General features: G+C 38.1%; 2 protein-coding genes, 1 long non-coding RNA gene and 1 other non-coding gene across 4 annotated transcripts; all 4 read left to right on the forward strand.

The window, feature by feature from the left end:
- Positions 1-2,451: 2,451 nt before the first annotated feature.
- LOC134655448 (uncharacterized) lies at positions 2,452-66,317 on the forward strand. Its single transcript, XR_010097432.1, has 2 exons — positions 2,452-2,738; positions 66,090-66,317. It is a non-coding gene; the product is annotated as an uncharacterized LOC134655448 (long non-coding RNA).
- Positions 66,318-125,399: 59,082 nt separating this feature from the next.
- On the forward strand, positions 125,400-127,052 carry LOC134655161 (uncharacterized). Its single transcript, XM_063510616.1, has one exon. It carries the CDS (start codon positions 125,400-125,402, stop codon positions 127,050-127,052), a length of 1,653 nt encoding a protein of 550 aa, XP_063366686.1.
- A 643-nt stretch (positions 127,053-127,695) lies between these two features.
- LOC134655533 (uncharacterized) lies at positions 127,696-128,492 on the forward strand. Its single transcript, XM_063511004.1, has one exon. The coding sequence runs from the start codon at positions 127,713-127,715 to the stop codon at positions 128,466-128,468; it is 756 nt and encodes a 251-aa protein (XP_063367074.1). The 5' UTR covers positions 127,696-127,712; the 3' UTR covers positions 128,469-128,492.
- Positions 128,493-129,954: 1,462 nt separating this feature from the next.
- LOC134655573 (U6 spliceosomal RNA) lies at positions 129,955-130,058 on the forward strand. The gene has a single exon (XR_010097450.1). It is a non-coding gene; the product is annotated as a U6 spliceosomal RNA (small nuclear RNA).
- The last annotated feature ends 14,121 nt before the right edge of the window (positions 130,059-144,179 follow it).

The following is a 144,179-nucleotide window of genomic DNA, read 5'->3' on the forward strand; positions in this document are numbered from 1 at the left end:
CTGTAGTAATGTAAATCAATTTTGTACCATTTGGAGTTGAAACTCTAGGTCCATGGGGTCCCAGCGCGCATAAGTTGTTCGCAGAAATCGCGAAGCGTCTGGTTGACGTAACTGGTGACCGAAGAGCTGGCGGCTACCTCGCACAACGTATCAGCATTGCGATACAGCGAGGAAATGTCGCCAGCATCCTTGGTACAATGCCTCAAGGGCCTATTTTAGATTTAAGCTAGTTTTTAATTTATTTTAGTAATACACTGTATAAATCTTGTTTCTAAAAAAAAAAAAATATTGTTCAATAAAATATGTTGGTTCTGTACGCATAAAGTGTAATGGCATAATCGACTGCATACAAAGACCACGAGGACGGTATTATCGCTTATATATACTATACTAACCTCGGGGTGCCTAGCCACAAACTTGTTGAATGTTGGTGAACTGTCGACAGATTGGTCAAACATTGACATTGGTCCGCACGCTCGGCGCCGCTCGCAGTATTCAAACTTGACTGTACAAATTAAAGTACTTTTTAAATTTAAAAAATATGGCGGATGGTCGTCCGTAATGCGGGCGCGATACGGCACGGGCCCGACGCGCATCCGGCTCGTAAAACGGAATTATTAATGATCTCCCGGCCGTCCTCGGTCCCCGCCCGGCTTATGGTAATAAGCATTACGGATAAAACTTTTTAAGTACTGCATACGAGTAAATTTTGTTCGTAAGAATAGGTGGATAAAGCTGGTAAGTCGCAAAGCCGTCTATAGTCTATAGGGCCGGTATTGTTGCGCCGACAAGGCTAGATTAGTATGAACGAGCATTTTATATTTCACCTAAAAGTTTCTTCAAAACTAAACCTGTTGTAGAGCATGCTCTCGTCGCTTGCTGGTTGTCTTTCCTCTTGTTGGTGTTTATAAGCCGACTTGGCGTGAACGAGTAACAAAAACGGCTTATAGTTTGCAGTAAAAGCACAAGAAAGAACGCTCGAGCAGTTCTATGTGTATTAGAGCTGCTTTATCCCCCTTTAGCAAACGCGAGCAACAGCACAGCGCACCATGGCGCGAAGTAATTGCTTGTTGTTTCTTATGGGTGAATTTTAATAGGGTTTCCGTACGGAACGAATGGATCTGCGTTCGTTTCAAACCCATTTCCCGACGAAATGGTCGGATTTTACAGGTAACATCACTTTCCTTTACCGGCTTTACCCGAGCACCTTTTTATTATACCAGTTTCTCAACATTAATTCTTTGTTTACAGTCGTATCTAGCATTGAGGGATTATTATGGGAAAAGGGTTTGCCGAGATTTGAATATTATGGGAAATGGACCAAACGGCAGGCATTTCAGGCACAAAATATTTTATGCAAACGACCTTGTTGTAGCAGCGATATACAAGTGAGATAGCCTTTTTCTCTAGATGCCTTTAATATTGTACCTTTCATAATAATACCTACTCTTAAAGCGATAAATTGAGTTAGTAGGTACCGGTTTATTCAAAACTATACTCAGTGCGTGGCATTTAGTTCCTCACGTCGTGGTAATAGGGGCAATCTTCCCGTGTCCGGTTTTTTAATAATTAATTATAACAAAATAAAACGGTGGGCAAGTTTATAGGCTGTTCTTGGGCCGGCGGCAACTCTCAACTTATTTACGAGTCGTATTAAGTACCTAATTAGATCTGGGTCATTCGTTTAATTAAAGAAAAATAGGGAGAGTATAAAGATAAAGGGAATTGAAAAGCAAATAATACTGGTAATTAGGCTCTGTTAGGTTCGTTATAGGGAAACAAACAATACAAACCGCCGGAATACAATTAGCAGCCAATTAGCTGAGCCAACTCGCCCGCGGCGCGGCGCGGCGTCCTACACCGTGCACCGGCGCGGCGCCGGCTACACACCGCCCCACTGCACGGTCACACGTCACACTATCAATGTCGAGAGGAAATCAGCCCACGTCCGTCTATTGCACACTCCACACGCCAAACACAGCGTTGAACACTTGAACAGTTTCACGAAACGACATCAGTCAGTGCAACACACAACAAGTAGCACACAGACAGCGTCACATATACAGATGTGTGTAATGAATAAGCAGAGAGAATCATGCAGCCATGTTGAGTTGTAAACACGTAACGTAGGTGTAGGTACTAGATGGTACTGGGTAGGTACGTATAGTAAATGCGTATATAACCTGCCATAACGATGTCTACGGTGTTACGGATCACTTTACCAACGGAGCCAATGACGAGGGATTGACGGTCAATAGTTGTATTGTATTGTATGACTACTTTTATGACTGTCTCTATATTTTTGAAGTGAAAACTTCTTTAGCGGCGCTGTGCACTTTTTGAGGTGGGGGAAAAATGTTAAACTCGAGACAGCGTAAGACGATCACGTGACCGTAAGACGGACACGTGACCTGATCGAAAAACTGTTACATGTAATGTCATAGAGTTTTTAGGGTTCCGTAGCCAAATGGCAAAAAACGGAACCCTTATGGATTCGTCATGTCTGTCTGTCTGTCCGTCCGTCCGTATGTCACAGCCACTTTTTTCCGAAACTATAAGAACTATACTGTTGAAACTTGGTAAGTAGATGTATTCTGTGAAGCGTGAACCGCATTACGTTTTTCACACAAAAATAGAAAAAAAAAACAATAAATTTTGGGGGTTCCCCATACTTAGAACTGAAAGTCAAAAAATTTTTTTTCATCAAACCCATACGTGTGGGGTATCTATAGATAGGTGTTCAAAAATGATATTGAGGTTTCTAATATCATTTGTTTCTAAACTGAATAGTTTGCGCGAGAGACACTTCCAAAGTGGTAAAATGCGTCCTCCCCTGTAACTTCTAAAGAGAATGATAAAACTAAAAAAAAAATTATGATGTAAGTACATTACCATGCAAACTTCCACCGAAAATTAGTTTAAACGAGATCTAGTAAGTAGTTTTTTTTAATACGTCATAAATCCCCTAAATATGGAACCCTTCATGGGCGAGTCCGACTTGCACTTGCCTGCTTTTTTTAATAGGTAGCTTAAACAATCTAGGTCCGTCACCGTTAACGCAAGCTCCTGATGACGCTCCTGATGACGCTACTCGGTACGGAGTGAAACATGTCGAGTGTTTTCGATTAAATACGTGATTTAATAGTTTACTTATTTTGGATATTACCAGAACAAATGTTCAAATTGAATTGGTGGTCGCTGCGTGTCCGCGCGTTCATTAGGAACCTTCGCGTGTGTCCAGGCCCGCTCCCGCTCCCGCTTCCGCCTCCGCCTCTGCGCCCGCCCTCCGACGCACGTCTCAATCAGCCGGTGGGCAATTACAAACAAATGCTTTTTTATGTTTTTGTAATTCGATAATGGGACAATTACGACTAACGACCCGCCCGGCCCCGCTCGCGCTGGTTTAAGTGCTGCCATTACGGAAACTACTACTCTGCAGCCAGGGCTGAACAAATATAGAATTTACCCGTTTCTATGTCGTCTATATGTAGTTCGTGTTTTTAAAATTAGATAAAACCCCACTGAACTTGTATAATATGTCGGCGGCCGATCGGAGAATCCGCCAGATCCTAAAGTTCCCTTGAGGATACAACTAAACGGAGTAGCCATTGACAGGCTTTCCCCTCTGTCGAAAATAGGCGGCCAACGGTCATACACAATGTATGGACTGACGTTTATCTGACATGGCTATTTTTACGTTACGCATACATTTGACGTTCCCCTCCCCCGCAAAAATCGGCAGACTGTTTTGTACAGAAAATTACAGACATGGCGTGATGGCGTCTCCGTTTGATTATATCCTCCAAGTAAAGTTTCTGATGTGTAATGTTTTGACGGTCCTCACATTAAGCCAATAGATACGTAGGATAGGTAGGTAACTAGGTTGCTTCAGACGCCCGAAGGTCAAACTGTCCAGAAATAGGCTCCGTCGACTCAGGAAACGAGACAATGATTTTCACGTTTCAAGATATGCTTAGGATCGGCCGCCGACATAAATATACCTACACAAGTGGATCCAAATCTGGGGGCACGGCAGTGCCCCCGCCAAGTCGAGCGCGAAGCAAACACTGCCGTACCATCCTTTACTGGACCCATTTCGCCGCATTTTCAGGCCCCTATTTGAGAACCTCTGGATAAGACCAAAACGCAGAAATTTTCGTCATCCAGTAAGCTATAATCACATACTTAAAATCCAAAATTTCAAGTCTGTAGGTCATTTAGTTCCGAAGTTAAGCGAAAAACCTAAAAATATTGCAATATCAGTCACGTTTTAAAGATATAAGAACTGCATAAGTAAGTTTGTAATCCCATATAAATATATGATATTACAAAGTTACTGTTGCAGTATCAATAAGATATCTTTAATTTGTAATACAGTTTTAAAACCCCCTGGCACTGATTAAAATAACCGACTTGGTTTCACATTACATCTCAAAACATTTTTGTAGTAAAAGGGTTGCGAGACTTGCACCTTTTTACATGTAATGTTTTTGATGGGATCAAACTTTATGCGGTTAAATTAGAAGTTGGTAAATAAATTAATTATAATCTTGTCCTGTTGTATAGTGCACAGTTCATTGTAAATAAGGCGGGATTTCAGCAGTGTGCGGCACAAGCACATTCAGTACAAAAATGCTTGTGCCGAACACTGCCGCACAAGAACAAGTGTAGGTATATTTATAGTATTTTATGCAACCGTTGTTTAAGAGAGGTAAAAAAGGCGAGTGGCGTGAGTAACAATTTGAGGCGAAGCCGAAAATTGTTAATAAAGACGCCACGAGTATTTTTGACTCAGTTAAACAACGTTGCATACAATAATTTTTCTACGACCAAGCACTTACTTTGAAATAAAATTGTAAATTTAACAAATATTTTTAATTCAAGAAGTAGCAAAAATGGAGGGTACGGGCGGGAAAAGAATGAATGAATGAATGAATGAAATTAAAAAAAAAAACCATGTCTATGGTTCACTTATTCAGTTTTTAGTCAGAGATGACATTTAAAATAAGGTTGGCAACACTTTCATTCAATATTTTTTAAGTGGTCATTACACGAAGTATCGTAAAATCGCCAAAAAGATACTGCGTGTACGCACAAATTCTTTTTTGGGGCATAGACTAAAGACTTGTCTTGACAACTATAAGGTAGGGTTTTAAATGTGTGTGCACGACCCTTTAAATTAAATGACAAATAAAAGTACGGGAGTAGAAAAAATATATTATCGAACCATCGACATTAAGTACCTATGAATGTAAATATTTACTCAGATATTAGGTAACTTGTAGCTAAGCATAAAATTATATCTCACAATGGATAAGTTGTTTGGACGTGTCGTGGCGGGCGGCGCGGCGAACGGTGGCAGTGGCGGCCGTCTATCGCTTCGGGCGTCGCTTATCGCCGCGCCGGTTAATGCTGCGGCAGCGGCTGCTGCAACCTTTGATTCAGGAGGGGTGTATTATAGATGACGCTCAGTTTGGTTTTCGTCCTGGTCTCTCAACGGATTCAGCCATAATGAGCCTAAAGCACACGGTCAACTACTACACTACAAGAGAAACATCAGTATATGCATGTTTTCTCGACCTTAGTAAGGCTTTCGACTTGGTAAATTATGATTTACTGTGGAGTAAACTAAGGAACACTACAGTTCCTACAGAGGTCACCAATCTGTTGAGATACTGGTACGAAAACCAAACGAACTACGTAAAATGGGGCGAAACGACTTCTAACGAGTATAGGTTAGAATGCGGTGTTCGCCAGGGGGGAATAACCTCTCCGGACCTTTTCAACCTCTACGTGAATGACCTGATTGTGGGGTTGAGGAGCACCAGAGTCGGATGTCACGTAGGTGGCATCTGCGTTAATAGTTTGAGCTATGCGGATGACATGGTGCTCCTCAGCCCCTCGGCTGAGGGCCTCAGGAGGTTGCTTCAGTTCTGTGAGAAATATGCGATTTCTCACGGAATGAAGTATAATTGCGATAAAACTGAATACCTTATATTTAGGGCAGGAAAGGGTCCGGAGAGGATACTTGATGTATTTTTAAACGGGTTACCTGTTCGAAGGGTGCAGCAGTTTAAATACCTCGGACATATACTAACCGAAAACCTGAAGGACGACAAAGACATCGAGCGTGAAAGAAGAGCCCTATCAGTGAGGTGCAACATGCTCGCGCGCAAGTTTGGCAGATGCTCCGACGAGGTCAAAGTGACGCTTTTTAGAGCATACTGTCAAAGCTTCTACACAGGGCAACTTTGGACCAACTTCACCAGGAAAGCAATTAACACCCTAAGGGTTCAATATAACGATGCCTTCAGAATCCTGATGAAGTTGCCAAGGTGGTGTAGTGCATCGAGTATGTTTGCGGAGGCTCGTGTCCCCGATTTCTTTGCCGTAATTCGGTCTAGAGTGGCGTCCTTTTGGAGTAGGCTGCGCAGCTCTGAGAACTGTATCCTTGCCATGATTAGTGAGGATTTGCACAATCCAATTTGTAGGTTTTGGCTGTCTCTGCACCAAGATGCGAACCGGAAGTAGTTTTAAGTTCTATTCTAAATTGTAATTTTACTTTTTACATTTTTTGTCTTTTTACAGGTAATTTTTTTTATTGTTGTATTTCGCTTTGTGTGTTTTTATATGGGTGCTTGCCTGAAATAAAATCAATTATTATTATTATTAATCTTCGCTGACACTTTAGGAAGCTAGGGCACTGTCAGACATTTTATAATGGTGTCGAGACGCGAGATATTTCATCATGTAGTATCATTTTGTCATTGAATTAAGGGAAGTGCTAATAGTTGTTTTACAAGGGGGCAAAGTTATTGTTTCACCGCTCGTGCTAATATTGATACCCGAGCAAGCGATCGAAAGATTCCAAATTTGAACCACGGGCGTAGCGAGGGGTTCGAAAAGTGAAATCTTGATAGCCGTGGGGGTTTCAAGGCACGAGGGTTAAACAAATTTTGCCGCCGAGTGAAACCCAACATTTTTCACCACATCCACGCAAGGAAAATACTAGCTGTAAAATATCAAACAAATCTATTCAAAATTATTGTTATTCAATACTAGCTTTTGCCCGCGACTTCGTCTGCGTGGAATTAGTAATTTAGGTAGCTATTACTTTATCCAATCTGCGTTTTATTGATAAACATACAAACTTTGACCCCCCTTTTTCACCCCCTTAAATGGCAATTTCTTGAATTAAAACTACCCTTTGTCCTTCCCCGGGACTCAAACTATCTGTCTGTACCAAATTTCAACTAAATCGTGCACCAGCACCGGTGCTACACCGCCCGGCCAAGACAGTTCCTATCGACAAAGTTTGTTATGCAGTTGTTGTTAAGTCCCCATACAAAATTCCACCCCTTTAAGGGATGATTTCTAGGATAAAAACTATCCTGTGTCCTTCCTCGGGACTCAAACAATCTCTCTACCAAATTTCATCTAAATCGGTTCAGCGGTTTAAGCGTGAAGAGGTAACAGACAGACAGACAGACTTCCTTTTATAATATTATATGGATAGTATGGATTTATCATTCAAAATCATCATTCAATTCAATCAATTCTACCGCAAACATAAGAAAACAACAATTTGCATTTGATTACTTTGTTTCACAAGTGGATAAAATGCAACTTTCTTATCAGTTTTTGAACAATCAAGAGAGCCTTTACCAGCTGGTGTGGTGAAAAACAGTTCTCTAAAGTTTTTTTTTATTATTATAAATGGGCTTACTCTTGGCCACCATGGGCAGCCGAGGTGAAGACGTGGCCTACGATGGAGCGAGCCTGCCCAGAAGGTGCCTGTTCACCCTTGATTTGAAGGGTGCCGGGTTATATGAGCTCGGAAATATAGACGCCGGCAAGGAACTCCATTCCTTGATGATCAATCAAGGTTTATAATTACGAGTAGGTATTATTATGAACTCTAATTAATGATTGCAGCTGGAATTGGGTACTTATACCTAGAGGTCCCTTTAAGAACATCATTCAGCATTGGAATTTTTATAAAATTTTGATGTCTCGTTATAAAAGAGTTCTACTCTACTACTATTCTACAATAGTATTGCTCATACCGGAATTAGGTAAATAAAGTAAGAGCGATAAATGTGATGTCTTAGTTTAAGCCTTCTGTGTATAATAATTCAACGTGCGGACAGAAATATAGGTGGCACCGCCGCTGCCATATGGCGTGGCATCTAGTAGCTCGTCCTCAATAAAGAATGCAGTTGGCTCGTGCACGCCTCCGAGATTCTTCGCTGGCACTCTCCGCGCATAACTCTCCGCTTACTGCCCTCTGGTGTCGTGCTCTCATTTCATTTAGGTTATTTTTTGTGGATACTTACAAATTAGGGCAGAAGATTTGGGGTGGGATTTTAGCCCATTTCTTCTCGTCTACGAGAAAATGTTTGCGCAGCGCAGTGAACGTCAAAAATCAGTTTAGTTACTTTTGCACCAAAATTCATATTGAAAAAATTTCAAATTTAATATCGCGACACGTTTGAAATAAATATAACCAAGATCCAATTCAATAGACTGAATATAGGTATCCGATTAGGAGCTACGATGCTGCGACGATCACATACATATACACATTTGAACCGTATTACAACCCTTTCTTTGTGACTAATCGGCGATTAAAATGTGTGCAGCACATAATATATGCTATTGGTTCTCTTCTGTCACATAAGATAAGAAATAACATCTTAAAAACATTGCATGTAGTGTATGTTTGTCCTCGGCGCGGCGACGGCACGTGTACTCGCTGTCCCTGCTAATCTCATCACAACTCACATAAAATCAACTACATTTCCCGAAATCAAAACTATTACGGTGGTGCGGGAAGAGGGGGTAGCGGGTGACAAGGGGGGGGGGGGGTACAAGCTGGCACACGTGTGAACTTTACACGAACAATGACTAACTGGGATTCATATTGGTTTCCAACATGCCAATGGAAATATGACATAGCCATTTTCTACTTGAATAATGAAAGCAATTTTGCAAAACTAAAACAAAGAGGGAATTAATGAGCAAATGTGGATAACGATGTCCGCTCCCCGGCTGGTGTAATTAACCTAATGTGTAAAAGTGGAATTCTATGTGAAATATGCATAGAATAAAAGTGTAGGTATATGCACAGACAAGAGTTTGCTGAGGACAGATAAAGACTATCTTCGTGCTGATGTTGGGGCGAGAAAAGCGAAGTCTAAAGCCCTTGCTACACGGTCGCCGACAAGCCTTCTAACCGTCTGTCCTTGGTCTGACCTTGGTCAGTTTTGGTCAAATTTTGTTGGAAACAACTGTCTACACGGTCCGTCCAGACCAAGGCCACGCGGTCTGAGGGGCTTGTCGGCGACCGTGTAGCAAGGGCTTAATGCTCAACTCGGCGTCTCTTTCATGATTTTTGTTCCAAATGTTTTGTAAGGTACTATTGGCCTATATTCAATCAAATCTGACGGAAATGTAGATATGTAGTTCAGACTGCTCTTGTGGCTAGGTAGATGGGGGAAATTATTTATTTTTAAATATTGCCAGTACTGCAAATATTTATTTAAATAAGACGCGGTACAAAATTACAAATGCAAAATATCTTGACTAAGTCAAATAACCAGGCCACACGTTTAATGCTACGCTTTCGCAATCAGAATGTCAATGTAAATAATTACCTATTCAATATTTCAAAACCTTACACTGAAACATATACTTAGGTAGGTAAGTAATTATTTACGTTCAATTTAAATCAAATATGTAACTCGATTGGTAGTCACTGCAAGAAGGCTCGGATGAATTACCCTCACGTAGTGGTTCATTTCATAGTCCAATATCCCTCGGTGCGACCTTGATGTGCGCTGTAGGTACTGTACTGTGATCGCGCGAGGCGAGGAATGGCCGACATGCCCGTATTAGGCGCGTGCCGGAGTTATCTCCGCGACGTGTGCTGAGCGGCGACTCAGCCATTCGTCTATTGGAGAACATCCGGCTGTGAACTTATCTCGCGAATGTTCACGGGCGAGAAGTAGGCCGCAGCGAGAGGTGACGTGCAAATATACTGTTTATACATACATATTATTATGTGGCACTAAAAGATCATTCGAACCAGGACGCTTGAAAACTATACATATAATATAATGGTATGGATCGAGAGTGCATACTTATAATGTAGAAATAATCATTTATTTCGAGTAACTTTTACAGACTCATAGATATTGTTAGTATGTACTTATAACTATGTTAGTGTTTGCATAGTGATAGTCGATAAAAATGGAACCGTGCTGAGCCCGCAGGTGTTACTAAATGAGGCTGCTTACTAGTTTACTGTAAATAAACATGGTGACAATCGATAAAAATGCGACCGTACTACCGCCGCTGATTCTATTAACAAAACGTGACTAAACGAAGAGATATTTCGCGGTATTCGGAAAACAAGATCCGTTCTAGAGAAGAGAACGATACGATATGTACTAGATACCAACTAGTTTAGATTTCAGCTAGATATCTTTTGCAGCCAATGTCACTTTTACGTTAAATTATCGTTTTAAGATCGTTTCAAAATCGTTTTGAGATCTAAAAATACATAACGAGACGTTTTAGACATTGTGAAAATCGTTCAAGAGTATCTCCAGAATCGCGGAAATGTCAAAGGGTATAGCCGGGTAAGCATGGCCAAACTGCCCTTAGCGAAAAAAACAATTTCCTTTTACTGGATTATTAACCTATGTATATGTAGTGCTTTCACCAAATATTAAGCCTCAAATGCTTCAGATTTAAAAAAAAAATGCAAAAAAAGAAAAATTATTTTTATTTTATTACAGCCAAAGTACTAATCCGATTTCTTTGTAATTTGGGTATGTTGTATATACAATTAAGGTCGCTTTCTGAAAAAATTAATATTGAATTATCTCTTAAAATAATAGTAAAAAATTTAGATGAAAATTTTCAGAAAAATAAAAAAAATACATGCGAGATAGCGACAGTTATCAAATTTACATATTTCATGTAGAATTTAATAATGTTTAACATATATTTTTTTCAAAAATTAAAATCGGGATTAACAGTGTTAAAAACTCGAATTTGTAACATCCCATAATACCTTCTCTTCATACAAAATAACTTGTACGTTATACTAGAAAGTTATATTCCCAACGCAATTTGAATTTAGAACGCGACTTATTTCGCTGAGCGCGGACCTTAAACTCCGTGGCTGTAATGGCTGTATGCGGCTAGGGCGAACGGCATTCAGAGATTTAAAAAGCGGCCAAGTGCTTGGAGGATACAACTAAACGGAGTAGCCATTGACAGGCTTTCCCCTCTGTCGAAAATAGGCGGCCAACGGTCATACACAATGTATGGACTGACGTTTATCTGACATGGCTATTTTTACGTTACGCATACATTTGACGTTCCCCTCCCCCGCAAAAATCGGCAGACTGTTTTGTACAGAAAATTACAGACATGGCGTCTCCGTTTGATTATATCCTCCAAGGCCAAGTGCGAGTCGGACTCGCCCATGAAGGGTTCCGTATTTAGGCGATTTATGACGTATAAAAAAAAACTACTTACTAGATCTCGTTCAAACCAATTTTCGGTGGAAGTTTACATGGTAATGTACATCATATATTTTTTTTAGTTTTATCATTCTCTTATTTTAGAAGTTACAGGGGGGGGGGGGGGGGGGACACACATTTTACCACTTTGGAAGTGTCTCTCGCGCAAACTATTCAGTTTAGAAAAAAATGATATTAGAAACCTCAATATCATTTTTGAAGACCTATCTATAGATACTCCACACGTATGGGTTTGATGAAAAAAAAATTTTTGAGTTTCAGTTCGAAGTATGGGGAACCCCAAAAATTTATTGTTTTTTTTTCTATTTTTGTGTGAAAATCTTAATGCGGTTCACAGAATACATCTACTTACCAAGTTTCAACAGTATAGTTCTTATAGTTTCGGAGAAAAGTGGCTGTGACATACGGACGGACAGAGAGACGGACAGACAGACAGACATGACGAATCTATAAGGGTTCCGTTTTTTGCCATTTGGCTACGGAACCCTAAAAAAAGCGCGGGAACAGGAAAATAGGCACGAATTTTATACAGAGCGTTAACGATTGAAAAATGTCTATTCCTTTGATGAATAAAATACGTCACATTCTAAATTCAAATTCGTAAAGACTGCGTTCATAATATACTTCATTCGTTTATGATGACTACTTAGCTTTGCTTGTATGAAGAGAGAGTATTATGGGATGTTACAAATTCGAGTTTTTCACACTGTTAATCCCGATTTTAATTTTTGAAAAAAATATATGTTAAACATTATTAAATTCTACATAAAATATGTAAATTTGGTAACTGTCGCTATTTCGCACGTATTTTTTTTATTTTTCTGAAAATTTTCATCTCAATTTTTTACTATTATTTTAAGAGATAATTCAATATTATTTTTTTCAGAAAGCGACCTTAATTGTATATACAACATACCCAAATTACAAAGAAATCGGATTAGTACTTTGGCTGTAATAAAATAAAAATGATTTTTCTTTTTTTGCATTTTTTTTTTAAATCTGAAGCATTTGAGGCTTAATATTTGGTGAAAGCACTACATATACATAGGTTAATAATCCAGTAACAGGAAATTGTTTTTTACGCTAAGGGCAGTTTAGCCATGCTTACCCGGCTATACTCTTTGACAGGCTAGATCTTAACAATATCGTTGTCGTATCTTGGTGATGTCTAATAGATATCTAGTTCAAAATCCGAATCGGGCCCATTGTTCGAATACGGCTGTGAGAATTTGTAAACCGCGTGTCGTAGCCAGTACCTGCGTAGCATGTTCGTAGCTACGCGTAGCATTGTTACGTGTGTGCTACGACTTCACTGAGTACATATGTGGAGTATATCACAGCAGTGTGAGTAATCTTAAAGTATTGTGAGCCGTTCAATTATTACGTAAGATTTATTTTTTCTGTTCTTGAGCCGAGTTTGTAATAAAAAATAAGAATGGGTCCACGTACCCCTTTTAAATGAAGAGAAAAAAAAATAGGTACAAGTTGTGCTTTGTACTACTTAAGGTGACGGTAGAGGTGGGTAAATTTTCAGATTCTGTCAATTTACCCCATTTCACACACAAGCGCACTTCACGCACACTACCTCACTTTACTGGGACAGGTCACTGACCCATCAAGTTTTTTTTAAGATAGCGTTTTGAGTTTAGTGGCCTCCTTTTAGGAAAAGCGTTCCATTGAAAGAAGAAAGAGAAACAATACATTTAATCTTGCTTTCCTTGTCTGTTCATGTCACACGTGACGTATTTAAATTTTAATAATTCATTTGGTTGTTGACAATTTTCTACATTATGGCTTTGTCGAGATACGCGTTTTCTAAAGTTAAACCGAATAAAACCAGATGTCATTAAGTCAGATGTAAAATTTTATTTACTACTCTATACGACTTTTCATAAGGCTCAAAATCAATTAAATGAGAATTTAAATAAATAAAGTTCCGGCAGGGTGCAAAATTTAATTAAAGCGGACAAAATAAAATTTGAAAATATATGGAAACAGTGTTGGCTAATGTACCCCTAATATCTTTACCGATTTACTTTTATGTGGTATATTCGCCTTTTGTTTTACTATTAAATTAATACAATTAAAATAAAAAATATTATACCGGTATTCCACCGGTATTATTTCAGTGCTGAAGCGATTATCTTCGATCGTAGCCTTGATAATGTAGGTGTTGATAGTTACTTACGGCGGTAGGAGCGGCAATGAACCCCGTGCAGAGTAGAACGTGAGGTGCGTTGGGATAAGTGCATATATCTACTTATAATTCTTTGGCTGGTTGGTAACCCTCTATATTTTATTTTTTGTTTTACTGTTATTAGGTTAAGGGAGTTTTAGGGAGTGAAAAAAAAAATGATTTTCGTTTTATGCGCTCGCGTGATTGCCGATGGATTATAATTAGACAAAAGAACTTGTTTTCCACGCATCGAATGTAGATCCCTATGACACTTCCTCCAAGTCTTCTCCAATAATGTTTATACCGTATTTTAATTACCTACCTTAAATGTTACATTTCTAAATATTTTTTTTGTGCTATACATACTTCAAAAAAATCGCTGGAGGCCTAGCGGTAAGAGCGTGCGAATTGCAATTCCGGCTCGTACCAATGAGTTTTTCGGAACTTATGTACGAAATATCATTTTGATATTTACCAGTCGCTTTTCGGTGAAGGAAAACATCGTGAGAAAACCGGACTAATCCCAATAAGAGCCTAGTTTACCCCCTATGGGTTGGAAGGTCAGATGGCAGTCGCTTTCATAAAAATTAGTGCCCACGCCAATTTATGGGATTAATTGCCAAGCGGACCCCAGGCTCCTATGAGCCGTGTCAAAATGCCGGGACAACGCGAGGAAGATGATGATGATGTGACACATACTTCCAAAAAAATCTACAAATATTTTACGTGACAACTGCTTATAAGTAAATATTATGTAGGTACACTTATAAAGTATAAAGTAGAAAATATCTTATAGGTACATAATATAAAAACCGATCATGTACGAGTAGGATTCACTATGGGTTCCACAGTTACACATTTTTATTGCATATTTTTTGTTTAAGACCAACTCACCTATTATAGGACATAGGTCTTCCATTAATCTTTTGGCGTTGAACTATTTTTTGTATATGTATTTATGTAATACAATTCTGAGTTAGGTTATGGTACATTTTTGCTCACCTACTTAAAATTATGAATTATATCTGATATGTCACATGATACCAAAAATCGCCGCAAAGTTAAAAGTTCATTTATTTACGTTACTCATCTTCGGATCACCGACTTACTACTTCCTTACTTGACATATGTGTACTAAATTTCAATTGAACTAGTCCAGTAGTTACGGTGAAAATTGGCTTTAACAAAATGGCAGACACACGAGTGATCTTATAAGGGAGATTATTTTCCTTGAGTGAATGGTATGCATTTACCCCAATGCACCTCACGTTCCACGCGGCGCGGCGTAATCTGGCCCCTATTTCACCACGGTGACAGGTACGACAAAAACATCACTGCTATTGACGCCATAGGCATCCATGGACTACAGTTACCGCTAACACTGATTTAAACTTTCACGATTTTTACACATTATTAAATTGTACAACGGAACCGCAAAACGTTCAAGCGGATAAACAAGACCGGTAGAAGTGCGGGTAGTTCGAAAAACTCGCGCGGTTAGAAGATGCTGATGTCAACTTAAGCCAGTCTTCTCCGAGACCACGGGGACAACGCCGTCCTCGAAACGTCGGAGGTAAATCTTAAAACTTAGATACGCGATTAAGTCCCGTTGTACAATTTAATAATACAGTTACCGCTTACCATCGGGCGGGCCGTATTCGTGTTTGCCACCGTCATTGTACCTATTATTAAAAAAAAACTTTATTATATCGGATAAAACAGACATTTCTCTCGCAAAAAAATCTTGTGACAATTGTCACAAGATTTTTCAAAGAATTTTCGGTAAGTCTTGACAGGAAATGAGTTCTGTGTCGCAATTTCGATACAGTTGCCGTGTTTCTTGTGACAATCGTCATTAGCTTCGCAAAATAAGAATTTTTTAGTGGCAATATAATGGAGTTTATTTATTTATTAAAATGTTGGTGGCAAACAAGCACATCGCCCGTCCGATGGTAAGCGGTTACCGGGTTAGCGGGTATGGAGGCCTGTGACGTCAGCAACAGGATTAGTGATGGGTAGGACATCAATTTAAAATGAGTTTGTATGAGTACCTCATTTTCTAAAATGAGGTGTTACAATGTCTTACTTCAAATGAGGTGAGGTACTAGCATATTTTCAGCGTCAACTATTCCGTTAATTCCAACAGCGACAATTTTTTTAAGATGTATGAAAGCTTGCAGCGCTTACGCTTGTTGTCTTTCGTGTTTCATTGTTAACGTATTTTCGATTGTGACGCGAAGCGATATTGAAGTACATCGCGTGTCGGTCTCACTCCCTCTTTGGGTATTTCTAATTCATTGTTTCATTTTGAAAGGATTTTTGAGGGGTTCATGTCACAGAGAGGCGGTGAGTGGTACAAACTCAACGCATTTCTCGGTGGACCTTTTGTCCACCGAGACTGGACTGGACTCGGTGGACCTTTTGTGGTTGGGTTTGTTTGTAGTTCGGCAGTTGACAGTGTGGATCATTACTCGTTTCTTCATTTGAGTTTTGAGTGTCGGCGAGCAGGCGAGCAACTAGCGCCTCGCGCGATCCAGGGACTCTGTTGCGAGTTGTGTATGAGTTTTGAGGGTCGCGAGACTCGCGAGTGAATTTGAACGGATTTGTGATTGGTGTGGCAAGAGATGTTTGTGATGCGCGCGAGTAAATGAGTAAAATAAATAGAGGAGTGAAGTAAGACATTTTTGCGGTACGAAGTACTGCGACAAATTAACAAAATTAAATTAAAATTAAATTAAATTTATTTAAGACCAACAAAGGATCAATTTCGTTAAAAAAATGAAAAAAATGAATGAATGGTCAAAATGAGTGGTACAAATGAGGTGCCTCACGAGTGAGCGACTCAACACTAAACAGGATGTCGACAACTGTCGCACCTGTCACCGTGGTCGTGGTGAAATAGGGGCCAGTAAGTACCTAATAATCGCAGTGGTCTTAAGTGTCACAGACCCTACTGGCGCTTAAGTCCTTTATGACAATTTCTGCCTATTTTAAATTGTTCAAAAAAAAAGAAACCGAATAATTATATCGGACTACCGAATTTTCACGAGAATCAGTTGAGAAATGTGATATGCAAAGGAGAAGAATTCGGACATACGAAAGCATTTTTGCCCAAGTTGAAACGGAGACCTTCGCCAACGCTCGGTCAATGATGGTTTAGGTAGAGCTAGCTGCAGAGAAAAGGTACCACCCCTGCATACAATTATCTATCTGGTCGTACCTTTTCTCTGCAGCTGACTGTACACCTATAAAAATGGTTGTCCCTGCTGTAATTTTATACCGGTACCGTACTTTGTATTTCAACCGGTATAGTTTTACCTTCAAAACGAACCGGTATTGATAAATAATAACGGTACCATACCGCTTATACCGTAAAGAAAGCATGATGCAGTCTCTGCTTTGCACAATTATTGTGTGGACAAAATTCTTATTATATTTGTACTTAGTCCGTGGTAAACTATTGTAGTTGTCTTCAGTTCTGCCTTAGAACGTCGCGAAATACAAAGCTAAAAAAAAAAAAAGAAAAACTCCGACGCTGGCAACATTATTAGTAGCCCATATCAGTTTTTAGTTTCGCGCCTAACGTGAACGTTATGCGAAACCGATTTTGTTGAAATTCGGTGTTTAAAAATAGTTTTTCAGTGAAATTTCAGGAAATATTATATCTACAAATGATAAGTGGAAGTTTGAATTACTATAAGAAGAAGAAATTGTTGTGAAGATTGGAGAAATTTACTTATGACATGTTACTGTCATCTAAACAATGTTTTTGTTTCATACGATTACCAAACAAATACTATTACTGGCATAGTATTTTATACTTTGCCGTGTTTTCCGGTGGAAAACAACATTATTGTGACAATATATACAAATCATTATTACCTAAGATAAGAATAAGAAGGTTATCATAACCTCTCAATAATACGGCGTTGCCGCAGTATCGGAAAATGTCTATTAACGATCACGACTGATCGCTTTTTCACTCTTTTCCGTTGGACAAGGGTGCTTTTCCGGTGGAAAAGTATGCACATTATCAAATTCACGATTTTACTCTGATCGTTTTTTCACTCTTTTCCGTTGGACAAGGGTGCTTTTCCGGTGGAAAAGTATGCACATTTTCAAATTTAGAAGGAGTAATTACGACATCTTTGGGAGACAAGAGGTATAAAGAAAGATACTCAATTACTCATTGAGTGAAGGTTTATAGTATAAACCGGTACATATACTGTTACAAGTTACAACATAATACATTGCATTATGTTGTCCTCCCGGTGGGAGAGAAGTGCATAAGTTTTTGCAGGTATGTAAATAAAGCATCATTAGATACTTACCTTTCATTATTTCAAGCATCTGAATATCCATTCATTCTGGCCCGTTGGGCTAAGAAGCATTTCTACAGTTGTTTTTAGTCGAAGATAAATTGACTTGTACCAATTCCCATTTCCATTTTTATTGGAACTCTAAACGGTTGGGGTACCTATACAATATATTTTGGATGATCCGACTATACAAAAATTTATATTTGTCCTTACATGCTAGTTTTGGTTACACAATAATCTGAAATGTGCCCCAGATCCAAGATATGTTTTCATTATCAAGAAGTATATTTAAAGTTGTTTTTTACAAAACTTTATACCATTTTTTTATTAAGAATATCTAGACCGGTTGGATATACCTAAACATATAATATTTAGAATCCAAGTTTAATGTTATGCTTGGAATACCAAGTACAGATAATATAACACATAAAAGAATTTTTCTTGATTAAAACTATTAAATATATAATGGATTGGAAGAAGATAGTGACTTAAGATACCCTTGAAAAAGGTCTTTAGTAACGACAGACATTACCGTCCCTGCTGTCAGTCTGATAAAAAGTTCAGTGTTTTATATGCTCAGATACAAATAATATCTTTCATAAACATGCAAGTATGCATTCACATTACCTTACCCACACAAACTACTGCAAGTGCGACGGGTGGTTGACAAACATGAAGTCTGTGTAAAATGCAAGTACTGAGAAGTATTGGTAATTAATTCTTGCACTAGAGGAGCAGTCTATTATTCGGGTAAGTAGATACCTGTTATTGTGATACCATCATGTGGATGTTAGCAAGGTTCTTGCTTAATTGAACAGATTTAATTCCAAATACTGTACTGTGATACTGCAAAAGTAAGTCAGAATTTTATTACTCAAGGAACATCAAGATGTCATAGTAAGTAAGTACAACAAAGTACTTGATACCTATTTTACAACATTTATTTCCTCTCTTACACAAATATTAATGTGCAACAAACGCCAAGTGGATTTGTATGCTTATATGCTGACGCATGCTCATGCTGCTGTAATATGCATATTGTCAGAATGCATCATAAATAAGAGATTTAATTAAAAATCTATTTACTTAAGTGACTTTGTTCACACAAACTGAAATCCCAAAATGGATAATTGGGGATTGCAAGATTTTCCAACTTTTATGGGTTAAGTTATATGTATAATTTTAATATACAATACCACATGAGTGGATACACCAAGATCTTAAAGCGGGTTAATTACAAATAGATAATTATATTCTTGGACCTAAGTAGTATTTATTTCTACAAAATATATAGGATCATTTGTTGGATCTTACACAACCACAACCAACCATCAAGATAGGTTTGCCTAGGCTCTAGGCCTATCGATAGCTATCTTTATGAACTGTATTAAGTATAGCAGTCCTTTTAGGAACCATAGATCTTTTTATTCTAGTTTGGTTCCTCAAGAAGATAGGTGTTTAAAATCTATACTACAAAATACACAGTACAATGCAGGTTTGCATCTATATATATATATATATATAGCAAGAAATATTTCAGCAGTGGAGTATATACTGGTTTTTAAATTTCGTGTCATAAGGAAGGTGATTTTAATGCCAATGTTAGTAAACAATCTAATGATCTAATTTTCGCTCGGATATATTGACATAATCCATTAAAAAGCAATAAGAAGATAACAAATATCCAACTATCTTCACAGATTTTATAGTGAGTCCTATATAATAAATATAATAGCCAATAGGTACATATATTTCATTCATAAAACCCTATAATTGCTCAGAGAAATAATAACATAAGCAATCACAGGAGGATTTGGCAATACAGCGCAAATTAGAATGACACCTTTAAAGATGAGAATGAAAAATCTTTATAATGGCATTTTTAGGCTATTTACCTGGCTTCTTAGGCTAATGTTAAATAAGATGGTTATAAAAGATAATATACAATAAACACATAAAATACCTAATTTAGTCATTAGTGTGTATATATATTTACCAACATTGCCAACAATAACATTTAGTAATTAGAGACATATTATATAATGTATGTCTATCATATATTAGAAAGATCCGGTTCTGAAAATGGTTATTGTCTTACTGTCTCTCTTCTGTGGATAACAGCTTTTGATAACATGTCTAACTAACTATTCAAGGATAACCAGAATTTGAGATGTACAAAGTAATATCACAAAGTAATTTCAATCTGAGCCTTATGTATATGTATATAGATTGAATGCCCTGAAGACAGGAAACACATGACATAGTACTTAGACATGTCCCACCTGTACCTTAAGGAATGTGATTCACTCTTCATCATGATATTAAAAGAAGCTGGAAAAACAGGGAGTAACCACCACAAGATTGGGATAACGCAATCTTTCCAGGTATTCATAAGGATATAAATAGTCATGGTAGATTGATAACAATTTTGAGATACATACTGATTGCTACTTTCGGAACTATTAAGAGACTTAAAATATAGGTACCGAATGATTTGCTGATAGGTGGATTATATGGAATAAAGAAGTAGCATTCAGAAATCATCATACAGCACATATTATACTTTTCTCTATATACAAGAATCTTACCTATATGAGAAGATGAAATATTTATTCAATTTATTTAACTAAGTCGTCAGATACTAATAAGGCTGACAAATATATTTCCCATGTCGATTTTAAACTTTAAGTCAAAGTGATAAGGTGCAATTTTGTATTAATAATTCCTGTTAAAGGGTTCATTATGATTTACTTAATGTATCTTATTTAGTTTTTGTTAACATGCATACCTGTAACTACTTCATAGTAGATCATAGACTCGGTTTATTCCTTATTTTGTCGCCGCACACGCTACTAGACATACTTCCTTTTAGCTCTCAATTTATTAAATCCGTATGGATTAATTCTACGTCTAACGATTTATCACGTTGGATATGGCGGTACTTATATCGCAATGAAAAAGAGTTATTTTTTTTCCATGATTCTCTCCACCTTATCTATAATTAATTACTTTCACAACATTTGTGACAAATGGATCAGTGTCGCGCTAGACATTGTTTAGCTTAATTGTAGATATGTACAATCGATTACATCGATTTGGAAGTTCAAGGAGAGTTTAACGTACATACATATATATATATATATATATATATACATATAATGTTTTTACTTTACCATTTCGTTAGTCTTGTCAACAGTCACAGAGTGACAGTTATAAATGGTGCAAGCTTATTGAATAAAATGGAATTTGTTAAACAGAAATATAATTAGGTAGGTAATCATTTAAAGCGAGAAAGAGAGATGATCAAGAAAGTAAACTTCAACAACAAGAGTTCAGCTAGCTTTCATTGATAAATAACAATTATTGTTTTTATTTTCAAGGCGCGCCTCAAGGCCCAAATGACAAAAACAAATAGTGGTTTACTTGAATACATACCTTGCGATGTACCTACTTATCCAACTATTATATTATTATCAAATAAATATTGTGTGGATAATTTGATTACCTCAGAACCAGAATAAATTAGAAACTAATTTGTTTTTAGTATACCTACACAAATTATTTATGCAATTGATGATGATTAATAATATCATGTATATACCTACTTAGTACACGTTTTGGTTGGTCTTACGGACATTAATCTGTAATACGAGGTACCTCTCTAAAGCTTAAAGATAACAATGAATCTCAGCTAGGTCATTGAAAGATACATCTTGATATATCAAGATTTGCTCATACATATGCCTAAGTCATTACCATTTTTATAATGCTAATTAAACGTTTGACCAATAGTTACAGATATTTCAATACAGGCTCTCATGAGCCACGCGTAACGACGATGAGATATTTACAAAGATCGAGAGCTCTCGAGAACCATCCCTAGGTCAGTTATTAATTGTATAACACAGTTCTATAAATTTGTTAATAATAAACTTCCACTTGTTTTTTAACTGTGTACTATCAATAATTATATATTACGAATATGGACAGAAGTATGTTCCTACGAGGCTAAACTTTATATCATCAGATCACAAGTCATATAATATATTGATGTTAAATACTCTAAACATCTACAATAGTTTACCACGGACTAAGTACAAATATAATTACAGGATTAAACGAACTTACCTGAAGTGAAGTTCTATCCTGATTATATGAAGTACTTAGTCCGTGGTAGGAGCTTCCCTCCCTCCCAAGTTAACATTAATTTTGTTAACTTCTTCCCTTGTTAGCCTCTGGATGTAGCTCTAAACTTACTGATATGGGCTACTAATAATGTTGCCAGCGTCGGAGTTTTTCTTTTTTTTTTTTAGCTTTGTATTTCGCGACGTTCTAAGGCAGAACTGAAGACAACTACAATAGTTTACCACGGACTAAGTACTTCATATAATCAGGATAGAACTTCACTTCAGGTAAGTTCGTTTAATCCTGTAATTATAATCACCGAAACATACATACCTACGCACATAATGTCATTGAAATAAAACATTGTTATTTTATAGTAAATTTATATAATACTCGATATATACACATAACAATAACCAGACCGCAGCGGTATTAGCCTGTAAGCTTCATCTCTTGTCTCCAAATCCGCAAAAACTAGTTAGTACTAAATGCTGGTCTTGCTGTTGTTTTATTCTTGAAGATTATGGGTTGTTTCTTGATTATTGAGAACAGCACGTAATCGCACACATATAGACGGAACGAACGGCAACAAAGTAGGTGTAGACACTAAGACTTTCAGGTATTAAACGAATTACGCTTCGTATTAATAGGTAAGTAATATTTAAATGAATATATAATATTCTCTAACGTAAATACAAGATTACAATTGACATCAAATGTCATTGACGTACAGAAGTCATATACTTTTTTTTAATGACGCAAAATTGATACCAGCATAATGAAAATCAATCCCAATCAGTAAAACGAGTCTTTAAACTTTTTTCATTTTAAGCGGGTTTTGAAGGAACAAGTTACTTAAATTCAATTGTAATCGTATTGTTTTAGGATAGTTTACTGCTGTTTTCGATCGTTACGACCTGTAAATAACAACAAATCAAATTTTAAATAAATTTATTTACCCTATTTTTTGAAATACAATTTATCTACTGGTATACATTTTCGTATGCGTATATGATGAAATGTCTAAATAATGTCAAAAATGAGCTACGACGACGTACACGTCTGCTTCGATCCAAGGCCAGCGGCCATCTGACTCGAAGAAGAATTTTGAGTGATGTCGTCAATGTATGGAAATTGTACGAAAGTTTACATTTGGGATTGAATTTCTGTGTTGTATTTGTGAGTAAAAATATAAGTAGTATAATAATTTGCTAGTTTAGTTATCTAGCTTTCAAAATCACACAACAACTCAATTACTGTTAAAGGCAAAACTGTAATGCGTGTTGCTCAAACGGAACTCCATATTTTGATTTTTGGATACTTTTAGTGTCGATTTGTAGAGAATTACAGCAAATAAAAAATATTATGCCGTGAAGAGCCGGTACACGGCTTCTTCGTGAACAAATTTACGTATAATTTAATGCAGTTATTAAACATTTCTTGAACAAATTGATTGCACAAAGTGAGCTCTAAATCGAAAACGTCATATACCGTCCCCTTAAGAAACAATTTTAGGTAGGTATACAGGGTGTTTCCTGTAACAGGAGCAATAAATTGAACTGTAGGCTGTACTCCTCAAACTGACCAACATTTGTTCAGCAACTTTTAAAAATTATGAATCCTTTAGACTTCCTCTTTTTCATACAAAATAAATATTGCCTTCAATGTACGTTGACATCAGTGTGTTTGACGTTGCTTGTCACGCTTTAAGCATAACATAATTTGCAATACATTGCGTCTTAGAATAAACTTTAAAGTGTAATAAAAATCAAAACATGAGTTATTTTCAAAAGTTGCTGAACAAATGTTGATCAGTTTAAGGAGTACAGCCTACAGTTTAATTTATTGCTCCTGTTGTAGGAAGCACCCTGTATACATTATGTTTGGTTTCTAGATATTGATATTTTTCGATTGGCGTAATACAGACCGCAACATAAAAACCTCTTAATTAGGTGATTTTACAATTAAATATTGTGTTTCACGAAAAAGATAATTCCAACCTCTAAGAAGAACGATGTATTGTAGAAAGGTGTTAATTAGGCTTTTATAATGAGAGGGTTGTTGTTTTGCAGGTAATTGGCAGCTGCCTCGCGAAGCGCTCGCTCCGGTTGCACCCCAAGGGCGAACACGACGCCAAGGCGAGGCGAGGCCAGCACGACGCCAAGGCGAGGCGAGGCCAGCACGACGCCAAGGCGAGGCGAGGCCAGCACGACACCTGCGAGATAACGGCGTGCATTTCAATATCGAAGAATGGCACATGGCTCGAGTTACAGTTAATCGTGGCCATAACGACCAATCATGTTTCATAACGTGCAAATATTATGTACAACTGATAAAAGCAAACAATCGTAAATTAGGTATCATTAACCGCATTGAACATGAAAACGCATCGTATGTATTACCTTTAAACGAGCAATTCAGCAATTCTTGTTTATTTATTTATTAATATAATATATTATTATTTTGGGATCTCTGTGGATGTCTGGGGATGTATTTCTGTTGCCGCTATAACAACAAATAAGTACTAAAAAATCAGCACCCTCAGCCCTAACTTCAGCATTCTGGCATTAAACAATTGTAGAATGGGTATTATCAATTTTATATCAGCGTAGGTATATCTTTTTGAAGATGACGCACTCCCCTTTATCATATTGTTATCATATTCATAGCCTATATATTACGTTCGGTGATATTGTCTCGCAATATTGAACGTGTAATTTCAATATTTTTCCATCAAAAGCTCCAATTTCTGTTGTTATTGAGTTACGCTCGTTGTTTGCGTTCGAGCCGCCATATTTAAATAGGTACGGACGATACCTACACGCGGAACTCCAAGAGCACCGTATTCATTAATTTTAAAGCGTAAATAATGTTAGGTGCAAGGTGCATTCAACTACGCCTCTCGATATATCGACTATGCTTTTTGTTACTCGTATTATCGTACTGCTATAGTAAATGCCGTAAGTGATGAGAATTGGTTGCAATTTTGTTCAACACTCATTTGAATGGAAGTGAGAGTGTGGTTACCATGGTTACCAATATAATATAGTCTGTGCGGAAAGAGAAGAGTCATAAATTTAATGGATCCCATACATTTCACGACACTTCTCTTTTCGCACAGACTCTACACATTATGTATTTCGTACTTTAGAGGTACTATTTTATCTGTGCGAGCATAGTCTCTAGCTCTACTACAATAAAATTGAAGCTAGGTACAATAATATATAGGTATGCGTGCATTCATATTATTTACTTGACTGCGCAATTTTAAAGTTCGTTGTGTGTCAAAAACGTTAGTAGTAGTATTAGTAGTAAACTCTTTATTGTAATGTAATGTAATATAAAGTAAGTAAGAAGTACAAAGGCGAACACGTTCGTGTCATAGTATTACCTATCTCCTGCGCCAGCCTCTCACAATTATTAACATTTTAAACAATTTTGAACTCTGTCTCCATATTTGAAGATGTCGTTAACATTGTCATCATAGGTATATCAGACCACGTCGATTAAAAGTAACGCAAAAAAAATAACGGGTTGCACTCAGGGAGTGCCGGAAGAAGTGAAAACTCAATGACTAGTCCAAAATGCACTATGTATAATTGAGGTTAACGCCATCTAGCGTTAGCGTTAATTACTTGAAACCCCTAGCACATCACTGTTAGTGCTCTAGTTATATTAATACCAGTTAGAGCGAAACTCACTAGATGGCATTTAAATCAATAAAGAAAAACCGTCCGTTTAAACTTTAAAACAATAAAATAGACCGTCTTATGGTCACGTGATCGTCTTACGCTGTCTCGAGTTTAACATTTTTTCCCCACCTCAAAAAGTGCACAGCGCCGCTAAAGAAGTTTTCACTTCAAAAATCTACGTATTGCGCCCCTTAAAAACAAATAAACTATTTGTACCTACGTGCGCTCAAGTGCGGGACAAGAAATAGTTGAGCAGTAGCGGAGTACATAAAAGTATTAGATACTTATATCTAATAATGATCAGTGTTCTGAGAGGACACGGAGCGGAGGTATCACAGCAAGGGGCGCGTGAAGCGTGAAGCCTAGCTACGTGAATCCAACTGATCCACAGCTCGCCTGACCGCTCGCGCCACTCAATAAAACCATAATTATCTTCATGGACCTAGAATATTACGGACGGACTGTCACCTAAGACAAACTGTGACACTGCAATGGCGGACGGTTTGAATGTGTGCGTGTAGACGAGTGTTACCATGTAACACAAATTCTCCCCTAATGGTGAAACAATTATTTTTAATATCGTCCTTGTTTTCAAATAAAAAAATTAGGACAGTTTTACGTTAGACAATAAAAAAGGTGTGTACGTATCTGATTTTATAGGTCTTGAAAATGTGCAATATTGCACAATTACTTTGTGCAAACATTATTTTCAATACCTAATGATATTTACCATACCGACCTAGTTTGAAATGCAAATCAATAATTTAACCATTTACCTAAATGATCTCTTAATACATAAATGATTTAATAAGAAGGGTATCAATTACCCTACTTTCGGGAAATTACCCTATTCATGTTACTGGTCACACTCCTGTTTTGCAGTTTGATAATTTATAAACAACAAATTATCGTGATTTTACGTACTAATTGATAAACTTAAGTATGAAAAGTTATTCCGTGACTTTTTTTCTTTCGATCGGTACAATTCTAGCAGGATTTAACTACGCATGCCGGCATATTTTATATTTTTCTTCGACATGTTTACTTCAATGACGTTTCGATTCGTCTGACGGCAAACTGGTGGATGTGGGCTGTCAATGTGTGTGTGTGTCACGCGTAAATACTATGAAACTGGTGGATGTTGGAATCACAGTTGTGTTGTAAGCGAAACTCTGTCCGTAATATTATAGGTTCATGATTATCTTGATATATTTCTGATACAAATTTATTGTTCAAACGCTTTATGACTTGTTAATAACAAAGTGTAGGTGAGGCACGAGTAATCCTTTGTATTTGATCGGAGCGCTCCCGCTCCTAGACTAGACTAAAACCGTTCCAAATGGAATCAAAGTGCATGCATAATTGCGGAACCAAAACGGTTCGAGATTCGCGCGCAGTAATTTTCACTTGTAATTAAAAACATGTTTATTTTATTTTATTTTCTTTATTTAGGATTACCAACAGATTACATCTTACATGCTATAAATCTATTCAACAATCATGACTGATGCTTCTCTAATTATAGGTAACCACAACTTACGTTTCGTAATACTATGCGGTTAGGCAATATCTAGTGGTTTCACAATCGAATTCAAAATAGGAATCTTATTTACGAGTCGGTCTCAAAGTGAAATTAAAGTAACCATAGACAATCATGTCGGGGTAACCATAGACAATCAGACACGGCTATAGCTTGCCAGTTTGCAATGATTTAATCGTAAATCAGATAGAAGTTATTAGAATTGGCGGAGGTGTCAAAGGGTATGGCCAGGAAGATTAATCGAGCGGTTGTAAATCTGCTTTATCGACGGGAGGGCCATAGTTGATGAAATATGCCGCGCGCCGACACTCGCCAGGAATTGGGGCCAATTGTGAGCTGGTGGGAATGGCGAGCTGGTGACAAATCGAACCTTCTAGCTCAGTGGTTCCTAACCTGGGGGTAATTACCCCCTTGGGGGTAAAACTGGTATTTTACGGGGGTAATAAGATAACCTAATATAACAATACAACAAACGTACACGTTTTATTTTTTATTACCATTGGGAGGAGGGGTAAAATCAGGTTCCCTAGTTAGTCACAGGGGTGACCGGACTGAAAAGGTTAGGAACCACTGTTCTAGCTCCAGGTGCGATATCTAAGGTTATGAAACTTACCTATAAAAATGCTGCAATCAAATTGGTCAGAATAAATATTCGTTCGTTAAGCGACCCTGCATATCCATGACCTATATATTGTTGAAAGGATATCGAATAAAAATAAAATTTAATCACTTTTCTATTATTTTTACACCGGCGCGAAATAAGGTTCGTGATTGAAAAAATAAACGCGCAGGATTAAATAAAGCCACAATAAATTTTTAAGCTAAGCGTGTTGATTGTGTGTGTTTCATTAGCGGTGTTTACACGCGGCGGTTATCGGGCGTTTACAAGCGTGCCCGTTATCGCGCGATCGCAGAGGGGGTCAGGGTCGGAGGGGGGACGTTATTTATGCCGCCGTCGGTAGCGGTCAGGCTCCGTATTCCCATTTGATTCACGGGCGTGGACGTTTCCAGCTTTTCCATTTAATATTCGTTTAACATGGCTTTAAACTCGGTAACAAAAACGAGTAATCAAATAGCGGCTGTACCCCTGGTTTGACCGAGCGAATAACTGTTCAAGCGAAAGGACGAGCAAGCGCCCGCAGCGGACACATTGTTGAAGCGTGCGGCGCGAATCCATAAATAAGGTCGAGGCGAGTTTTACGGCCGCCGCTTTACAAACGGCCTCGACAGATGATTGGAAATTAACTGCTCTTAAAAACGGTCGGCGCGAGCCGTCAGCAAGTAAAAGATATTGCGCATCACAATGAATTTGCTGACTGTAGTAAGAAAGGTGTCATGAATAATGAAAACAGTGATGCGCTCAAGGCAAAATATCCATTAGAATTCTACATTCGGCCACATAACATATTAAAAACTCATTTAATAACCATTTCATTATGTAATTTTCTTCCGCTGATTCACATTCACATGTCAGCAGTCATCATTCAAATAGTCGTAAACGTTTCTCTAATTGGTACGTGTCATGGACTAAATATGTCAACCTTAAGCCTGAAACCAATTTCAATTCCTTACACCTCAAAACCCATGAAGATTTCAATATAATACAGACATACAGACAAATTTCTCCGGTCCCAATCAGATATCAGAGAGACATAATGAAAAATATAATAGCTTATTTCTTTTAATCCGACCAAATTATTTTATTCATAATTAAATCCATCATTCTGACATTTCTGTTTGTTAAAAAGTGACAAAATTTACCAAGGTTTTGTAACAGGTTGCTAAAGTCTATTTTTTTATTCGGTAGACTAAAAAAATAGACTTTAAGTTTCATGAATAAGATAAGAGGGTTAGATTTCTATGGCGTCCTTTAAGGATGTATTCTGGGCTAACTTCTTTTCGTTGTTTACATTAATGTATTTCCCAAATAACTAAGTTTCACTCACCAATTCCACCGGCGTAGTCTCCAGTCGTCTTACGCAACCCGCTCGGGACTCGGGCCCGGGACGGACGCGAGGCACATCATTAGGCCTGACGCGAAATCTGACGCGAACAACGTTCGAGAGGAAAATTAAAAGGAAGCGTCGTGACGTTTTGTGCCTGGGTTGTCAAGTGACGAAATGCTTAAGGAGGAGTTTTACGTTTTGATTAATTTATATATAAATTATTTAAACATCGGTATATTTTAAAGTAAGATGTAAATAATGTACTTACAGGCAAATTTGAACGTTCACTGACATCAGAATGATATCTGAATGATGTCAGTTAGTTACCTATTTATCGTACATTTATTGACGCGAGCGAGACGTGCCTACTATAACTAAATGTCAGTGTAAGTTCGAATTGGTTGATTGATAACATCATTCTGTCTCAACGTCTCGGCAAAACTGTTAAGCCTATTTTGATGGCTCGTATATAGAAAGCTTAAAATCAGGGGGTGACATGCTTCTTAATTTTTGGAAATCATACCTTAGGGTTACTGGTTAGTCATAGTCATTTATTTGATAAAACCGGTTTACATCTCAAAAAATATGATAAAAGTATGATAAAAATATGATAAAAATGTGATAAAAATATGATAAAAATAAAACATTAGTAAGAGAGTGCAATTAGCTAGTAGCTAGTAATGATGCAGAGATAATTCTGAATAGGTGGACCCGATTTCAAGCAAATCCTATTAATTAGAAAAACGGAAAAGCGTGGTGTATGGCAGCACCCGGTGACCCTCGTCATGCGAGATCCTCATTACGCGAAGGAAGGAATCTCCCGGAATCTTAATGTACTCGCCGCCGATCTGACGCGACGGCGGACGTCACGATCACGAGGGACCACGCCGACTAGCCCGAGATGGAAATAACATTATACCTAAGTGTTTTGGGGTTAATATTTCAGAGACTTAATGTCTAGTCTTCACTTAGGTGCTTTAGGTAGAAAGAATGCTTGGCATAAACTACTTATGTAGACATATTTCTGAAGTTACAATGGTTCAATTCTCCAAGAAAATATCAAACAACGTCTTTAATTTACTGAAGAGAGGTACCCGGCCTGATGGTCGGCTTACTAGCTAAGGAAGGAAGGAATGTTCTGATCTTAATGTGGGTATTGGCAGTGATCCGGAGTCACTCTGCCGGGATCGCGCCAACGCCGCCCAGACTTCAACTAAGTGGGGAGCTATCGGATACTTTCACACATACCTACATACCTACGTAAGATGGCTTCTTGTTGATAGACTATGCTAGCTAAGCTAAGTAAAAGTACGTACAAGTACAAAGCACCTAGTAGCCATATTCCTAGAGATTGTACTACTTATTTAAAAATTTAATGTAATTCGATCTGACCGTCACCTAGCTGCACTTAAATCTTATATGGCTTCTTAGTATTAGACTTCCCCAGAATTTGACTATGTTGACAAACATTGGATTCAGAAATTCATTGTCATGTTTTCACGAAGCAGGGTAGAATTTTTGATACCAACATTTCGTCGGGTGACAAATAAAAGTCACTATAAGTACTATCAAAAAATTAAAGTAACAATGCACTTTATTACACTTGTAATACGGTTTATTGTCCAATAATTTCAATGTTGTTAGTTAGTGACTTTTACTTGTCACCCGACGGTTTAATTTCGTGAAACATACGTATTTACTCGTACAGGTAAGTGAGTAACTTAATCACAGATTAATAAATAGTTCTTAATACCGGTTATGCTAATGAAGTACGTCATCATCAAGTAAGTAAAGTGCGTATTTGACCGTTCGCTGCTTCTCCCTCCGGGCTCGTAATTGCGGCGCGAAGGTGTCTGATGGATTCCCACCCACCGCGTATGTGATCTGCGCATGTCTGTTTGATCAATTTCCGCCGATCGCGTAATGCGTGCATTCGAACTGTTTGATCGATTCCCGCCTACCGCGCAATGTGTGCACTCGACTGTTTGATCGATCTACACCAACCGCGCGATGTGTGCACTCGACTGTTTGATCGATCTACACCAACCGCGCGATGTGTGCACTCGACTGTTTGATCGATCTACACCAACCGCGCGATGTGTGCACTGTTTGATCGATTTACACCAACCGCGCGATACGTGCACTCGAACTGTTTGATCGATTCCCGCCGGCTACGCGATGTGTGTATTCCAATTGTGGCCAGCAGAATTCTTCTAAGCGTTTCACGAATATGAAAAATTCCGTCTTGACGGATATAATTGATCGTGATTACCTTTTGTATTATTTTTGAGCTCCCGATATTTCGACGCAGTTACATGAATCTTGTTCACGGGTAAGTGATCAATATCCCGGTCGATGTAAGTCTAGTAAACTATCCACGCATCATTTGATTTTGTGATTTGATGCTGATTTTCCCGAGACATCAGACACCAACGATGCAAAAACTTGGTGCATCATCTTTAAATAAACTCTTTTTGTATAGCACAAAGAATTCCGGAAAAGGTTTTCACAGTACATATTTACACTAGTGCGTAAAATAGCACTTTTCGTGCGCATGTCGAAACTTTAAAGTGCCATATGTACTGTAAAACGTTAAATAACTATAGTGCGAATGTAAATAATAAAAGGAAGAGCAAAATGGCCTCTTCTTTCAGTTGTTAGCATAAATAAAGTGCTTAAATCGCACAGTCGACTTTCCTGAAACGCTCTAAAAACTTTAACCCAATTGTAAGCGACTAACAAAAAATCTCACACGTTAAAATATGAATATATGTCCAAAAAGTAATTGTTATTAACAAAGCAGTGAGAAGAGCAAAAGTTGGTAAAGAAAAAATGGGGAAGTTGTTAATTTGCAAGTTGAGGCCGTTATTCCTGGCGCTTGCTGATTCCCGCGCGTCTACAGCGTCACGAGAGTTATCACTTCCTCTTGTGCATTATTTATGGCCTAAAGTTTCTGCCGGATTAGCGCTCGACGTACCTAGCCTCAATGCGGGGCGATTGGAGCTGTCCCTTACAAAGCCAATTGCCACATGATTAATGTTAACGCTTACGTTCCCTCGCGTTGTGCGCCAGATCCGCTATATCCCCGGGATAACTGCAAGACAAACTATTTGCGTCAGCCGTGTAGAGAGCAGTCAGCGCGCGGGGCTCGAACTACACGAGCTAGTGATTACGATTAAATGATAAGGCGAAATTCCATAGCGGCATTCTTATTGGAGCAACAGTGCATGCACCAGTAGGTAGGAGGTCGGTAATAATATTACTCGTTTTCTTTAGTCATGTCAAAAATCGTAGATATAATTAACGATATCAACACTTAAAAAAAATTGGTAAATCAGAATTACTCGGTACAGTCTGTGCGAAAAGAGAAGAGTCGTGGAATGTATGGGGACCAATACATTCCACGACTCTTCTCTTTCCGCACAGAATCTATGTACAGGTGGATTTTCTTTTTGGGTCAGTGAGGGCAGCTAATAGGTACTAGATCCCGTGCTGCTACGAGAAAACGGTCTTAGAAGACCTTCCCTCGATTTCAAATTAATGAAGATTAGCTTTTACAGATTTTGTAAAAAACATACAGGGTGCGAGAAAAAAGTCATTATTGAAAAACTTTTTTTTATGCCAATCGATCCCATTCCTATTGAGGATCAAAAGCTTGAATGGAACCAAAAAAAACTCGGGATAGAAAAGCCACAAATCGAGGAAAACTTTTCCCATACAATTAGTATGAAAATGAAAAACTTTTATTTTTAACATGCTATTTTTGTATGCCAATCGATTCCATTCCTATCCAGTATCAATGGTTTCTTTGGGGTCAACTTACGGTAATGTACTAAAAAGCCACAAAGCACGTAAAAACGTTCCCCGTAAGTGACTTTATTCTGACACGTGATGTTATGTTTTATGTTTTATTGAATTGTCATCACGACTGACAACAATATCCACAACTCGTCCACAATAATAAAAGTAGTTATCGTGTCCGGGCCGACCCGAGCCGGGCCGGGCCGCCGCTTGCTGCACCGTACCGTAATAAGGTTACGCCGAGGCAACATCAAATTGCGTATTTATTGTCAGTTATACGCAATAACCTCAATAGCGAGCAAGAAAACCTAAAAGAATCGTCAAATTTGTAACGGTCCGGCGCGGCGCCGGCGGGTCACGTCGAGGGTGAACACGACCCGCACAAAGACCCCGAACTTTGTATAAACTGCTCCGAACACCAGAATCGAATTAATATTTTAATGGTCGAACCTCTCAATGGCCGGTGGGAGGGAGGGAAGCTAATGGTAACTAAATCCAGCTGGAAGTTTGGATCACAATTGATTTGATTACATTAGAGCTGCCTAAGAAACTTCACTGTTTATCTTCACTTTAAAATGAGTGTAATATTCATAGGACCTATATTGCTAATCTCATTTCGGTTGGAATTTCTCGACGACGGAAATTACAAAGGAATGCGGTTTGGGTACCTATCGCTAATTTAATCCCGAGGGATTGTTGACCTTCTCAACGACATGTTTTAATTATGATTCTATTACAAACAATAGGATGCGCGGTATCCCAAATATCTACATGCCATAAAGTACATCGCCGTCGGTAGGTAATTAACTTTCAGGCAAACATCCATTCGGTAAGCTCATAATAACAAATCTAATTTTAGTGAGGGTCATCTAAGGGAAATTAATTTTATGTTAAATGAATTTCGTATTTAGAAATTCACTAGCGACCCGCCCCGGCTTTGCACGGGTTAAAAAATTAAGTATACACAAACCTTCCTCAAAAAACACTCTACCGATAGGTGAAAACCGCATGAAAATCCGTTCAGTAGTTTTTGAGTTTATCGCGAACATACAAACCCACAAACAAACAGACGCAGCGGGGGACTTTGTTTTATAAGGTGTGCGTTTTACATGCTTCGCTTAGTATGTTGACCACACCACATACATATATATGTTATATGAGAGCGATGCATTGTTAAAGTAGGTAATTTAATTTGCTATTATATTCTAACTATATTACTGAATATGGGTCTCTATTGTTTCCCAAATAGTTTTAAGCCATAATGTATTGTTTGGTCGAATTTTCGTTAGTCATAATTCATTTGGTTCAGAAACGCGTCACTTTTCAGGATTGCCATAAAACAAACCTAACCTATCTATAGGGTAACCTAACGAAAATCCTGAAATGTTAACGGTTTCAGTTTTATGACTAATGATAATATGACAAACAATTCATTATGACTTAAAACTTTATGGGAAACAACGGGACCCCACTGACCCACTGAATATACCTCTCAAATATCCTACTGCTGCGGAGTTGTATTCTCGTCCTAAGGTAGAGTCCTCGGGACAGCGGCGCCCGCCGAAGTGCACTCGTTTCATTGCAATTAATGTACTTACCGAGTACTTACTTCCCGCTTAATCGTTTCCTAATTCCGCCTCATTAAGGCGAAGGAGACGCGAAATAAGCCTCTTCAAATGTAAATGTTGAGTTAGGCACTTCGCTACTGACTTCCCCCAAAAACGCTTCTTGTTCCGAGTTGTGGGTGGATGCGAGGGGGTGGAGTGAGTTTGCTCCACAGATGCGAAACAATCACAAAAAGAGCTCAAAGCCATATAGATAATGTAATATGTATCGCACATGTCTATTTAAAGGATTGTGACAAACGACGCGACGTTTCGGTTGAATCGGTATTATTTATCGCGAAGACAATAAATCGTGAGCATCCATTATGCGTTCTTATGCAGGGGCCTTATTCGACATGCCAATTTTGACGTCGCATGTTGAAGTTCATTTGAATCTGAACTATCGTGGGTTGTCGAATAGGTAAAGATCATTATCTGTCAGTGAATCTCATGTAAACAAATCATTTCATCGCTAGACTTGATTGTCTATTGGTATGGCCGCCATGTTTGGATTTATGACATTTAAAAGGGGATTCTATGGCATAGAGTAAACTGCATTTCTATTTTCTATAGTTTTTTGATTCCTCTACTCGACGCAAGATGGAGTTAACAGTCAAATTTTGATCTTGGCGTTATAAAAATAAACCGCAAGAACATGACATGCAGTTGCGTTGGTGTAGATCTATCATGAAAACGAATATATGACAATTGTCCAGAATTAAAAAAAACTTGACAATAAACATACAGCAATACATATACCACTAAATGTCAAAAAGAAAACAGATTTATTATAATTACTAGGTAACAAATTATATATAAAGTTTAAATTTTAAACCAATCGTCGTGGTTCTTAGCAATGAACTTCTTGTAACTTGTGCGAAAAATATCATTTGATATTACACCAATTACTTTATGGTGAAGTAAAATATCATGAGTCATGAGGAAGACGGAGTAGCCACAATAAGCTATATTTTTGTCCTCTGGGTTAGATGGCAGTGAAACAGGGAGAGATAGTGAAGAATGCGGCAAAATAAGCATTTATTGTGTAGTAGACTAGTTTTTTTTTCTAAAAATGAAAATTGACGCAACGGCGAGCTCATAGCCCCCTATGAGCCAGTCTGTTAGGTGCAGGCTTAAGGGCTAATCCCGGGGGAAGCGGAGCGTCGGCGACTAGCTGGTTGCATCTGCATATCAACCTCTTCTCACTTTTACCTCAGGTCCTTTGATTAATAAATTAAGGTAAAATTCGTAAGAACTAGTGCCTGTGCCATATTCTAAATTGGACGCTATGCCTAATTAGTTGATATAAATTAAATAATAAAATAATTATTTATTTAATTAAATTTATAACAACGCAACGTGGGGTTATTCATGTTGATATTTAATGGCTTATATAAGACAGCGGTCGTATATTGCCTCAGAAATTTGGATTTTGTCAGTTTGAATGAACAGCAAACTGGAGACATTGAGATTAATTTTAAACTTATTATTTTAGGTGTTCGTAAGAAATAAGGTATTGAACATTGACGGAAAATCGCGAAAACCCGGCCAGGTGCGTCGGACCACGCAAAATGGAGGAGGATTCCATACACTTACTTCTTCTACCATGTATCCATATGCCAAAATAGCAACAAAAAAGCCGAACAAAAATACCGTTTCTTCGCAGCACTAGATTTCAGTCCTTTTTTTAGAAAAGTAATATGTTTAGGTACATAATATATATGTAAGTAATTTTTGTTATAATGTGAAACTTATATGTTGTGTTACGAGACTTACGAGTAGCTAACTTTAAACTTTAACAGCCTAACAGATCCCAATAAGGCCTAGTTTACCCTCTGGGTTGGAAGGTCAGATGGCAGTTGCTTTCGGAAAAACTAGTGCCTACGCCAATTCTTGGGATTAATTGTCAAGCGAACCATAGGTTCTCATGATCCGTGGCAAAATCGGGATAACGCGAGGAAGAATAACTTTGTCACAATAAAGAATATTTGGCCAAATATAAATCCGTATTTTATTACTCTTATTTGACCTACCTACTCGTATTGAGTCGTATTTTGCCGCCTAGTAGCCTCGAATTGGTTGTTGTATGTGGCTTTCCATAAATTAAGGGTCCTTATGCTTCAATAAGGACGTTTTCATCTGAAGTTGCAATAGAAATTGGAAAGCCACATTTTTACAAGCTTTTAGTTAGTTTCATCTGTCCCGGTTCCAATCAAATCATGCAAATTAAATTTGACCCACTTCCCGGGTGTTCAATGAAGCTGAAAATTTACATATATAAGTACATAATATGTAATATGGGCATAGAAGGTAGCATCCTATAGAAGTGGTCTACGCGTGCCTCCGTGAGGGACAAAACATACGCAATGCGACGCTATGATAGGTAGAATTTATTTGTTATGGTGGGCAACAAATAAATTCGACCAATCATCCATGCTAATTTACGGTGAGGAATAAAAAAAAATGTGAGACTGTGACAAGGACAAACAATAATAGCGCTTTCGCTGCTACTCCTACTGAAAGATACATAAGTCTATCCCGTTCTGTCAGTTATCCCCACCACTCATGCCCAATCCAGTTTAATACTAGATTCATGAATATGGGTGACAATTGAGTGACAATACAATATTTTTATGGTACCATCGAGCTGATCTGATGGTGATGATACAGACAGTAGTCTTTTAAGTCTTTTTAACTTTGTGATAAACAGGCCTCGGAGTTTTTTTAGCACGGTAAGACTAAGGAGAGCTATGGAGTCTTTGTTAACATTAAAATTAAATTCATACTCATACTCATCCTCATTAATTAAGTTCGTCCGAATCGTTTTATAAATACTTAGACTACTTATATGTAATTAATTCTGTTTACATATATTTAATTAAATGTTATATTATAAAAAAGTAATAATATGTATATGTGTATGTTAATATTATTATATTACCCATATTGCATGTCTTAAGTAGTTTTTTAAGTGATAGGCCACTTATGATTAAACCTCTTTACCTAAATATGTGCATGAGTAAATCAGATGTCACATTATGTCATGAATATATAGTTACGTATTTCGTTATTGTGATGATCGCTGATATTTATTAGGTCTAGAGCTGTACATAATTTACTTGTACTTAATTAATGAGGATGAGTATGAGTATGAACTTAATTTTAATGTTAACAAAGACTCCATAGCTCTCCTTAGTCTTACCGTGCTAAAAAAACTCCGAGGCCTGGTGATAAAACAACGCAACTTAATTGTATTTGAAAATATTTAAAGAAAAATACAGTCAGAAATTCGAAATTTTGTTATCTAACCTCTCAATCACTCTTGCATATTCGAGCGATAAAGAGGCAAATAGCTGAGTTTCGATTTTCGCACTTCCCGGTAGGCCCCTTTGTAAACAAACCGCCTTGATGTATCAATGTCAAATTTTTAATTGTCTGTGAAAACTTGTCAAAAAAAAGTTTAAAGAAAAGGCAAAGAGTAGTATAATATATATAGCGCTGGCGGTACACCGAGAAATTCAGTAAAATGCTGCAAATGATGTTAAAGGTATGAAAATCGGTACGAACATTTGAAACAATTTGACCTGAAGCACCAACAAATAAAAAAAACGAGAGGAGTTATGACGTCATCTTTTTTTTTTATGGAATTTAAAAAAATATTGTACCTATCGTGTGTGGTATTAAACGAAAGGGCTTTCTGAGCCCATTCCAAAAATATATCACATCATTACATTTCAGTATTTTTTTTTAAATAATACAATAAATAATTTTCAAAACATACCAAGTTTGGGTTTCTCCAGATACAATACCGTTAAAAAATATTTTGTAAAATATACCTCAAATTTTATACTTAATATCCTCATATCTAATCCTAATAAAGCAATTTTGAAATTATTTACATTTAGAATTTTTTTATAAATTTTTCAGTTTTACAAAGTGTGATTATGAATCTCTCAATTAAATATTTAAAAAGAAACCATAAAATTAATATATAACGTTTTTTTCAGAAAGTCGCTTATATCTCGGAATCTATAAGTCGTAGTAAAAATTGTCTATGTAAGAATTAAGAAAGAATTAACTGAAAAAACTCACCTTTAACGCCCCCCCTCTCCCGAGTTCTCCACCCCCACTCATTAGAACTTTTTCTTACTTAAAGCTTAGATATTACCAAAGGAACATGCAGTAGTATTTTATGCAACCGTTGTTTAAGAGAGGTCAAAAAAGGCGAGTGGCGTGAGTAAGTAAATTTAATAAAGACGCCACGAGTATTTTTTGAAAGTTAAACAACGTTGCATACAATACTTTTTCTACGACCAAGCGCTTACTTTGAAATGCAATGAAATAATAATAAAAATGGATGATGATGATTGTTTCATGTCCTAATGTGATAGGTTGTTCAGTGGGTGGGACTTTTAAGGGGAACGAAAATTTTATTACTTTTGCGCTACGACGCACGGTTTAGGAGATACAGCCCTGTAAATATTTCTCTTCCTTTTTTCTTTTTTTTAAATCTTACTTAGGGATTTCTTAAAGGGGAACGAAAATTTGATTATTTTTGCTCTACGACGCACGGTTTAGGAGATACAGCCCTATAAAGATGAAAAAAAAAATCGTACCAGTAACCAAAACATGTCTATGGTTCACTCGTCTGTCAGAAATGACAATTAAAATTAGGTTGGCAACAATGTATTCCATACAATATTTTTTAAGTGGTGATTACACGAAGTATCGTAAAAGTGCCAAAAAGATACTGCTAACTATAAGATAAAAACTATAGGGGGTTTAAAGGTGTGTGCACGACCCTTTAAATGACAAATAAAAGTACGGGAGTAGAAAAACCAAGTTTCAATACTCTTATTTTACCCGAATGACATTATTACTCGTATTTATTCATTCGGACATAATATTCGGACATTATATTCGGCAGGGCTATTATTACACTTTGTAAAATTGAAAAATTAAAAAAAAATTAAATGTAAATAATTTCAAAATTGCTTTATTAGGGTTAGATATGAGGATATTACGGATAATTTGAGGTATATTTTACAAAAAAAAATTAACGGTATTGTATCTGGAGAAGCCCAAACTTGGTATGTTTTGAAAACTATTTTTATTATAATTTAAACAAAATGACTGAAATGTAACGATGTGATATATTTTTAGCATTGGCTCAGAAAGCCCTTTCGTTGAATACCACACACGATAGGTTTCTAATTTTTTTTTTTCATACAAAAGAAACATGACGTCATAACTCCTCTCGTTTTTTTTTATTTGTTGGCGCTTCGGGTCAAATTGTTTCAAATGTCCTAAAGATCAATCGTACCGATTTTCAGACCTTTAACACCATTTGCAGCATTTTACTGATTTTCGCGGTGTACCGCCAGCGCTAGAAGTCGGCAGCAAAGAGTAGTGTAATATATAGGACAGTCGGCAGTCAACGTTTGTTCCTAATAAATAAAGACGGTTTCCTTCCGCGAAACCAATTTCGTTATGTGCCACCATTAAATTTCGCTCGGATATGCAAGAGTGATAGAGAAGCAAATACCTATCGCAATTTCCCCCATTCCCCTTTGGATGGTTCTTGTTTGAGTTATAATAATGTCATTGTATGGAGGACTCAACCTTTCCGTTGCATTTTTAAAGTGTTTTTATATCGACATGACACTGGCTAAATGCCAAAAAAAAACCGCTGTCATAGTAACGAAAATAATAAACACGTCAATCGAAATAAACAATATATGATAAATCTTGTGATAAATATGTAAAACATCATTAATTATCGAATTAAAATTACATACAACATTGTGTAAAAAAATTGAGGCAAATTATACAGCCCGATTATACGGGTTACATCTTGAAAAAAAAATTATTATCTTGGAAAGAAGAGTAAATATACATAGGTGAACACAATGGTGAACAAAGGTATAGTAAAATAGGTAGGTAAATAATTCAGGGTTTGCTTGTCTGGTCTACGCATGCTGTACCTACCACGACCACGGCACGGCCGTCTCCTGCTAACTTTTCGCTATAATATTAAAATCATAGGTATTAGACCTATGATTTTACTATTATAGCGAACAAATATTTCATGTTCATGATCTCGAATTTAAGACTTTAGCTTAGATTTATGGCGTGCGGCCTAGCGCGCGTTGCCTCTATGAGGAGCTGTCAAAGCGCTTTATATCTGTATGCTTCTGATGATGCGGATCAGCATTGTTATCCAGCGGGGCAAGCGGTCAGCCTGCAGCCTTTCTGGGCACCCTACCGCACTTGGTAGGTCACTACCACGATTTAGGGCAAATAATTTATTTATAAGTTTTTAATAATATATATCTTATACCTTTAAACGAGCAATTCTTGTATATTTATTTATTTATTTATATGTATGTATATATATTTCGGGGATCTCGGGAACGACTCTAACGATTTAGATGAAATTTGCTATATGGGGGTTTTCGGGGGCGCAAAATCGATCTAGCTAGGTTTTATATCTGGGAAAATGCGCATTTTTGAGTTTTTATATGTTTTCGAGCAAAGCTGGGAAGACATTAAGTTTTTAATTTAAGTGTTTTTATCATGTTTCATATTTAAACTTACAGATGTGGACCACCAGCGTGGTTTTCTTATTTCCTGTTACCAACCTGAAACACCATACCTACTTGAATATCAGAAAATAATCTATAGTGAAGAAAATTAAATAAAGTTTAATGCTTAAAAACTTTAATGTTTTATTAAAATTAAACGAAAAAAAATGTGTAAACTGAAATATAGCTGGTCAACCAAATCTTGTCAGTCAAAAAAGGCGCGAAATTCAAATTTTCTATGGGACGATATCCCTTCGCGCCTACAACTACTTTTTTCAAATTTGCCGCCTTTTTCTACTGTCAAGTTCTGGTTGACCAAGTATAGATCTAATTTTTTTATTTGTAGTTGAATAACATATATGTATTTAATTTCCTTTAATTAAAAATCATCTCTGTGTAGATACATATTAAACAATAGGTACTTTTAGGTCTTGGTAAGTAATATAACCAAATACAGTAGGTCTTATGACTATATTACTTACCAGTATTTGGCTACATTACTTACCAAGACCGGAGCCTGACCTGTCAGTCACCAACTATTTTGATGCTCTTTGTAGGTAGCATCAAAATAGTTGGTGATACAAAGTTACCAAGTTACTAAGGTAGGTACCTATATAGTAGGTAGTAGTAGTGCAATATTTAGTCAAAATATTTTGACTAATTTAGATTATTTTTATGCCAAAAAGGTAATACAAGCTATAGCTGGTCAAGCAGATCTTGTCAGTAGAAAAGGCGGCAAATTTGAAAAATGTAGGCGCGAAGGGATATCGTCCCATAGAAAATTTGAATTTCGCGCCTTTTTTACTGTCAAGATCTGCTTGACCAGCTATATTCATGTTCCACTTAGAAATAAAATACGGACTTTTCTGAATATATGGTTTACGAAATGTGTTAAGGTACAACTTGTGGTTTGTTAACGTGGATTAGAAATAGGCAGCTTGAGTTGAGAGAGGTGATGAGTAAATTCTTTAATTTTTTTTACAATTTTGAGCGTTTATAAGAGAATGTGTGGAGCAAGCATTATTTGACGTGTAGGTGTGGGTTCAACAAAAAGATCGCTTGTCAATAAGGCATTCTTGCTGTTAAAATTCAATTATTAATAGCCTTTATCGACCATCAGCAATGTAGTCCCTTTTTGATTGATGGAAATTGTCACGTAAGTTCCACTACTCGCCGCCGCATCGCCTACAGCGCATTCGTTGGTCTATCGCTCACAAGATGTCATTAATTCATGTAAACTTACGTACTGAAAAAAAAAAGTTTTACTCTTTGCTATAAATTACCCTTTCGCACGTCAAAAACTCCAAGATGGTGCCGAAGGTCATAGAGAACCAAGTCTACCTTTGGAATCATTACTTGTCAAAATTTGACATTAGCAATCCACAGTTAGGTGACAACCAAACCAAACCATTATAAACCTTAAAGTAATAATAAAACAAAGTTGTTTTTTGTTAAATTATTGTTTGTACCAAATGAACTTCAGCACTTGATGAACTTCAAATGAACTTCAGCAGTTGAATTTCAAATGACGCGAAATCTGACAGTTGTACATGTCGAATAAGGGCCCAGTAAAGTGACATGACATTGCTATGACAGGTGAAGCTATAGATTACCTTCCAATTAGGTTAAAAGTGACATTCAGATAATCATCTGCAGCAGCAAGCCGCGTCTAGTCCTTTTTGAGTCCGGGAGTATGATATCTATCATATCTAAAATGTCAACGTATGCCAGCCACTATCTCATCGCGATTGAATGATATAGACCTAACACTAACATTCAATCGCGACGAGATAGCGACGTTTGGAATAAACTTTTACAGTACATATGGGGCTACTTTTCCGCACTAGTGCGTAAAATAGCACTTTTCGTGCGTATGTCGAAACTTTAAAGTACCATATGTACTGTAAAACGTTGTTCGATACACGTGCGAATAGGTAATTCGCAACTCGTGTCGATTTAAAACACTCCCTTCGGTCGTGTTTTAATTTATCGCCACTCGTTTCGAATTTCCTCTTTTTCGCACTTGTATCGAAAATAACTATTTCTACTTCCGTACTTTTATTTGTAATTTAAAAAGTCGTGCACACACCTTTAAAACCCTACCTTATAGTTGTCAAATCAAGTCTTTAGTCTATTCCCCAAAAAAGTATCTTTTGGCACTTTTTAGGGTTCCGTAGCCAAATGGCAAAAAACGGAACCCTTATAGATTCGTCATGTCTGTCTGTCTGTCTGTCCGTCCGTCCGTATGTCACAGCCACTTTTTTCCGAAACTATAAGACCTATACTGTTGAAACTTGGTAAGTAGATGTATTCCGTGAACCGCATTAAGATTTTCACACAAAAATAAAAAAATAAATTTTTTTTTGGGGGTTCCTCATACTTAGAACTGAAACTCAAAAAATTTTTTAAGATAGGTCTTCAAAAATGATATTGAGGTTTCTAATATCATTTTTTTCTAAACTGAATAGTTTGCGCGAGAGACACTTCCAAAGTGGTAAAATGTGTGTCCCCCCCCCTGTAACTTCTAAAATAAGAGAATGATAAAACTAAAAAAATATATGATGTACATTACCATGCAAACTTCCACCGAAAATTGGTTTGAACGAGATCTAGTAAGTACTTTTTTTTAATACCTACGTCATAAATCCCCTAAATACGGAACCCTTCATGGGCGAGTCCGACTCGCACTTGGCCGCTCTTCGATACTTCGTGTAATGACCACTTAAAAAATATTGAATTAAATACATACCAACCTTATTTTAAATGTCATCTCTGACAAATAAGTGAACCATAGACATTTTTTTTTAATTTCATTCAACTTTTACATTTACAATTTTATTTCAAAGTGCTTGGTCGTAGAAAAAGTATTGTATGCAACGTTGTTTACCTGAGTCAAAAAATACTCGTGGCGTCTTTATTACTCACGCCACTCGCCTTTTTTCACCTCTCGTTTGAAGGAAGTTAACGTGACTCTTATGTGTTCACATCGGGCTGTGACTAGCGGGCGGAGGCGGACCTTCAAGTTGAAACGCTAACAATAATAGGTCAACTGAACTCAAAGATAAGCAAGCCTACAATGTTCGTTTAATGAAAAAGGGAAATCGGCGCTTCGCTGTTCGCAGCTCATTAAATTGGTAAAGCGCTAAAGTTTCCGTCGTTAATATTCAGCGGCCCGTCGCTTTGAATTAACAAGCGGATTGTTACCCAAATACCCACTAATCAACGAATGTTGCCTTCGGCTGCTCAAAAGCGGGCGAATAGACTTCTACAAGGAACCAGTATCGATACGGTGAAATAAGGTAAGTACGTGTTGAATGCACTGGGAGAAAAAACAAATTAATGAATTTAAATTTAGATTTTAAGTTTGAGAGCTTAGCTATTTAGAAATATATTATGTACTTATATTTAATTTATGACTACCTATGTCCGTGTAATTAAAATAATACAATGCCTAATAATCAATAAAGTTTTGGTAATGGCGTAATGTCGACCAGAAGCAGGAACTTTGCTAAAACATCTCGCGGCGGCCCGCGGCCGCTCGCGGCGTGGGGCGTGGGGCGCGGCGGCGCGGGCGGCCGCTCGGCGCTCGACCGACCACTGTGGATTGTTATTTTACTGTTGGATTGCCTTCATTTGCACAATCATACGCAGGCTAATTTCGTAAAGTTAAATCGAATTTGCGGAAGCTAAAATTAAAGTTACGTAACTAGGAACAATACATATTATGCATTTTATGTCGGTTAGATTACCAGGATTCGCATTCGGGTTTCCAAAATATTCTAATTATTTTTACGGTCTTGAAATATAATTATGACGTGTGTGTGTATTTACGAGGTTAACCAGAAATGTCAGTCTCTCAGTTATATCATGTTCTATGCAACTACCCTGTGTTAAGAGTCCTTAGTCCTACAAGCGAGCGTTTTTTGCAATCTGTTACCTTTTTCATTCAAGATTACGACGTAACTATTAGTATTCATTCAAAAACTGATAACGTACTTAAATAATCATTTCTTAAACTAGCAAGTAAGACCGTTCAAGTTGACATTTTCTCTTTTTAAACCTAAAATAAATGAGTTTTCTTAGGAGGCTTTTTCAAAATTTGCAGTGAGAACTGTCGTTTCGGTTCTCAATTTTGCAGTAAACAAGAATCATTTGATACAGAAATGATTACAATTCAATTCACCATATCTTTTACGAGCGGCTAAGACTATTGAAAATCAAAGATTCATTAAAAAAAATGGATATTTAACCTTCCGAACTTTCTTCATTTTTTGGGTGAAAACAGGGTTACATTATATTTTTTTATCGCAAATTGTACTATTATTTTGCCCTAAAAATAATATTATAGCAAACTATAACTATACGGTAATCCATAAAAAAATAATCATAACTATAGGACCTACCTTGCCGTAAATTTATATTATTTTAAAACACGTATAAATCACGCTGCACCGACGCCGCGCGCTCATTCTCCGCCGAGGCGGCTTAGGGGACGGACCTGTGCTCGATCGTCAGGCGTTCGGTGACTATGGTGCGTTCGTAAACAGCCAGAGAGTTCCGAGAAGTGCTGTATACAGCGACTAGAAAATCTTGATACAAATAAGTACATTTTTTACACCATATTTTAATTTCAACAACAGACTCTCGCTAGGTGATAGGTTTTCAGTGTTACTTGAATACTGGTTAGGTTTTGCATTATTATTATACCCGGACGACCTGGATAATGTCCAGGTTCTCATGATGGAGTCAGGAGTTGGTCACCGAACTCCTAATCTACTCATCATAACTCCATCGTGTTTGGGCTCAATAGATTTGCCTCGACGAGCACCTTCGTTCTAGATGAGGTCCAGGTTCTCATGATGGAGTCAGGAGTTGGTCACCAGAACTCCTAATCTACATATTATCACTCCATCGTGTTTGGGCTCATTAGATTTGCCCTGACGAGCACTATATATCTTGAGGAGGTCCAGGGTCTCATGATGGAGTCAGGAGTCGGTCACCAGAACTCCTAATCTACTCATCATAACTCCATCGTATTTAGGATTATTAGATTTGTCCTGACGAGCACCATCTATCTAGATGAGGTCCAGGGTCTCATGATGGAGTCAGGAGTTGGTCACCAGAACTCCTAATCTACTTATCATAACTCCATCGTGTTTGGGCGCATTCGATTTGCCTTGACGAGCACCATCTATCTAGATGAGGTCCAGGTTCTCATAATGGAGTCAGGAGTTGGTCACCAGAACTCCTTATCTACTCATCATAACTATATCGTGTTTGGGCTCAATAGCTTTGCCCTGACGAGTACCATCGATCTAGATGAGGTCCAGGGCACAGGGCTATATTATAGTTCTTACGAACAGATACTTATCTCTCAAAGAAAACTCAAATGCCTACCGTTTTAATACCTACACAAAAATACAACGGAATGACCTTCAACGCACCGCTCCCCGCACCGCGCGCACCGGCACAAAGCTAGGGTTGCCGACGCTTAGAAATTATTTTACAAATAAGTACCTACCTACTTACCTAAACTATAGATTGTATGAAAGATACCTACCTACTTACCTAAGGTACAAATATAAGTTTTATTAATTGTAAAATAACTATGAGCAAGATAAGTTGCAATAAGTAATTAATAATTATAATATTCCTTTTATCATTATTAATTACTTATAAATTTATTTTATTATTCTCTTTATTTATCTTTTGTCTTAAGTTAGGGTTTTTCCTTATTTTATTATTTATTATGATGAGTGACTGCGAAATATTTTAAAAGGTCATATTATTATCTCCCTACAGTAACCGTAGTGTTTACGCCGTTTTATAAACCGCGTAAACACTACGCGGTTTATAAAACGGCGTACTACGTAGCTTGCGACTATCGTAAAAAAAATTGGTATAAGTACTTATATTGAGAACGTCTAATAGTTACTTTTCCTATTAATCGGTAGAGCAAACACGGATTTTTTTATTAGTTTTTTTGTTGTTTCTGCATCCATCCACAATTCCACACTACAACATGTGTTATTTGTTCGTGAAGAAGACATTTATTTCGCATACATTTTGGCATATTCGAGCGCCGGCGACCAACTAGCTTGATTTTCTACCGTGAACGGGAAGAGATTCGTAGGTATAAATCCGTGCTCGCGCGGAGAGTTCCATAGGCCTGAGCGCCTACCGCGAACCACGTTCGACGTGTTGCCTCTCTGTCGCACTTGTAAATTCGTACGTAAGTGTGACAGGGAGGTAACACGTCGAACGTGGTTCGCGGTAGGCCCTCTGTCCAGGGTATCTTAATGGAGTGGAGCGAAGATGGCATAATATAAATAATCGGATTTCGGTATTGACCCCGACGAGGCCTTCAAACAAAAAAAAATGTGGAATGTAGTCAACGGTATCATGGTTTTAAATAAAAACAATGACTGGTTTTAACAGATAGGGCCAGTTGCATATCACAAATAAAGAAACATGTTTATTTGCAGTATGGACGGGCCCCGACTTTCCCCTAAAAACAGAAATAGTACAAAAAGACGACAATTTGTGGGCAGCAAAAATGTAAACAAAACTCATGGTTTGTCATGGTTTGTAAAAAAAAAACAACGGGTTGCACTCCGGGAGTGCCGGCAGAAGTGAAAACTCAATGACTAGTGCAAAATGTCTGCAGCACTATGTATAATTGATGTTAATGCCATCTAGCGTTATTTCGTCGCATTACTTGAAACCCCTAAGCACATCACTGTTGGTACTCGAGTTATATTAATACCGGTTAGAGGGAAACTCACTAGATGGCATTTAAATCAATAAAGAAAAACTCAATAACATTGTAACAGTTTTTTGATCAGGTCACGTGTCCGTCTTACGGTCACGTGATCTGTCGCGAGTTTAACATTTTTTCCCCACCTCAAAAAGTGCACAGCGCCGCTAAAGAAGTTTGAAAATACAACACTACTACAATGACGAATATTAGTAGTAAGGTTTATTCGGGTAATTCCGAAAATCATTGTAAAATCACTCATATTCCGTTGTAGTAAGAGTCAGCTTTCGGAATTATCCGCCACTATTTGTTCATTCGGAAATACCCGAATACACCTTATTCATAAGAAGAGTGATTGTCACAATAATTCCATGCCAGAGGTAAATATTGTTATTATTTACTCGCCTCTGGTTATATATTATCCCAACACATACACTCTATTGACTACTACCATGCTTATAAAATAAAATAAAGAGTGCCAATATAACGCTAAAAATAATGTTACTTTGCAATTAAATTGAAAAGTATCAATATTATTCTCGCCTGCGTTGAAACGCGCTTAACTTTGCCGGCGCTCGCGTACCGAGCGCCAACGCCATCTATCGAGTGTTATTTCGTGAAATCGGTGAACGCTCTAAGGAATAAGGCCTCTTAACACACATACCTAATACAAAATAATAATATTTTTTAAATCTCAAGACAATTAGTCATGGTTTATCCATAGGTATCCATCCGTCACTAGTATTATGCTCGTTTTGATATTAACTTAAAGTATCCAAATCCCTTTTTGTCTTATAATGGAATACTAAGTTTATGTAAAACAAAGACAACTTGGCAACGCTACGGTACACAGCGTAATACTATCCCTTACAACGAATGTGTGTCCGGGAACTCCGGGAGTTGGCACGGTCGGGTCGGTAGGTTTTCATATTACGCAGAGGCGATTAGAAATATCTAACTTGAGATTCTTGTGCATATTGCATACAGAGTAGAAGCGGTATTCAGATTTTTCATGTTAGTTTTGATACGAACTTGAAACACGCAGCACTTTTAGGACAAGACTTGCAGTGCAAGCACCGGAGCCCGATTCTGAATTAACAACTTGTTTCGGTTTTCATCTTATTTTGATACGACTTTGAAGATCGCTCACGCCGATGGAGCATGCGACATGAAGAAAGTCATGATGCACGCTGATCATCAAGACGATCGTCTGAATCGTGCTCCAGTGCGAGCGATCGTATCATTCGTATCAAATCAATATGAAAACTGTAACAGATCTGAATAGCGCTCTAGCTCGAGCAACATCGCGTGGATCGAAGTGGCACTCGAAGCTACAAGTAGGTACCTACACCGGCACACTATACTTAATGATGCTGCAGTATTTGAATGCAGTTCAATGCATGTGAATCACGCCGTACTTATGTTTCTCTGCAATGGTGGTGGCAGAGAGTATAACGCCCAATCTATATATATAAACGTGAAAGACCTGACTGACTGACTTAAATCAACGCACAGCCCAAACCGCTGGGACTAGAAATTCCAAATTTGGCTAGTAGGTTCCTTATAAGGTCTAGGGGTCCACTAAGAAAGGATTTTTCAAAATTCATCCCCTAAAGGGGTGAAATGGGGGTCCAAAGTTTGTATGGGGAAAATATACTAATCCACTGGTACGAAGTCGCGGGCAACAGCTAGACAATAGATTACAGTGACCACTTTGATGCGAGGCCTACATCCGTTAAGGTGTAATTATGGATGTGATAGGAACTATAGTGATTTGTAATTGTGTTATTTGTAATTGTTTGTTTGTACCTGATTGTTATTCGTAATAGTAAAGTTTACAAATCCATCATATTACAGGACAAACCAATAGAACAAGTCAAGCAGTACAAATATCTAGGAAGCGTAATAACCAATGACTCTAGATGCACCGAGGACATCAGACAAAGAATCACTATGGCTAAAAGAGCCTTCAATAACAAAAAAGATCTACTTAAGGCACGCGTCTCAAAAAAAGCCAAAAAACGATTAATAAAGGTGTTTATCTGGAGCATTGCGTTGTATGCGAGTGACACGTTGGACACTGAGACAAAAAGATAGAAAACGGTTGGAAGCTTTCGAAATGTGGTGTTAGCGGAGGATGGAAAGGATCAGCTGAACTGAGAGGAAGACGAATGAAGAAGTCCTGAGTATGATAGGAGAAAAGAGATGCTTATTAAATACAATAAGAAATAGGAGAGGCATGATGGTAGGACACCTGATACGGCATGACAAGTTTTTCCTGAACATCTTGGAAGGCAGGATTGAAAAGACAAGAGAAGAAGGGAAACCTGGAATAACTTATCTTAGCCAAATAAAAAATGATACATCGTATGAGGAAATTAAAAGACTGGCACAAGAAAGGAATGATTGGCGATTACTCCACCGACAAGAGCAAAGCTCTTAAGTTATGATGATGATGAATAGTTATATGTACCTGCTTGGTATATGTTAATGTTAAGTTTCATGGCGCATTGGATGAATGGAATGGAATGAATAAAATAAAATAAAATAAAATGTAGGTACGTATATGCATAATCTGGGGCTTATGGAGAAATTTGATTACTTATTACATAGTTGGTTATCATTTAATTTCGTTGCAGATCAAAATTTTTAAAATAATATTTCATAAATTCATTATATATTTATATCATCAGTCATTTGACTGTTAGGATGCAGGCGGGTTCCCAGGAAACCGTTCGATGCGGGTGTGGAACCGTCTTATGGGATTTCCAGCTCTTTAGGCTAGCGTGATTTAATACAGAGGAAATTGTGGAAAGAAAATCAGTACAGAGAGATAAGTCATTACTATAATACTAATATAAGTTTATAGCCTGTAAGGTTATTATTGTCTTAAGATATTTATACTTGTAAATACAGTGGGAAAAACATTGTCAACAGACTATATCATCTGATTTTAAGAGTGTGGAACACGGAACAAGTACCGCAGGCCTGGAGAGATGCGGCTATCTGCAAGCTGTACAAAGGGAAAGGAGATGTCTCCGACTGCAGCTCGTATAGAGGCATATCGCTTCTCTCCAGTGCCGGTAAAATTCTTGCACACATTATTAACACCCGCTTAAGTGACTTAGCTGAAAACCACCTTCCGGAGAGCCAGTGTGGATTCCGTCCTAGCAGAGGAACCATTGACGCAATCGCTGTCGTGAGGCAAATCCAAGAAAAAAGCCTTGAGCACCAACGGCCTCTCTACATGTGCTTTGTGGATTTGGAAAAGGCTTTTGATATAGTTCCACGCGAGGCTCTCTGGATTGTTCTTTGTAAATTTGGTTATCCGAAGAAGTTCGTCAACCTGATTCGCCAATTCCACATTGGCATGAAAGCCCAGGTTCGGCACGAAAACGAACTCTCCGAGGAGATCCCAATTACAAGTGGTGTAAAGCAAGGATGTGTTCTAGCACCTACACTCTTCGCAATATATTTTTCAGTGGTCATGAGAGATGCTCTGCAGTATTGTGGTGACCAAATTCAGCTGAATGTCAGAACTGAAAAGGGTGTATTTGACATTTCTAGGTTTAGAGCGAAGACCAAGGTTCAGAGGGTCTCCATTTTGGAGATTCTTTACGCTGACGACATATGCCTCATGTCCGACAGCATGGCGTGTCTCCAAGGCTACGTTGATGCACTACATCGCTCATGTCAACAGTTTGGTCTCGTTATTAGTGCTTCCAAGACTCAAATTCTCAAACAACCGCCAAGAGGAGGCGAGGCTGACCCAACGGTGCTGAATCTAGATGGGAGACCTCTAGATGAAGTATCGCACTTTAAATATCTTGGGAGCACTATCAGGCGTGATAACACCCTAGCCTCGGAGATACCTTCACGTATCGCCAACGCCGCTGCTAATTTCGGACGACTCACAGGTCGCGTCTGGAGGTCCCATGATCTCAAGCTCGAGACAAAAATTAGCGTCTACAGGGCGCTAATCATTCCTGTCCTTTTATATGGAGCAGAGACATGGTGCCTCTACAAAACAGACATAAAGAAACTGGACACTTACCACCTGAGGTGTCTGCGGTCTATACTCAGGATCAGGTGGCAGGACCATGTTCCCAACTCCGAGGTCCTGCGTCGTTCCGGAATGTATGGCATGGAGGCCATTCTAATGCAGCGGCAGCTCAGATGGTGTGGGCACGTCCTTCGAATGGATGACCACCGCTTGCCTAAGGCTATCCTCTACTCTGAGTTGGCAGTGGGTAAGCGGAAGCACGGTGGTCAGCACCTGCGCTACAAGGACGTCCTCAAACGGCATCTGAGTGCTTGCGCCATCGACCCTGAGCGTTGGGAGGAGCTTGCTGGAAGAAGGTCATTTGGCGTTCTACCATCCATAACGGTGTCAAAATGTTTGAGGATAACCGCCTCACAAGCCTAGACACAAAACGCCAGTCACGGAAAGAGAGACCTAAGCCCTCCTACGTGTACACGCTCAACGCAGCTGGCCAACTTTATTGTCACACGTGCAATAGAGTATTTAAGACCAAGTTCGGCCTGGCCAGCCACATAAGGGCTCACGCTAGACAACGTCCATGATGTTTATTTGGGGTCGCCGTCATCGAAAACGATGAGGAGGACTATATATACTTGTAAATAATAATGTAGTAGATACCTAAAGTAAAGTACTTACCTCAAGTTACCTATGTAAGGAAGAGCGGTACCTATCTCCCAACACAAGCATTTATTTTGCTTACAGGGAGGCTCCATCCCTTTGATCATCTGTACGTGTTTTTGTTGAATTTTGAATTTGAATTTTGAATTTTGAATTTGAATTTGAATATCAATATACATACATATATAGCATAATACATATACTAAAAAGTACATACATATGTATGTTATATGTATGTTAGGTACATAGAGACAAACCAAAGAAAGTCTGCAGCGTAATAATTTGACATCGAATTAAAAAACTACATATGACAATGTTTTTTAAGCAGTCAGTAAACGTCATGCACTATGGTATGTGTTTGTCAAAATCGTTTAAATATTCATTGTGTTTTGTGATGAACGGAATAAACATGGTGAAACCTTACAAAACCGGCGTGCGGGAGTTATTTTTCCGCATGACGAATAATTTTACACTTGTATAAAGTCAGCACGAGGCGATTCAAGCTGAAAAACGACAATGTTTACAAAATTTGGAGTTGATGACGGGTAAGTGGAATGAAACATCTTAATACTTCACCATATGTACCTACTTAGATAATATAATATTGGTTTAGACTAAGGTTTCACAGCAAATTGAACACACCTAATAGGTATAGGCATACTTATGAACTTCCTCTAACATTTCGAGAAACTCATTGGTACTAGCCGGGTTTTGACTTGGAGGATATAATCAAACGGAGACGCCATGTCTGTAATTTTCTGTACAAAACAGTCTGCCGATTTTTGCGGGGGAGGGGAACGTCAAATGTATGCGTAACGTAAAAATAGCCATGTGACGCCCATGTCAGATAAACGTCAGTCCATACATTGTGTATGACCATTGGCCGCCTATTTTCGACAGAGGGGAAAGCTACTCCGGATGGCTACTCCGTTTAGTTGTATCCTCCAAGGGTTTTGAGCTCGAACCCACAACTTCCATGCTTATGCTCACGGCATGGGTACCTACTAGTTAAAGCTAAAATTAATTTTTAATATATGTTTATTGTTTTAATGGTTTATTTCTATTTTCCGAAAACTTTAGTTCGCAAATTGCGGGCAATTTCTCTGTCAATCTAATTACGCCTTAATGGGAGTAAAAGAGAAAGATGCTCGCATATTGAGAACTTCGCTGTTCGCGGTAGGCCCTCTGTACCTATTTACCGCCGTCGCGGATATTACAAAAGCTTATTAATTTTGATGAAGCCAAATGTCACATTCTCCCAATATTATTTATCAATATTAGTATATGTCTACATATTAATAGCGACATCTATTGTTGGAATGAAATTTATTTTACCATAAAAATGTATATGTATACCATGTAAATGTGTATGCACAGCTTAATTTTTTCATAGACGGTAAATATGGTAGAAATTTCACAAGTATCAAGACTATTTAATCCATTTTCTGTGGTGTTGTCGCATACTGATTTTTAAAAACTACTTTTAATCTAGCGCTGCAGACTTTCTTTGGTTTGTCTCTATACTAATATTGTTAAAAGAGATCGGCCTGTAGTGTGCCACACCCACACATAAGCATAGCCTTAACGTATATAAGCACATGTACTTATTATTTCAGACACAAGAAACCTATATTCCAAATCCGTACTAATTACTTCTCCCTTAACTCCCCAATCATATGGCGACCCTGCCATATACATATACTACTGCTGCCATACCGAGTTTAACGCCGCCATATTCGTTAGCGACTGCGTAAACTCACTCGCATTGCATCTTTCTCGTACTGATAGTTTCCAAAATTAAACTAGGTACCTATGCGGCCAAATATTAGTAGTACCTACTACGAGTATTAGTAGTACCTTGCTATTCTCAGCAAGTTTTCGACTTTCATCGTGTAGGTTTTTACGTAGAGTGAGACCCATTCTCCGTGTCTGTAATGTGTTCGAATATATTCGTCCCGCATCGGAGCTATTAATCTTGTACAGTCGCCATCAGATATATCGGAGCGGCCAAGGTGCCCAAAAAAACAAGCACTTTAATAACGTCTTGGGTGTCTGTCACAATAGATGCGTGTTCAGATATTTGTAAATTCCTTGGATTCTCCGATATAATGTGATGGAGATGTACGGTAGTTACCTTATTATATTACACGAACCATTTGGAGCCACTTTTGGCCCCTGCGTAACTCAAAATCTGTTTAAAATAAACATATTTATTATGAAATTTGGTTCATTTATTAAGACCCTTAAGGCTAACTAGAACCCCAAATTTCATGAATATACATAGCTCAACCGGTTATTAAGTTACATACATCTAAATATCGGGATTTATCTGACTGACTCACGTACGGACTCACCTAACATCATATTTTATAGCTTTGTCCTTGGTTAAAATGAGTAAAAATTACCGCTAAATACATTTTCAATGTTAACAAATTACGTGACAAATTACCCTAGTTTTAATGTTCAATAGCAATGGCATTGATTTCTGAACTGTTTATGAGATGAAACAATTATGCAAGTCTCACTGTACGCTACAGCATTTCTGAGACAGAACGCGCGCTTTGCCATAATTAAGTATTTACACAACGGCAACAGGGTAATGAGAATGAGTAGTTTGCACTCCCAGCTCCGGTTAATGTTGGTTAGGATACTCGAGTCCTTTCACTCCTCTTCTGTTTTGTAGAGACTTGTGTCCTTTTCAGAAAACTTACTATTTTACAAAAAACAAAAATCAAAATTCATTATGTAAAACTCATGGGTTTTTGGGTATACAAATAAAACAATTTTCTTTACTGTTAGGAAGATAAAACTAATAAAATTGTTGATGGATTCTTTATTCGGTGGCTCAAATCCTTTTGAGTTGAGCTTAAAAAATACTCAATAATAACGGACTCTGCACTTAAAGGACTCTGAAGTTTTGTAAGCGCCGAGTCTCGTAAAAGCGAATCGAGTTTTTAGACTCAAAGCCTTGACGCGAGTGCTACCAAAACTAGCTCCGGCAAGTTGCATAATTACACGTGTCGGGCCACACGTCGCCCGACACGTCGCCCGCAAGCGACACTCAATCGCACAACTCCATAACTTTGGGAAACGTATTTACAAAAGCGAATATACAATTACCCTCACACACTACGCGTGAAGCCACACCGACTTATGCGCCAAAATATGATAGTCAAAATACATCTTTAGTTCTCTGTAATAGAGTATATAGTATATATTAATACGATATGTTGAGATCCTCATGTGAGCTGGGAAGATTTTCGTGGGAATTTTCTGAATAATACCTTCTTTTATAACGCGCGCCCCCGGCAATCGATAAAATTGCGAAGAAAACCTTGGCCGTGAGGGTTAGGTAACGAATTTACAGCTTTAGAGTGAATGGAGGCTGCGAAAACAAAACTCGTTAATAATTCTGGACTTTCTTTCCGGCGGTAAATGAAAAGGCCTTAAAAGTTGGAAGTGAAAGTTAATTTCATTACAAATCATTGTGGAGCTCCGGGGTGACAGACGGCGGCGCGGCGCGGCGGAGCGCTGCGCATTAACTACGAGTATTTACTTTATTCAGTCTGCCCTTAGTGTAAGAGCAAGGTCAGATGTAGATGTAGATGTAGTGTAGGGACGCCCGGCCGGAAGCAGGCGGGCTGTCGATCGCGTGTCGCGTTCATTCAGCCTTTTTCCCTGGAGTTGGAGCTGCAGGTTACTGTCCCGGCGGCATTCCCACACTATTCTCCTCGAATCTTCTGGTTTTCCTGCAGAACAGAAGAGCAAGGTCAAGTTTATATCACCCCAAATACAATTGTCAAGCCGAATTAATATGAAATGCCTACGTGTACGCACGCACTTTCTTAAAATCTCTCTTCTTAAGAGTTTCTTATAGGTATGTAGAATATTTTCATAAATCAGTGTGACAGAATGTTCAAATTTAAGAGTAGGTAACCTCGTGGTAACGTGAGTCTGGATCGGTTATGGATCGGATCTAATTCGTGGCTTGTTCTTAAAATCAGAACCGTCTGTAAGAATAGTTTCTTTCAAAAATATGCATATTGAACTATACGTTTACTTAGAATTGAATTATAGAGAAGATTGAATATATAGAAGGTTGAGGTTCCTGCTTTTGTAGATTCTTAATAACAAAATAAAATAAACACCTTTTCTTGGAAATAGAGAAAAGCGTCAGAAATTAACGAGCGCGGCGCATGACGGCACCGCGGCTCGCCGGCGGCTAAGGATTTAAGTCCCGCACAAAAGTGTTCAAACAAAACTGGGAGTTTGTCGAGGAAATGGAACGGGCGGGCGCGTTGAGCCTCGCGTTACGCTTGCGTTGGGCGAGTTGCATCAAACCGTCTGTAACGTAAATGTCATCGCGGTTTGTTCAAATTTGCTTGTGTGAAAAGTGTGACGGTTACCTTTGGAAAGACTTGGGCGCTATAACAAAGGTCGTTTGTATCGTTTATTCCTGAAGCGCAAAATTCAACACTTTATAGGATTTATGGCAATGCGATGCTCTTGCACTCTTGCGATTAAGTTTTAAATACCGACATGTAGAGCCTGTTCGGAAAGAGAAGAGTCGTGGAATGTATGGGGCCCAATACATTCCGCACATGCACTAAAAGGGAAGTATTCTGTAGTATCTATTTCGTCCCAGAATGAATTTCCCCGCTCTGCAGCTGCACGGAACAGCTACGAAGTTATTTACCACGCGCGTCTTCATTGAGGAGAGAAACAAATTAAATATTTACTTTGAGGTAGCGCTTTGTTACCCGAGGAAGTAATGAATGAGTGAAACGTACGTTAGTGCGATGCGGTTTCTCGAAGCTTTTTAACTTGGCCTGGTTTTCATCCAGTTTTTAGAGAATCGTCTATCTCAATGACTGTCATGCGATTGCTGCAAGAACGAAGGAGACTAAACGAAACTCCGAAAACGGACAAACCCCCTGAATTCCACCGATAGGTACGCCGCGCCGGTCGTACGTCACTTCGTTATCGGCCAACGTATCGAGGCTCGGAACTATCCGACAAATGCAAATACCAGTTATTTATTTGTTTTTTATCCGCCGGATTAAACCGATACGTACTCCGAGCGAACGAACGATGTACATAGATTGAAATACAAATAATTAAAACGTATTTCAAACCGGGTCCATCGCGAATTTATTGTTACCTTTATTTCCGACGTTTCGACGCAGGTTTCACTGGTCGTGGTCGCGGATAACTGATACACACACAAATAATTATTAAAATAACGCCTGTCTCGAAGACGAGTACACTACTCAAGTACAAATTATTTTTAATGATTTAGTGCTTTTTGTTTTTTTTAGGAAATGCGTTCGTCACCGAACATAATGGTCGTGCACTGTATAAGGTTCTTCAATAAGAAGAAAACAGGTTTTCAAAGCGTCGACTACGTGCACCCCTTAAATTTACTTTCTAGTGTATATAGGCTAAGGTAACTGTTTTACACCGTCGCGGAACGCATCACGAGTAGCAAAACGCCTTGAAGCCAACTACGGCTTCGTGGAAACACAACACTACGAGCAGTTCATTATCGCGCCAACTTTTAGCCTGCAGTTACACTGAGAGTATTAGTGTCGTAATAGGTATTGTAGTATAGGTGTTGTAGTAAGCGCTGGTGGCCTAGCAGTAAGAGCGTGCGACTTGCAATCCGGAGGTCGCGGGTTCAAACCCCGGCTCGTTCCAAATGTAGTGCGAAATATCATTTGATATTTACCAGTCGCTTTTCGGTGAAGGAAAACATCGAGAGGAAACCGGTCTAATCCAATAAGGGCCTAGTTTACTCTCTGGATTGGAAGGTCAGTTGGCAGTCGCTTTCGTAAAAACTAGTGCCCACGCCTATTCCTGGGATTATTTGCCAAACGGACCCCAGGCTCCTATGAGACGTGGCAAAAATGCCGGGACAACGCGAGGAAGATGATAAGGTATTGTTGTTTTCAACTTAACAATTGTAATCCTTATTATGTCGGCTTGCTTGAATTTAGAAAAATGGTCGCATCGCATAAAAAATAAGACATGTAATGTATTAACCAGGCACATATTGATACCTACCTAAATATGTGATAATTGATAACATAATAATAATATTTTATGCAATATCTTGGTATAAAAAATATTGATATTATCAAGGAAGAGATGTAGTACATATTGCTATATATGTACATACATCTCTTCCTTGATAATATCAATATTTTTTATATCAAGGTATTGCATAAAATTTCTGTAATATGTAAAATACTTATTTTAAATATTAGTTTGCATAATTAAGTAATGTTTCTTGGGTTTATTATTCTGCGATTTATACATTAACCAAAACAGGACCCAAAATAGCTCCCAGCTTTTCTCAGCTTCCGGGAGCAGGAATAAACGTACTAGTTTTGCTTGAATGACAATGGCTATGATAGAAAAAACGTTAAGCATACACCTAAGTGCCCCGCGCCGCTTACAAAGTGGCGAAAGAACCCACTATATTTGGGCCAACACGGTGCGCATAATACGGTGTTGACAATAGTGTAAAGAAATGCGATGACTTGCGAAAACTTACGCACTTTCGTATCCTACAATAGCGAGGCCCGGCAAGGGATGGCCTAATATAGCAGAATTTCGAGTATAATAAGTGTTACAAAGTGTATTTAGTATCCGTACGTCTGGGAAATCTCGGCGTATGTTCATCCCGAGTGTGAGCCGACAGACACTATTTATTACGGCCGCTCGACGCCTCCTGGGACCTACATTCTCCTTGAATTTTAAAAGAGGCCCAGGGCACACAAATTTAGGCCCTAACCGCGCCCGGTCTAGCTCGTTTTCGCGCGCTGGCAAACCTTTGATGTTAAACACATCGTTTCTCGGAGAGATATTGCTGCTTTATTGATATCGTAGCACTTCGTGACTTTGTATTTTACTTATATTGAGTAGAGGAGATATTGCGGCGTATCGACCGGCGGCGCAGCGGGCCCCGTCGACAACATGCCAATCGCTAACGCTACGTAGCGAACGAAACGCAACTGTCACTGTCACACTAATATGGAAGAGTGATAGAGAGACATAAAGTCACCTTGGCTAGGCCGCCAGGTTCGACATTTATTCACGAGTCTGTTCTCGGTCGTCATTGTCCCGTCGTCTTCAATCAAACCGTGCAAGTCCGCCCGTTGTGAGGCTGTAATCCTCCAAGACGCTCCTATTCAATTAAGATGATGAGGGTACGTATGGAAGTTTTGTGAAGCGGAATAGAGGCTCGAGGCTCGACCCACTGCGCTCGCCGTCACGGCTCGCATTGTGTTTGCATTTCATCAATTCCTCGCACCCCTTTCACTCATAATGGGGTAGGTAATGTGATTGCGGCGTAGCGTCGTGTGGCGTGTGTGGGCCGAGTCGTCGATAGATTGAGTCGCCGCAGTCGAGACGCAGCGAGCGTGGGAACTGTGCCAACGTTGCTTTTGGTGACGATATAATGGCACGATATCTACACATTTTTTGCTCGATAAGCATCACTAAAACCATACGATTATGAGAGACGTCTGTTCCGGGGAGAGTAATGTTGCATGTGTCGCGAGTTTCCGCCTACATTTATAACGAGCTGACATAAATCATTATTCGTGCTAACGCATACAGCAAGTAGCCGCGAACAACATACACCATTAAAACGTCCGCATTTTTGCATGCCGAGTCTCCTCGCCTAGCGCGCGAAATAATGTGAAATATGGTGAAGTTTGGAACAATGGCAGGCGGGGGTGGGTTGAGGTGACGCGGGAAGAGGCAGGGATGGTGTAGAATAGATGTTGTTTTTAATTCTCGCCAACATTGGCCATTATCCCGGCGGCCGGACCCGGGGGACCCGCCGCGCCGCCGAGCCCGACCCAGGAAGACTTCGCTGTGAAACATTCATAATTGTACCTATTCCTCTTCAATTTCATTTCAAAACTATTTTGTGGGAACTATGAACCATATATTGCCATGCTTTAACAATTAATTGCCTAACAAATGTATACAATTTTTTTTAATGTACGCCTGTTTCCCGCTTATTAAATACGTACGGTATTGAGACACAAACACTTTCAATAATTATGTTATCCGATAAAATCTTTCCCGCCTTGGTACTTCATCCATGCTTCAACTTTTTTAAGGGATACAAAGTAACGTATTTACTACGAACCTATATGTTTTATCTGTAGGTATCAGATTTGAATCTGTGTACCAAACACATTCAACCGATCTAAAAGTCAATACCTAGATCACGCTCATTTTCAGATTTGCTAGTCTCATATTTTTATTTTTATTTATTTTTTATTAAGATGATATTTAAAAACAGAATATAATATTACTTCTGTTATGTACACTAGATTGTAGGTGACGTGTGGGTCCCGGACGCGGTAACTCTGGTGTCGCAGCCACTGCCATAACTCCACAGTTTCCTTTAGCGTGAAAATAAGCACCCAGAGATATGGCGCCTGTTCGCAAATGTGCATTTGACTAAAATTATATAAAAAATTGGTAGCCTTATACATAGGTACTAACCAACAAATAGATATTTAAATTATTTTAATTTATGACGAAGATTCATAGTGTTACGTTAGAGTAAGTACACGCCGGCATATTCATTTGTCTTTTGACGTAGGTAAATAAGTATGCCATTTAACCTAATTTCAAATAACTTGTATAAGGGCATATTATTAGAATATAAGAAAAGTAATTTCAGCGTTTTCAAAAATTCATCCCCTAAAAGGGATAAAAAGGGGTTGAAAATTTGAAACCATTACAAATGCTTTGAAACTTCTTAGAAAGGCATAATAGCCGATTACAAAAAAGTTATTGAGACGTTTTTGGAAATTCATCCCCCTAAGGGGGTTAAAAAGGGGATGAAAGTTTGTCTTAGGGTTCAAATTTTATTTTAAGCTAGGAACTTAAAACTTTGTAAAAAGGTATTATATTAAAAGATAAGAAAACTAATTTCAGCGTTTTTGAAAATTCATCCCCCAAGGTGGTGAAAAAGGGGTTGAAAGTTTGTATGCACATCATATATTTTTTTGAGTGCGGGACTTGATACTTTGTATATTATATATATATATTATATTACTTGTATAAGGGCATATTATAAGAATAGAAAAAAAGTAATTTCAGCGTTTTTAAAAATTCATCTCTCAAGTTGGTAAAAAAGGGGTTGAAAGTTTGAATGGAGATCATATATTTTTTTGAGTGCGGGACTTGAATCTTTGTATAAAGGCATATTATTAGAATACAAGAAAAGTAATTTCAGCGTTTTAAAAAATTCATCCCCCGAGGTGGTGAAAAAGGGGTTGAAAGTTTGTATGGAGATCAAATATTTTTGAAAGTGCGGGACTTGAATCTTTGTATAAGGGCATATTAATAGAACATAAGAAAAGTAATTTCAGCGTTTTTAAAAATTCATCCCTTAAAAGGGTTAAAAAGGGATTGAAAGTTTCTATAGGGTTTAAATTTTATTTTAAGCTACTAATTTGTAACTTCGTAAACAGTTATTTTACTAAAAAAGAAGAAAACTAATTTCAGTGATTTTCAAGATTCATCATTTAAGGTGGTGAAAAAGGGGTTGAAAATTTGTATGGAGATCTAACATTTATTTGAGTGAGGGACTTGAATCGTTGTATAAAGGCATATTATTAGAATACATGAAAAGTAGGTAATTTCAGTGTTTTTAAAAATGTATCCCCTAAAAGGTTTAAAAAGGGGTTGAAAGTTGGTAGAGGGTTCAAATTTTATTTAAAGCTAGGAACTTCAAAATTCGTAAATAGGTTATAGTTAGGTAGTAGGTTTTATTAAATACTTAGTGGACTTGAAAATCTTCTGGGGGTTAAGAGGGATTACATCGAAAACAATTTTATTCAGTTTGGAGCTTGAAACGTCGTAGCCAGGTTGTGAAAGATAAATTTCATGCGTTGTATAGGTAATAATTAACAAATGATTAACCGTCCCTACTGCTATCTACTGCTGCATAATGTTCTAAGCTAATGTAAAATATTTATTAACCACCAATATACAAATCCACGCGTACGAAATCGCGGGCAACAGCTAGTTTATGCATAATTTATGCTGCTTGTTTTGTTTGCTAATCCTTGCTCAAGATAACGATCGTATCTCGATTCTCGACAAATGCCAATCGAAAATTAAAAAGTATTGTAGTGATAGTATAGATGCAACGAATAGTAACGTGACCATTTTTATTTCATACATTATTTAAGTATCCACTGGCGTTTTCTAATAAACGATTGTCATTTGGGTAGGCCCCGAGTATTGCAATTGTAGTTCGGTTTGAGAGTCAGCCCTTGTGCTGACGACGACGGATGCGCCACATGATTTACTCGCTCGATCTGCACTAGATCTCGCTACACGACACGACCACCGCAACATGCATCTTATGAGCCGTAAGCGATTCACCAGTTCAGAGATTTAGTTTAGTCGCGCTAGAAAATTGCTGGTTATATGCAGTGATAAAATCTAAGATGATATTTCTTTAAGTTTAGATTTCTGACGAAGTTCTCTTCAACATCAGCTACTAGACAACCGCAATTTATCCCACTGTTATATAAGTATCTATTTATCTATATGTTATACGGCACAATCAGAAAAGAATCCGCGTGTCATCAGTCCGACTTATTACGAGCGACTATCCCGTAGAAATAAGGAAATTCAATAAATGTATACACAAAAAAATTATAATAACAAATTACCACTAGTACAAAAATACAAAAACCGGACAACCGCGAGTCGGACTCGTCCACCGAGGGTTCCGTACTTTTTAGTATTTTTTGTTATAGTGGCAACAGAAATACCTCATCTGTGAAAATTTCAACTGTCAAGCTAGACAGATAGACGGACAGACAAACGGACAGAGGAGTCTTAGCAATAGTAATAGTTTTTACCCTTTGTGTACGGAATCCTAAAAACGAACAGATTTAATAGATAGTATAGATACATAACATGGCCATCAGAATGGCACCTTTAAGCATCTTGCGGCCCGGGGCTTGAAGGCAAAACTTCTCGGGGCTCTCAGAAAATAAGGGTTCAGTATGGCTGTTCCAGGACAATCGCTTCATCGAGATAATCTCTTCCTTGCAGGTTGCAAGGAAGAGGCAATAACACGAGTAGATGGTCAATGTACGCAAGTAGGTATCTCATGTTTCATCTAGAATCTATCTCCAGTGAACCTCGAGTCTGGTTGCGAGTTGTGTAGGTATTTAATCCTAATAAATAGACTTTCACCGCTGGGTATGCCCTAGGACGTATATTTATCGAAGGCCCAATGATTAACGGTACCCTCTCCCGTCCCCCCACCACCCCCCGCCCTCCATACATCATCACCGACATGCGAGCATATACTCGCCAAAAGTCACGTCTCAATTCCAACTGAATTATTTTTAGATATAAAAAACTTGGTGTAAGAAAGGAAAATTTAGTAACAACTACTTACCTAAATATTGTATTTTGTTTCGTGTGCGTGTGAGGCGTAGCACAGCATGCGCCATTAGCTAGGTATATGTAGTCGAGGGGGCCTAGCCAAGTGACAATCTTTTATAAATAAAGCAAATCGAAGCTTAACATTTTTTATATAAATGATGACGTGACGATTAGGTGAGCTTTGACAATTTGATATGGTTTTCATCTATTTTAAATGAAAACCTTATTAAATTATAGAAACAAAATCGGCCTTCGGGTATACTTGAATGCATGTATATATTGTATATAGCTAGTGCCGCCTGCGGCTGTGTTGTAAGTACACGCCTACCTACGTTTCACGTTCAGCAAAATCCAATCTGCTAATACATACATTCAATATATGCAAGCTCATTCAATATTGAAATAAATTCACACCCGTGTGAAATAAACACAGGTTCAGAATATCGTCTAATTCATATGCCAATGAAAAGAAATTCCATTTCCACGCTAACGGCAGTTTATTTACTCTGGCGTTAATAATTTGGCACGCGCCGCCCTGAATCAAGAACGGAAAGAAATTATGAAAAATGTAACAAGGAGGAAACAGGTGGGGGAGGGGGGGAGCAATTAGAGGCCGGTTCAACACGGGAGGCAAGCGGGAATGGCCGGGCTTGAGAAAACTTAGCAATTAAGAGCACAATATGGTTCGCGACTTGAAGCTGCATTCGAAATGTCCGTTTTGATTTAAATAATACCGGGTTGACATTACTCGCCGGGCATCTTGCACCACTAAGGGTCATATTGTTATGGCTATCCATACTCTGAGAGTTAAATAGGTAATGTACCTAGGTTATACATATACAGGGTGCTTCCTGTAACAGGAGCAATAAATTAAACTAAAGGCTGTACTCCTCAAACTGACCAATATTTGTTCAGCAACTTTTGAAATTTATGAATCCTTTAGACTTCCTCTTTTTCGTACAAAATAAATATTGCCTTCAATGTACGTTGACATCAGTGTGTTTGACGTTACTTGTCACGCTTGAAACATAACAAAATTTGCAATACCTACATTGCGTCTTAGAATAAACTTAAAAGTGTAATAAAAATCAAAACATTAGTTATTTTCAAAAGTTGCTAAACAAATGTTGGTCAGTTTGAGGAGTACAGCCTACAGTTTAATTTATTGCTCCTGTTACAGGAAGCACCCTGTATGTACCTACATATAAATCATATAATAATTTTTTTTACATATACATCTCCGAAATCGCGAAATAAAAACGTTATGCAACAGCTGATCGTTTCAAGTTTTTTCGGTGTTGGCCCATAGTAAAAGTTGTTAGGTGTGAGAGGTAGAATCAAGCCAAACAGGAGCTGGCGAAACGACCTGGACTCTTTTTGTGGCGACATGCACAAAGCCGTGACGAGTAGCGGAAAACTGCCCTGCCTGCGAAAAAAAAATATAATCAATATCAAATCAAGATGGGATTAGAAAATTGGAATGTGGCTCTTGGCCGTGGGACCGTGTAGGTAATAGGTGGTAGGTGTTCGTAGCAAATCCGCCGCTGTCTCGCCGGACTGTGTTGTGAGATAAAATGTGAAATTGGTTCTATTATTACCTTTTTAGGGTTCCGTAACCAAATGGCAAAAAATGGAACCCTTATAGATTCGTCATGTCTGTCTGTCTGTCTGTCCGTCTGTCCGTGTATGTCACAGTCACTTTTCTCCGAAACTATAAGAACTATACTGTTGAAACTTGGTAAGTAGATGTATTCTGTGAACCGCATTAAGATTTTCACACAAAAATAGAAAAAAAAAACAATAAATTTTTGGGGTTCCCTATACTTAGAACTGAAACTCAAAAATTTTTTTTTCATCCAACCTATACGTGTAAGGTATCTATGGATAGGTCTTCAAAAATGATATTGAGGTTTCTAATATCATTTTTTTCTAAACTGAATAGTTTGCGCGAGAGACACTTCCAAAGTGGTAAAATGTGTGTCCCCCCCCTGTAACTTCTAAAATAACAGAATGATAAAACTAAAAAAAAATATATGATGTACATTACCGTGTAAACTTCCACCGAAAATTGGTTTGAACGAGATCTAGTAAGTAGTTTTTTTTAATACGTCATAAATCGCCTAAATACGGAACCCTTCATAGGCGAGTCCGACTCGCACTTGGCCGCTTTTTTTATTTATTTTGTGTCTTAAGTTAGGGTTTCTATAATATGAATATAAAAGTAAAATATAAAAACACTTACAAAACAATAATAAATACATATAAACCCATTTAAAAAACCTAACCTAGGGTGCCGCCAGCAGCGGGGCAAGGCCCAATAGCTACCGGTGGTCAGGGCCGCAGAGAGAGGAACCGGCAGACTATCCGCGCCGTGTCCAAGATCACCGCCTTCTGCATCTGGCCCTTGATCCAACTACCGCGAGAGTCTCTCAAGATGTTGGTCGAGACTCTTCGCTATCAAACCGCGTTCACTGAAACGACTATCGGGACAATGATCGTTGAATCAACATCCCACATGGCGGTTATCTCGTGAGCCAAGTCTAGGAACTATTATTACTATTATTAGACATATTTATTTTATTATTAGCGTTAACTTTAGTAGAGGATTTCGTAAGTACATTGAGCAGCAGTAGCTGAGCAGATGAGATGTTTAATAGTTGTTCATGGTGCGTGTGGGCATGCCGAATGCTTGTTTACCACCAACGTGGTATTAGAAAAACACCCGTGTCATTAAAATAGAACAATAGGTACGTGTTTCTAAATCCGAAAGGGCTTTGTCTAAATCTAAACTATTCTAGCTTGTAAGAGGAGGAATCCAGCGGAGCGGGTGAATGACGGACGTTTTTAATTACTGCCCAGCCCTTTGATCCTCCCCCGCCCCCGCCTTTGGAGTGGATTAGCGCCGGGTAAGGTTATATTTTATATATGCGACAGTATTGCTGCCGACTGTATTTCTGGAGATACGTACAAAATACGATATGTATGAGCTAGGGTTTTACTCCGCGTCCTCCTAATTCAAAGTCGCACGCCCTAATCGCTAGCCTACCAACGCTTTTTCAATATATATAAGATATATACAAGCAGCTACGGATAAGTTTGCTTTTTGGAGAAACACAATCGCAGTTGCACGCTGGGAAACACAGAATAGCAAAAGCATCTCCAAGAACTGTTATCGCCGCCTGGATATTAGGTATTGTTGCGGTTCAAATCCTATCTACTATATGTGTTACACATGTGTTATCAGTGCTTGTCATTTTTAATTGGCGACTATCGCAGGCTACTTACGTAATTTTTGCTCGTATGAAAATAATGTTTGTCAACTTATACTATTCTTAATATTCTTATATTCTGCTCGTAACACCCTCTCGCATTGCTCGCAGTGCGACTAACGCCTTAGCCTATTTGTTCACTATAACAGCAGTAACAGCACCAAGTTACAGTATAACCACTTTGCTGCGCTGCGATGTTTAATTCATAGCGCATAATCTAGTTTCTGCTCGAGCACAGACGAGAGGGAATAAGTTACCGTGGCCGCAAAAACCCAACGTTAACGCGTTCGGGATTCATGGCCACTACACTATCCAAATTCGCGCAAGAACTGACTGTAGGACTCGTTCAGTCGCTTGGAGAGTACAAGAGCTGATTCTAAGTTTGAAATCTTGATTTTATTTGTTATTGTTATGATATACCTGATTTATTTTAATTTATTTTAACTAGATAACGAGTCAAAAGTGAAGTTTCTGGTTGAGACATGTCACTGTTTACAGCGGATAGCGGATAGATCATATCCTAATGTTATGGATACGTGATTAGCCCTGTTTTAAGGGTTCCGTAGTCAACTAAGAAACCTAATAGTTTCGCCATGTCCGTCTGTCTGTTCATCCGAGGCTTTGCTACGTGATCGTTAGTACCAGTAAGTTGCAATTTGGCATGGATATACAAATCAATTACACCAACAACGTCTTAGAGGATATAACCAAATGGAGTAGCCATTAACTGAACAGGCGTTCCCCTCTGCCGAAAATAGGCGGCCAATGGTCATACACATTGTATGGACGACGTTTACCTGACATGGCTATTTTGACGTTTCGCATACATATTTGACGTGCCCCTCCCCCGCAAAAATCGGCAGACTGTTTTGTACAGAAAATTACAGACAAGACAGACGCCTTTGACCCCACCGCCGCCGCCTTTGTCCGCCGGAAACCCGTTTGGTTATATCCTCTAAGGACAAAGTGGTAAAATAAGAACTATAAAAATTAGGTTCCTCCCCTACACGTAAAGTGGGGATGAACTTTTTTTTCCGCTCGAATCCAAGGGTGCCGTTAGATAGGTCTTAATTGTAAATAATAATGTATAAATATCGTTAAAGTTTTTTTTTAAATCATGTCATGTCCAAAACAGTTTCAGAATAAGAAATAAAATCAGAATGGGCTCCATAGCAAGGCTACAGGCAGCCAGGCTAACCTAATGGCTATCTGCCGAAACCTGCTAATGATTTTGTAACGAAGCTTGGTTGTGTCTTTGTCAGTGCAAGATAATAACCTGCATTCGGGTACAAATAATTCAATTCTCGCCTATTTTGATTTCTGTTAACGACGACTAATTCAATTTTCGTTCTATGACTAAACATTTAAAATGTGATGTGCATGCTTATCCACAACAGGAGCGGCGAATCGCTCCGTCACACAAACTCAAACATAATGTAGCCATTTTGCAAGACATATCTCAATGTCCACAAAGACGGTAAAGATATGTTAACATTTTCGCCTTATTACAAAGGAATAAGGTGCAAAAATGTAAACATATATAGCTGGTCAACCAAATCTTCTATGGGAAAATATCCCTTCGCACCTACTATTTTCAAATTTGCCGCCTTTTTCTACTGTCAAGATCTGGTTGACCAAGTATAATTATGTATTATGTGGACTGTATAAAGACGGTAAAGGCAGTGCGAGGTACATAAGTATTTCCTAGCTGTAGGTATCCTATGTTTACTGATTATTATGCAAGCACGAACGAGTCGAGGTTTTGAACGCCAATGTAACCTTAGCTACAGAAGCGTAAAAACTGATCATTCAGTGCATCGTTAGCAGTTATTCGTTAAAGCTCTTTTAAACAAAATTGAGTTATTGCTGTAGAAACTGGACAGTTCTGTTAGACTCAACTGACTACTCGTATTCGGCTCGCCGGCGCTCGGTAAGCATTCACCTAACCTCTAGAGCGCGATAACTTTCAAAAAGATGGTTCGTTCTGTTTCAAGTGCAAAGTTGCACACGCATACCGCGGGCTCTGGCCGCAAGCTACCTCTACTAGATTCAGCATTTGGCAAATTTGTTTCATGTTTAATGTGAGTTAAATGCATGAGGACGCCGATTGGGAATTGAGTCCCAAATTTCATTCCAAATTGATTTAACCGTTCACAGAAATTGCGGAATAATGACAAGAAACAAAATAAAATTGTACATCTAAATATTATGGTTCACGGTTTAGTATTTTAGCACTATGAAAACGTAATAAGTGGAGATGAATAAAAACGAACGCCAATGTACACCTATAATTTGAGACCACGACCGTCCAATCTGATACCTAAGAGTGTGACGACTAGGGCCCGATTCCGATTTTGAACTAGATATCTATTAGACAACACCAAGATATGTCAGTGTCAAACAAGTGTCAAAAGTGACGTGTTTGTTTAAGAAACGTCACTATTGACACTTGTTTGACACTGACATATCCAATCCATATCGTTTCAATATCTAGTATTTGATGTATCTTAAAGTTCGAATATGGCTGTAAGAATAGAGAAAGCACTATCTAGCAGTAGGTAAGTTAGTGATCTCTAGCTCCAGTGATTGCCTAGCTAGAGTCTCCGTCGTCGGCTGGTTGACGTTCAAGCGAGTGGCTTCCCGATATCTTCCCACTTCCCGCAAAGCTGTTCGGCGCGTTTGACTCCAACTTGGTGTTTAAATAACGAAAGTTCTTTCATTTGCCGCGTCTGCCGTTCGTTAGAGCCATTCTACTTTTTAGTTCCGAGATTTATGTACCTACCTAAGATTTGTGTTATTTGAAAATTTCAACTGCAAACATAAAAGGTTTTCATTGGCTACCTCAATTTCAAGTTATTTTATTAAATAATAAATAATGAATAATTTTGTTAATGAGTTAATTTGTTGTTGTATGTTAGGTTTTTAGGTTCTGCTCATGCCGCATAACAGCCGTAGGTGGGTCAAAATTCTTTTCGTTGTCTTGTTTCTGACCACTCTGACACGCTTATATTTTTGTTATTAATCAAAACAAATAAATAAAAATCGAGTGCTATTGCATGTCTTTCTAGCTTCTAGCTAAATTTAGTTTTTAATTTTTCTCATGTTAATTATAATATATACTATAATTAACATGAGAAAAATTAAAAACTAAATTTAACCTATTCAAAAAGCTCCACTACGTCACTTTTATTGGAGACAAAAAAATAAGACAACGAAAATAATGATGACCCAGGTAATACTAATTCAACTTTTTACTCTAAGTAGGTATGTAAATGTAAAGGGTGTAGTAAACTAGCCTTTGCAAAATTACCCCCCCGAGCTTTTACTTCTAAACGTCACAAGTACTTATAAGTACCTAATATTTGCGCACTAGAAGTATCTTATTAATTCTGGTTTTTAGAACTGTTACGGAAGATTTCTAGGGCATACGGTACACCTAGTAATTAATTCGATTTAAATCTTTTACCGTAGAAGCAATTCCGAATAAATAGGCAGCTAATTGTTTTACTTACCTACGTGTTGAAATGGAAATAGCCCCAATGTCGGCTTCGCCGGGCCCCGGGGCTTCACGTTTCACTCCACGGAGTCAACATCAACAACTAATTACCTGCGTGGAACAATTCTGGCAACTTGCGATAACAAAGCAAGTTTATAATTATTGTGAAGCGCCGCGTGCTGTCGACAGTTCCAAGAAACCGCCATTTTAACATATCAAACCGAAATTTCAATATCTCCTTTCGCAACAAAATATGAGCGCGATGGGAACTTAGACTCGATAGGTAACTTAAAAAAATAACTTTTAAGGTTAAAGTAGCAATTTTAATTTCAACAAAACTTCCGTGAAACATAGACATATTAAATATACCTACGGGTCACTCGTATCGGCGCGATTCGGGAAATGATTTAGAGATTCACTAGATATTAAATAGTAAAGATATGTGACGTTCCACGACAAAAGGTACCATTGCCCCTGCTGAATATTGGAGCGGCGTTAATAATAGCGTAAGCGCCAGCCGCTATAAGGTATTTTTTGCCGTGGAACGTCACATATCTTTACTATTTCATATCTAGTGAATCTCTAATTCATTTCCCGAGTCGCGCCGTATTTCTCTATGTTTTAAGTGTTCTGAGTATATTTAGAATGTTAATAATCGATTATGAATTTGATTGGCATTTGTTTTCTGGTGGAAGAAATGCCACCTACCATTGCCACTGCCAGATCATGTATATAACCTGTTATTGTTAGGAGGCTTTCCTAGCGGTGCCTGCCCGCAAGCTGGAAACGAGGCTAATAATACTCCCCACTCCCTGCAGAGCAAGCATATTATCTGCACACCAGAGGCGCGGGTACAAATTGTCTTTTCATCTCTCCTGTTCGCAAAATTTACTTATAGGTACCTACTCGTATTATAGGCCTAGGGAATTTCAATTTCGAAATGTTTTTGTATTATGTAGTCAGAAATTTGGTTCAAAATAGATGCATATATTTTACATTTTTAATTCTGATAGTTATTTAGTTCTTGATCAATATCTAATTCAATCAATAAATTTCATTGGAAATTTTAAACTTTATTAAAATTTAATAAACATAAAAGGTATAAAACGTATTGGTTCGCACATACGTACAGAATATACTCTTATAGTAATGTTGTACTGTCAAACGAATCAATATTCAGGTAAATGCTGCCTTCCAATTAGTAGCAAATTGGGTCGTGGCGAAGAATGGCGGTTTTTATGCAATGCCGGGCTTGGGCCGTTTCAAATACCTACCTGAGGCGGACGCTCAGACGGACCAGTGATAATAATATGTACCAGTTATAATTAGCAGCAAGTTGGGTCGCGATCAATATTGGCAGTTTTTATGTAACGCCGGGTTTGGCCCGTTGCAATACCGCACGCAGGCGAGGCGCACGCTCAGGTGGACCGGTGGTTCTTTTTTAGGGTTCCGTAGCCAAATGGCAAAAAACGGAACCCTTATGGATTCGTCATGTCTGTCTGTCTGTCTGTCTGTTCGTCTGTCTGTCTGTCCGTCCGTATGTCGCAGCCACTTTTTTCCGAAACTATAAGAACTATACTGTTGAAACTTGGTAAGTTCAATTCAATTCAATTCAATTATTTATTCATAAAATTTACATTTTATACGTCAATATATTACAATTACAGATAGTTAAATTAACATAGTTACTTACAGTAAACCGATTGTATAATTTTGCCGAAAACTTGGGCGTTCAAATCCGGCCCTGCGCATGGGCTTATTGACATTTATGATTAATGTATAAGTACCACGTTTTTAATTATCATTTACATGTTTACAGTATATATTTATACATTTACACTTTTTTGTATTTACCACATAACATTCAAATTTAATATTCTAAATACTTATTACAAAAAAAATCGTCAATGGAGTACAAAGCGTCTTTAATTAGTTTTGTTTTCATTTGTTGTACGAATGAAGCGTAACTCGGGGCCTGCTTAATTGCCGGAGGGATCTTATTATAAACCTTTGGACCAATGGAGGTAAGGCATTTTTTAGTTTTAGCCAATCGTGCGTGAGGCAAGCTCAGGTCATGCCGCCGTCGCGTGATGGAGCCGTGCGCATCAGCGTTGGTATGGAAGTGGTTAATGTGACACCTGACATACTTAGCCAGTTCCAAGATGTAAAGACTGGGTACAGTTAATATGTTATGTTCTTTGAACAAGTCCTTTGCAGGATGGTCCCAACTTACACCAGCGATGATGCGCACTGCTTTTTTTTGGAGTTTAAATACTCGTTCACGTTCCGCAGCCCAGCCCCACAGGTCAATCCCGTAAGTTAGTATGGAGTTAAAATAGCCGTAGTAGGCTTTTTTTACGTTAGCCAAGTCCATACATGGGCATAGTCTACTAAGGGCGAAGCAGGCCGAAGACAACCGTAGACACAGCGCGTCTATATGAGGGGCCCATTTTATACCGGCATCGATGGTTAGTCCCAAATATTTAACCTGGTCGACTTGAGGTACAGGTTGGCCATTGCATGTGATGTTTAATTTGTTTAGTGATTGATCACTTAGGCACCGTAAGCTTTAGCTTACGCATTAGCATTATACACTTTAGTGTATAATGTTGGTTTTTTCAACATTGAGCACCATGCCATTAGTTGAAAACCAAGACGATATTTGGTCCATGACCATTTGCAGTTTTATTTTTAGTAAGAAGTAAGTCTCAGCCGCAACAATGACACATCCGTCGTCAGCAAATAGTACAAATTATGCCTGGTCGGTTGCAGAGGTGAAGTCGTTCATTAGCAAAATAAAAAGATTGTTTCCCATACACGAGCCCTGGGGGACTGCGCAGGGACCGAGTTCCAGGATGTCAGATTTTGCACCATTCACAGACGTTAGCTGTTTGCGTTCATTGAGAAATGATTTGATTACTCGGTAATAGTTACCCGTGATGCCGTAGTGGTCGAGCTTGGCTAATAGAAGTGGATGACTCACCAGTTCGAAAGCGCGTGACAGATCGCAGAAAATCGCAGCGACCTGCCTCCGCCCGTCCAAGTGACCCATTACTCTGCATATTACGTCACGCGCCGCATCAATTGTTGATCGGCCCGGCTGATACGCATACTGCTGTTTATTCAACATTTCATTTCTATTGAAAAAAGACATTAGTTCGTCACTTAATAATCTCTCAAAAACTTTTGAGAATATCGGAATTAACGAAATAGGTCTATAATTCTTTAACGCGTGTTTCTCGCCCTTTCCTTTGTACACAGGCTGAACCTTAACCTTTTTTAAGTTAGCGGGATAAACTCCGTTTGTTACGCAATCATTAAATAATCTAGTAAAAATATCTATAATGTATGGCGGAAGTAGGTCAAACAAACGTGTAGACATGTCATTAATATCTAAGTAGATGTATTCTGTGAACCGCATTAAGATTTTCACACAAAAATAGTAAAATAAACAATAAATTATTTAATATGGATAGGACTTCAAAAATGATATTGAGGTTTCTAATATCATTTTTTTCTAAACTGAATAGTTTGCGCGAGAGACACTTCCAAAGTGGTAAAATGTGTGTCTCCCCCCCCCCTGTAACTTCAAAAATAAGAGAATGATAAAACTAAAAAAAATATATGATGTACATTACCATGCAAACTTTCACCGAAAATTGGTTTGAACGAGATCTAGTAAGTAGTTTTTTTTAATACGTCATAAATCCCCTAAATACGGAACCCTTCATGGGCGAGTCCGACTCGCACTTGGCCGCTTTAAAAACAATTGATTAAAGTTTAGATCATGTTATGAAATTCACGTGACTATTCCATGCATTAATTATTTTAGTTTCGATTGCGGTTTTCTATCAACGATTGTCATCTTGCCTCGGCCCGCTGAGCTTTCAACTCGCCTCTTATAGGGTTAGCAATTGTAACAACTCCTCTGATCAGAACCGTGATTGCAAATTAATAGGCGGGAGCGACCATTACGTCACTACCATTCACAATCAGCCATATCACCAACTTTGCCACAGGCGGGCAAGTAAGTGTGACCTCCGATACCAATTACTTGTAGCGAGGCTTGAAGGCAATTTATACTGGGTATGGACATAAAGACGATTCAATGAATATTTGTGAGACTGGCGTTTTGAGCTTCAGCGGCAATGTAACAGTTTTTTTCTTCATATTATTTTAGTTAGTATTTTTTTAGATTGGCAAGTTGTATAAGAAATGACTTCAGGACGAGTTAACTACAATGATACCTAATGATAATAAACCCGCCGGTACCGACTCGCGGAATCGCGTCATTTATAGCGAGCGGGTCTTGCTTGTGCTCTTTTGATTATTGAATATAATGTGTAATTTTATAAAATGATAAACATAATTATATTATTGGACAATCTTGCACAAAGCGATCTCCTAGACCCAAAGGTTCATGTAACTGAAATAAAACGTAAATCGTTTAAAATATTCTCCTTTGGCTTTGATACAAAAACGCAAACCTTTTTTAAAATTATCAACAATATGCAGTTTAAATATTTTTTGGAAACCTATTTTTGAGCCACTCTATAATAACGTACACCCGAGAGCTATGACTGAAGATGTGAGCGGTTCACGATGTATGACGAGTTTTAACTTTTTAACATTTTTTACAATTGCACGTGCAGTTTGTAAATGGTAAATTTTCCATGTTTTAAGTTTTACGCGAAAACATTTAGCATGTAACATTTTGCTCCGAGTCGCTTCTGCGAACTCGTGCGGAATTAACGTTTTATAGTACCTATGCATGGTTACTCACGTAGAAAGCTACCAAGTAAATAACTTATGTTTATTTTATGAACGGTTATAACGAAATATATGAACAGCTGATAATGAGTAGGTACAGCAACTCGAGAATGGCCGAATGCTCGCGCTGGTAGAAATTATTTAATGATTGTACCGCATCAAATACTCATTACAAAGCTCAAGCTTAATACTTCTGCACAGTTCTTTATACTTAGTGCTAAAAAACGAACACCATAGAGTCCGTCTAAGCCATACAAACACAAGTAACTTACTTTCTCTATGCACTAAATTAAGTTTACACAGATTGAAACGGAAAAAAGTGGGGGAGTGTAATTATACACGTCGTATTTTCATATAATTTTGACATGATGAGAGTGATGGCCGCGCCACATTTAGTCACCAAACACTCAGCTGACCTCCCATTCCATGGATTCTTACTGTCAGATCTCTGTTATTTCAATATGCCTCAACTCAACTCTGTAATTAATAGTAAAATTTGAACCGAACTTCAGAAAATGTAATTTATCATTACTAAATTGCTCTCTTGACCTGATAAATTGCCAGTTGACACGCTTTCAGATTTTACAATTTGTTAAAGTTTGTATATTGTTTTGATCATGTAAGGCGCTCTCTTATATACGCTATAAAGTAGCTGTTTGCTATGATGCCCGTAACTAAAATATATATAGTAATAATTATTAAGTATAACAATCAGAATACGCCTCTAGTAAGCTTCAGATCAGTGGCTGATCATTACAGAGTTTTTGTTTAGTTATTAATGCGCGTCCCGCTTGTTTCCGGGCTTTGTCCGAATTAATCGGAGAGGTCGGTGTTGGCGTAACATTTATAACCGTGTTGGGTACGATTGTTCTGCAGATAGCGCTGTCCTTGCCCTACCCAGGGCTGCGCTAAAAATATTATTATATTATGTACCTAATGTGTACCTAAACGAGGAACATTGTTATTTTACATTTTGAATAAGTAGCATCTTAAAACAAAACTAACTTATAATCACGCGAAATCGAAAACTTAAGTAGTAGTAGTAGTAAACTCTTATTAAAAATAACAAAAAAATTGTAAGAAGTACAAAGGCGAACTTATCCCGAGGCGAGGCGAGGGATCTGTAATAGTTGTTAAATATTGTTGTGTTGTGGGACTTGTGGGCCACATTAGATCGATAACCGCTGAGATAGAAAGGTATCGACTACTTAAGGAAACCCGGGATTATGGGCACCTGAGGCAATATGATAAGGTATAATATATCCTCAGCGACAACCCCTAGACCGTGGTTAAAGCGATTTTTCAGCGCTTGAAAGCGTCTTGCCAAAAAATATCGTATGCACACACTTCGAATTATCCTAATTATTGTCTCGTGTTGTTGTGTTGTGTGTTTGTTTTACTGTTCGTTATATTCCTGTTTCAACTCACAAGGATATTACTAAAATAAATTCCTTTTCACCTGTTTGCTTGAATTAGAAAAAAAGAAATAGTTTCATACAACCAAACAGCGATACAGTCATATCAGCTTCAATACACTCCAAAAACTTGAGCATATCCTAAATCGTCCGCTTGACATATTCGCGCCGAAACGTCTGAGATTGTGAAAGTGGCACCCCTATTGGACCCGAGAGGAATAATAATAAAAACAAATTGCGAAAAGTTTTTATCGAGCGAAGTTAGTGAACCTGCGGCACGTAGGGAGTAGGGCACGATTGCTTTCTAATATACGCAGTTTGAATAAACAACTGCCTAACGAGCGGGGAACGGCTGTGTTTGTGCTCTTTGTATGCCATCTCGCCATATGGCCACTTTTGTATCTTTTACTCTGATGGAACGAAGACGATATTATTCTTATATGTGTTTAAATTTACCGTGTATTTGACCGTGTGCCTGTGCACATATTAACAATTATATATTATTTCCAGCTTCCATAATTAGAGTACACTGAGGTAAACTGAATCATAGGGTAAATGTTCGAAGTTGAATTACTGGTCTAGAAAGACACCTTCCTTATACTGTGGTAGCGGTGACGGACGGTTTTGTGCAACCCTTATTGGAATAGAACACTAACACAAACGAAGTCACTAATGCTACCAATTTCTTGTTGCAAGCAAATTGTGCATTGTTCCCCCGAGAACGACGTTATCCCGTAAATGGGTTTGCTACGAAAGTTCGGGTCGTAGCGGCTGCTACGGCGTAGAGGTTCTACGCCGTAGACCGGTGGGTACGCGGAGCGAGAAAACTAAAAACCGCCTCTGTAATAATTGTTTTAGGAAATTAAAATGTTTTCCTCTTGAAACAAATTCTACTGGTAAATACAACATACTTACCTGACTATAGTTTTCTTCCGTGTAGATTACACGAAACATATACAAATTCTAAAATCTCTACTTGATTTGTTAAGCGATATGATCTCTCAACGATCGACGACGAATCGATACGATTGACGCGCGCGAGATCCATATTGTTATTATTATTTTTACTTTTAATCTAACTAAGTTTGAGAAAATAAATGTGTTTCCACTTGAAATAAGAGGCCTGCGTTCTGGCGGAACATTCAATTGACTTGCTGGCTTCACCACCGATACATGTACCTACGGACAAAGAGCGAAATGAACGCGCAAAGGACAGCGAACTGATATGATTCACAAGTGGCGCGTATCTTTAAAATTGATTTATTTACGTTACCTATATGTCCATCGTTGGGTCACAGACTTACATACTTGTACCAAATTTTAACGTAATTCGTCCAGTCATTTCGGTCGGAGCAAAATATTGTAAATACATAAATGGAATCGTAGTAAAAATGGTAAAAAGGTATGTAGGTATATTTCCGTGTGATTTGCTTTCCCGGTTTATTACGCATTTGCGTAAACGTATTGCTTGAGTGGAATACAGGACGGTATTCCGAACGCTCACAGAGCAAGGGCACAGATTGTACAGGCTGGCCAACTTAGAGGTATACAACTTTTTTTTGCCGCCATTTTATTTTGGCGGTAAATATGACAGTTATTGCATGAAAATTAGTTTGTGTAGATACGGCAAATGTATTATGGAGCGTTTTACGACGGAACAACGTGTTTTAATCAATAAAAACAATAGAAACATTAAAAATAACGTTTCCCGGTCGATTAATTTCGAGAAACGGTGACATTGACTGGCCCCCAAGATCGCCTGATTTAACAGCTCCTGACTTTTTTCTGTGGGGCTATCTAAAGGGACGTGTCTATGCTAATAAGCCAACGAACCTTCAGCAATTAAAACAAAATATTCGAAACACTGTCGCTGAGATAACGCCAGAAATATGTGAAAAAGTGATGAAAAACGAGATGAAACGGGTTCGCATCTGCCATGCTGCTAGAGGACATTTGTCTGACATTATTTTCCATTTGTAATTGCTGACCCTACATATTATATTTAACAAGGAATACTTAATATTTTTTATGTTTTATAGAATAAAATTTCAAAAATAGATAGATAGATAGATAGATAGATTTTTATTGGTATTAATCATACACTGTCAGTTACATATTTAACAATAATTAATTACAAATGATAATTAATAGATTTAGATTCATATGTCAATAATTACAATAAAAAAAGAAGTACATAGCTGCGATGTAAATTAAATAATTTCAACAATTCCATAATTCAACTGCATTAAGAGATTAATAACAATAACATACTGGATTTAATTCAAATGACAATACAATTACACATCTTATCTAATCTAATATACCATGGGAACTTGATCACATTAAATTCTCCAGGAACTCATTTACCGTGTAGTAGGCCATTTTAGTACAATACATTTTAAGCTTACGAACAAAGGCATAATCTGTCGTAACTGTTCTGATTGGCTCAGGTATTTTATTATATATTTTAGCACCCATTACACCAAGAGACTTGCCGGTTTTCTGAAGCCTATGCGCGGGGACAGCAAGACTTGGTTTCCTCCTTGCGGAATGAAAGTGTATACCTCTTATTTGGCCACCCTGTATAATAGTCGCAAGGGCCAAATGGGTTAATAAGGGCTATGTATAACAACTTTATACTTTAGGGATATATACACCACGGCGGCGGCGCGACCAAGCGGACACTGCATGGGGTCCTTGGTTGCGGTGACATTTCGTTGGTCACCGGCGACTGGTTGCGTCACCGTGATGTCCCGTTGAGAAAGGTCCAAAAATGTAGGTATATCAGTAATGTTTTTTTTAACAGATTTGCGCGTCGCGTGTCCGTTTGTGTATCAAAGCCAAAAGAGATTCTCTATCAACTTAACAGAAGGAAATATATCTTTATATATATCTTTCTAGTCTTTATTATAGACTACCTACATATAGTTTTAAACGCGAACTGTTTACAGTTATCTCTATTTGTAAAAAAATCAGGGGTGGCAGATACTTTTGGCGTATTGTTTCATCCGCTACTATTGATGCTGACTGTAAAGATAAAGATATATTTATTTGCAAAAATGTAGTGATAGACATAGGTGGACAATAATTTTGGAGGCGTACATTTCACTTGAAGAAGCATGCAAATTTTTCTTACTAGCTAGGTACTAAAACTAAATATACTTACCTATACAAATTGAAGCTAAGTTTAGTTATATAATAATAACATCATCAAAATACATACACATATCATTTCATTTGTACCTTTGATTTACAATATTAGCATTATATAAAATTATTTATTCATTTCACATTACATTCATGTGAGCTTATTCAGAGATCAAGATAAGGCCTATTGTTGCGGTCAGCGTCACGTCGCGTCACGTCGCGTCACGTCGCGTCGCGTCGCGTCGCGTCGCGTAATCTGGAACAATAACGCGTCGGGACAATAGCGGTTATTAAATATCGCGTATCGCGGTCTTTGTGAATGAGCGGCTGAATGTTATTAAATATCCTTTGTGAATGAGCGACTGCATGTTATCTCGGGCCCGAATAACGTAATTCATTTACTACCTAGGTAGATGCGTAATACGTAGGTATTACATCAGCGGAATGTACTGAATCCAAGGGCGCCATTCAGATTTAATAACTTGTTACTTACAATTTTGAACTGGGTTTGATACGACTTTGACGAATTCGGCAAATATGACGAACAGATTCGATAAATGTATACAGTTTGTAAGTCTAATACGGGCAATAAATTAAACCAGATATAGAATTTACCCGTCTTATCATTAATTAAAATGTTTTTTTAAGTTACACTTAATTATGACCCCGTGATTAATTTTTTCCACATGTACCGAGCAGCAATGTACTGCAAACATTAAGAAACAGAAGATGACATGACATTACTAGATACGAGCTTTTTATAGTAACTGCCACATAACTGCCAACAAGCGTTGACAGTTACTTTAAAAAGCTCGTATCCCGTAACTTGTGTGGTGTATGGTGTATTAAGCCGGCCACACACACTAGGTTATAACCGATGGTTATGCCTGCACAGTTTACTTGTGCAGGCATAACTGAACGTGTGTATGACATGACTCCTTGCCTGCGCAAGCAAACTCCTTGCCTGCGCAAGCAAAATTGAAAATATCAAAATTTATATTTTTTGCCTGTCGGTTGTGCTTGCGCACTTCGCTTGCGCAGGCATAACTGAACGTGTGTGGCTGGCAGGCTTGATAGGCTTCAGTTATCCAGTGATTGCCGAGGGGATAGGTCGCAAGTCACTGTGCAACAATGTCGTCTCGCAAAAGAAATGCAATTGTAGAGGATTTTTAGTAGATTTTTAGGGTTCCGTAACCAAAGGGTAAAACGGGACCCTATTACTAAGACTCCACTGTCCGTCTGTCACTAGGCTGTATCTCATGAACTATGCTAGTTAGACTGTTGAAATGTTCACAGATGATCTATTTCTGTTGCCTCTAGTACAACAAATACTAAAAAACCGGCCAAGTGCGAGTCGGAGTGGGGCTCCCATGATTTTTTTTCCGTTTTTATAGATAATGGTACGGTACCCTTCGTGCGCGAGTCCCACTCGCACTTGGCCAGTTTTATTATTTTTTAAGTGTGGAGTGGATTCATGGTTTGTATGCGTGTATGGCTGACGAAATATAAACCTAATAGCGCTATTGCGTCGACGTCAACGACCGCTACCGGTGCCATGATGGTTTGAACTGAGAGTTTGTGCAGGTTTGTCGTTACGTGTGTGTGCCCTATGGAACTCGGTCGTGCCTGTTGGTTTTGCTTGCACAAGCAAAACCGACACGCAAAACCTAGTGTGTGTGCCCAGCTTTACATTGCGGGCCGAATTATTTTGTATGGTTAAAATTTTCAATGCATTTCTAAGTAAAATCTATCTCAATATACTTTTTAGGTCCTATGCTAACCACCGTTTAAATATTCGCCCGTATTGGATTTACACACTGTATAATGTACTTTGTAGGTTCAGTTTTTGTAATTTTCTTACAAACTATTGGGTTATTTTAACTTAGAATTACAAGAACTATCGAATTAAAAAGGAAAAAACAGTGTCCGAGAAGAAATTATCAGTTTTCTGATTATGACGTACATAATATGTAGACAGAGAGACATGGAGACATTTTTTTATTAAAAAAATAGTACTCGTGATTCTGAGTTGAACTAACCCAAAAGTTGTTAGTTTTTCAAAAAAAGTAAAAGTTACAGTGCCTACGACGTAAATAGAGAGTAATTTTAAAGTGCGGTTTCGAGCAGCCCCGGCTGTCAGTCAGGCGCGGCCGGCGGCGACGAGGCGCGCGATACGCCTGACAACTTGAAGCTCTCCATTTATCATAACATGGAAACTTGCCACATTTCTTCCTTCCTTCACAATTTACATGTTACACTAGGTATTTCTGAAATGCGGGCGCGATGTGTAGCCAACGCGCCCACTGAGGTGAACACTCTAAAAAATGAAGACCAACTAAGAGCAGTTTTCTCTTAGTTGACGTTAAGTTAATTATAACAATAACGATCTTATATAAATCAAAGAAACCTGATTACTTAAAACAATAAGTGTATCTGTGATTGAACTAATAAAGTAGGTATGTTATTAATCCTAACAATTGTATAGTTTGCATCTATCATTAACTTGTTGGCATAATTATGTAACGTAGGTTGATTCAATCCTTAACAAATTAATTAAAACAGATAAATATGTTAATAGTTATGAACATTTTAATAGTTTATGTGATTATTTTCTCTTTGTTGATTTACATAAGACTTGGTATTTTAATCAACTAAACATATAATATTTAGAACAACGAAGATAAAACATTCAATCCCATTATGATCAAGTTATTGTATTAATTACGAAACTAATATTCCATTCTATTAAGAATTATTTGTTAAATCGATTTTCTTCATAATTAAATTAAATAATCAGTTAATCCGTTCAATCAAGAGATAAGTAGGGGGGCGCCGGTGCACCCGCGGTCCTCCCCGCCCGCGCCCCTGCGGCGCCTGTGACCGTGCGAGTGGGGAGTCAGTCTCAGCCTCGACGTTCAACATTCAACTACTTAGTCATTCAAGTACGCGTCAACGAAATAAACTTTACTTGTGCCTTTATTTCACGGCAAGCCTGGAACAGTGAACGTGTTACCTTTGCTTTGTGTACCTAATGTATAATAGTGTATGTGCAACATGGAGCAAGTGCTAATCGCGGCGACGGGAATAAAAGGCGCGGGGACGGGCCGGGATGGTTATGTGGGAATCCCTGTTGTGGACTAATGAGACCCCAGGTCTACCCAATAAAACCCCTGTTGGCCGCCTCAAGGCTTTAAGGCGAGGCACGGGAAACGATCGGGACCATGCTTCCGAAACCCCGCCAGCGGCTGTCCGAACTGCGGACTCGACTTCGGAGGAACTGTTTCCCTTTACTTCTCTAAGAGTGCGCCATTTTTTGCGCATTGGCCATCCCAGGGACCCTCGTGTAGGCGACAGACGTCCCCGAGCCTGCCGCCAACGGGTACCCATAAGGGGGAAATCGACGGTTGTTGTACGCCAAACGGTCATTATATTTGTAGCCCGTTTTAAATGTTAATTATAATATATATGTAAGGTATGTAAAAGAAAGTTCGATTTTTAAATGTAAAACGTTTAGTTTTCTAAATGTTTAGATGAATAAATAACATCTTATTATATATATTTTTTGTTTTATTCATTTACCCCCTTTTCATAAAACTTTACTTTATTAAATTTGAATCTCAATTGTTTAATCAGTTCAACTATGAAGCTTGTTGTTTGTTGTTGTGTTTTATTGTACTAGTACAATTGATGAAGAATGGTATATTGTACTAGACAAGCTTCATAGTTGAACTGATTAAACAATTGAGATTCAAATTTAATAATTTCTTAGTTCTGGCTAATAAGATGCATAAGTCGATGCAATCATGTTCTTAGTTGAACTTATTAGGGTCAAATAGTTGATACAGTAATTCTTCATGTTAACATTGATTTACATCTTAGTTGAAATGATTAAACAATTGAGATTCAAATTTAACAATATCTTAGTTCAGGCTAATAAGGTGCATTAGTCGATGTAATCATGTTCTTAGTTGAACTTATTTGGGTCAAATAGTTAATACAGTAATTCTTCATGTTGATATTGACCTACATCTTAGTTAAACTGACTTGTTTGTATTAGTTGGCACAGTTACTTATCATGATAATAATTATCAAGCCCTTAGTTGATCTTGCTAGGATCAATTAGTTAGCATAATTATTTTTCGTGTAAATATTGAACAAGATCTTAATTGGTTCAGTTACATAGATATAGTAATAGCAATCAGAATTACCTTATTTGATGTGTCTAAGTTCTTGTTAGGCTCGTATGGAATCAAGATGCTTGATTACGACTATCAAGATATTGATAGGGCCAACCAAATTTTTTTTAGAGTGAAGGGGTGATTTCCCCAAGAGTCGCGGGTCCGAGTCCGGACGGCCGCTGGCGAGGTTGCGGAAGAGTACTTCGGCGTTCCTGGGACCTCGCTGTATAGCGACGAGGCGGCAACAGAGGGGTTTTAGTGGGTAATCCGGGGTCTCATTAGCCCACAACAGGGAGTCCCACATAACCATCCCGGCCCGTCCCCGCGCCGGGTGGTATGCGTAAAGCATTTCCCCTCTTAAAAAAAAAAAAAAGGTACCGTAAAATGGGGTGAGTAGGGTCAAAACTGAAATTCAAACCTCGATAACATTTTATTTTTACATATGAAAACCGAATGGTGTATATAATAAGTGTTCCGGACGTTTGTATTTTAGTTTTTATTTTATTTTGGGTAGTTCCATTTCATAACTTTGACGATAAAGAGGAAAACCCACCTCACCCCGTAGTGCCTCGTATTTGGGGTGAGAGGGGTTTTCATACAAAGGTGATTTTGGAAGATTGTTGGATGGATTTTTTTTTATTATGCGTATTACTATAGCTCCATTTTAAATTGGAATACATTATTTTTGTAGCAGTAGCCTTAAAATCCCTTCTCACCCCCATCTCAAACCTACTCTCCCCATTCATAACCCACCTCTCCCCGCGAAACCTACTCACCCCGTTTTACGGTATTTCTGAAATAGCCCGTGTGGCACAAAACTGGAGGAAAACGTTCAGCGGCGTAGCTGAAATCGAAATAATATACCTACGAAATAAAAATATACTACTGTTGCTACTGATGGGATGGAATTAGTAGCAACAAGTTAACAAACTTATACCTATCTATAGTCCGAGTACCTAATAAATAAATAAATATAGCGTCTTCAAGAGCGCAAGGGTAATGTTGTTGTTAGTACCATCGTGTTGTTGTTAGTACACGTATCCACGTAATTTATCAGTAATCTACAATTCATAAACCTTATTACAAAGTCATAAATATGTTCGGATTGTTCGGTCAAGTGTCACAGTAAGCACGACAAAACGCCAACATGTCACGTCACTGCAGACCGCACCTGTAGCGTGTTATATAAGCGCTAACGATAGCCCATGTCCAGTGTGTCCACCCCATTGTCGGCCTCACCATTACTCTTCGTAATTGTGACGTCTGCCTTCAGGCGGAGATGAGCGGACATTATGAGCCAAGACGTGCGGGAATCAACCAATAGCATTGCTTGTAATCCACATCAGGGATGTTGCGAACATCCGCATCCGCATCCGCAACCGCGGAACTTCCGCATTATTTTCAACATCCGCATCTGCATCCGCATCCGCATAAAATCGATGCGGAGCTTATGCGGATGCGGATGTCGAACAAGTCGGTACAGGAACGTCTTAGCGGCGGCGTAAGTGCTAGGTAATTTCGTCATTACCTATAACGAAATCGTCTAGATCCAGAAAAGTCGGCCAAGTTACTGTTTATTAAATATAACGCACCTATATTCTTGCTCAAATACTAAACGTTTCTTTTTTTTTTAAATTGTAATGTGGTAAATGTCCACTTTTAGTGTTTAGCAGTAACGCTTTGGTTTACTGCGACATAAACGCATATTGCTTGTGTCAGCGCAACCTAACGTGTATAAAACAATAGGCATTTAGAGAATAAACGTTCAGAATGTTCTTATACTATCACACATAAGGTGTTTAACTTCCACTAACTCCTCACCCGACTCTGCTCGTCAATTTACTTACCATAGAAGAAACCTATAATATCTGAAAATAAAAAAAATACTAAAAATGTAATATTTGACGTTTTCTAAGTACCTAATCTTGACATCCGCATCCGCATCCGCATCCGCGGATGTGAGCCTTTAAATATCCGCATCCGCATCCGCATCCGCGGATGTCAAAAAATCTGCATCCGCAACATCCCTGATCCACATTTCTTCTCCGCTCCCCTGGATACTATTAAATTCAGTGGAGTGATAATCTGATATAATAATAAGGTAAAGGTTTTGTTTTGATAATACTTTGAAGACCGATCTTGCTTTACTCGCTTATTGGAGCATACTCGCATGTGAAGTGAGAGTCGCGCGTGAAATGCGCACCAATCACCAAGACGCTCGACAAGTTCATATCAAAATCAGTTCGAAACCAAAACAAATTGTTAAATAAGGTAAGTACATTGTATTAATTCCCGCTTCAGAAATACATATTGTGTCCACATCAACAAGGGTCGAGCTCGCCCTAAGCGTTAGAATAATCTTAGAATAAATTTAAAAGTGGAAAAATTACTGTCTTGGGTGAGATTTAAACTCACGGCCTCTGGATCGATACTCCAGCGCTCTGCCATCTGAGCCAAGACCTTATCCATAGCCAGCAAAACTTTCCACCATATGGGTCAAGGGGACCCAAGCATCGATCGCAGACGTTTCTGTTTGTTAAAAATTAAAAATACCTTAGAATAATGTTAGGCAACTAAGTACGAGTAAGTCGGAGGCGTGTTTATCTACGATGATCCTGTTGTTTCTGTCGCCGCGAGCCATTTCCCGCCTCTCGGAACCCTTCATTATGTGTGGTCCGCCAAGGACTTGGCCAATTTTACTTGAACTATGTTGAAAATATATCCAGCCGAGCCGAGCCGAGCCGAGCCGAGTTTCAATCCTACCACATGTTCCGACAAAGGGTTTCGCAGCCTCACCGCCGAAGTTCAGCACAACTATTAATCTGTACAAAAACGTTTAGATGAAATGTTTTCAATTTGCCGGAAACTTCGCTCGTTCCAAAGACAAATCTCCTTTCTAATTAGGATGATCTCGGGCGGCATTCAGAATCTAAACATCTGTTATTGTTTTTATTGAGAAATGCAGTTTTTCTGTTTCGTCTGATTGACGACTGTCTGACTGATACTATACCTAATTTAAAATAAATTCAATCCTATTTTCTAACACTGTTCAAGTGTTCATTCACTGTAAATTGGACGTAGTGTTTAATATTATTATATTGTATTGTTTTCAAATGTTGTATTGACTTATGACTTATCGACCTTAAGGTTCAACAGGTATACAGGTTAAGGTACAACATGACGTAACAATTTGAATAGAGATTTCGTGTGGGTTGGTTCTGGTTTGCAGAATTACATACAATTATCCTTGTGTGTGCCGCTAGCTAGAAGATATCAAATCAATATCAAATGTAATAAATCCGAACACCGTTCCAGCCCGATTACAGAGGCGCGATTAGCGGCCGATGGAGTTTGCAACTTCGACACGGCCTTAACAATATTAACGTTTTGTTATTTTAATTTAACGCAAGTTGTTAAGTAGGGTTTAGATTAGACGATCGTTCCAGTTTACTAGTGAAAGCTGTGTCGGAATTTTAAGTACCGATCTATACTTTCCAAGTTACATTCCATGAATGGAGACTTTGACATCTTTTGCGTCATTTGAATCCACACGCGTCTTATCGCTTTTACGGTATTCTTGACCCTCCTCTCAAAACGGTGTATTTCGAGACTTACACACATTAATTCACTCACGTACGATTACTGTAAAGGGGACGTCTAGAAACCAAGAAGAGTTTACACATACACCTACATATTTGTTTGCAGCCGTGTTAATCTTATACCTTTGCTGACTGTATATATTATTATGAGCGCTCTGATTAGGTACCGCCTATCACTAGACAGGCTAAAAAATATATAAGTGTACGGTTTACACATGTGTTATTATTCTAGTAATTTGTGAAACGTGCCATAAACCGGACGCGTCGTGCCGGCCTCTGCAAATATAAAAGGACACGCAGCAACATAAAGCGGGATAACGGTCACGTGTCCACACGGCACGGGCGCGGGCGCAGTGGACAATGAGCCAGTTAACAAGCGCTAGATTTACACGCCCGACTAAAAAAAATAGGTAAACAACTGTTAGGCGTAAGGTGACTGTGGTTTTATAATCTAGTTCCTCTACTTCATTCAAGTAGATGTTTTTACATTGGAGGATTTGTTTTATTTGACTCGCATCATAACGGTCCGGAACCGGGCCGAGACGACCGACACTTCGTTATATGGACAGCCACTTCCCAGTCTCGATGCCCACGTGATGCTTTAGAAAATAAAGTGTCTCGGCCGGGACTCGGACCGTTCTAGCGTGTGTCATCCTTAACTGCCTTTAGTAAGCCGAATTCACTTTAGGCATACCAACAAGCACTTTTCAATCGACAGGTGAGATAGTGTCTATACGAAAAGCTTACATATGACAATAATTTGTGCGTACGCATGAATAGTCAGATAGAGTGTCAGTACCGGTCATGTCAACGATTAATTACAAAACATTTCAACGCCCTGTTTTCAAAGAGTACTTTTTCACAGTAAAATAAATTAGTACCACTAAAACTTCGCAAGGTTTTACCTACTTCAATTACATTACATGATACCTATTCATTTTAACAACGGTACCCTCAATTATCAGGTAATATAACAATGTTCAAACGTTGCGTCCTTCTTATTATAATACTAGGTACTTCAAATTGTTGGTTCCTTTTCTTTGTCGTTTGATTCTGTTATCTTGGTTCGTTCCCTGAAAGTTTTGTCAAGTCAGCGAATGGCCGCAGGAAATGAAAGAAAGCGCATTGTGTTTGTAATTGGTTGAAGGGGAGAGTCGAGCTCTAGGACCAACCAAACCTGTCATCCGATGGGCATACTTTCACAGTGGGTACCTACATATTATCTATGCCGGTGCGTATAACATAGGTAGATATGTTATTTTCCGACAGTATGCCTATCAGATGACAGGTGTGGTTGGTCCTAAATTAGGTAATCGATTATTTTTAAGCGACTCGATTTGATATTTTATCGGATCGGTCTTAAAGGATCACTATAAGTATTTTTTACACAAGTATATAAATACCTATGCTTTTTTTACAAGTACTTGCTCGGTAAATATAATGTTAATAAGGGGATAAGAAATATCCCCCTGTTATCTGCAGGGGGATATTTTGTAATTATTTATTTTAAGTTTAGTTTTATTTATTTTTAGATTTAGTTTTTATGTTAATAAGTATATCAAACTTCAATAAAAATCACAAATTATTGCACAGCAGTCATATATTTATACTGGTGAATAAAAACTGAGTTTAAGCTCTGTTTTATATCTCGGATACTAAAATTACAGTTTTACTGCTAAATCTATTGCACAATTTGCCTGATAAATTTGCCGTTTTACTGGCTACTTACTACGAAACCAAACCAAATAGGTTGAAATAGCCAGGTAGCATTTTAGCATCTAGGATTTAAAGACTGAATTCAGGTTAAGTATACCCTCGTGCCGTGTGGTGGCCGGCTTTAGAATAGCGCCAACCCTCACATAGGATAAGGGTGTCGTACGAGGCGACTAAGTTCACAAACGAAGCAAGAAGGTATTTCGTTACAGGGGAGATGGTCGTCCTCTTAGCATTGGTTTGCAATCCATCTAGGAGAAGGATACTCCAAATAAAACCCGGAATGGAGTTTCCGTAAGGCGCGAGTAGGGTCCAACCTGAAATAAGCGGCAGATTCCTGCAGCTGACCTGTCTCTACACGTATTGGCTCGCCTTTCCTGTGGGATAAGACAGTGAAGCCGAGAGGGTAATGCAGGTGCTGGGCATCCCTGCGTTTCCTTAATTTCGTCCCAGGCGGTGTAACAGGATATTTCTCCGGTTTTACGCCATAAATCGTCTGCATTAGACGCTAAGGCCAATGATACCCTCGTTCCGGTTGTCACTGTCTCAGCAGCGCAGGTCTCCCGTAGTGACCACCGCCCCGAGTCATAATTTAAATTGGGATTGCTTGCTGTTCACTTTTTCCGTTACCTATATTTTTACGCAAAGAGATCCGTCTATTAATTGATAGTCGCCAGTCGCTGATCGCCGCCAGCCGACCATTTGCCTTACACTGGGTTGTTTGAGCGACAAGCTCGCCCGTCCTTGGCGAAAAGCTTGGAGATCAGACACCGGCACTCCATTACGGCCAGAAACTATTTGCTGCATTGATCACTTGCACTTCTTTAACTGGCTCGATTAGTGATCGTCTCGCTCGCTCTAAGCAAGTGATTGTAATCACAATCACACTTCAGCCCACAGATTAGACACTGCGGGGAGCTTAGTGGCACTCTTACTAGCAGAAACTGTTTTCTTTATTGGTCACTTGCGTTTACTGGCTTGCTTGAGCGATGGACTCGCTCTGGGCAAGTGAGTTGGTGATTGGTGTAATCACACGTCAGCCGACAGATCAGACACTGCGGGGAGCTTAATGGTCCTCCACTAAAAATCCAATAAAGCAACATACCTTAATTTCTGGCAGAAGCCATTAATTACGTTTTTTACAGCAAGCGATTTTAATCTCAATTAAACTAATTTCAGTCAGTTCAATTTGGCCTCTGTAATTAAGATATCTTAAAATAAGCTTAGTAGAATGAAATCATAAAATCTCTTGGAATAAAAGAAATGTATAAGAAGCAACGAGTTTAAGAAAATACGCAATAAATTCTTCACCGATTCCCTTTTGAAGTAAGGGCTTGTATTTCAAGGATTTTATGTATATGGCCTTTATAATTCCGTTCAATCGGTGAAAAGGGAAATTCTTATAAAGTTACTCGAGTGTTGTTACATTCGTGACCTACTTATTTTCATACAAACCTACGTGGTATACACTTTGCTTGTACCACTGTAATGGTTACCTGCCAATTTTAAACTTTATTGCCCACTGACGGTTAGTTGAGAGTAGGTATCACTTAGTTCCTGAGTAGTTCCTAAACAAACAAGAATTGCTCGATTAAAGGTATAAGATGAAATGCAAAAACATACAAATATGTAGCACAATAGTTCTCCTCTCAGTGCCTATGGACCCTATGGTACAGATGCAAGTTTTAATTTATGACCCATTTTGTACCTTGTCGCAGTGACAATAGTATGAAGTCTCTAGCGACGTTCATATGGATTGTCACTGTGTTAAGGTACGAAATGGGTCATAAATTAATACTTTCGACCGTACTTATAATAGTCCAGTCAATACCATACATACCAATGTATCAAATGTATGGTAATACACTTTTGCTCTGTGGGATCAGTACTCTGGCATGTCAAGAGATAGACAGCCAGTAAACAAGCCGAAATGACAGCTCCATACACAGACTTGCCCTTGATGAGCTTTTTGGTATAGTCCGGACTGGACCAATGGAAATAGAAAGGCGACTTAATACGACAGAGTACCTGACATTTGAGCGATCTTAGCTAAGAAGTAGTAGTAGTAGTAGTAGTAAACTCTTTATTGTACAAAAAGACATATTAAAAATAACATACAAGTAGTGAGAAGTACAAAGGCGAACTTATCCCTATGAGGCATCTCTTCCAGTTAACCTTTGAGTAGATGAGAGGAGAAAGTGAAAAGAGAGTGACGAATGCGCAAAATGTACAACAAGGTACCAAAAAGATAAAGGATATAAATACATACAAAATTTATAGGAAAAACATACATATATTACACAAAAAGGAATGGGGAAAAAGCTAAGTCTATTTCGATTGAAGTCTTAAGAAGAAATTGGACGACCGCGCGAAATTGTTTCTCCATACAAAAGGATCTCCATTTTCCCCTCTATAATTTAACATTTCACAGCCGAAATCGACCTCAACTAAAACAATTTTCAACTTTGGAGCATTTCTTTGAAGAGCTTTTACTTGGAACTTTCTAGTTAATGCTTCACTGACTTCACTTTAAGATCCTGAAAAGAGCGCGGTGAATTAAAATAGGTATTGGAAACATTTTTTATCTTTGCAATTAATTTAGAATTACCTAGGATGTATTGACATTAATGGTGCTTTCATATTAATTTACTTGATTGCTATCTAATGTTGTCTGCAAGGGAGTTATATTTGACTGGTAGATTTACCTATAAGGAGATATAACTAAATGTTACATTAAAATATATAAAAGTAATTCGTAGGTACATACTGCTATTGGTATATTGGGGTTGAGAAATAACATTATCGCCTGCGTAAAAATCGCATAATGTTTAGGTTAGCGGTTAAAAATTAAAAAAAAGCGGCCAAGTGCGAGTCGGACTCGCCCATGAAGGGTTCCGTATTTAGGGGATTTATGACGTATTAAAAAAAACTACTTACTAGATCTTGTTCAAACCAATTTTCGGTACATGATATATATTTTTTAGTTTTATCATTCTCTTATTTTAGAAGTTACAGGGGGGGGGGGAAACACATTTTACCACTTTGGAAGTGTCCCTCGCGCAAACTATTCAGTTTAGAAGAAAATGATATTAGAAACCTCATCATTTTTGAAGACCTATCCATAGATACCCCACACGTATGAGTTTGATGAAAAAAAAAGTATGGGGAACCCCAAATTTTTTTGTTTTTTTTTTCTATTTTTGTGTAAAAATCTTAATGCGGTTCACAGAATACATCTACTTACCAAGTTTCAACAGTATAGTTCTTATAGTTTCGGAAAAAAGTGGCTGTGACATACGGATGGACAGACAGACGGACAGACAGACAGACAGACAGACATGACGAATCCATAAGGGTTCCGTTTTTTGCCATTTGGCTACGGAACCCTAAAAACGTGACGCATGAGTCACGTCACTGAGAGTTTGCGATACGCCAGCGTGGTAAGAAAAAAATCTATCTCCGCGAGGAAAATACCAATGCTCGCATTACAGCGAGTATCGTATACCGGCCTGTTCCGGCACAGCGTAGTTTCCACGCTAACAACCCTCGCTCACTCGCCGCGGGACTAAAGTAGGTAGTTATATTTGCACTGCGCAATTTTCAGCGCAAGTACACAGGCTTTGGAACAGAGTTTTTCATAAAATGTAATTTTTTCGAGGGAAATGTACACGTTAAACAAAGCTTAATGTAACGTAATGTAAAACAGTTTGCGAAAATTTCGAAACTCATTATTGAAACTAAAACGAATCATGATTCTATGGATCTGTTGAAATTCAGGTTATATATAAAATGGCAGCCGGGCGTTTATTCAAAACTACGTTATATCGTCGTCAGATAAAATGAAATGGAATCCTTTTCTATCAGTTTTTAGGGTTCCGTACCCAAAGGGTAAAAAACGGGACCCTATTACTAAGACTTCGCTGTCCGTCCGTCCGTCCGTCCGTCCGTCTGTCACCAGGCTGTATCTCATGAACCGCGATAGCTAGACAGTTGAAATTTTCACAAATGATGTATCTCTGTTGCCGCTATAACAACAAATACTGAAAATAAAATAAAATAAATATTTAAGGGGGGCTCCCATACAACAAACACGATTTTTTTGCTCTATTTTTTGTTGACGGTGCGGAACCCTCCGTGCGCGAGTCCGACTCGCACTTGGCCGGTTTTTTCTGGTATTTAACTCACAACAACATATTTTTATGGAATCTAAAGTCTGTAAAACGGTTACGCTGTTACAAACAGCCTTTATAGTCCATGAAGGCGATTCTGATTAATCAATTTGATACGGTTTTTATTTTATTTTGACACGACACTGAGTCACGATCTCACGATCACGAATCAGCATAAGCCGAAAACGCTGATTGTTCACCACGCCATGCAATCAGGAGTGGCGACTCCACCATCCTGCCTTAAAAGACGTTTCTCAAGCACATAGTGGTGCGGATGAGATGGCTGATGACACGACTCAATATGAGATGAAAAACATACGAGTATCAAATGTTTATAGCGGAATCGGCCTGTGTGTACCTACTATATTTATTGTAGCGATATCGTAATTGAATCGCGCCCGTATTTTCCCACGGGGCTCCTGCGTCCCTCTCTTCTGCGAAAATATGTTTATACTAGAGAACAGTCAAAAATACAGCCTGTAAATTTGCCCTGCCAGGCATAAAAACCTTGAGAGGCACAGAACAAAAAAAATTAACTTTACTATGTCTCACTTTTTATAAACTTTCGGTTGAACAATTCCGCTTGGTCCAATTTTTTCAAATGAATACTGTAGGTATAGAGTGAATGGGGTTACTTGCCTAAACCGAGCGCCATTTTGAACTTGTTAATTATAGTCAGGACTTTTTACTTCAGGTACTTCCTTGGTAGGAAATAAAAAACTCGAGAAAACCAGAAATCAAAACAATTAAAAGTATTTTGACGGGATTGTGCACTTAAAATAAATTGTGTGGCAAAGTTAAAACTTTCTTTTATACCAATCTTTATTTATTTCTTATCCATATTACAAATATATATTTATTCAACAAATAAATCACGGCATCCTTTTCAAATATGAAAATAATTTAACACTTTCTACTTCAAGTCCGGAAAGTAGAGCTGCGCGTAAACTGAAGCTGGTTGCTCGTGTCTTTCAAGTGGAAACCAAATATAGCGTCCGACGCCTAAGTCTGCCGGGAAAAGCCTTTTTTCCGTGCCGATTTAAAACAAATACAAAGATGTTTTAAAACTCCGACCACCCATTTTAGGAGCGGTATTCTAATAGTGCTATTTGTTTTAGTTTTGATATTGTGACATATTCTGTTATGTGTGACGACGTCACTTTTGCCTCGCACATAATATTTCCGTAACAAATCGTGATCAAATTCAAAATCAGTCCAAATGATTACTATCCGAATACGACTCGTTCTCATGATAAGCTTGCAGAATATTTTTTTTATAATATATTATTTTACATAGTGATGAACGTGACGAACCGTATCATATAAATGCCATAACAAATGTTAAATCAGAATATCGCTCTCGATCACAATATTCCTAATCAATATTGAAAAAGCGGCCAAGTGCGAGTCGGACTCGCCCATGAAGGGTTCCGTATTTAGGCGATTTATGACGTATAAAAAAAAACTACTTACTAGATCTCGTTCAAACCAATTTTCGGTGGAAGTTTACATGGTAATGTACATCATATATTTTTTTTAGTTTTATCATTCTCTTATTTTAGAAGTTACAGGGGGGGGGACACACATTTTACCACTTTGGAAGTGTCTCTCGCGCAAACTATTCAGTTTAGAAAAAAATGATATTAGAAACCTCAATATCATTTTTGAAGACCTATCCATAGATACCACACACGTATGGGTTTGATGAAAAAAAAATTTTTGAGTTTCAGTTCGAAGTATGGGGAACCCCAAAAATTTATTGTTTTTTTTCTATTTTTGTGTGAAAATCTTAATGCGGTTCACAGAATACATCTACTTACCAAGTTTCAACAGTGTAGTTCTTATAGTTTCGGAGAAAAGTGGCTGTGACATACGGACGGACAGACAGACGGACAGACGGACAAACGGACAGACGGACAGACAGACAGACATGACGAATCTATAAGGGTTCCGTTTTTTGCCATTTGGCTACGGAACCCTAATAAAGCAGGCAAACTGCCCTAGTAGCACGGTCGCATTTTTATCATTTATCACCATGCCTGTCACGTTACGAGCACCTGGATGCCAGCTTGGACCCTTCGACTCAATCCAAAGGCGCGCAGTACGAATCGTCGATGATCCCAAACTCACAAGCGGTATTGAACCTTTAAGTCTGAGGAGAGACCTTGCCTCCTTATGTGTGTTCTACCGCTTGTACAATGGGCTGTGCTCTGAAGAATTGTTTGACATGATGCCAACGGCAGCTTTCTATCACCGCACCGCTCGCCATCGGCAGGGTGTTCATCCACACACCCTAGAACTTAAATGGTCGCGTACTGTGCGGTTTAAGAGGAATTTCCTCCCGCGGACGCTCCGGCTGTGGAATGAGCTCCCTTCCGAGGTTTTCCCGAGGGTCTACGGTATGGGGTTCTTCAAAAAAGGAGTGTACAGGTTTTTAAAAAAAAGGTCGGCAACGCGCATGTAACACCTCTGGAGTTGCAGGCGTCCATAGGCTACGGTGACTGCTTACCATCAGGCGGCCCGTATGCTTGTTTGCCACCTATGTGGTATACAAAAAAAAAAAAACGTTCTAACAAGTAAGTAGGTGCGAAAGTGACGGGCATAGTGATAGTCGGTAAAAATGGAACCGTGCTGAGCCCGCTGAAATAAATGTCATATGCTCAGAAAGTTTATAATTTATGTAGTAGTGTGACTACGCGAAATAATAACAAATTAAAATATTTTCTGAAAATAATTGACCGAAGCGTAGCGAAGGTCCACGTTTTGACTCGGGCATTTTGCTTTTGTATGTCCGGATGTTCTCCTCTACAGGTCGCAATTCTTAACCGATTTTCGTGAAATTTTGTGACCGAATTCTATGACTAAATAAAAAAAATTTGTCGATCCGGTTTTTGGAAATTTTTCAAAATGGCGGAGTCGTGATAGCTCCCGCCTAAACAAATAGTCGTATCGGTATCATAAGAGTTTTTTCTTTTTGAGATATGTTTATAGATTAAATGGCCAGAAATTCAGAAAATTTGTATCGCTGGTTTTGGTGGTATTTAGATATTTAGTTTTTACTTGAGAATGAGTAGCTAAATTTCATCAGCTTTAGTAAGAACTATAATGGCGTATTTTGCAAACGTTCGCTTTTTTTGTTTGCATTGGAAGGTCCCTGGTTCCATCCCCAGTAATTGTATACTGCTTCATAACTTTTTGTATTTTTTTATACTTAAATTTCGTATAGGTAGTTGACGAAGTTGGCGAAGACAGAGTACATGGCGAAGACAGAGTACATGGCCTGCAATAGTACAGATCCTCTACCCGTCCGCATAGGCGGGGACATGGTCAAGCGCACGGATCAAGTTAAGTACCTAGGATCTGTACTTAGCACTACCGGGGACATCGACAGCGACGTCAAAGCCCGAATATCCGCTGCCTGGGTCAAATGGCGGGAGATGACTGGGGTTATTTGTGACCCCAAAATGCCGATTAAATTGAAGGGACAGGTCTATAAGACCATCATTAGACCTGCCCTTCTGTACGGCAGCGAGACTTGGCCTTTACTAGAGCGGCACAAGCAGGAACTGCGTGTCACGGAAATGAAGATGCTGCGGTGGATGTACGGAGTTTCACGCAAGGATCGCGTCCGAAACGCCCACATCCGGGGTAGTCTTGGCGTCCGTGACATCGCTGACAAACTGCAAGAGTGCCGCCTTCGTTGGTATGGCCACGTCTCGCGCAGACCGGCAAGTTACGTGGGTAACAAATGCCTGGCCATGCCGCCTCCTCCCGGCACGGGAAGAAAAGGCCGGCCCAGGAAGCGATGGCTTGATGTCGTTAAGGAGGACATGCGTGCCAACGGACTCACCACCAGGGACGCCGAAGATCGGGCAAAGTGGACACGAAGGAGTCGGAAGGCGGACCCTGGGTCCTCGCGCCCCGCGCGGGGGCACAGCTGGGATTGACGCCAGGATGATGATGATGATGATGATGATTCGTATAGGTAGTTGTTTTTTATTTTATTTTCTTAATTTGAAAAATGAAAAAAATCGTATTTTTTTTTTATCAAGCGCGGGTTAAGCGTATTCGTTTAATTTTTGTTTGTAGCTTTATGTAGTTTTGAATTTTTTGTTTATATTACATGTACTATACCTATATTTTAATAAATATTTTTGCCATACATTTATTCAGTTTTAAGCTCTGCTCGCGAGGTCTACAGCTCACAGAGCCACTAGTTTAATTTGTTCTAGTATGTAAAGCAGGCAAATTTGAAATTTACGTTTATATTTTATTGAGTCGGTGATTTCTTATATAACATTTTGTTTGTCATCGAAATAGTATTTTATGCAATCGTTGTTTAAGAGAGGTCAAAAAAGGCGAGTGGCATGAGTAACAATTTGAGGCGAAGCCGAATGGGTTTGATGAAAAAAAATTTTTGAGTTTCAGTTCGAAGTATAGGGAACCCCAAAAATTTCCTGTTTTTTTCTATTTTTGTGTGAAAATCTTAATGCGGTTCACAGAATACATCTACTTACCAAGTTTCAACAGTATAGTTCCTATAGTTTCGGAGAAAAGTGGCTGTGACATACGGACGGACAGACAGACGGACAGACGGACGGACAGACAGACATGACGAATCTATAAGGGTTCCGTTTTTTGCCATTTGGCTACGGAACCCTAAAAAAGGAGGGTACGGGCGGGAAAAGAATGAATGAATGAATGAAATTAAAAAAAAGCGGCCAAGTGCGAGTCGGACTCGCCCATGAAGGGTTCCGTATTTAGGCGATTTATGACGTATAAAAAAAAAACTACTTACTAGATCTCGTTCAAACCAATTTTCGGTGGAAGTTTACATGGTAATGTACATCATATATTTTTTTTAGTTTTATCATTCTGTTATTTTAGAAGTTACGGGGGGGGGGGCGACACACATTTTACCACTTTGGAAGTGTCTCTCGCGCAAACTATTCAGTTTAGAAAAAAATGATATTAGAAACCTCAATATCATTTTTGAAGACCTATCCATAGATACCCCACACGTATGGGTTTGATGAAAAAAAAAATTTTGAGTTTCAGTTCGAAGTATGGGGAACCCCAAAAATTTATCGTTTTTTTTCTATTTTTGTGTGAAAATCTTAATGCGGTTCACAGAATACATCTACTTACCAAGTTTCAACAGTATAGTTCTTATAGTTTCGGAGAAAAGTAGCTGTGACATACGGACAGACAGACGGACAGACAGACGGACAGACAGACGGACAGACAGACATGACGAATCTATAAGGGTTCCGTTTTTTGCCATTTGGCTACGGAACCCTAAAAACATGTCTATGGTTCACTTATTTGTCAGAGATGAAATTTAAAATAAGGTTGGCAACACTGTATTATTTCATTCAATATTTTTAAGTGGTCATTACACGAAGTATCGTAAAATCGCCAAAAAGATACTGTGTGTATGCACAAATTCTTTTTTGGGCAATAGACTGAAGACTTGTCTTGACAACTATAAGGTAGGTTTTTAAAGGTGTGTGCACGACCCTTTAAATGACAAATAAAAGTACGGGAGTAGAAAAAATACATAAAACCACCCTATCCCTACTGATGATCACGGCCGAGTGATATAATTTTTTTTACTAAGGTTAGCCAACAGGTGTAATCCAATTACAAATGGACTTAAATAATAAAAACAAAAATTATACCGGAGTATTCATCCAATTATAGATAGGCAAACACAACGTGCTAATAGGTGTACCTTTATATATTAGGTATAGGTAATAGATATTGTCTAAATATGTGAAAATAGTTTTTGAAGTGTAAACTTCTTTAGCAGCGCTGGGCACTTTTAGAGGTGGGGAAAAAATGATACTCGAGACAGCGTAAGGCGACCACGTGACCGTAAGGGCGTAAGGCGATCACGTGACCGTAAGCCCCGTAAGGTGGCCACTCATAATTTAAATGGCATTTAAATCAATAAAGAAAAACTCAATGTTATTCGACATTTATGTTGCGGACTCCTTTTCAAGACTCTATATCTATGTTCAAATAATTTGACGTTGTCATGGCAGTATGTAAATAAACATGTCAATGAAAAAGTGTGATCTTATTTGAGAATGATAATAACATATAAATAGATAGAATACCTCCGCTAAACGTATGTATCGTGTTACCGGGCGTCGGTAACATAGTGAGGTGAGTTTTCACTTCTATCGGCACTCCCGGAGTGCAACCGTTGTTACTTATTTTTTACACTATTCAGATTGAAAACAGCAGACCGCGTATTTGCCTGAAAGGAAGTAAACTGCAGTGGAATTTTCGTGTAGGATTTGAAGTGGAAACCAAATATGCCTTTGGGCCACAGCGTACCAGAAATGTTTCATTTTCGTCGCACTTACACTTCAGTTTTATCTTCTCCAGCACTAAAAACTGACATTTAAAACTTTATTTCAAAGAGAAAAGGAACCGGATTTAAATTTTATAACTTATTACAGTTTACACACTGTATACTGTATAGGTACTACCCAAACCGGCAAACTGATTAGTGTTTAATATGGCAGCCAAAGCAATAGCTATAACTGACGTAACTAATAATTGAGATAAATTTAATGTCAAAGTTATAACTAACTTTAACGAACTGCGTAAATAGACTGTTTGGTGTAACCAGCCCTTACTCTACTGGACTTACCTAACGGTGGAGGGACACAATTTACGCAAAAACAATTGCGAATAAAACAATTCGGCTTTTGTTTTTTGGCGAACAAATATCTCTACGCCATATATCACGCGAATGGTCAGATAACAAGTTAATTGCGTGCGCGTAAAGGAAGCCTCACCACAGAATATTATTTATTCTGTGGTGAGGCTCCCTTACTACTACTACTTACTAAGTACAGAAGACTCACTCTCTAACAAAACGCGTCTGTTACGATCAGCACAGATATGGCCGCTAGGTGGCGACAGCGGCACGCGCGGCTTATGGCTTTCCCCAAAATTGGGGCCGAACGGATGTACTTTTAGCTACCTGTAGCAAAGCGACGAAATCGCGGAGTGAGACACTCCTGGCCTCACTCCGTGCCGAACGGGGCACGAAGCTCCAGGGCTTAGGAGGAAAACTGGAACTGCCCCTTAGCATAGAGAAATATAGTAAGACAAGAGTGCTCACTCCATACATCAGTTTTGGTACCATCAAGGAAACTGATAGATACAGCGACAAAGTTGATGCTACAGCAGTAATGTCGCAACAGTAACTCGGCTGTAGTCGACATCCAAATGTCCAAAACTCAGTAAAAAAATTCAGTACAGGTACTATACTGTACCGGTAGGCGTAGGTACTGTAGGTAGGTACTATTATCTGTTCTGTGGCTGGGTCCCTCTGACCCACGGGACCGTGTTATTGTTAATTATTCGGCATGTAAAACACGACCCGGATCATATCTCCCACTATCGCGACACCATCTTAATAAGGACCGTAATATTAGCTAATGCTATTTGAAAGCTGACCGTGCATTGCAGCCCTCTACAGTGTGTAAATCCAATACGGGCGAATATTTAAACGGTGGTTAGCATAGGACCTAAAAAGTATATTGAAATAGATTTTTTTTTTTTTTTTTTTTCAATTTATTTGGGACAAAAAACAGTAACACACAGGGTTAAGACACAGAAATAGAATACAAAGGGTAATAAAGTGTGAGACCAACAACATCGTCCACAGATTACTAGATTACCTACTGATAAATCTAAAATATATAGCGCTAGGTAACAACATAAAGCTAAAAGTAACAAAGCTACGATTACAAAATAGGTTTGTGAATACAGTAACAAATTCATATTAGCAGGAGTAGTCTATACAATGTAACGAGCGAGTAAAAACAGTTAAAACAGCATGGCCCATCGGAGCGACATTTTAATTATGTTTTGTTTGAAGCAACTGAATCAAATTATTTTTATACACATTATCAGACATCATGAAAATGTCAATTTCATTAAAATACAAATTGTGACATTTAACCAGCCTGTATATGGGATCACGTTCTCCAGCGTGGGTGCGGCAGCGCGAGTCTGCAAACAGCTGGTGCTTGCGCGCAGCGCGCTCCCGCGCCCGCGTCGGTACGCGATAGCTAATAGCGCCGCTCAGGCTGGGACAGTCGAATTTGTTGTGGCAAAGGTTATATAGGACCATCGCATCCAGGAGGAGGCGTCGGTTTTGTAAGTTGAGTAATTTGTACGTATCGAGAAGCTGTTGGTAACTTAAACGCGAACGGTAACATCGGAAATGCATGGCACGCAAGAATTTCTTTTGAACAGTCTATATTGAGCTTTTGTACTTATTGTAGAAAGGATTCCATATCGACACGGCGTATTCAATTTGTGACCTAACCAGCGACTTATATAAATAGAGGTAAGTTGAGGGTTGTTTAAAATCCATTCCGAGACGCATAATAAGACCGTACATTTTATATGCTTTACCGATGATATGGCTGATATGACAATCTAATAGTAGTTTATGCAACAGTGATATAATAAGGGTTCTTAAAATTCAAGGGTCGAAGTTACAAAACGAGACGTAGTCGAGTTTTGTAAAAAAAGACCCGAGAATTTTAAGAACCAATTATGAGCTGTTGCATACATTACTTTTTCTATGACAGCTGCAGAAAAAAAAAAAAAAAAAAGTTATTATTAAAAAAAAAGAGTTATTATTTAAAATAATTGAGTTATTATTTAAAAAAAAAAGCGTTATTATTTTAAAAAAAAAGAGTTATTATTTAAAAAAAAAAAGTTATTATTGTAAATGAAAACATACCTCTTTCAATCAAGATGATCGGAACTTGTATCTTTAAAAAAAATAAAGCAGTTGTATTATACTCATAAGATGACTGCTAGCAGTCATCTTATGAGCCTATAGACAAAGCATTCAAATGACATTGCTTTAGATATCACTGTCAGTCATTTAATTGACACATTTAAGTGCTGGAGTAGAAAAATGTAGTTTTGAGTCTAAATTGACACCAAGATCTTTTATTACCGAGACTTTTTCGAGAGTCGATCCGCTAAGGGTGTAGGAAGTGGGAAAGGCGTGGGGTTTCTTGGTAAAAGTAATTTGTTTGCATTTAGGCAAGCTGAAACCCAATTTATTTTTATGACAATACTCGCTGAGTCTGTTTAAATCACTTTGGAATTTGAGACGGTCCATTTTACTTAGAAATGCATTGAAAATTTTAACCATACAAAATAATTCGGCCCGCAATGTAATACACCACACACGTTACGGGATACGAGCTTTTTAAAGTAACTGTCAACGCTTGTTGGCAGTTACTATGAAAAGCTCGTATCTCGTAATGTCATTATCATCTTCTGTTTCTTAATGTTTACAGTACATTGCTGCTCGGTACATGTGGAAAAAATTAATCACGGGGTCGTAATTAAGTGTAACTTAAAAAAACATCTTAATTAATGATAAGACGGGTAAATTCTATATCTGGTTTAATTTATTGCCCGTATTTGACTTACACACTGTATAATTGTAATGTAAGTATCTAAACATTAAATTAAACTTCATTTCGCTTGCACCAATCAGTGTGGGCGATCTTCAAGCTCGTATCAAAATAAGATCAATACCGTAACTTATTGTAAAATCTGAAACGGATTTCGAGCCCTGTCATTCGGAGTTTTGTCTGTGCTTAGCTGTAATTGGGTGTAAGTAAATGCCGCCGTGTACGTACTTCACTTTTAAAAGTACTTGATTGACATTAGTGATTAGCCGTTAGCCAGGCCCCTATTTCACCACGGCGACAGGTGCGACAATTTGACAAATGTCACTGTTGCTGACGTCACAGGCATCCATGGGCTACCGCTTACCATCGGGCGGGCCGTATTCCTGTTTGCCACCATCATTGTATTATTTAAAAAAACTTTATTATATCGGCAAAAAAACAGGTATTTCTCTTGCGAAGTTTATGATGATGATGATGACAATTGTCACACGTCACACCATTTAATACAACTTTCGGTAATTCTTGACAGGAAATGAGTTCTGTGTCGGAATTTCGTGACATTTGTCGTGTTTCTTGTTACAATTGTCATTAGCTTCGCAAAATAAGTACTCATTTATTGGCGATATAATGGAGTTTTTTTTTTAATTAATATGTTGGTGGCAAACAAGCACACCGCCCGTCCGATGGTAAGCGGTTACCGGTCTATGCAGGCCTGTGACGTCAGTAACAGTGATGTCGACAATTTTCGCACCTGTCACCGTGGTGAAATAGCGGCACAATAAAGCACCGGTTAAGTATCATTTACTGCAATAGATAACTAACGGTTAACTTTATTTTTCTCTAAAACGTATTTACGTAATTCTCTATACTCAATTACCGAAAAAGAAAGCTTCGTTTTGTTTTTCAAATTACGAATAAATTAAAATAAATGTCAGGAATAGTAATAGGTGTATATGTATTTAAAAAAATAACAAAAGCCTTCGGATTAAGATATTTAAATGTAGTGGTGATCTTACTTTATTATAACTCATAAAGTGTTTATTAAATTGACAATTTGACATGATGATAAATAAAGTTTAAAAATGTAAATGTAGTTGGCTTATTAGTTTTGTCTCGATAACACACAAAAATGTTCAAAAAGTAAAATTGTGACAAAATTTTATCATAATTTTTCACACGCAGCATATGATAATCCTTCTAAATTTTCCCGACGCGTAATTTGCGAACATTAGGCCGGATTATTCCGTCAAATGAAGCCGTTATGGCGTAATTGTGGGTTAAATCAGGCCTAATGTGGGCGCGGTGCAGCGCAACCAGCGGCCACGGTAATATAATTTAATATTTTGTGGTCACTTGTATCGTTACCGCGAGTTTAACACTAATATAGTCGCTAGCGACTGCGTAAACTAATTCACAATGGATGTCCCTCGTACCGACGAGCGAGATGAGTGCGTTTGAGTTGACGCAGTCGTTAGTGTGCGTGTGAAAAATCATGGTGCGGGTACTGCTAGGCTCGGAAACCGTTAATTTTCAAATGGTTCTCGTGAATTTATTCGTTTCCGTTTGCGGTTACTGCAATATTGCTTAAAAAACTGTTCTATTAACTAAATTCATTCATTTTTCGTCTTTTGTTTTTGGACCCGGATCGTTCTAGCATGAGTCTTCCTTTATAAAAACGCCTGGCGACATAAACAGCAAAACTAACTGTCATTGAAAGCAGTGAAGTCTCATATTATATTACGGTGCATCATGTGATAATGTCAATCGATTTGGAAATTTAATTACTTCATAAATTCTAATTTCGTCGTAAGAATGGGTACAATTAATTGTAAAGATTTATAATGAAATTGTTTGGCTTTCCGTTTCCCATTTCAAGTTGATTTGCAGAATTACTTTTCAAATTGAAAAGCTTGATTGGAGCCAGAAGCAGATATTAATGAAGATTGAGCCTGGACATAACGAATGATAATTGTATTAAATAGCGACGACGCTGAAGCGGCGTTTCAGCAAGACATTTCCATGACCCTTTGATATTGATTTGACATTATTCTTACAGACATATTAGAACATTAAGATACGTCAAATATAAGATATTGAAACGATATGGATCGGATAATATGTCAGTGTCAAACAAGTGTCAATAGTGACGTTTTGTTTAAAGTTCGAATATAGCTGTTAATAATCGTAGTGATAAACGCTAGTTATTATGACATATACTTACCAAGGATAATTTACTGAAAACGATGGAAAGTGCTACTTTACAAGAAATTACTATTTTATAAATATTCAGTCATTTGTTTCCTATATAAGTTTGTCACACAAAAATAATTACATTGTTTCTTTTTGTTGTGTAACTGACACATAAATGTAAACTTTCGGGAACAAAAAGGCAAATAAAAACCCGTGTAAATCTGCTTCTTTTTAACCGACGAAAAAAACGGAGGAGGTTCTCAAGTCGACGCGTATATATATTACTGAATCGCGATTAGAAAGGGATTGAAATAGCTGTCCATCCATATTGATTTTGACGTAAGTGTATGGAAATCTGTTATTTCTAATCCCTTTCTGATCGCGGCATGATAATATATACATATTTTATGTATGACCACGCGTAACTTTTTACAGAGTAGTTCTATTTTGATAATTATTTTTTTATTGGAAAGGGTATACCCATAAAAATCCAACCTTAAGGGTAAGAAAATAGGAAACTAAAAATGGAAAAATAAAAACTTTTTACAAAAAAATAAAACCGACTTCAAAAAGGATGAAATAAAATATTATTGAAGTCTATGCGTTACCAACTGATATGTTTGAAGTCGGTGCCAAGCCAAGTAGTAACAATACCAGTTAAAAATAACCAGCTTTATGGCTATAAATCCCATTTTTAGGGTTCCGTAGCCAAATGGCAAAAATGGAACCCTTATAGATTCGTCATGTCTGTCTGTCTGTCCGTCTGTCCGTCTGTCCGTCTGTCTGTCCGTCCGTATGTCACAGCCACTTTTCTCCGAAACTATAAGAACTATACTGTTGAAACTTGGTAAGTAGATGTATTCTGTGAACCGCATTAAGATTTTCATACAAAAATAGAAAAAAAACAATAAATTTTTGGGGTTCCCCATACTTCGAACTGAAACTCAAAAAATTTTTTTTCATCAAACCCATACGTGTGGGGTATCTACGGATAGGTCTTCAAAAATTATATTGAGGTTTCTAATATCATTTTTTTCTAAACTGAATAGTTTGCGCGAGAGACACTTCCAAAGTGGTAAAATGTGTGTCCCCCCCCCCTGTAACTTCTAAAATAAGAGAATGATAAAACTAAAAAAAATATATGATGTACATTACCATGTAAACTTCCACCGAAAATTGGTTTGAACGAGATCTAGTAAGTAGTTTTTTTTTTATACGTCATAAATCGCCTAAATACGGAACCCTTCATGGGCGAGTCCGACTCGCACTTGGCCGCTTTTTGACTGGTATTGTTACTACTTGGCTTGGCACCGAGCTCAGTTGGTAACGCATAGACTTCAATAATATTTTATTTCATCCTTTTTGAAGTCGGTTTTATTTTTTCTGATTAGGTATGATACATAATTATATTATTATTAGTATGTTCATTGTTAATACATGTTACGGTTTTGAACTGAGTTTGATTCGACCTCGACGATGATCTTGGTGATTGGCGCGCATCTCACGCACGACTTTCACATTCGCTTGGACCAATCAGCGTGAGAGATCTTCAAGATCGTATCAAAACCGTAACATGTTGTCAAATCTGAATCGGGCCCCTATTCACATCCAAAATCAGTTCACACGGGTCAATTTTATAGACTCATGCAAGTAATGTAGGTATTATGTGTTCTTAAATGTGATCCGACTTTATTTATTTTTAGTTACAATATTGTTTTGAATATTGCATAAAAATGCACGTAGGTACAAGCACCTGCTACAATGTGATTCATTAAATAATTTTCATAAAAGCATATATGTATTACTAGCTGTTGCCCGCGACTTCGTACGCGTGGATTTGTATATTGGTGGTTATATATTTTACATTAGCTTAGAACTTTATGCAGCAAAAGATAGCAGTAGGGACGGTTAATTAAGTATTATACAACTTAATTATTAGATTTGTCTTTCACAACCTGGCTACGAAGTTTCAAGCCCCAAACCCTCTCAACCCCCAGAAGATTTTCAAGTCCACTATGTAATAAAACCTACTACGTATGTAACTACCTATTTACGAAGCTTGAAGTTCCTAATTTTAAATAAAATTTGAACCCTCTACCAACTTTCAACCCCTTTTTAAACCTTTAGGGGATGATTTTTTAAAAACGCTGAAATCACTTTTCTTGTATTCTAATAATATTCCTTTATACAACGATTCAAGTCCCGCACTCAAATAAATGTTTGTCCTCCAAACAAATTTTCAACCCCTTGTTCACCACCTTGGGGGATGAATTATCAAAAATTCTGAAATTAGTTTTCTTTTCTTTTTATAAAATACCTTTTTACGAAGTTTCAAGCTTTAAATAAAATTTGAACCCTATACAAACTTTCAACCGTTTTTAACCGTTTTAAGGGATGAATCTTTATAAACGCTAAAATTACTTTTCTTGTATTCAATAATATGGCTTTGTACAAAGACTCAAGTCCAGCACTCTCAAAAATATTTGATTTCCATACAAACTTTCAACCCCCTTTTCACCACCTCAGGGGATGAATTTTAAAAAACGCTGAAAAATAGTTTTCTTCTCTTTTAATGAAATAACTTTTCATGAAGTTTCAAGTTCCTAGCTTTAAATAAACTTTGAACCCTTTACAAACTTTCATCCCCTATTGGACCCTTTAGATTTAGATTAGATTTAGATTTATTTATTTCAAGATGAAAATTACACTATAAATTTGCTACATTCGTCAAAATAATCGTCGTATTTAGGGGATTAATTTATAAAAACGCTGAAAACACTCTTCTTGTATTCTAAAAATATGTCATTATATAAAGATTCAAGTCCCGTACTTAAAAAAATGTTTGACCTCCATACAAATTTTCAACCCCTTTTTCACCACCGTAAAGGATGAATTTTGAAAAACGCTGAAATTAGTTTTCTTCTCTTTTAATGAAATAACTTTTTATGAAATTACAAATTCGTAGCTTAAAATAAAATTTAAACCCTTTACAATCTTTTAACCCCTTTTTAAACCTTTTAAGGGACGAATTTAAAAAAAAACGCTGAAATTACTTTTCTTGAGTTATAATAATATGGCTTTATACAAAGATTCAAGTTCCGCACTCTCAAAAATATTTGATCTCCATACAAACTTTCAACCCATTTTTCACCACCTTGCGGGATGAATTTTTAAAAATGCTGAAAGTATTTTTTGAGTTCTAATAATATGGCTTTATACAAAGATTCAAGTTCCGCACTCTCAAAAACATTTGATCTTCATACAAACTTTCAACCCCTTTTTCACCACCTTGGGGGATGAATTTTTAAAAACGCTGAAATTATTTTACTTGAGTTCTAATAATATGGCTTTGTACAAAGATTCAAGTCCTGCACTGTCAAAAATATTTGATCTCCATACAAACTTTCAACCCCTTTTTCACCACCTTGGGGGATGAATTTTTAAAAACACTGAAATTATTTTTCTTGAGTTCTAATAATACGGCTAGATTCAAGTCCCGCGCTCTCAAAAATATTTGATCTCCATACAAACTTTCAACCCCTTTTTCACCACCTTGCGGGATGACTATTTAAAAACGCTGAAATTATTTTTCTTGAGTTCTAATAAAATGGCTTTATACAAAGATTCAAGTCCCGCACTCTCAAAAATATTTGATCTCCATACAAACTTTCAACCCATTTTTCACCACCTTGCGGGATGAATTTTTAAAAATGCTGAAAGTATTTTTTGAGTTCTAATAATATGGCTTTATACAAAGCTTCAAGTTCCGCACTCTCAAAAACATTTGATCTTCATACAAACTTTCAACCCCTTTTTCACCACCTTGGGGGATGAATTTTTAAAAACGCTGAAATTATTTTACTTGAGTTCTAATAATATGGCTTTGTACAAAGATTCAAGTCCTGCACTCTCAAAAATATTTGATCTCCATACAAACTTTCAACCCCTTTTTCACCACCTTGGGGGATGAATTTTTAAAAACGCTGAAATTATTTTTCTTGAGTTCTAATAATACGGCTAGATTCAAGTCCCGCACTCAAAAATATTTGATCTCCATACAAACTTTCAACCCCTTTTTCACCACCTTGCGGGATGACTTTTTAAAAACGCTGAAATTATTTTTCTTGAGTTCTAATAAAATGGCTTTATACAAAGATTCAAGTCCCGCACTCTCAAAAATATTTGATCTCCATACAAACTTTCAACCCATTTTTCACCACCTTGCGGGATGAATTTTTAAAAACGCTGAAAGCATTTTTCTTGAGTTCTAATAGTATGGCTTTATACAAAGATTCAAGTCCCGCACTCTCAAAAACATTTGATCTTCATACAAACTTTCAACCCCTTTTTCACCACCTTGGGGGATGAATTTTTAAAAACGCTGAAATTATTTTACTTGAGTTCTAATAATATGGCTTTGTACAAAGATTCAAGTCCTGCACTCTCAAAAATATTTGATCTCCATACAAACTTTCAACCCCTTTTTCACCACCTTGGGGGATGAATTTTTAAAAACGCTGAAATTAGTTTTCGTGTATTTTAATAATATATCTTTTTACGAAGTTTCAATTTCCTAGCTCAAAATAAAACTTGAACCCTATACAAACTTTCATCCCCTTTTTAACCCCCTTAGGGGTTGAATTTCTCAAAATCGCTTCTTAGCTCTTATACATTTTATAAATGCAACCTAGTGTCCAAATTTCAACTTTCTAGCGTTTGTAGTTTCGGCTCTGCGTTGATGAGTCAGTCAGTCAGTCAATCAGTCAGGACACGTGCATTTATATATATAGAATAATATATTTATACGCGCTTTGTTGGGAATGATTTATTATTTAAGAACCCTGAAGCTCTTAAAGAAGCCTGTAAACCAAATCAAGAGAAAACGTTGAAGATTGAAGCAGAGCATATCAGAAGCTAATTTAAATGTAAATGTAATGTGAAAAGTGCGCGCATAGTAAACGAGTGCCATCCGTTGCAGCTTGCGGGTTGTCGCTTAATACGGGAATATCGTATATTCCCGTATTAAGCGAGCGTCATAACGGGGTCACTATATAACGGCCAGTGGCTTAAACTTATTAATAACATTATTATACTATTTCAAATTTTATTTTCATTTATTGGTTTACCTGTAGGTTTAACTGTCAATTATTAGCTCCTTTCTAATTTAGAAATTTGTTATGGTATTGAACTGGTTTTGACATGACCTTTACGATCGTCTTGATACTTGGCGTTGGCGCACATCTGACGCTCGACTTTCACTTTCAGTGACCTTCAATATCGTATCAATATAAGATTAAAACCGTAACAAAATAAGATCAAAACAGCCATACTTAAGTTATTTGGCTATCTGATCCTGTTTAGGCCATACAAGGAAATTTAAAACGAAAATTGTCGCGCCCTGTGGATATACAGAATGTTTGGTACATCGTTTGCCAAATCAAAACGGCAGATATTAGGTTGAGTCAGTTGCTAACTGTTGCTAGCTGCTGTTTTTTTTTCAGCTCTATGCCAGTTTTTTGTAAACTTTATGAAATTTGTTACTTGCGCAATAGTAAAAAAACCATGGCCATTTTTTTCTAGGCATGAGAAGATAGCAAATGATTCAACCTATCTGGCAAACGATGTATCAAACACCCTGTATATACCTACTTAAAAATATTTTCACATGTTAATTAAAAAAATTGTGTTTGACAGATTTCACCCTAACTTTGGCTATCTGATATGGCTATCTGATCTGATTGATTAATTTGTCTATATTTCTATTGTATAGTTGCTTTATATCTTTCTAATTCTTTCCAATTTTTTGTGTATTTTCCCCATTCCTTTTTGTGTAATATGTGTATGTTTATCCTATAAATTTTGTATGTATTTATATCCTTTATCTTTCTGGTACCTTGTTGTACACTTTGCTGCATTTGTCACCCTCTTTTCACTTTCTCCTCTCATCTACTCAAAGGTTAACTGGAAGAGATCCCTCGAAGGGATAAGTTCGCCTTTGTACTTCTTACTAATTGTATGTTATTTTTAATGTCTTTTTGTACAATAAAGGTTTACTACTACTACTACTACATGACGTCATTATGTTCATTTTCTGCATCAAGCCACTTCGGAAATTTAGATTAAGTAAAGTTACCTCTCCAAACTGTGTATTGGGCATGAGCCCGATCTTTGATCATCGACAGTCGATGATTGGCACGTATTGTTCAAAGTCTCACATACACACTCACCTAAGGAACACATGTCAAGCCTCACAACTACATCACTCAGCTATTTTCAATGTTAGCGAAATGCGATACGTCGACGCGCTGAAAGCTATTGTGGGTGGGATATTGTGATTGCCTTTCCTGATATAGAATTTGCTTATTTCTGCCTCTCCCCGAATCATTCTCAAGATTTTATAAATGCTCGTGTACTTTATAGGTTGTTAGACTGTGGAACTCCTCTGTCAAAAAAATATGAAAAGGCACTTACTTATTGTGTAATCTTATTTTTCTTAAGACGCTTTTTGCAGGACGACCAAAAAATGTTCACTACTGGCTAGTTGCATTATAAAAGTTGTTTAGTAGGACCTAAAATAATGTAATTCACCTCTTAAAGTTTGGGTAGTTTGATGAAATGCTAATTTTTTTAGACTTTAGACACAGTCAGCATTAAATAAGTAGTAACAGCGAAAGTGGCCAAATATATTGCAACACACCTACGAGTATCTATAAACCCACCCCGACAGGACTAAGGACGTTGCGATATTTAGCTGCTACGGCCGTCAGTATCTTTTAAATGGTGACAGTAGTACCTACTCGGACCGTATCGGCGACCGCAGCCTCGTAATGACTGACGCCTTCCTAAAGGTAACCGCACGCAGGCGAGTCGGCAGCTCGGACAAACCTATGGAACCGTCACCTCAGAAAACTGTTACAACTGTACAATGGACACTTGCACAGCGATATTTATTATTTAATAATCGATCTCATCAATACGAGTAAGATAATTTCGCCAATATCAAAAATCGTGCTGATAGAGCATTACTAACAATTCACAATACACAATAAACATTAAACTTTAACGGGTAGCTGCAGTTTCTTTGTCTACCCCGAACATTTTACGAGTACAAACTAATTTCGGGTAGTTCAGTGTATAGTTTTATTTATACCTCCGTTGACATTTGCTGGGACGTCAGTCTTTCCGTGACCACAGCAAGCTGGTGCAACTCAGCTGAAACGTCGGAATTTAAGGTAATAGCAATGAAACTATATCGCGGTAGACCCGTTTGTGTAATTAAATATACACATATTTAATTACACAAACGGGTCTTTTCTCAAAAATTTGTACACACAAAACGCGAGAGTTTAAACTAGTTTAAAGTGTTATAAAGCCTTTATTATCGAGACATTAAAGTGTATATTCAGATATTTTTGAGCAACTTGGCAAATATGTAAATACAAGTTCCTCTAACTAAGTGATGCATATAGTTGGCAAGCGATCGCAACACCACCGTTGGTCGACGGAGAGTGGCGGTAGCGGCTGGGTGCTGCTTAATTAAAAACAAATGAACAGTGCCGCTCGTCTCTTTACATCTACTGAAGCAATGCGGGCTTTCACCTCTCTCTGCAACTGACTGTACATATTATAATTACCTATCTACAGAAAGCCGATTTAAAACTTACAAATTGATGTCCATTTTATCTCATTGTGACATCAACACCACGTGTTTGGTAAGGTCGAAATAGGTTTGCTAATTGTGGGTACAAATCCATAAGTGCCAAAGAGAATAAATATTGTAAAGTTCCCATGAAATGCTCACGGTATTTTTCTGCACGTTTATTGCCAAAACATCTTCTTCTTTTCAAGTTAGTTTCTATTTTTATGATATTTGAAATATACTCCAATGAGTGCCGTAAATGTTAACAATCGTCAACAGTTAAGAACGTTGAGTCATCCCTAATCTGAACGCAATCTTTCTAAGTGGAAACTTGCATGAAAATTTTCTCATGAAAGACTCCAGAATGATTCGAAAGTTTTGAGAATGTTCTACAACTTGCACATTGCTACAATCATCCATCTTTTGTACCAATTTTGTAAGTTACCTATCAAATGACAAATTCATCGGACGAATTTGTCAATATAGGCGACGTTCTGAACTGATCCTCATATATAATCGCGGCGGTAATGCCGCGGCGAACGTCACTTATTTTTACCGTTACCGCCAGTTTAGCATCTGGCATATAAAAACAAGGATTAACTAGCCGTTCGGTATTTAAATAGGAGCTCAGTAAACTCTTCAAACGAATCCTTTTACTGCGATATTAACATAGTTTTATCCATTTACCAAACAAAAAGGAGAAGAGTCCATCTGTTTGCGGAGCTTACGAGCTTAGCGGTTGTTTTATGAAGTTTACGTCTGTTTGTTGACCATTAATACCGTTTTGTGGCGGTTTTCTTTAACCAGGATCTCATTTTATAAAGGTACAAATGTACTAGTACACAACGGTTGATATGAGCTTTAGTAGTAGTAGTAGTAAAACACTTTATTGTACAAAAATCAGAACAAAACAGGAAAAATAACATTAGCTTTATTAATGGCGAAGGGGGTTCTGGCCAGTGGTGCTGCATAAGGCTGCCTTTCCACTGAGATGGAGATGAACGGAGATGAGAGGAGACATGCGGGAATATAACCAACCGCGCATGTTTGAGAAAAACCTTTTTTGTCTACGGCTCCCTGGATGGATTTTACAAACCACACAGTCATATATTTTGTAGTTAAGGACTTACACGAACAGGCGCTAAAGAAGAAATGAAGACGTGGAATGTAATAATGTCCTCCGCCTCCTTAAACCCTCGCTGGCTTTAGATTTACGGCCGAGAGGGAAATGTATTTAGACGCCGAGAAAAACACTGCGTTGGGCACAAAACTCTTTACCTTGTTTTCTTTTCATCTTTAAACGTATTTTCTAAGAGAGTATAAAAAAATAACCATCAGTAACTTGGCTGTTGACAACACTGCTACAATCGTATCTCTCGTGCGTTCTCGGAATAAAAGTTTAACATCTGACTTAACATTTAATTTTACCGCTAGATTATCGGTGAAGAAAACATCCTGAGAAAACCTGCATACCTACATCTGCGAAGAAATTTAAAGGTGCATGTAAAGTCCCCAATCCGATTTGGTCCAGAGCGTGGGAACTGTAGTCCAAGCCCTCTCATACATGAAAGCAGTGGGACGTATATAGGCTGGATTATTATTATGTATTAATACCTATTTAAAGTATTTTATGGCTGTCACGGCTGTTATGCGTGGTAGTATAGGAAAGGCGACAGTGTGTAACTGTATATTTCGACAAAGGGTTCCCTCGTTTGTGCAATAAACTCTGCTTATGACGTTCAGCCTCCGTCACAGACTAACAACCCAAGTGCTAAATAACCAAGTTCACTGCCATCTCCTTATACAAACGAGTGCGTTAAGTTAAGGATAACAAAAGTAAATACCTAACAATAACAACACCATTTAGTAATTTGTTAGGATGAGAAAAATCATACTTAGACAAAAAACATTTTGAGTATTTCTTGCAATCAGGAAAACCATGCCACCCTTGAATAAAGCCCCTATTTTTAGAGTTCCGTACCCAAAGGGTAAGAACGGGACCCTATTACTAAGACTCCGCTGTCCGTCCGTCCGTCCGTCCGTCCGTCCGTCTGTCACCAGGCTGTATCTCACGAACCGTGATAGCTAGGCAGTTGAAATTTTCACAGATGATGTATTTCTGTTGCCGCTATAACAACAAATACTAAAAACAGAATAAAATAAAGATTTAAGTGGGGCTCCCATACAACAAACGTGATTTTTGACCGAAGTTAAGCAACGTCGGGCGGGGTCAGTACTTGGATGGGTGACCGTTTTTTTGCTTGTTTTGCTCTATTTTTTGTTGATGGTGCGGAACCCTCCGTGCGCGAGTCCGACTCGCACTTGGCCGGTTTTTTTTGTTTTAGGTATGTGTCAGCCATCCGCAGCGTGAATATGCATCACCTTTCCTGTCGTTCCTGTCTCCTCTCACAATCAATGTGCTAATCCTAGCTTTGTAAGTTTTTTGCCAACAAGGTTTTGAGAATATCGAAATTTCACACTTCTTTTTATAGTTTGTTTGTCATGGAAATGGGAGTTGTAGACTCCATCTATTACCTACCTATATCAGCAATATTATTATGCATAGAAACTTCTATGCAGGGAGTCAGTTTTCTCTGCAACTGACTATAGGCTGACTGTAAACACTTTGACCATCGGTGAAAATTTATCAATTTAACGATGTCTTTGCATTTCACAATAAAACCTTATTGTCAGTTAACAGCACTGACGATTGGTAGGTACACCGCCCGATATATCTGAGCGCCAATTTAGGATACCGAGGTTGCAAAATAATGCGTGCTACTAAATCTCAGAATCGAAACAAAAGTATCCATAGTTGAGAACATTTGGCAGAAATGAAAAGTCCCTAAAACCGATTGGGCAGGACGAGGTTATACTTAGTTATACCAGCGCGTGCGCGGGCTGCATATTGTGAGTCAAACAGGTCAATTGGAAAGGAAAACTGATATCAGAATGACATCTAACTGATGTTATTCAGTTAGATATCGGCTATCGTGAATTTAGCTGGTACCTACTTGTTCGTTCATTTATTGGTGCGAGCGAGACACACGATAACTAAATAATATGATCCAGAAATCATTCTGGTACCAGTTTGTTCGAATAAGACCGAAATAATTAGATTAATTATACATAGTTTCAGTGCACGAACGGCACACTTTTACAGCTGACAAAGGCAGGCTCTCCACAGAAATAAATTTCAATAAGCACCCATTTACATTTACATAAAAGTCGTTCCTATTGAACGCCATAATTTACATTAAATAGGCTAGCTATTGAGAGCGAGGCTTGAATGATTCAACTGTTTATTCATAATAATTATGTTAAATTATTCAGATTAGCGAGCGTCCGGGCGCGTCGTGCAAAGGGACACTTGGTGCTGCGGTGGCTTGCTGCGCGGCGCGGCAACATTATATGATGTTAATATGAATCTCCTCCTGAATGTTCCTCAGTCATTCCGGCACCAATCCGGCAATATTTTTTTAATGAAATAGTGAGCTTTATTCAACTCCTAAATATAAAATTGAAATAAAATATGAATAGACCTAAAAGTAATTTGAAAGTAAAATAAAAAACCTAGCAGCTTAAAGTGTGCGTTTTAGGTACTTTACTGTTTTAAATATTAATTAGAAATGTTTTTAAGGTCACCTTTCGCTGCCCGGTCCGAGTTAAAGCTCCGAATCCGATTAAGCCAAAGGCCAAACAAACTAGGTAAACTAGGTGTGTACCTACGGACCTAAACAAACCTAACTAAGATTAGTAACAGCTGGTACTCTCGGAATTGTGAAAGAATAAGGTTGTTTACTATAGTTTCAATAAATTATTTCACACGACTCACGTAATAAGGCACTAGAAAGTTATTGGAAATAGTTTTGATACGTTTTATGTCTAATATTTAAATCAGAAAACATATTATAAAAGAAGACATTTGACCTTGACGTCACCCGTCTTTGTTACATATTTACAGCGCGTATTTTTAACTTAACTACAAAGTTGAACGAAACGTAGGTTTTAGTGTTATTAAACGATATTAAAGAAATTTTGAATTTAGCCATAATTAAAAGAGCTTAGTTAATTCTGAGCGGTGATATGTATACCGTATCTATTCATCACTTGTGACAGTTGTGACGTCGGGTCAGTAAGTGCGATGTTTTGGATGAAAACAAAGTAAGTACATAGATATGATTGGTACCTACATTACGAGCTGAATAATTTTGTAAGGTTTTAAAATAAAATAAATAAAAGTATGTAAGTATAATGTAAGTAAGTTAATATGTGGTCGTACCTATTAAAAATAAACGCTGTATAAAATCTCCGACATAAAGGCAGATTTGGAAATGTCATTTACCGTGTTCGCTGCAGGCCCTTAAATTTTCTAGAATCTAGACAACTATCTATACCTATCTAATTCCTATAATGTAAATAAGTAATCCGCCTTTCTCGTATTACTTGGAAAGCTGTTTGGCAGACAATGCCTGTTTTTTCTAGCCAGGCAATGATTGGCAATGTAACTAGTAAGTAGGTGTTACTGGCGTGAATCCTAATAGCAGCAAAGTGGCCACTAGCGGCCGCCGCGGTCCTAAACCAACACATCTAGTTGTTTCAGCCGCAAGTCTCGAATAACAACGATTGTCTAGTTTAAGACATTAGAAATAGAAATGCTGCAACATAGAGTTGGACCAAGACTGGGCATGGCATTTAAAGTCAAAATTATATAAATATGACATTTAAAATGACACTCCCTCACTTTCTGTTCTGTTCAAAGTAAGCTTAGATGTACGTTGTTGGAATGTTTTCATCGCAAGTAAAGTACTCAGTCCAGACCAAAGCTTTCCTTCCTTTACGAAATATAATGTAATATTTACGATTTGCTTACATACCTATAGGAAAATGATAATATTGTGAGATAAACTAATTCTGGTTGTGTAAAAAATCAAAAAAATCGCATAAAGCTACCCTCTAGTGCATGCCATAGAGCTACCCTGTACTGCATGCCATAAAAAATATTTGCCTACATTTTAATATATCCCAATGGAGTTCAATATTATAACTGCCATATTATGGGTTAAGGATATCAAATTAATATAACAACCATGGGATAACAGGGAGAAATTATTTCACACGGAGCACATGCAGTGCTGAAATAATTATTTTAGACGAGTTTTTATTTAGTTAGTCACATATATTTGGAAATACTGCATGATATTATAACGCGATTTTTGTCCAAAATCCTTTTCGAAACTGGTGCCATGTAAATGTTTTTTTAGTGTCCTAAGCCAACACGGCAAGTTGTTTCAGCCGCGAGCCTCGAATGAGGCCGATTGTCTCTCTAATAACATTATTACTACGGAAAGTTCGCAGGCGCTCGCTCCAGGGACAAGTTGTCTTTTCACTCAATTACATTTGAAGCTGGAGCTTCCATTCGCGATGCGGTTTTGTTTCAGCTGCCGTCCTATTGAAGGATTGAGAGAAAAGTGGGATTTGTTATAACTATCTAATAGTATCCAATAGCGCTTCGTCCTAAACAAAGTTTTAATATTATAGTAGGTATCCAATGGTATGTAAGTCGTCCTAAATAGAGAAAGAGGCTATTTTGTGGCTTTTAGGTATTTCCTATTCAAACTAATAATCCAATTCGTAGTATACTGCCTGCTCACATATGCGATGTAACACCTGTCATATAATTTTATACATTACAACCTGCCATTGAACGCGCGTGTCTACGCATAGAGCCAAAGCTCGCAGTTGGACTTCAGTAAGCGGGTAATGTACCTACTTACTCTGATCATGAGTGACAACTTTTTTAATATTTCAGAAAGTCGAACATCCGAGGAATTGTGTCCACCACGACTTTATTCAACTTTGAATGATATTGTGTTGTCGAAAGTCGCGTGTTTAATATTTAAGTTTGTCACATAAAGTATTCTATTGTATTCTCCTATTGAATCGCAGTTCGTTCCCCGGCACAAAGTCTATGAAAGTAATAAGTGTCATTTCAACGCGTCGGACACTCCCTAAGTTTTTGGAAAGATGGCAGGTTCATAGATTACTTCTCTTAGACTTTGCATCAGAAACCTTTGCCTCACACACAAATCAAAAAAGTTTAAATTAGTAATGGAAAAAATGTGAACCAAGATGCGTTAGTAAAACTTTATTATACTACGTATGTAGTATATGAAATGGTTCCGATCTAAGTAAATAAGCAGACAACGCACAGCCTAAGCCGTTGACGGTAGGACTTGAAATTTGAAACAATTATATTTTTCTTATGTACCTAGCTGACTTTCACTTTAAGTTATGAACGTAAGACGGCTAACTCCATCTAACGCGTTGGCAAGCGATCTATGGACGAGATAAATCGAGTGAGTTTAAGGCGTAGAAAAACACGTGAAACTAGTTTGTGGCAAACAAATTAAATAGACCGAAGTCGTTTCGCCGCGGACTCGGACGGTATACTAGCCTTTTTAAACCACGACCAAAGTGTGCCGTTCGAAAGAGTATAGCAGGAGCCTTTGAAAAATTGCCCCCAGCGTTTTTGGTTCGAAACTATAACCAAACAATGCCTTTTGAAGAGGTAATAGGTACCCTGCACAAAACCCCTGGGGGTGAAAAACACCCGATTAACCCCAAAACTGTTTTATTTATTTTTTCCTAAACTATGAAAGTGAAGAATTTCAAATTTTGTACAAATATTAATGAAACAAAAAGCTATATATTAAAAAAATAAATGCCAAGAAAGATAAAATTACCCAGTATGTTCACAACTTCAAGGGCGCTTAGAAAAATAAAACATACTGGGTAATTTTATCTTTCTTGGCATTAAATTTTTTTTTAATTCCATTCAGAGATCTAACGATAGTAAATGTTACCATACTGAATTGGCCTATCTATCAGCTTAGCACACAAAAAAAATCAAGCATCTACCGCAATAATTCACGTCACCATAAATAAAAATCTCATCGTACTCGGCGATAGATGAAAAATTAAAAAAAAATCATAACTCCAAAAATGCGAAAAATCGCGGAACATACATGGGGGTGATTCAGATAGCCCTCTAGGTCCTCTACTAGCTTCAGTATATCACTACTTCTTGGGACACCTATGTATGTAATATGGGCCTTGTTGCCTGAATTAAATTTTAAAATAAATAAATAAAAGCCTGTCAAATCTAACTAGCTTGCCGTTGGCAGGTGACCACGTTATTTGGCATTTGTGTTTTTAAATACAATTTTATCAAAGTTTTTCAAAATTGTGTAAACAAGGGGATATGTTTTTTTTTTAGAGCAAGATTTGGGTTTTCTTCTGGTCACTTTATAATTTAAGTTTGATATTGTTATTGTTTCTTATTTTTCTGTCAATGTGTGTATTGTGGCAAGCTAATAAATGGTTTATCTATCTATCTTAAGAATTGAGAACAGCTCAATTATCTTCAACTCTAAATGCACTAATTAAAACAGTATTGTAGTAACCATACATATTGTATGAGACGCGCTGCGACTGAGGTCAAAGTGTGGTCAAATTAAGATCAATAGGTTAGGTTTAAATGTCGCTTTTGCAGGTTCACACACTGAGCCTTGTTTTGTACTCAATGTCTTGGAATGAAAACCGGTAAAGAAGAATGTCGTGCGCTCGTAGGTTCTTATTCGTATACATGCTTAGCGCGAGCGAGATGCACGGTCAAATGATAACAAAATTACATCATTTAAATATCTCCTGGTTATGAATTTGATCTGGATTTGTTATGGCTAGTTATGATCAACGTTTTTGGATGAAGAAAAATATCACATTTATAAATAAGCTGTTATTACAATCAGAAATACGCCTCCGGGTATGTTTTGGCGGTATTTGAAGGTAAACAAAACAACAACTATTCATCCAGCTTCTCAATACAAAGTGGGGAGATTCTTTGCCTTTGTTATTGTTACCTCCGCCCTAGATTACATTCTAGAGCCCGATTCTGATTAATGATTTGTGTAGATTTTGATCTTGTTTTGATAAGACCTTGACGATCGCTTACGTGCCAACGACATGACTCTGATTGCATTTTTAAGTGCTCCCCTGCTTACTCAAGTTCGTTTGAAAACCAAACAATAAAAGATGTTAATCATATTACAATTGTTAAACGAGAATCTACCTCTCTTTGTTGTTCACACGCACAGCGGTTCGTAAGCGCGCTACGAAAGGTCTACAAAGCGTAGCATGCTACGGCGTAGGCCGAGGTATGTTTTTGACGTATAATCAGTCTGTGATATTTTTGTTCCATCGAATGTAAAATACTATAGATTATAGATTAAAACATAATTTATTTTTATTACACTTCTCTGTTGCTAAGTTGGGTAGTATATATTCCTATAACTTCACTTCACACGTTCACTACTTATAACTCACATTCATTATAATAGAGTTAATAGTATATCGTGTCAAGGTCGTATCAAAAAAGATCAAAACCATAACAAATCGGTAAATCTGAAACGACCTCAATATACCTCATCATCATCTTCCTCGCGTTGTCCCGGCATTTTGCCACGGCTCATGGGAGCCTGGGGTCCGCTTGGCAACTAATCCCAGTAATTGGCGTGGGCACTAGTTTTTACGAAATCGACTGCCATCTGACCTTCCAACCCAGAGGGTAAACTAGGCCTGTATTGGGATTAGTCCGGTTTCCTCACGATGTTTTCCTTCACCGAAAAGCGACTGGTAAATATCAAATGATATTTCGTACATAAGTTCCGAAAAACTCATTGGTACGAGCCGGGGTTCGAACCCGCGACCTCCGGATTGCAAGTCGGACGCTCTTACCGCTAGGCCACCAGCGCTTCAATATACCTATCGTAAAGTATAGCCAAATGTAACATTTTTATGACCATATTGTAATTATCCTTGTAGGCGACGGGACCTACCAACCTCCGTGCTGCGCGCGTGCTGGCCGGTAAGGATGCCGCGGCCAGCGCGCGCGTCTTTTGTTTTTAAAAAAGTATTTTTCTGCTCTGAGTTTTTTCTTTGCGATTGTAAGCGTCTATGTTTTGTGTTTGCACATTATTTGTATTAATAAGTGTAAATCGCTTCTAGTTTGTATATATTCTGTGTAACTTTATATGTGCTGTGTAAATACTGTGTAAAATAAACTGTACATACAAACTTTTACGCGTATTTTTCGTCATCGGCGGCCCGACATCCTACAAAAGTGGTCAACTTCGAACCGGATCAATATGTTTACGACACCACCAGCCGCAATGATGAAAACACGTAGTGCTGCGCGAAAAGAGTTGCAAGTACCAATATTACACAGTACATTTAACGTGGAAGGTAACAAACAACCGTCGCTGCGTAGCAAAAGTAAGTCTCTTTCTATGTCATCCTCTATTGAGACCAGACGCAAGCGGCTTGAACTAGAGGCAGAGAAACAAAAAGCCGCTATTCAGTTGCAGCTCATCGAGAAACAATTACAGGCGGACTTAGCCGAGTTAGATGAAGAGAACAATAGTAGGCAACAGTCATATGCGGGCTCTATTAGCGATGTCAAAGACTGGCTCGACACACACGAACCACCGCAGCAGGAACTACATGAGGAGCAGCAAGACCACACTAATGGTAATAACTCGGTCGAGCTGCGCCAACCGGCGTTTGTCGCCCATACTCCTGCCGGTAATAAGTCGTCCGCGAGCACACATGAACATGACAACGTAGCCGCCGCCTCTGTAAGTAACATAGAGAAACAAAATGACCGCCAGTCGGCGGTAGTCACTGCTGATAGTGTCGCGATACTAGCGAGCGCTATCAAAGACTTAGCCGTTGCCTCTGCTAATAATAAACCGAATGCAAGCCTACTTAGCAGAATTAGCACTTCGCGAGACCTACCTGTGTTCTCCGGAGACCCGATGGAGTGGCTACAGTTTAAACAGGCGTACATGCAGTCAACAGAGGTGTGCGGTTTCAGCCCGGCTGAGAACATGTGGAGGCTAAGGAAGTGTCTACGTGGTGCTGCAAAAGATGCTGTGTCAGCTCTTTTAATTAGTGCTTCCTCGCCTGACAAGGTCATCGCGACATTGGAACTACAATTTGGTAATGCTGACACTATTTTATTCAAATTGATGAACGATATAAAGAAACTTCGCCCAGTATCGCCCGAGTATCACAGTGATATCGTTGCATTTTCTGTGAAAATACAAAACTTTACTGAAGCGATACGCGCAGTTGGCCGCGAAGTATATATGCATGATGTGACTGTTTCATCAATCGTACTGTCCAAACTTCCACCAGTGCTGATTTCTAAGTGGTCCGATTATAGTTTTGTACAGATAAAGGCAGGCATAAAACCGCGATTGGAGATATTATCTGAATTTCTTAGCCTAGAAGCGGAAAAGATATCGGCCACAGCGAACGCAAGTTTAATGTGCACTATGAATACGCAACACAATAGCAACAAACATGTCACTCGGGCGCAAGCTGTACTAGTGCAAGCGGACAGCCAGATGAACCGCAATACTACTAACGTAAACTGTCAGTATTGTAAAATGTCTGCACATGAACTGACCGAGTGTAAGAAGTTTAAGAAGGCGTTGCGTAAGGATCGCTGGCGATATGTTAAACGCTCTAATGTTTGCTTTAAGTGTTTGCAAGCTCGTCACGGGGCCGAATCCTGCCCTGCTCCCGTATGTGATGTAGATAACTGCGGCGGCGACCATCATCGGTTGCTTCATTTTGTTGGCCGCAACAGCGCTGATTCACCGAGCACGGACTCGATCGAAACTTCGACATCGGCGCCGGCTACTACACCTATCGCAGAGACCGTAAACCACGTGAAGGAGACGGACACTAAAGTGTTTTTGAAGGTAGTGCCAATTAATGTTCACGGTCCTAATGGCGTTTTCAGTGTTAACGCATTTATCGACGACGGATCTTCGGTAACGATGGTTAGCCGCGAGCTCGCCGCCCGCGCTGGGTTGCGCGGGCGCCCTCAATCTATGCTCGTACGTAGTGCGTGGAAAGGTGACGACTCAGTGCATGACACTACAGTGTATAATGTCGATATATCTAGTGAAAATGATGAAGTGTTTAGTATTAAGGCTCGTGGTGTAATAGATTTGGATTTGCCAGAACAAAATGTATCCCATATTAACCTAGAAAAGTATTCTCACCTTAGAGCACTAAAAAATAAGTTGTCACAAAATGTTGATATGAAGCCCGAAGTGTTAATAGGGCAAGATAACTGTCATTTGTTTATTCCTTTAGAGGTATGTGTAGGTAAACGTTTTGAGCCGTTAGCTACCCGAACACCCCTGGGTTGGTCCGTGCATGGCCCAGTGCGGGTTCCGCACGTAGAAAACTCAGCCATGCAAGCACACACGACGCTGCTCTTGTCCGGCGCACCTGTGGTTGAATCTGAACTCAGCCTCCGCGAGTTGCACGAGGTGGTGAAGCGCTCTTTTAGTATAGAGGCCATGGGTGTTACAGGTAAGCCAAGGCAGAACAGCGTCGACGTGTCCGCCCAAGCAAAGCTTGAGCAAACTGCGACTCTCATTAACGGTAGGTGGCAAGTAGGATTACCTTGGAAGGACGACAACTGCAAATTACCCGAAAGCTTTCCTATGGCTTTCAAAAGGCTACAAGGTGTAGAACGAAAAATGGCTGCAAATGAAGAGTTTGCTCAAAGGTATCGCGAGCGCGTTAGCCATTTACTTGATAATGACTTTGCTAGGGAGATGGAGGAGCCGCAGCCGACGCCAAAGACCTGGTACCTTCCTCATTTTGGTGTGGATAACCCAAACAAAAAGAAACTCAGGCTCGTGTTTGACGCGGCCGCTAAATGTGAAGGTATGTCACTTAATGATCACCTACTTACAGGGCCAGATTTACTTTCGTCTCTGTTCGGAATAATGCTTCGATTTCGTGAGAACAGAGTGGGAGTGACTGGAGACATAAAGGATATGTTTTTAAGGGTAAAGATTAGACCTGAAGACCAAGATGTTTTGCGTTTTCTATGGAGAGGTACGCCTAATGAGCCCGTGAAAACATATTCTATGACTTCACTCATTTTTGGCGCCAATTGCGCACCTTTCATAGCGCAATTTATAAAAAATAAAAATGCGCTACGGTTTGAATCAACACATCCTTCAGCCGTCGCTGCTATTTGTGAGCAGCACTATATGGACGACTACATACAAAGTCTACCGGACGAATCTGCCGCGATTGATATGGTAAGGGATATAATTAATATTCACAAAGAAGGTGGGTTCGAAATTCGGAATTTCACGAGCAATAATTTGGATGTGTTGAAAAGTGTGCCTACCGATGCTTTAGGCGACGCCGCTGTGAAATTTAAAATAGGTCAGCAGTACGAAGGCGAACGAACGCTCGGGCTCATTTGGTACCCAGGGACGGACGAACTAGGTTTCGACGTGTCGTTGAAGCGTGTGCCACTTGATATATTAAAAGGTGAGCAAAGACCAACTAAAAGGCTAATGTTGAAAGTTATTATGTCAATATTCGACGTGTTTGGCTTTTTGGCTCCTTTTACTATACAAGGTAAGATAATGCTTCAAGACACGTGGAAATCGCATGTCGGCTGGGATGACACCATTCCTGACGCCACATTTGATAAGTGGCGAAAGTGGCTCGAGCTGCTGCAGGTAATAAACAAAATTCGAGTACCCAGATGTTATCACCAGGCAGCGACAACAGGAAGCGTAGCAATGCTACGAGAGCCGGTCGCTACAAACGCTGCACCATCTCCACTGACGGGCGTCAGCGCAAGTGCTGTTGCAACAAGTTGTGAGTATAATAATCTGCAATTGCATACGTTTTGTGATGCGTCAACAAAAGCAATGGCTGCCGTGTCATACTGGCGATGGAATGACAAGTTTGGAAACATCTGTGTAGCGTTAGTGGCTAGCAAATGTCGAGTTTGTCCAGTCAAGGCATTGACAGTGCCCAGATATGAGTTACAAAGTGCTCTTTTAGCTGCCAGATTAGCAGATACACTGTTGAAAGAGCACAAACTCAAAGCAACGCGAAGATACTTTTGGAGTGATGCCACTACCGTGTTGCACTGGATAAAAAACGACACACGCAATTATAAGACTTTTGTTGCGAACAGATTGGGTGAAATCGACGAGCTTACGCGTGCATCAGAGTGGAGGTACGTACCTACTAAGTTAAATATTGCTGACACAGCCACACGTGAGGTCTACGACGAAACCATTTTTCAAAACGAATGGTTCAACGGTCCTACATTTTTATACGGTGAAGAATCTACATGGCCGCGAGACTTAGTGGAACGAGATGTCAATGTTTCAAATCTAGAACGCGTAACATTGGTCCAAGTAACTGCTCAAAACTCACGTCTTCCGGATCCTCATCGTTTTTCGTCTTGGTTGCGGCTTAAGAGAGCTACTGCAGCGGTTCTTAAGTTTGTAAACAAGTGTAAAAAACTTACAAGCGAAGAGGACTGCGAAACAATGGAAAGAGCGGAGCGTCTTATATTGAAACAAGCCCAGCGAGAGTCTTTCGGTCACGAGATTGCAGCAATAAAAGCAGGTAAGTGTATAGACGCCGGACAACACGCACTACAATTAAAATGGCGATGGGCGGGACACGTAGCGCGAATCACAGACCAAAGATGGACGAAACGGGTAACTGAGTGGATGGGCCCCACTGGTAAGAGGAGCAGAGGGAAGCCAAAAGAACGCTGGATAGACGAAATTCAAAAGAAAGCTGGTAGAGACTGGATCTTGAAAGCGCAGGACAGGAAACAATGGAAACTGATGGAGGAGGCCTTTACCCTAACTGGGGCCATGTGACACTCACTTACATTACAAAAACTATAACTATTTAATTGTTATATAACTGTTTAAATTGTATTTATTTCATGTGTTTAAGTATGTTTTAATTATGTAGTTACATGGCAATAAAGGCTTTTTTATTTTTTTTATTTTTATTTTATTTATTTTATAAGTGTATAGACTGCAATAGCAGAATACGTACCTTATCACCATTTTTAGACGAGTTCGACGTGCTACGATGTGGTGGCCGAATTGACGCCGCACTAGATGTGGCACATGATGTTAAAAGGCCAATCATCCTTGACGGTAAGCATCAAGTAGTGCGACTATTAGCCAAACATTACCATGAAAAGGCTTCTCACGATCAACAGGAGACTGTAGTAAATGATCTCAAGCAGAGATACTGGATAGTGAAACTAAGGTCTACTGTCAAGTTTGTAGCTTCACGCTGCATGATATGCAGACTGAGGAAAGCCAAACCTGAAGTTCCCAGGATGGGAGACTTACCAGCAGCGCGTATGGCTCACCATCAGAGGCCGTTTACATACAGCGGATGTGATCTGTTTGGCCCAATTGACAGTGGGAAGACACCGCGAAAACAGGTATGGTGTACTTTTTACTTGTCTGACGGTAAGAGCCGTCCATATAGAAATAGTTTATACTCTGACAACGGATTCTATGATAATGGCACTTCGGCGGATGGCGGCACGAAGAGGTTGGCCGCGATATTTGTATTCAGATAACGGTACTAACCTGCGGGGCGCTGATTCGGAATTGAAGAAAGCCGTTCAGGAACTAGATGATGAAGTCTTGATAAGAGAAGCTGCGAACGAAGGAATCCAGTGGTCGTTTATTCCACCCGCTAGTCCCCATTGGGGTGGGGCATGGGAACGACTGGTGCGCAGTGTAAAGACTTCTCTAAAGGTAATTTTAAAAGAAAGAGCGCCCAAAGATGAAACTTTGAGCACTCTTATAGCCGAGGTAGAAAATATAGTGAACTGTAGACCCTTAACTCACGTATCTGTTGAACCTGGAAGTGATGAGGCTTTGACGCCAAATCATTTCCTCCTCGGAACGTCGTCCAGCTTACCTGTATTAGGTTGTTTTAATGATAACGACTTACATCTCCGGAAGCAATGGCGCAAGTCACAGCTTCTAGCAGATATGTTTTGGCAGCGATGGGTCAGAGAGTACTTGCCGGTTTTGATTCCACGTCAAAAATGGAACCAAGAACAGAGGCCTCTGCAGGTAGGTGACCTGGTGCTGATAGTGGATCCTGGGGCTCGCCGAAACGTGTGGTTAAAAGGTGTGGTAAGTCAAGTATTCCCTGGAACAGATGGTCGGGTGCGCATGGTTGAGCTGAAAACTAAGTCGGGAACGTTAAGGCGTTCGGCAACACGCGTTGCACGAATTCCAATAGTAAATGAGTGCTGAGCCAGCACTGGGGTGGGGAATGTAGGCGACGGGACCTACCAACCTCCGTGCTGTGCGCGTGCTGGCCGGTAAGGATGCCGCGGCCAGCGCGCGCGTCTTTTGTTTTTAAAAAAGTATTTTTCTGCTCTGAGTTTTTTCTTTGCGATTGTAAGCGTCTATGTTTTGTGTTTGCACATTATTTGTATTAATAAGTGTAAATCGCTTCTAGTTTGTATATATTCTGTGTAACTTTATATGTGCTGTGTAAATACTGTGTAAAATAAACTGTACATACAAACTTTTACGCGTATTTTTCGTCATCGGCGGCCCGACATCCTACAATCCTCATCAAAAAATAGCACCGTCACGTATAGGTTTTTTGGGCGCAAAAGGTAACTATGATGGATGAGTAATGAAGCTAATATAATTTAATATACCTACAGTCTGGAAAAAAAGGGTAGAAATTAAAAATACTGTAGTGTCGTCCCTTTCAAATCAATCTAAGAAAAACGGGACGACACTGCAGTGTTGCCACTTATTAATTTCCACTCTTTTTTGTCAGACTATACCTAAGCTAAGCTCACTGTGTCAGCACGGAAACATGATATGCAAACATTAAACAACTGTACCGATATTCGGAACCTAAAGTAATATATTGAGAGTGGCAACACTGTAGTTAGTCGTATTGTCCTTTTCTAGCATATACGTCCATCTCTCTCCCACACCCCCACCACTTCAGGCAGTTGCGTTTGACAATTTTGACAGTTAGAAACAAACGCAAATTACCTCATTGGCTTGCTGTTTTTCCATCTGGAAGGTCGTGAAGCTAAACTGCTGGTGAGTTTTTGAATTTGTACCCCAGTTTAGCTGACTATATTGAAAAACAGTTTCTAACGGCTTTTGCCGTTCGAAATAAATATTTAAATTTAGTTGTCCGTTAAACTATCTAGCAAATAAAAATGATCCGGAATAGTGATGTGCAAGTGTTTTCAAAGGCTGCCTGCGCGCACCGTGGCTATGCCAATGAAAATACTAAAACACATGGTAGAAAACACATCGAGCTGGTAAAGCGTGCACGTGTCACCATTATAATTTAATTTTATTAAGTCTCTTCCGAGTCTTGTTAGTTTAAATCTTTGTGTGTGTATAATAACGGTTGAAATTATATAATACTTAAATGGTGATGTGTGGAGGTATACCCTTTCAAGTGATTTGTGTTTTCGAATACGAATGGATCGGATAGTTAATACGTGTTACGTAGAACCTACGTATTAAGGTAGAAGCTTATAGACGTGTACGTTTTTTATCTGTCCAAGTATCTATCAGCAATTTATCTTTTTATCCCGTTCCGGGTTAATATAATATTGCAAAATTAATTTTTTGGTAATAAACTTGCTGATAAATAACGTGTACCCGAATAGGAGTCGACGATATTTCCGCTCTAAGGGACACAAGGTAACGAACAAACCTACATCGCAAACATTGCATTTATTTTTGTGGAAAGTGAGTACTTCGGCAGTACATAAACTTAAATCTGACTAGACATAGAGAGAGATTAGCATGGCTCTGCGCAAGAATGACATGCGAATTCGTGAAGTATTTTCACTCTGTATCTATCAACTTATATCTCTCCAACTAGATCTTTGATTTATGTAGGTAGGTACCTACTTAACTATATAACTTAGCAGGTACTTACAGCTTTAAAGGTTAAGGAAAAGAACTCTTGCATGTAGGTGCTATATGTGCTTGTGTTATTTTGAATTTGAATAACTTGATTATTAATTCTATACGTAACTACATACAAGAGGGTCAATTCTTAAGCCTACTTACCTACCTACATAAATAGTACACTTAAATTAAACGTTTCAAATAAAATCGGAAGCCTGTGACATGGAAGGGCATTAACGATACGGGAATCTTTAGATTGATTCATTGACGAAGACGCATGGTTTGGTTCATATTGTCAAATTATATTAGTTAACTGTAGAGTTAAAGTTTAGTTTTGGCAAATCTGCGCGTCACCGTGAATGACACTTTCTAAAAGTGCCTGTTAAAGCCGGCGTAAAGCCTTTCACCTTGTCGAGCAAGGAACCCGCAACTTAGGGAATATTACCCATAAACTCAGGGTATTTGATTTGAATGATACTTATTCTTAAACTTACGTTTGTTATGGTTCCACCTGCTAAGGTGCGCCTAAGAGAATCTTTTATTCGTTCACAAACTAACGTCAAGTTATTTGTGATGAAACCAATATATTATGTACCTATCTAAACCTGCGCAAGGCTGCCATGTTTACACCTGCGTAAGGTGTGCCAAAAGAATCTTTGATTCGTTCACAAACTAACGTCAAGTTATTTGTGATGAAACCAATATATTATGTACCTATCTAAACCTGCGCAAGGCTGCCATGTTTACACCTGCGTAAGGTATGCCAAAAGAATCTTTGATTCGTTCACAAACTGACGTCAAGTTATTGATGATGATATTATAACCTATGTAAGCCTGCGCAAGGCACGTCAGACATATTCACAGAAATATAAATGATATGGTCATAACACAGGCGTGCGAGTAGACCACAATCACAAAAATATTACAAAGATTAAGTTGTAAATATCTCTTTTTAGAGAATGTAAAAATGGTTTAAAATAATGTTTTGGGTAAAAATCAGTCGAAATAGGCAAGGCTTCGTTATTAGAGTTTTCATTTTTGTTTACCAGTCTATTTCAAGGGTCCCGAACACCCTATTGGCTAAACCCGAAATTGGGCTAATTAACTGTGGTAAAAGTGAAAACTGCTTTCCATTTACATAACATTTCTAAAATTATAATAGGTAAAATAAAAACCTAAGATTCCAGGCCTATCTCGACTCATTTTTATTTTAAAGATGGAAAAAATCTTTGCACCCTAATATAAAATTGTGGTCTGGAGACGCTAAGCCTCATAACTTGGGTGGCATAGATAATACTAAGAGATTTAGTCACCTAATTTCGACTATAAGCCCAGGCAGAATATTGATAATTAGAATAAGGAGTGGTCAATCCTCCAAGGTCCATACAATCTGTGGACTCTAATTAAATCAGGCTCGGTAAGCTCACGACACGACAGAGCTTACGATTCCATTCTGAAATAAGCTATGTTTACAATATATATTACCCATGGTGTGAAACAAACAGCCTGCTCAAGGTGTACAAAGGGTCCGTTTAACGGCCCTATAAACATCTACAAACCTTTGAAGTCTAGGCCTGCTACAATATGACAGACTAGAAATAAATACATATGATCCCAATGTAAGAGCAGCTCACAGTTGCATAAATTATATTTGGCTGGAGAGCACTTGTCTTTCAGTTAACATGTTTACGAGTACCTACCTATGTACACGACATGACCAAGGTTACCTACCTTTTTACATAATTATTATATCCCTGACTGCCATGGTATATTAGGAAAATTATCATGTGCTGGCGGTGCTGCACAAGCATGTTTGAAATAAAATATACAAAACTGGCCTAACGGGCGTTTATGAATTATGTATTTTACACCCTTGTGTCTGTATTGTGACCCTGGAAGTTTTAAACCACCTGTATCGTAAGTGCTCCTATGCACGGATTAAGTTTATAATAAACTACCCATGCCCTAACCTCAAGGGCAAGTGCTTCTATGCACGGACCAGATACTGTTGTCACTTATTTCACTTATCATGACTTGTCATAGTTTGATACTACACGTTTAATAAATTTAAGACCGTGGAATGTACCCACTACAAAAGGTTTTTAAAAATAGTGACTGAATGGTTTGTACGAACGGTTCTAGCACAGTTTCTGGGCGGTCACGTCTAGGGCATGACCCTCTAGTTCTCAATTTATACAAAATTATAGCATTGTGATACTGTTCGCTTTGCACAATAAAATAGGGGAACAGGAGCACGCCTTGCGAAAAGGCGAAGCTATTTTGAAACGCAAACCTTTCAAAAATAGATTGAAATATATAAATAATTATGTTTTTGGTGTGGAACATGTAATTGTACACCCAAACAAATGCAATCATTTATTATATGTTAGCAAAACTCTGCCAAAGTGTTAGTCTGTCTCTACAGTGTAACCTGAAGGCATGAATGCACATGAATCTCTTGAAACATGGTGGATTAACTAATTTACACCCCGTCTGTGTCTTGCTCCTACCAAATCCACAAGTTGAGGACCTCAACCTATCTAGGCACCCTTCTTGCTCGAGACCTGAAAAAATAATCTCATGCAGTCAAGTGTCGGAAAACCAGGTCCACACTCTTAGCACTACCGTGAATATATCTAAGAAGTCTGTATACTGCCTTCCAGGAGGCGGGATGTTAATAGACTAGCCTATATAGTAGGCCAGAGATATAGTATACAAAAGCACACTGGCCCAAATCCAGTAATATTATATGCACTTCAGAATACAAAATAATTGACTATTCTGCGTATATTTGATATCAAAAAGTTACAACTACCTACCCTTAGGTCATAAGGAGGATAAATATACATAAATATCAAATATATTCGACAAAGTGTTGACCCTAGCATTGGATAAAATAGAGGTTCCTCTTAAACGGCATCTGCGCTGTTGGCTTTGGGCCCACGGGTGCCCGGCAAAAGGTCGGGGACCCCATGGTTCCGCACAGTTATTGCAAATAATGTAAAATCACAAAATAAACACAAATTTTCATTTTGGTTAAAAACACATATGCGATGAGCGAAGGTTTCGAATTAAGTACCTTATTCTTAATCTGGAAAGAGAAGACTGAATATTCAGAATTAAGCTATGTCTATGAATGGTTTACATCAATTAAGCCACTTTAGCGTTCAGAAACAATCAAGTTTATGTCTACTAGTAGGCACCAGATAAGGTAAACTACTCATACTGCATATATAGACAATAATGAGTACAATTAAGGTCACTTGATGATAGCTAAACATGAACATAAGCAGAATGAGCTGCACCTATACAAATATCATTGATAAAGCTCTGTGGCAATTCTACATTTACCATTTGAATGCCAAGAGCACCAAAAAGCGTCGTAACTAGTGCCCACATGAGTATTATGATATGGCTTAAGCTCTCAAAGTAACCTTCACAATTTTAAGTAAGGTTTGTTTAGGTCCATTAGCTCGCGTTCGCGTTAGTAAAGCGTACAAACGATTAAATGCATTTTATAGCTATAACCAAATAAATAGCTCACACTGGCTCACAGTCATTAAAAGAATTCAGTAAAATCATTAAAAGTATTCCCTATGATATTTTATTAAGTACCTACCCAATATTAACTTTGTGGGTAGTGATAGTGATATAACGAATATTTAAAATATTCGTCTACTTAATCCTGAGGGATTCTGGAAATAAGAAAGGTCTTGTCCTTGTTATATCCTGCAACTGCTTACCTTACTAGATAATTATTATCAAATTTGTCAATAATTGGGAGTTATAAATAAAAACTACTCGAGTACTTTATGATTTTTATCTTTTCATATTTTAATTACATCACTCCATATCACAGATGTTGTATGCTCCCTGAAGAGTAGACTGACTTATCTTCTTTTACATAGTCTCACATACATATAATTAAGTACTATAGCACCCTTGTGGTGACTCGCTATTTTCGTTGAAAATTTATAAGTACCTACATTAAATACGTATATAAAATGGAAAGTTAGTATCATAATATAATGGTATATAAAATTGTATGCTTTACTAAATACCTCTCTCCTCACATGTATTAAAATAAAGGGTGTACTACATAATTAATTAATTAATTAAACACTCCTAATATAATAATATTACATATACATAATATGTAAGTACATGTATAATCACATTGGCTTGGCGTCTTCCCACCACCAGGCGATAACAAACACGTCTCAATATATTACTTTAGGTTCCGAATATCGGTACAGTTGTTTAATGACAGCGTTTTACACAAAAATAAAACGCTAATTAAATAACTTACCATATTCGGAACCTAAAGTTTTAATCCTGCCTGGTGTAAATATGTATAATTTTGAGACAATGAGGTAATTTGCGTTTGTTTCTAACTGTCAAAATTGTCAAACGCAACTGCCTGAAGTGGTGGGGGTGTGGGAGAGAGATGGACGTATATGCTAGAAAAGGACAATACGACTAACTACAGTGTTGCCACTCTCAATATATTACTTTAGGTTCCGAATATGGTAAGTTATTTAATTAGCGTTTTATTTTTGTGTAAAACGCTGTCATTAAAACTCGTTCCACTTGTATTTATGCGGCTACCTGTCAAACTAGATCCCTGCGTTTACGAATACAATTATATATACATATCTAACTTAGAAAGTTCTTACCTGAAAAGCCTGCTTTGAAAATACCACTTAAGTGCTCCGTATAAGCGTGTGTGTGTTATCTCCAGGTGCACCTGTATATGTGTGTGTGTAAACGCGTTTTCTCCAGGTACGTGTGTGTAATGTCAACATAATCTTCCGCGGTAATGGAACACTCGCGCGTAATACAGCGAAAGCGGCATTTGGAATTTACAATCTGTTTTCGATTTGATATTGATGTCATATATTATTGTTGTCTAATCATGATCATGTGATCATAATCTGTTAACTGGCACTACTAGCGACGTTTTACACGTTTAAATATTGCAAATGATTCAAAATGATTCAATAACAATAAATACATGGCGTTATTCATAAACTTCGTCTTAGAATAACACTTTAAAGTGTACTAAAAACCAAGCACAAGTTATTTTTAAAAGTAGCTAAACTGTTGGTCAGTTTGAGGAGTACAGCCTACAGTTTTTATTGCTCCTGTTACAGGTCCCACCCGGTATATCAAGATCAGACGCTGAAGGTTCGCATGCCACTTCCGGGGCTTACCTCGCGAGCTTACTTTTCCACGTAAGGCGGAGCTGTTATAGTGGGCTTAGTTTACAATTCTATATTATCAGGAGCGGGCGATCGATATTTTGAAGGCAGGGTACTCGATTATAAAAATTTGTTACCAATATCCACATAACTACACGGTGATTCACGAGGCTTGAGTATGACCAACCCTGCATACACAGTACAACTTTATGTTTTCAACTTTTGAAAAAAATTACGTGATAATGATAAGGAACAGTATTATACAGCTTATCATCTAGTAGTGAATGCGTAGCGTTGTTCCTGATCATGGCTCCTGATCTAAAGTCTCCGTCAGTTGAAGTTGTGAACAATGTAAACAAACCTTGAATTTAAAACGCCTTTGATTTCCATTTTCCCTTCAAAAACTTGCTCAATCCGTGTGGTAATCAATCAATACTTACGACAACTGTGTCCTGAACTATAAAACAATTAACAAGTTATAGAATATGGATATTTCATTGAATGGTTTGTTTACATTGTTAGCAACTTCAATTGACGGCGACTTTACCTATTATTATAAAGTCTACCATATTGATCTTACTTGAATGTTCATGTCAAATTCCATTTTATTTTAGAATATCGTTTTAACATGAGAGCGTAACTTCGACTTGATGTAATTTTCATTTTAATTTGACATCAGTCACCGGCCCCTCAAGCGGGCACTTTTCCGAACGTGACGCTTCTTATCAATAACAAATAAATAACTGATATTTAAAATTCGAATCCTATTCCAAATGGGAATAATCGGTTATTTGTACGAAAACATTTTTATTTAGTGTACTTTAAAAAAAAACGTATAATTGGCAACACATGTTTACATACATTAACTTTGATCATTAGGAGCCACCGCCGCCGGTAAAATTTCAAAACAAATATGCTAAGTGAAGTTAAATAGCTTGTAAAGGGAAATTGAATGCGTCCGCGGTCCGAAATGACCGCTGGGGGCCCACAACTCACAATTGCTGTAGGTACACATACTCGTATGGAGGTATACATAAGTTGGCCAATAGTTATACAGGTTAAAAATGGGGTTTACCTTTGTTTTGTCGCCAATTTTTCTGTAGATTTTTGTTTCACAGAATTTTTTTAAGTAATTTCATATTGCTAAATAATCATTACAAAGAATATTTAATTCAAACAATTTTAGTTGAACCGGCCCTTTAGTTTAGGAGTGAAACAATTTAGTCCAACCCAATCGCACAAATTACCGAACGCCAAAGTGGTTGAAGTGAAATAGTCCGCGACACGTAAATCTTGCAAACTTGGCGCGCTGCCGGCGCCGAGAAATAATCCCCTATTAGACGAGGCCGATTCGAATTTACCAATTCTTTAAAGTTTTTGATAAATACATACATAATAAATAAATAATATTATAGGACATCCTTACACAAATTGATTAAACCCCACAGTAAGCTCAAAAACGCATGTGTTGTTGGTACTCAGACAATGATATATATTTATAATATATATATTTATATTTTTATTTGTATTAAATAAAAATAAAAGTACATTCGTAAACTACAAGACGCTTTCTAGAAAAACCGATGTAACTACCACCTTTGAGTACACTCGCAATACATGTTTCTTAGGCTATGAAATTGACAGTCAACTAACACATAGCGCGCATATTGATAAATTTTGTAATAGATTAGCATCGGCAAATTAAGCATTGTTGAAACTAAAGCCTCTAGTTAACACAAAAACTTTAAAAACTGTATACTATGCCTATGTTCAAAGTGTACTAAATTATGCGATTACCATCTGGGGAAATGCAGTGGATGTAAAGCGGGTATTGATTCTACAAAAACGCTCGATTAGAATAATATGCGGGGTAAATTGGCGCACATCTGCGAGATCCTACTTTGTGAAGCTGGAAGTAATGACGGTCATATCATTGTTTATGTACAACTCTGTACTAGAAATTCACAAGAAAGCAAGCACTCTACTTAAGCGTTCGGATTGCCACAATTATAATACGAGGAACAATAGCAAACTAATACTTCCATCACTAAGATTAAAAAAGTGTCAAAAACAGGGATTTTTTATAAAAATAAAGCTATTTTTTAAACTGCCCACAAATGTCACGGATTTACCTTTTAATTTATTCAAAAAGACAGTCAAGACTTTTTTCCAAAACCATGCCTTCTATTCGATTACTGAATATCTGTCTTTACAAAATATTTTAATTGACGCAAATTGTAAGTAGATTATAATTAGTATCTCCAGAATCGCGGAAATGTCAAATTTGACAGGTTAGATCCTAAAAATATCGTTATCATATCTTGGTGATGTCTAAAAGATATCTTATAGATATCTATTTCAAAATCCGAATCGGGCCCACAGTTGGTGTAACTGTGAGTGAGATGATTCCACATCCAGCGCATTTCTCTCGCACCAATCAGCGTGAGCTATCGTCAAGTTCATATCAAATCTATATTAAAACCGTAACAAGTTGTTAAGTCACAATGACAGTAGCTGCAATGATATGTAGCCCCGGGAAAAGGTGTACGATTTTGAGAGTGATGAAACCCAACTAGTACAGTAGCAGGTCCGCTGACGGATTTGCAAATCAATCGAGATAACTGTCTGTTTTATCTGCGCCATAAAGACGAAAAGTGGGGAGGGTCAGTTTCAAGCTAGGCCACGTTCGTTCTGAGGACGTCAATTCCGACTACCTACCCTACTCCAACATGTCGGAAAATTCCGTAAAGCAGCCATAATAAGATGATAGATGGAGTTTATTTTGGAATAATCCAAAACAATTTTGTCAACAACACTTATTTCTTTAGTAAATACCTAAGTACCGAACACTTAATGTATCATCAAGTCGATAAAGTTTTTTTTTTTAATATAGTTCTCACATAGGATTTAACTCGAGAGATTTTATAACATTGTCACAGGTTTTTACGTTTTAAAATTAAAGGAATAACTTCGGTTTTAAGACAACTTACCTTCTACATTACTCTACATACTTCTGCTACTGTTGCCGCAGCCGCCACATGACGACGCTGCGGTAATATTCTATTTGTCCCCGTTATCCGGCTTGTCGTGAAGCCCGGGCCATACTGTGAGATTGAATTTGGCTCGGGATCAGATCATGTTTGAGGCACAGCCGCTTGCCGCTGTTAAAACCTAAGCCATCAAGGTATTAACATCTTTATTAAGGATTGAAACTTGATGCGTTACTTTGTGCGTCGTTTTACCGAAAAGGTAATATCACACATCCGAATGCATTGTGTGATATTACTCGCGATGTAATCCGATAACATAGTTTAATTTCAAGATTAAAACCGTAACAAATTCGCAACCCCACTAGTTTTAGATTTTTTTTTTTTTTTTAATAGTGTAATTAGAACCTCTATTATAAAAACTGGATAAGTGTATCGTGTCCCTCGCGAGCTGTAAGTGCACGAGCGACGTAATTTGCCGCCCGCGGCTCGTTCTGATTGGTCCGCGAGCGCCGAAGCCAGTTCTGTGCAAACCTGTATGCCATGACCTCGGTGCCAGTCTAGTGACCGGCCAAGTTAAGCAAATGTCCTTGACGGCGCATAAAGAAATTCAATGCGCTAACTATATACCCGCCACTTTCATATGAAATAATTAATGCTCAACGACGATGACGACGAAAGATCGAGATCTCTTCTTAACGCTAAGGCGCATTGACACCGACTCATAATTACAAATATTCCTTCAAAATTGATTCGCTTCCACAGCGAAAACTATCTCTTGAGTGTAGATCGCGCAACACGAATAACACAGCAGCAGCCCGTCCTAATGCCCGCGCGGTCATTACTCACGAACCTCTTACGATATGAAAGAGTTCCACTTGATATATCGTCCTGAACTGAAGCGACGAAATTAGAGAGACCTGCAATTAATCTTACGATGAGAACTTTATTTAACTTGTATGTTGCAACGCCTTTATTTTTACCATTGTAACTCAGTTTCTTAAACTCTTTTACTTATTCTTGCTGACTAATCGTTTCTAGAAAATGCATATAGAAACTTACACAATATATGGCAATGTGACTTCGTTTGCTCCTGTCATCGCAATACATTTTTACTTTTCGATTGGCATTTGTCGATAAACTACAAAACAAAGCTATGGCCACTCATCTGGTCAATGAAAATATTTACCCGCCTTTGCGTTGCGATGCCGGGCAAAAATCTTATGGTTCTAGAGTTAGACCAAGAAAAGTCTGCAGCGATTTTGATAGCCTAAGCAGTGCAAGTGTTATTTTAAACGTCAAACTTCTATGAAATTGTATGACGTAAAATAACACTTGCACTGCGTGGGCTATCAAAATCGCTGCAGACTTTTTTTGGTCTAACTCTACCTATGTTGATAACTTACCTTACTTACCTACGTTGTAAACTTCAATAGTAGGTATTCTAGGTAAACGCACGAATCAGTAACTCAGTTACCAAAGTCCCAACCAACCAAATAAGAGCCTGTGCTAGGTGCAGAAAATTGTAAAGTAGTTTAATATTCTAAAGTTAGGTGAAGTTGGCCGCAGCGGTGCGACGCGACGCAAGTCGACTCAACAAGTCGCATACTGATGCCCGCAACTATTCAAATGAGATAAACTCACGAACCAACAAACTTGGAGGCAGCCGTGAAAAGTTTATTTTTAAAGATGTTAGTAGAAGTAAGGAGTTACTGATTATAGAAGAAGTGTAAAGAATAAAAAAATGTACATAGAGCAAACGCTACCTTTTTTTTATATAATTGTTAGCACGAGAAAGCAGAACAAAACTCATTGTTTTAAAATAATGATGATGATACCTATCCGCCCAGACGTGTCCGTTGACGGCGACATCCAGACAAATCAGTAGGTACTTAATGCGGTAGGTATATATTTGTACGTGCATCGGCCGGACTTGCAAATGCTTGCGAGTGACTTGCGAAACGAGGCTTTTATAATAATAATGCAGGTCCGGCGAATAATATTATAATTTAAACATCTACTTGCATGCTTTTATGGGCTCTACGGTACCGTCATTAAGAGCCGCGTACGCCTTAACAAGCGACTATGCCGGGAATTTATTGGGACGTTTTTATTACCATGACACATCGCCAAGCATACATGCTAATACGGAGGGTTTGTGGAACCGCACGCTGCTCCGGTGGAGGAGCGAGACGGCGCTATGTACGTATATAGCTACGTCCCGTTCGTTCACTGGAGCGGAGACATACGGAATGCGGTTTGTGGAACCCACCCGTTTATGCTTCGCGGCGACATTTCATGCAGAACGAGGTGGTAAATGAGCTGCAACCGACCTTTCATTGCGCAGTAAACTTATTAGAAGCGGTAAAGATGCCGGTTCGATTCCGGCCTCGGCCACCGGTGGGCTTGGTCACTTTTCTTTAGTATAATAATTTACATGTAATTATGTATAGTAGTGTGCGTCCTAGGAAAGCATACCAAAAAAAATATTTATTCAATTTTTTTTTCTTAGTTACTATAACAGCTTAACTAAAGAATTAGAAAGTTTTGTTTCAATTCAATTCAATTCAACTTTACGTTTTGTTTATAAAACGAATGGGTTATAACTTATTTTAATAATAAACGCCATTTATCAAAACAAATATATTTAAAGGGGCTAAACTTTAACAAATCGAAGAATATGGATCTCGGATATGGATAGTTAGAGCGGTTTCGCACTACGTCCAATCCGATCTCCGTCATCCGATTTCGGAAAGAAATCAGACGGATCTAGTGCGTAAATTACCATAGAAATAGTTCTACGGCTACTTCGGACCATATTTTCAAGGGTTCGGATCGGATTCGGATCGGATGTAGTGCAAAACCGCTCTTATCGCTCAAAGTGTATAACATTCCTTTATGTTAGTTTTGAATAAAGTTGAGGAATTTATCGGATTGACGTAAATAGCGGTAGCCAAGTGTAAGTACCTAAATAGTCTTCAGCAGGCAAATAATATGATTAGATAGGTAGATACTGGTATAATCCTTCCTAGAGGATTATTCGACGTTCGCAAGGCCTCATGGCTGGGCCTCTCCGAATTTAAGGGGAGAGAAATTTAAAAGTAGCTATACCTACCTTTACAAAACACCTCTGCGGTACCTACCTGTACCTATACCTATCTCCAATTTAGACCGATATTCTAGAAAACTGCATTGCATGAACGTTCTTTTAGTGGTTTTAAATTTAATTTAGTGAAAACATAACTCCAAGTAGCTTTCCGTGACTGGAAAAGTTTTAAGTCTCCATAATGTTTAAAGTACCTATGTAGATACTTTTACTTGTTACTTTAATACTTACTTCTCGTCCAATTCGCACTCAAACATAACTTTCCTTACTTATGTAATTATCTCGTGTGCGCAACAAACCAAATTACGTCGAAATTAATGTAATTTGTGGAGAAAACAAAGCGAACTGAAGCTGCATATTAATTTACTGTTGTTTTGTAGATCTAGAGTATCTAGACTCGTATTAATAATGGTCTGCCAGAATCAGAATGTAAAACTAAAGGTAATTTAATAACAAAGAGCGTCAGTACAACGCATGTATTTTTAATTCAACCTCTAATTGAAACGAGACGTACCTACGTATTAATGTTATGAAACTATTTTAAAAGAATTTTTAAACTTAGCCTTAACCAACAGAGTGCAAATAATTTTTGATTTATTTTCAAGCAATAGGTGATGTATTGTGTATAGGTATATATAGGCATCAAGTTTATGTTTGCACATATTGCATGGTTAGTCTATTTATTTGTTCTTATTCTATGTATTACCCCCTTCACTCGAGTCGACGCATGTCTTTACCTTCCTGTTCGATTTTTTTGTCTTCCATAATCTCGTCATTCAGTTCCTGTTTTAGACACCAGTCTTTATTTCACTTGTCTGTGATAAAACCAAATGTACGTTTACCAAAATTATGCTCCCACAACGCGAGTGTGTCCGCTATATCCATCCGGCGCGCTCGACTTTAAAATTAACATGATTATTCAGAATAATAAATTCGGAGCTACAGGTAGATTATAATGCAGGGCTGCTATATGTTAGTACAAGCGAATGCTCAGCTCGGCGTAGCTGAGCAGGTTGAATGCTTAGAAATAAAGGAAAAGTGGAAAAAATTACTGTCTCGGGGGTAAATTACGTCTACCTCACGTACACCACAAACTTGCGTACAAGTATACCTGCCACAAGTACAATCAGCAAAACTTTAATAACATGAAGGAAAAAATACAACATTGAAGGATATTAAATGTACTCGTATGTGTGTCTGCAATACCGTAGCTCTAAAATCTCTAATAGCTGAGGTGCAAAAGTAGAGACACTACTCGTATATCGAAATGGAACTTAGCTTATTAGACTAGAATCGCCCACAACATCTACCCACTTCCATGTACTTAAATATGTACTTACCTAGTTGTGGACCTTGTGGTGCTCTGCTAAATTCTTAAATGCGATAGAAAGAACTCCCTCTAATTGATAGCTCCCTTGTTTTTGCTAGACGGATCGGCAGATCAAAGCTCTCACCAAATCAAACCTCGCTCTCACTAATCAGATTTGTCCTGGCAGTATATTAGTATATTCCTGTGCATTTCACGTATATTAGTATATTCCTGTGTATGTCACGTGTAGTAATCCCTGCAGAATTTAGATTAAAGCGCAACGTTACCCATATAGGTGTGCTTAATTGATTATATGACAAACATTCGTGCTTATATTCAATCAGAGCGTCTCGTAGATATATTGCACGTTGAACATACTAGATTTCGAGTTAACATTGAGTCAGCTATAGTTACTTTATATTTAATATTGACTATGTACATTGTCGCACAATTACGAAGCATAAAAAAACATTTGCCACAGTTTTATTTGCTGAGGTCGTAAACCTTTTATATATTATATTTTACGTCATTGTGAAAGATGTTATTGCAAGTTACATTACGTACTTTACATTACTAATACATAGAACATGATTTGAATTTGTCGCTAAATAAATTCCCGACAAGATAATCCTTCCACCTGTACCGAATCTCACTTTAGCGCACTTTAACTAAATGCAGCCACTTTTGACTTGAATTAGTACTGACTAGCTGGGAATGTATCTTCTTTTGACTAACATTTCCAGCTAAATGTAACGCTGTCTGCCTTTGTAGGTACGTTTAGGAATGTTGGATCCTAGACACGTTCCATGTTGAAGTTAACTGCAAATAAATTAACATTTCTGGCTTTCGGTGTTGGCTTGAAAGACAACCTTGTCTGATAAATTACAGAAATTGAGGTGGGTGTGTTAGTTTACCTAAAACAGTAATAATTTTCTGTAATTTTGTAAAATATAATCAATTGTAAAGCCTAATTTTTAATACATGTGTTTAAAATCCGTGTAGGTTATATGCCCCATAAATATATATTAAGAACGTATAATAAATACAGTAATAATTTTCTGTAATTTTGTAAAATATAATCAATTGTAAAGCCTAATTTTTAATACATGTGTTTAAAATCCGTGTAGGTTATATGCCCCATAAATATATATTAAGAACGTATAATAATTTAAAAAATTAGCGTCATCTACTCAGTGCAATGTATGTGCTACTAAACTAAAACTTCCCTTAAGGTTTCTCACAATTTGCCAAATACAAATACAAATACAAATTATTTATTTGCCAGTATACAGTGATATGTAGATGGTGACTTAAAATTAGAAGTACAGTGTACTCTACTCACAATTGAGCATGCAAAACTTATCATAGGTACATAATGTCATGCGATCAAATTAAATGTCACAACAATCAAATTAAATAATTAAAGTAGCAAAAACCACAATTAAATAAATTACAAATCAT

The sequence above is a fragment of the Cydia amplana genome, chromosome 16 (assembly GCF_948474715.1).
Source record: "Cydia amplana chromosome 16, ilCydAmpl1.1, whole genome shotgun sequence".
Taxonomy (NCBI): domain Eukaryota; kingdom Metazoa; phylum Arthropoda; class Insecta; order Lepidoptera; family Tortricidae; genus Cydia; species Cydia amplana.

Coding starts and splice junctions, on each gene's coding strand:
- LOC134655161 (XM_063510616.1), top strand. CDS start 125,400: ATGGACGACTACATACAAAGTCTACCGGACGAATCTGCCGCGATTGAT.
- LOC134655533 (XM_063511004.1), top strand. CDS start 127,713: ATGATAATGGCACTTCGGCGGATGGCGGCACGAAGAGGTTGGCCGCGA.